This window comes from Muntiacus reevesi, chromosome 5 (assembly GCF_963930625.1).
Source record: "Muntiacus reevesi chromosome 5, mMunRee1.1, whole genome shotgun sequence".
Taxonomy (NCBI): domain Eukaryota; kingdom Metazoa; phylum Chordata; class Mammalia; order Artiodactyla; family Cervidae; genus Muntiacus; species Muntiacus reevesi.
Window position 1 is genome coordinate 59,891,967 of NC_089253.1, and position 144,179 is coordinate 60,036,145.

Consider the following 144,179-nt stretch of genomic DNA (forward strand, 5'->3'; position numbering starts at 1 on the left):
GAACCAAGTGAAGAGGAGGGATTCGAGGGCGGAGGAGGGGCCGATGGGCGGGGCGGGGCCGTGGGTGGGGCGGGGCCGGCGTGTGGAGGAGGGGCCGCAGGTGGAGGAAGGGCCAGCGGGCGGGGCGGGGTCGGCGGAGTAAAGCCAGCCCTGCGGGGCGGGGCCGCGGTTGGAGGAGGGGCATCCCGGCGGGGCGGGGCAACGGGCGGGGAGGGGCGCGGCGGGTTGGTGTGGGGGCGGGGCCCAGGAGGGCGGGGCCGCCGGCGGAGGCGTGGGCAGCCGGGTAGGGCGGAGCCGGCGGGCGGGGTCGGGATCTCCCGGGCCGCAGTTGCTGGCTGGTCAGCTCGCTGAGGCCCCGCGTAAGACCATGTACTGGCGCCGCGCAGCGCTGGTGGGGCCTCGGCTCGTCCGGGTCAGGAGCAGCTCAGCGGGCCGGCTTGAGGGGCCAGTGGGAATTTCGGGTTCCGGGTAAGCGGCTCTGCGAGCAGCACGGGCTGAGCGTGGCTGTGCGGCCTCGCCGGGGTCTGGACCTAGCGGTGGGCTGGGGCGGCTTCTTCCCGGGCGCCCGGTGCACCCCGAGTCGATCGAGCCGCTAAGGCGCCTCGGAGGGCGGGAGGCCGGGAAGGAACCAGGAGAGAAGGAGCCTTAAGCGCTCTTGGCGATTTCCGGACCACGTGATCTTCAGATTGCACAAGCCTAAGTCTTGCTGGCTTGACTAGTAACCTCCTCGGTTACTAGATAAAATACAAGATGCCCTAATAAATTGGTATTTCAGATAAACAGCGAATAATGGTTTGGTTTAAGTATATTCCAGATATTGCACGAAACATACGTAGGCTAAGCAGTTATTCGCTGTTTATCTGAAATTCTAATTTTACGGAGCGATCTGCATATCATTTGCTAAATCTGGCTCCTGCGGCAGGAAGTGGAAGTGGTGTCGCCTCTGGCTCCAGCGAGCTCAGTGAACACCCGCGGCCCGCAGGCCTGCGTTGCTAGACCGCCTCCTCTCTGCCGGCCTCATCCCGCGCGGCCGTTCGGGACTGTCCTACCAGCTCGCCTGTCTGTACACCCATCCCTCTGTCTGGGACGTTATTCCTAACTCCTCGATCTGTTAACTTCTGCCAGTTTTGCAAGACTCGAGGAGCCCCTGATTAACCTTCTCTGCTAAACTAGAAACCCCCTCCAGAAAGTGCCAATCACATAGTGTAACTATTTGACAAATCTTGGAGGTCCAGTGGTGTTTTTACAGTGATAATATCCCTGCGGTATTTCAGCCCTTTGCCTGCTTAGCACATAGTAGGTGTTCCATAAACGTGGCATGGCTAGTGGCTACTTCATTAATGGAAAAGAGAAACGTGTATTGAACAACTTACTTTCTTGCCTAGAATTGGAGAAAAGTGCCTTCCAGCAACTTTCTCTTTTCTTTGGCAGGGAAGGTGATGTTTCAGAATACACCTTCCACCTCCTCTTAGTACATAAGGAAATATGGTCTTAGGAAAGTTCCACTAGAATTCCTGCTTCCAGAGTAGATGCAAATAGTAGGTGGTTTGGGAATGCTAATTAAGTGTTGGAACTGATATGAAAAGGATGTATTCTCTTAGTTGATAAGACAGATGGATGTGTTGTTCCAGCACAACTTAGGTCCTACTTAGGCCCACGCCTTCATCCCTTAACCTCCATTTTCTTTCCTGAAAGCTAGATAGTAAAGGATGCAGGCCTTTGTTATATTAGTAAACAAATACTTTGACAATGCTATTTTGTACTGATAGCAAGTAAAACTTTTCTCTTTCATATGTTTGGATATATATTTGCATATTGGGTTTCTCTGAATGGATCTCATCTGATATATTGTCCTTAATGTTTAACTTCACTGCTCTTTAAAATTCATTTTAGGATGGGGAACAGCACATCGTCATCTTTGGGAAACGCAGCAGCTGCTCCTGTGAATCAGATCCAAGTGAGTGATGGGGGACATGTAGGAAAAAACTTTCCTTGGTGGAAATAGAATTGTCTTACATATTTAATATGCTTATCCAAACTTGACATAGTCTAATAACTTAATTACTAAGTTAATGTATTTTTAAATCTGCTGTCAAAATCATGCATGTTACAAAGAAATTCTGGATCATTTTCTTAGAATTTATGTGATTTATTCTTTTTCTGGCCGTGCCAAATTGCTTGTGGAATTTTAGTTCCCCAATCTGGAATTGAACGTGTGCCCTCTGCAGTGGAAGCACAGAATCCTAACCACTGAACTGCCAGGGAAGTCCCTATGAGGTTTATTCTTAACGGTGCCTTCGCTCCTCTAAGTTGGGTCTATGAGGTTGACTGCTCTTTCCGTCTTACCCACCTCAGGTTTCCTGTTGTTACTAGTCAGGGTGCCTTAGCCAGGCATAGTGTTCGTTTCTGCTCTGGGAAGCTGTTTTTCTAAAACACAGAATCTAGTTTGCAGTAGTTATTGTAGGACTGATCCTCTCAAGGATACTGTCCTGCTGTGTTCTCTTGTCTTTCTCTTGCTTGAACTGCAAAGCCCAGTTAAGTCTGCCTCAGAAAATTCCTCTTGTATGTGTTTTTCTACCCTTGTAGCCTACAGGACATATGTATTTCTCTGTTCCTCACCACCAGACACCACTACACACAAACATTTCTGCCTTTGGTTTACTTGACTACAAAAGTATTCACTCACAGCTGCTGAATATACCAGTAACATTGGAGACCTGTAGTGAGGGATTGCTTCTTTTAAAATAAGAATAGGAAACCATGAGGAACTTCCCTGGCAGTTTTGTGGTTAAGATTCCATGCTTCCACTGCAGGGAGCACAGGTTCAATATCTGGTCATGGAACTAACACCTCGCAATTTGGCCAAAACCAAACAAATGAAAAGAATATGAAACCATTTAGCAAGGACAGGGTTGAGAAAAGGTGAGAAGGAAGGTTGAAGACACTGTGACACTGTCATCCTGAGTTTCTGCTCAGTTTGGAACCTCTCAGTTCAGTTCAGTCGCTCAGTTGTGTCCGACTCTTTGCGACCCCATGGACTGCAGCACGCCAACCTCCCTGTCCATCACCAACTCCCAGAGTTTACTCAAACTCATGTCCATTGAGTCAGTGATGCCATCCAACCATCTCATTCTCTGTCATCCCCTTCTCCCTTTCCCAGCCTTCAATCTCTCCCAGAATCAGGGTCTTTTCAAATGAATCACTTCTTCGAATCAGCTGGCCAAAGGAGTGGAGTTTCAGCTTCAGCATCAGTCCTTCCAATGAGTATTCAGGACTGATTTCCTTTTAGGATGGACTGGTTGGATCTCCTTGCAGGCCAAGGGACTCTCAAGAGTCTTCTCTAACACCACAGTTCAAAGGCATCAGTTCTTCGGCACTCAGCTTTCCTTATAGTCCAACTCTCACATCCATACATGACTACTGGAAAAATCATAGCCTTGACTAGATGGACCTTTGTTGGCAAAATAATGTCTCTGCTTTTTAATATGCTACCTAGGTTGGTCATAACTTTTCTTTCAAGGAGTAAGCATCTTTTAATTTCATGACTGCAGTCACCATCTGCAGTGATTTTGGAGCCCCCCAAAATAAGGTCTCACACTATTTCCACTGTTTCCCTCTATTTGCCATGAAGTGATGAGACCAGATGCCATGATCTTAGTTTTCTGAATGTTGAGTTTTAAACCAGCTTTTTCACTCTCCTCTTTCACTTTCATCAAGAGGCTGTTTAGTTCTTCTTCACTTTCTGCTATAAGGGTGGTGTTATCTGCATATCTGAGTTTATTGATATTTCTCCTGGCAATCTTGATTCCAGCTTGTGCTTCATCCAGCCCAGCATTTCTCATGATGTACTCTGCATATAAGTTAGATAAGCAGGGTGACAATGTACAGCCTTGACGTGCTCCTCTCCCAATTTGGAACCAGTCTGTTGGTCCATGTCCAGTTCTAACTGTTCCTTCTTGACCTGCATACAGATTTCTCAAGAGGCAGGTCAGGTGGTCTGATATTCCTGTCTCTTTCAGAATTTTCCAGTTTGTTGTGACCCCCACAGTCAAAGGCTTTGGTGGAGTCAATAAAGCAGAAGTGGATGTTTTTCTGAAACTCTTTGCTTTTTCTACGATCCAACAGATGTTGGTAATTTGATCTCTGGTTCCTCTGCCTTTTCTAAATCCAGCTTGAACATCTGGAAGTTCACAGTTCACATACTGTTAAAGCCTGGCTTGGAGAATTTTGAGCATTACTTTGCTAGTGTGCGAGATGAGTGCAATTGTGTGGTAGTTTGAGCATTCTTTGGCATTGCCTTTCTTTGGGATTTGAATGACAAGTGACCTTTTCCAGTCCTGTGGCCACTGCTGAGTTTTCCAAATTTGCTGGCATATTGAGTGCAGCACTTTCACAGCATCATCGTATAGGATTTGAAATAGCTCAACTGGAATTCCATCACCTCCACTAGCTTTGTTCGTAGTGATGCTTCCTAAGGCCCACTTGACTTCGCATGCTTGGATATCTGGCTCTAGGTGGGTCATCACACCATCGTGGTAATCTGGGTCATGAAGATCTTTTTTGTATAGTTCTGTGTATTTTTGCCACCTCTTCTTAATATTTTCTGCTTCTGTTAGGTCCATACCATTTCTATTCTTTACTGTGCCCATCTTTGCATGAAATGTTCCCTTGGTATCTCTTAATTTTCTGGAAGAGATCTCTAGTCTTTCCCATTCTATTGTTTTCCGCTATTTCTTTGCATTGATCACCGAGGAATCTCTACGTCACTATCTGTCAGGACTTCCCTGGTGGCTCAGATGGTAAAGAATCTGCCTATGATGCAGGAGACCTAGGTTCAATTTCTGGGTCAGGAAGATCCTTTGGAGAAGGGAATGACCACCCACTCCAGTATTCTTGCCTGGAGAATCCCATGGACAGTGGAGCCTGGCGGGCTACAGTCCATGGGGTCTCAAAGAATCACATGTAACTGAACGACTTTCACTTTACTGTGTGTCAGCCACCAGGGTGCTCCTCTCTAATTTATGGTCTCGGTGTGTCTCTAAGCTGAGGCAGCACAGTGAGGAAGGAGCACTGACTTTGGTTTGGGGACAGGGTGGGTGGAATCCCACCCAGTGCTGTGAACTCCTCAACCTCAGTTTTCTCATCTGTAAAATGGATTCAGTAGTACATCTTTGGCCTGTCTAGCTCTCCCTGAGATAGACTTCTGTAGTAAATATTGAGAGTGAGCAGAAGAGAAAGCATGAAAATAGATTTGCAGACACTTAGACTCTTGAGAGTCCCTTGGACAGCTGGGAGATTGATCCATCCAGTCAGTCCTAAAGGAAATGAACCCTGAATATTCATTGGAAGGGCTAATGCTGAAACTGAAGCTCCAATACTTTGACCACCTGATGTCAAGAGCTGACTCATTAGAAAAGACCCTGATGCTGGGAAAGATTGAGGGCAGGAGAGAAGGGGATGACAGAGGATGAGATGGTTGGATGGCATCACCAACTCAATGGATATAAGAGTTTGAGCCAATTCCGGGAGATAGTGTGTCCATGGGGTCGAAAGAGTTGAACGTGACTTAGTGATTGAACAACTGAACAAAGACACTGACTTAGAATCCTGACCCCCGAGGGCGAATGTAACTTCTGAACCACTTTGTCCTACTCTCTGATTTTTGACCTTCATGTTGAAGGTGCTGCTTATGACTTGCACTAGGACAACCTAGCAGATACCTGGGTGCTAGGTCTGTCCGTTCAGAAATTCTGGAAGGACCTGGGCATTGATACACACAAAGCTCAACAAACTTCGCCCGTGAAGTTGTGACACAGATGCACAGCGAAGCCTCGGGGTCTTTGTGATAAAGGCAGGCAGGATAGCTTTCAAGGCTAATATAGCTTCCAGGCTGATGTTAGAATCGTCGGGAATGTTTTTCAGAAATAGTTTCTGACCTCTGCCTCAAACCCACTGAGTCAGCATCTCTGGAAGTAGCTTTTCTAGGAACAATGAATGCTGGGGAATATCTTATCAAAACAGTGATGACAGTTGTTTTTTACTATAAAGATACACAAGGAAGGAGTGGAAGTTGAAGGGAAAAACTATTGTTTATACCTGGATCCTTGAAAGCCTTACATTTTGAAGAGATAGCATACATCACTGGGGCTTCAGGTGTCACTAGTGGTAAAGAACCTGCTTGCCAATGCAGGAAATGTAAGAGACATGGGTTTGTTCCCTGGGTCAGGAAGATCTCCCGGAGAAGGGCATGGCAACCCACTCTAGTATCCCACGGACAGAGCAGCCTGGCAGGTTTGCAAAGAGTCAGACGCCACTGAAGCAACTCAGCATGCATGTGTACGTCATTTCTCACCATTGAACATTAAAGAAGTGGGTTGATCATTTTGAAAAATAAAAAAAAGACCAAATCACCATGCCATACACCTGAAACTAATATAATAGTGTAAGTCAGTTATATTTCAATGTTAAAAATAAAAAGCAAAGAAGGGGATTCCCTGGTGGTCCAGTGGTTAGGACTTCAGGCTTCCACTGCCAGGGACATGGGTTTGATCTTGGTTGGGAAGCTAAGACCCCATGAGCTGTGTGGTGCAGACAAAATAAAAACAGAAAGAATGGTTAAGATGGTTAAAAAAAAATTTTTTTAAGACAGTTAAGTAAGGAGTTAATTCCTCAACACCTTCTGAATATTTGAGAAGTATTCAAATACTTAAATACTTCAAATACTTAAGTACCTGGGCTGTGGACTCAGACTTGCACAGGTTCAAATCCCAGCTCACCCACTTATGAGCTGAAGACTGGGGGTAAGTTATTTACCCCCCTCTGTGCCGCAGTTTCCTCATGTATGAAGTGGAGGCAATGATAAAGACCCATCTCAGGATTGTAGTGAGGTTTAAGTGAACTAGTGAAGGTAAAGTGTTGAGGATTGTGTTGGCACACAGAAGTGTTTGCTATCTATGAATTGACTGCGATTATCCATGTTATTACTCTATACCAACACTTTGTACCCATAACATCCCTTTTCCCTAATAATGTTCCTTTGTCCTCAATCTACAGATGAGAATTAGATGATGTTGGCTGAGTCTGAGCCCTAAATAGTGAGGCTCCAAAATCCGTACCCTTCCTACTATATCATGTATCTCCTGTATCATGATTCCTTTCTGAGAAGTAATGTCTAGAATTAAAATGATTTTTTTTTTGCTTTGTTTTGGCTTTACTTCAGGAGACCATTTCTAATAATTGTGTGGTGATTTTCTCCAAAACATCCTGTTCTTATTGTACGATGGCAAAAAAACTTTTCCATGACATGAATGTTAACTATAAAGTGGTGGAATTGGACATGCTTGAATACGGAAGTCAGTTTCAAGACGCGCTTCACAAAATGACTGGTGAAAGAACTGTGAGTCCAGCCCCTGGGGTGCTTTGCCCCGAAGTGGGTGGTGAGCTGGGTCACCTCGGGCCTGTGTCCTTGTGTTGGGAAAAGTGAGCCAGACGTACTCTGAGACTCTGAATTGATAAAGAAATGGCAGATTTGGGAACAGACTCATAGACCAGGAAACAACGAGTTCTATTTTTTTTTTTAATGTTTACCCTGGTGTTTGTGAGTAAGTGTGTGAAATGGGTGGGGTAATGGTGTTGGCATGAGTAGTGGTCTATAAATGGTTGACAAACTCCTGGGACTTTTTCAAGATGAAAGTATTCTTCTTTCCTTACTTGAACAGTGCAGATCAAAGGGTCCTTCATTTTCTGTACTAATGAGTGCTTTTGGGCTCCATGTTTTTAGATTCTTGAAATCTGAGGATATTCCCATAATATGCATTATGGAAAAAAAAGAGGAAATTCCATGGTTGTCCAGTGGTCAGGACTCTGAGCTTCCACTGCAGGGGACTTGATCCCTGGCCAGGCAGAATTAAGATCCTGCATGCTGCATGGTGTGACAAAAAAGAAAAAAAAAAAAACCCCAAAGGAACAAAAAGGAAAAATAATGTTGCCATTTTCCTTCCTGTTTATATGTGCCTGTTAAGGAGTTGATAATGTACTCTTCCCCTTTAGTAAACAATGGTAAGAAAGAACCACTTAAATATTATTAATCATTAGAGATTGCTGATTGCTTTATTTTGCCTTTTATATGCCAAAGCAATGAGGAGAAAGGGGTTGAGAGTCAGTTTGTCCTGGGTTTAAATCCCAGTTCTCACTTACTTTGTGATCTTGGGCAAGTTCCTGTGCCTCCTTTGCCTCCAAAATAAGACTAAAAAATAGTACCTACCTGAAAGGTTGTTGTTTAGACGCTAAGTCTGACTTCTTTATGAGCCCATGGGCTGTAGCCCGCCAGGCTCCTCTGTCCACGGGATTTTCCAGGCAAGAATCCTGGAGTGGGTTGCCATTTCCTTCTCCAGGGGATTTTCCCAACCCAGGAATTCAACCTATCTGCTGCATTGGCAGATGAATTCTTTACCACTGAGCTAACCAGGGAAGCCCCATCTGAAGGGTTGGAAAGTTTAAATAGGTAATTATCAAAGAGCTTCATATGGTGCTTTGCCCATAAAAGCACCCACAGTGTAGCATGTATTAGGATCCTGTGAATGGCTTTATACTTCTGACACCCAGGGTGACATCTAAACTTTCGTTTACCCAACAGGTACCACGAATATTTGTCAATGGAACTTTTATTGGAGGTGCAACTGACACTTGTAGGCTTCACAAAGAAGGGAAATTGCTTCCACTAGTTCACCAGTGTCATTTAAAAAAAAGTAAGAGGGAAGAACTTTAGTGATGTAAGTGCATACAACTCTGCTAGTAATATGTCACTATATATTTAAAATGATGTTGCCTGATAATGCCTTTTAAATATTTGAAGGTGTTTTAAATACATGAATTATCTTCATGGAAAGGTTGTAAAAATAATGAACAATAAATCACTGTGGAAACATCTTATTTGCCAATTCTTCAGTAAAAAAGATATTTAAAACTGAAGGAGCAGATAACAGGTGACAACCTGGACAGACAGGCATCTGAAGTGAGTGCTGCAAGGGCCAGTCCTGTGGGACTTAGCAGCTGCCCAGGTGACATGCCAGTCCCAGATGACTGAGAACTGTAGTCTGACTGACTATGCAGGGACTTGTTACCAAGTGGAGGATTAACAGGAAGACGTTTGGGTGGGGGGACGTACGTTTTCAGTGGAAAAAAGCATAATTGTTACTGGGAATGAGGGTTTCAACATAAATTTTGGGGAGACACATTCAGTCCATAACACCATAAATTACAACTGGATAAAAGTCTTAATATAAATCTAATGCAAAACTAGGTTTTGGCAGTTGTACTTTCTTTCCAGAATCAGAGGTTAGGAAGAAAATGGTGACCTGTTTAAGAAAAAGTATGGTCTGTTTTTTTGGTCTTTGATTTTTAAAGTTAAGATCTGAAAGACAAACTTTAATATTTTAAAAAAACAGGCCATTTTTTCCCACTCACTTTTACCACTCATCAACTTAGACATGAATTGCCAAAATATTTAATTGGGGAGCTGAAAAGCTGCTGGGAAAAAAGGGATTTTTTAAATATATTTGAGTTTCATTATTTACTAATAGTAAAAAAAAATACTGTTTGAACAATATTTTTTTAAAGGCAAGTTTCCTAATTAAGGTTTAAAATAAAGTTTAGTTTTGCTCATCTGTGAGGAAATATTTACAGTTGACTCCTGAATAAGGCAGGAATTGGGGCTCCGAATACCACCTTGAAAATCCAAGTGTAATTTAGAATCAGTTCTCTGTACCCTCAGATTCATTCCACTAGACTGTCTAGTACTGCAGTATTTATTACTGAAAAAAATCCATGTCTGAGTGGACCCACACAGTTCAAACCCACATTCCAAGGGTAAAGTGTAGTTTGTGATCTTCCTTTCTCCATACAGCTGTTCACTGCCATCTTTAAATAAGAACTCTAATATCGAATGAATGTTTATAAAGTTTTGGTGGGTATATTCATATGTAGCTTGTTCCCTTCAATTCCTATGGCTCAGATCTTAGCACTTTTAATATGAAAGTTTGATGGGAATTTAGAGAAAAGAAATCTCTGTAACTTGGCACTTAAAATATTTTTATTTGCATAGTTGCGTTTTGGTGTTACCTTTTTCCAAAGGCAACTTTTATTTTCTATTTTTTAAAATTTTGTAATTGAAGTATTGTTGCTTCTCAGTGTTGTTAGTTTCAGGTGTAAAGCAACGTGATTCAGTTACAGATTATATACCTATTTTATATATGTGTGTGTATATATATATTCTTTTTCAGATTCTTTTCCCTTATAGGTTATTTCATAGTATTTACTAGTTCCCTTTGCTATACAGTAGGTCTTTGTTAGTCACCTATTATACATATAGTAGTGTGTATATGTTAATCCCAAATTCCCAAGTTATCCTTTCCTTCCTCCCAAAGGCAACTTTGAATAATTTTTTTCCCACAAAAGAATCCTTTTTAAACTCTTTAAAAATATGTATTTTTATTAAATCTAGTTTTGATTCTATAATTAATACCCATTGGAAAAGAATCCTCAAGCACATATTTTAAAAAAACATTGAGGCATTTCAAGACCAGCATTAATGATCAAACCTTAATTTCATTTTATTCAACTATTATAAGATTGAATATTCAAATACTGTAAGATTATAAAATATAAGGCCAAGAGCCTTACATCTTTTTAAGCCATGCATGCTAAGTCACTTCAGTCATGTCCCACTCTGTGGCCCTATGTATTGCAGCCCGCTAGGCTTCTCTGTCCATGGAATTCTCCAGGCAAGAATACTGGAGTGGGTTGCCGTGCCCTCCTCCAGGGGATCTTCCATTGAACCTGCGTCTCTAATGTCTAACCTGCATTGACAGGTGGGTTCTTTACCATTAGTGCCACCTGGAAGCTTCTTACGAGGCATATAATAACCTTAAAATTCTTCTTTCAAGAAACAAAAAGACAATACTTGATGTGCATAGAGTTTATTTGGTACCTCTATCAAATTCTACAATAATACAAGTGACCAGAAACAGTTCACATTGTGCCCACCTGTACTCGATGTCTAGAATGATTTATCCAGTATGGGTTTTGCAGGGCTAGACAGGAGAGTCCAGATTTCACAGTATTGGTGGAGACTATTTTGTCATGAAACAAATTTCATACATTAGTGTTTCATCCATTTTTCTATCAGAAAACAGCAGAATTACATTGTTAGATGTGTTATTTACAGTGATAACTTGGAAGACTCAACAGAGTATCAGTGAGTTTATCAACAGATCTAGGAAAACCCTGCCCCTCCTTTCAGGGTCCTTTTTCTTTGAAATGGAATGTGTTATAAATCAGACTTTATATACTTTAAAGCACCAGCTTGACAATTTAAAGTTTTCTCTCATTTTTATAAAATATTCCTGCTTTAAAAGGCAAAGTGAATGTAAAAATGTGAATGTAATTAAACATCACTGGCCTTGATACTTCTTATTGCAACTGTTTTACAACTGTATTCACTTTTGGAATGAATTGCTGGTAGGCTTGAAAGAAAATATTTGCCTTTTGTCTTGAAAAATTCCCTTAAAAATTAATCATTTTTGGAACTGTACAATTTTATTTTTCACTCAGTGTTTAAATATGCAACTTGGTCCTTGGAGATCATGTTACATAGAGTCCAGCTTCTTGGATAATTTGTTATATAAAACAATAAAAAACCTTAAACTATCACAAGGTATTACTGATGTTAACAGTCATGTCTGTATAACACATCAATGTCCTAGGTTATCCTGTTAATGGGTGCTTAAACAGCTAATGTACAATCAGATTTTAACACTTGTTAAATTTCCATTCTTTATGTAAAAAGAGAAAGCTGTAAAAGAACCTTCAAGTTCTATACTTCAGAAATACTGACACTATTAAGGCATTACTTAATGAACAGACCCTAAGCAAAGTATGTATGCCTGTGTTGGAGAGCTAATCATATTTTAAGGCAGTCAGAAGGTTCATTTTTTTCACTTTAAGGCTTTTATATACTTCAGTTTTATTCTATGTGGGCATTAGTCTGTATAATTTAAATACTGAGTGGTCAAATATGGAAATCAAAGACTTTATATAAAGAAAATGAGATTTTATAACTAGATCATAACAGTTCTTCCCCAACCAATTTTTTAAAAGTTGATTTCATATATCTCATCCCTTAGGAGAATTTCATTATCAGAAGCTGACAATAAAAGGAGGAAAATATAATTCAGATGCACTACAAGTTATGTCTACTCACACCATACCAAATTACATGCAGTCCATCTTTAGTAGTGCAACAAAAATATTTTTTCTTGGTTACTCTTCATTAATTATATAATATCTTTGATTTGGCCGTGTGTGGATTCTAAACAGTTTGCATTGCAAATAAAGCTTAAAAAGTAATTTAAACAGAGGTTTTGATACAATGATTGCATTGATATAATGTTCCATCAATTATGTGGTAATGATACATAAAATAGCAAGGCTTTAACCCCATTTACTACCCTTAACAATCCAAATGTTCATCAAGTGAAACGTATCTAACTTACTATTTCTTTTTTCATGTAGAGATTCTGATAGCTTCTAAAAGCAGAAAAATTTAAATATATTTGAAAATGAAATATTTTCACTTCTGTTCATAAAATTACTATAACATGGCGGTACTAATTTTAGTGTATGTGCTGCCGAAGCGAGCACAACGTGGCGGTACTAAATTAAATAGAGGCAAGTGGAAAAATTTTCTTAGGCTCAGAAATACCTTTTATATGTTTTCATTGTATTTACACAATTAATTCTCATTGAAAATAATCACATTAATTTCAGTCATAGAATTCTGCAACATATCTCCTAAATTTATGTTTCTTTTTACCAATTTCCTATATAATTTGGTATTTTCAGAGTTTAGGAAAATGTGTCATTTATTATAATTTCTATTCAAACAGTAAGTTTAACTATATTATTAGGTTTTTTTAAAATTATTAGTTTTCTACATGAAAAATACCATAGGATTAATTTTTAAATTAACATAATAATTTTTCAAAAGTAAATAAAATGCCAAGTAAAAAAATGTTCAATGTGGATACAAAACCTTTTATACTACAAGCCATGTATATACAAGCATCGTCAAGTACTTAGTAGACCAAAGATTTTGTGGGTAGTCTTTATAATTATGGAAATATGAGCACTGAGGTGTGCTACTTTCTGAGAGTATTCATTTATTTATTTTTCAAAGAGTGCTTTTTCTAAGAGCCAGGTATACCTGTAATTGCAAACAAAGGCTGAATAACTAACCCTACTCAAAAGGCCACAGAATTTCTGCATACAGCTTATATAAAAGGTATACAAGTTAACTTGATTGGGAAGAGAATTTATCAATTTGATTATTGTTCCAGGAGACCTGCCTGTTATTAATTTGAAAAAAAAATGTGACCTTAACTCTATGTGGAACAAAAAGCAATCTGCAAAAGATGGGTCCCAAACCTAAATACAGGTGACTTTCTTGTCATTCACTTTATTACTCAGGTAGAGCAGGAGTAGAAAAACAAAAGACCAAAATGTCAGAACAAAGAAAGGAATTTTAAAAGGAAAAAAAGGTATAGAAGTAATCTTTCAACAAATAAGGGACTAGGGGGCAGGTATATGGGATGTACTAGATTAAATGCATACAGTAAATTCACCTAATTAATTAGTCCAACTCACCTTTTTCCCTAATTCTCCCTTGTGCATGTGTCCATTGCAGCTATCTGACATTTCTCTAGAGGGGTTATCGCCTTAACAAATCTCCCATGTCTGTGGTAGACAAGACTAGAATTTTTCATTTTTGATTACTTACTGTAAGCGCCTTATTGAGAAATGTGTGGGTACCTTTAAGTCAAAATAAGTCCAGTAAGTGATCACAGTCATTTTCTTTTATAGTTTAGACGTAGCTTTACTGTGCTTCTAAAGACGTTTCTCACTTAACTATCAGATCCTCACATTTATTCAGAAATCCTGTCTTAAATTTCCCAAATAACTTTAAATTGTTTTGCAGAAAAAAAGCCTGATTAACTGATATTCTATCATTTATAGATTTACCTATTATTTAAAAGGTTAAGCAAATGTTTCTAAGACCATCTTCTTACTTAAGAGTATGAGTTTGTTTTTTAATGGGATCTTAGGGTTGGAATATATTACTTCTTTCTCTTATCAGAGAATGATGACATTTCCCATTCAGAACAGGAGTGTTTAAAAAAAATTACTCAGCTAATGAGCTGTTTTTCTAAAACATTTTATCTTTCAAAACATATACCCTATTAAAAGTTTTAATTTTAAAGAAGTTCTAATTTGTATTGCAAGCCCTCTTGCTAATTTTGACTTTCATACAGATATAAATTCATTGATTCTTCTATGACCCAAGGATCAGATATGTTGTTTTTTAAGGATAGCACAATTGAATCACACAGGTTAAACTGGTTGTCTCCAGTCACACCATAAGTTGGAGTGAAAGAGGCTCCAGGGAGATGATGGTACATCCCGTTCATTGAGCATTTTCCTCACGAATATTCCCATAAGATGATCACTAAACTAAACAATACAAGACAGTGTTCCTAAGTGGAATTTCCTAGAAATTTCAACTAACAAGGAAAGGGTAGGATTACAAGATTAGTTTTTGTTTTTACTAATTACAACTATATCCTGAAAATATTTATCTATTTTCTGGGACATAAAGTTTATTTTTCTTAGGGTTGTTTTTTAAAAAGCAACATTTTCCTAATCAGCGGTAATGCTAAAAGTAATTCAGAAAATAAAACTTCTTTATTACTTGAGAATATTTTATTCATAATGAGGTAAAAGTTTTTATTTTTTCTATATGACTATGTTATATAGCAACACAGGTTATTAAGATATTAATTGTGCTTGAGGGTCACTATGAACTACAAAAGTATACATGTTCACAATTTCTCTGTTTTTCTACTCCTAAAGCAATCATGTATATACATTAATTATTTCCTAATACCTAAAAAGATAAAAGTTTTGAATAATTCTATTTTATCCCTTACTCTTGTAAGTAAATGTCCTCCCATTTTGTGGGGAAATGAACACTAGGATGAGAGTGAGGAGGCCGTTTCTCGATCTAGGGCTCCAACGTCACACTCTCTTGGACCTCAGGTTCCTAGCCTAAGTCAAAGAATTACCTTTTACGTTTCTAAGGTTATTTCCAGCTCTAAAGCTCCATGATTTGAAAATAAAGCTACCTTGTGTGGTGGTCTTTAGTTTTCTTTCTCAAATCTTAACATTTAATAGACTTTTCTATGTGACTTCAAAAAGGTCACAGCTAATGTTACTTCTCTGATGGATTTATTAATATTAGTTCCTGAATATTCTGTCTAAAAACAATAAAGAAACAGTCTTTAACCAAAGGAAATAAGCGTTTATATTATATTCCACTTAATATTTCTATTAGGAATAAAAAGTTAGATCATGTTATAATTTTTAATTTAAGACGACCTTGGGTTTATGTAATGAATTCAAGTACGATTACATGATTCTATCAGGTTCTTTAAACTTAAAATTCAATCTGAGCATAATATTTTAATGTATTGAAAGTAGCTACCATTTCAAATCTAATGCCTGACAGAGGGTAAAAAAACCAAAGATACCAGAAGCGATGTATTTTTGGGGTGCTGGGTAGTGATGCCACTAGTTTTGTTGACCAGTATCTCAGGTAAATCACAATATTTACAAATTGCTAACAGTTGCCTTGAAGGAATGGCTACATATCAGATAAACCCAGTATAAATATGTCAAATAAGTTTGAAAGGGACATTTTCTTGTCACTCCCAGAGCCCAAATTTCTCATGAAACAGAAAACATACAGATTCTAACATTACTTAATCCTTCTGCCCCCAACATAAAATCTCTAACCCCCAAGCACACACAAGTGTGTGATTTACACTTATTGTTTGACTTTTCATAGTGAGAAGGCTTTACAATTCCCCAGTAAATCTTTAAATACATTTAAAGAACAATACATAAAAACTAGGTTTTATGTGCACATTATCTTAGATAACCATGATATAGTTATGAGCAAATATATTGGCATTTCAACAGCTTTAAAGCTCCCCACACAGAAGGGGTATTTGCTCAAGGAAATAATGCACTTTATAATGAAGGAAGTTTAATACACACAAATAAGAAAAATTTAATTTCCTATAGACTGGTTAGTGGTAATATGCCACTCAAAAATCGCCTTTCAAACCTGAAAGACCTAGCTTGCTTATTTTTTTACACTATCAAAAAAGAATATTTTGCCACAAATGAATAGTAGACAAAGAGAGGATGCCAACATGTTTACAATTAGAAATATCTAAAACCCATTTATACTTCGCTTAAAAAAGTAATTAAAATTAAAACAATATTTTAAAGTAAGGTAAAATATTTTAAATTAAGGTATAACCAGATTATGGTTATAGTTGAGATTTTATTTGTCATATTTTTCAGATTATGAGTAGGGGAAGTTAAATGCTTGAAACATCTTATGTTCTCATAAGATGAAACATATAAAAAAATGTGTCCCTACACATGGCTATGTTGGTATAAGCCACAGGAAACCATCAAATCATGCCCCTCACAGCAATAAACAAACAAAAACAAACCAAAACAGACTTCCTCAACTGACACAAACTTTAGTTTCTCTTCTCAAAGGTTTCCATTATGTTTCTGGTTAATGGTAAACAATCTTGTAAGTGTAAATTAACCTTCAGAAACAGAATATCTTTTTCAGTGACTGAGAATGCTGCTATCTATGTGATTGGAGAAAACTGTTAAAGCAATTTGTAAAACTCATTCATAAGCAAATGTCTTGGTTGTTGTTTTATCCCCTTGGTATAAAGATTTTCAAGGAGTTTCATAATTAATCACAGTACATGGTCCAGTGCATTTCAGATTATTTGGACATTATCAAAGCTGTCCTTTACCAATGAAAACATTTAAGAAAACTTAAAGGCATTTCTCAAACAAATGACATGATTTAGGACTACTTACACTTTTGGCTGTCACTTCTTTTAAGTACAAATGTGATCATTCACCAAAGCAGAACTGTTTGACTGACTATTTTACAGTGTCTCAACAAGAAGTTCTCTGTTAGGCAGAGGGGGCTACAGTGTATTCTGAAGCTATTTCCCAAAAGCTAGTTTAGTAGAAAGAACTTTGGGCTCATCTTATTGTTCCTTCCTTTTTTTTTGTTTTGGTAAGGTAACCTTTCCATTATGCACATACTGTACCATTGTCTGACTTCTTTCAGTGGATTAGCTGGGAAGTAGCTGTGTGTTTCTAGTGAGATCATTGATGGCAGTGGACCTCTTAGATTGCGCTGGTGCTTATATGGTTAAATCATATCTAATGTGAAACTTCGAATCACATCCAGAGCTCCAGTATCAAAGCCACACATGTCCAACATGCCTCTGTCATCTGGGTCTGCAATGGTAAAGCCACTTGATGTCATTCCACAAACAATCAATTTAGCTGGAATATCCATATTCTGTAGGAAAAGATCAAAGATATTTTAAAAATAGTATGTTAATAAGCAAAAGCAAATAACCTCCAAAATTAAAACATTTTAAATTCCATCATAGCTTTTCATTACAAAGCCAATTTGTTTTTCCTCCATAAAATCTGTCAGTCTTCTGGGGCCAGAAGACTTCAGAAGAATAGAATGTGATCTTTAGAAGTATAGACGATTAAACACGTGAACAACCTGCTTGAAATTCCTGCTTCTCTGCTGGATGTTACTACTCATTTTATGGACACAAAATACATTCCTGAGCAGCACAGGGACTCTGTACTCATGAAACCTGTCAGAATATTCAGAGACATCAGACATTTTTACCAGCACATCATACACTGGGGCAGTATGTATGGGTACACATAAGGAGACAGTTCCTGGGGTTATCAATTTTTGTTCTATGACTTTGCTATGTATGACATATATAAATGTAACTATAATGTCAATGTAATAACTTGTTTTCTGCAACTGTGATTTAAGGCTAAAACACTTGAGTTTTTGAGAAGGACTAACAATCACTGAGTGTGCACTATGTCAGATACCATGAGCTCTTTAGACAATTGATCTAATGTTAATTGTTATAGCGAGGCTTCCCTGGTGGCTCTGTAGTAAAGAATCCATCTGCCAATGCAGGCGACAAGGGTTCAATCCCTCGGTGGGGAAGATCATCTGGAGAAGGAAATGGCAACCCACTCCAGTATTCTTGCCTTGAAAATCCCAAGGACAGAGGAGTCTAGATGACTACAGTCCGAGGAATCACAGGAGTCGGACATGACTTAGCAACTAAACAATAACAATTGTTATAACAACCCTAGAAGGTAAGTAGTACTTTTAACCAACATGGTACATACCACAGCAGTGATATACTATTAAGACATATATCAGTTAAATAATTCACTTGGATCTACAGCTAGTAAAAAGAGAAAGATCCAGGACTCAGAACCCAGGCTTCTTGACTCTGAGTTCCATTCTCTCACTTGTTCTCTTAAGCACACACGAGAATCCCCAGAAAGGGTTATTAACACACAGTCCCATCCCCAGAGTTCCTGACTCAGCAGGTCTCCCAGGGTCTCCAGGAACATGCATTTCTAACAAGGTCCCAGGTGATGCTAAGAAAAGGTGCAGGCAGGAAACCACACTTTGAGAACCACTGCTTTTCATCAAGTTCTGGTTCTACTTCCAGTCACACCTGCCACAATTCAAGTGCTCCACATTCTCACCTGACTAGTAGATTCCATACCGGATAGTGCAGATACAGAACAATCCCCTCATTTCAGAAAGTTCAACTGCAGAGGACTGATTGGAACTCAGAAATACTCATAACACTTAAAACACACATTATATTATAGCTTTGATTTATGTTTATGCAGTTCTTAGCAAAACTCAGAAATGATGTTGAATCATTAAAAAATTTATGGTTAAATTTAAAAAAATTTTGATTGTTACTGAAAATACTGTTTGCAAAGGATATTAAAATGTGTACATCTGGAACTGGTTGAAATAAATTATTTATGTGTACTCAGTACTTGCTCATTTCAAGTACTGTTGAGTCCAGAACTGGTGTCGCATTCCTTTTACAAAGGTACACAGCTACCTTCAGTATCATTTAAAAAAATATATATTGACTGTTTTAGAACTGAATCTTGTTTGGGGTGAGAAAGAATATTAGAATTTGCTTTACCTTTCGATATTCCCTCAGAGCGATAGCAGGATGGACACTTCCAGCAAAGGTCTCGTTATCAGTGAATACGATGATGACATCGGCAGCTGTATTTGTCTTTTGAGCCCAGATCATCGGAAGAGAGCAATCAGTTTCACCTGCTGGGATCTAACTCAGAATAAAAACATGGTTAAGAATAAAAGAAAATGCTCATTTCCATACTGAGATGTCCGAAATAATTAAATACTTAAAAATACTATTTTACACGTTATCATCTTGTTTAGAACCAATGTTTATGCCTTCTGAAAGCTTGTAAATATATTTTTGATTTTGTGCTCGTAAAAAAAACTGAGATGTAACACAATGTATTCTCATATATTGACTAATATCAGGCATGACATCAATACAAAATTATTATAAAATACATGTTAAATAAACTACATGAAATAGAGTCTTACCTGACTCATAGCCAGTAAAACTTGTTGTAAGGTCATATCTGTAGTCACTGGACATGGTACCATTTCATCTGAAAAAGCAACTATAGAAGAATCTTTCTCTGTTCGTGTGACAACCTGAAAAAATCAATAGTAGGAATTTTCAGTACATTTAGGGGAAATAAATACAGTCTTTTGAAGTTCATCTTTAAAAGAAAATATGATGATTTATTTCTGAACTTACTGCATTTGAAAACTATACAGTAACAGTAGTATAGCTTTCAAAGCACTTTCACAAACTCTTACAAAGAAACTGGTTGTAACAACAATCCTTTGAAGCAAATAGACTATATATTATTATTCTTATTTTATTAAATAGGCAATAAAGCCACAGAAGAGAAGCTAAGAAACTCGCTGATGGTTACTCGCTACTAAGTCAGGCTAGAACCGAAGTCTCCTGTCTGTTATTAGTCCTTGATCTTTTAACATCTATATTCATTAATAATTTCTCTAAGCATTATTTATTTCTTTAAAAATACCAGTAACATTTAATCTGTTATTGTAAAATTATAAGTTCTACTCTGATTTTTCTTTAGACATGCTTTTTCAATATACCTTCAATATCGTATATACCTAAGTATTAAAGTATATGTTAGTTAGTATGTTTTTGTTGTTCAGGCGCTAAGTTGTTTTGACTCTTCGCAACCCCATGGACTGTAGCCCGCCAGGCTCCTCTGTCCATGGGATTTCCCAGACAAGAATACTGGAATATATAAGTATACTCAAGTACATATACAATACTTGAAGCTTTGCTTAAAACAAGTGAAAATATAATTTTTGATCATATCTAACTTTATAGTTTTGCGCCAGGTAAGTATTTTCAGTATGGCAAAATCCTAAATTGCCTTAGGAGTTCTCACCATGCACATTGCTGCAGCTACTGTGCTTGCACTGAGTACACTACCCAAAACTCTTTGGTCCATAGAAGCACTGACATCAACTGCCAGTAGGAAACGCTTTCCCGTTGGCTCGACTGTCTAAAGAGAAGACAAAACAATCATTAAAAGCAGTCACAGAAACTGTAAATAAATTAAATTTCTAACATATCATATTTCCTTACTTTTCACTTAAAAGACTAAGATAAAAGGCTTGATTTTTGATTTACCAATTGACAAATATTTAGGAATGCTTAGCTTTAACTAGAGGTAAAACAATGAAAATAAGATGGCCTATTTAGTAACTTAAAGAAGTTACAATCTTTCTTTTTTTTTTTTTTTTTAACTTTTTCTCATGAAATAAACTGGGAATTTATAGCACGGAATTTTTTTTGTAGTAAAATATAAACAACATAAAATTTACTTTCTAATCATTTTTAAGTGTATAATTCAGCAGCATTAAATACATTCACAATGTTATATATATATATGTATGTATATAACCACCATTACTATTTCCAGAACTTTTTCATCATCCCAACAGAAACTCTGTACCCACTGACAATAACTCCTCATTCTTATCCACCTCTAGCCCTAGGCAACTTCTGTTTTACTTTCTACATCTATGAATTTGTGTGTTCTGGAAACCTCATGAGTGGAACCATAGTATATTTATCCTTTCCTGTCTGGCTTTTTTTCACCTAGCATAATGTTTTCAAGGTTCATCGCTGCTGTAGCATCTTTCAAGTTCTACTACTTTGTAAGGCTGAGTACTCCATTATATGCATATATCATATTTCATTTGTCCATTCATCTCCTGATGAATACTCAAGGTTGTTCCCACCTTTTGGCTGCTGTGAATAATGCTTCTATCAACATCTGGGTATAAGTACCTGGGTATATGATTTCCGGTTTTCAATTCTTTTGGGTATATACATAGGTGGTATTTTTGGATGGCCAGAGTCATCCAACTAGGTGTGAAGTGGCATCTCACTGTGGTTTTGATTTGCATTTGCCTGATGACTAATGTTGAGCATCTTTGCATGTGCTTAACTGGCCATCTGTTTACTTTCCTTGGAGAAATGTCTGTTCAAGTACTCTGCCCATATCTTGAATTGGGTTGTTTGTATTTTTACTGCTGAGTTGTAGGAGTTTTATACACACACACACACACACATGTATATAAATATATATATATTCTGGATATATACACACACACACGTGTGTGTGTGTGTGTGTGTGTGTGTGTGTGTGTGTTTCTGGATGTTAAACCCCTGTAAAATAGATGATCTGCAAATATTTCCTCCTTCTCTGCAGGTATCTTTTCACTCTCTTGACAGTGTCCTTTGATGCACAGAAGATTTGAATTTTGATGAAGTCAAAATTTATCTACTTTTCCTTTTGTTGTCTGTGCTTTTGGTATCACATCTAAGAATCTACTACCAAACCCAGGGTCATGAGCTTTTTTTTTTTGTTAAATGAGCTTTTATAATATGTCTTATTCTAATAGCTGTGTAGCTTTAAGTCTTATCTACAGGTCACTTTGAGTTAATTTTTGTATGTGGTGTAAAGTAACAGTCCAGCTTCACTCTTTTGCATGTGGATATCCAGTCTCCCCAACACCATTTGTTAAAGACTACATCTTCTCTCCATTGAACTGTCTTGACACTCTATTAAAAAATCAATTGACCATCCATGTGTGAGTTTAATTCTAGGTTCCCTGCTCTATTCTGTTGGTGTACATGCCAGTAATACACTGTTTTGATTACTGTAGCTTTGTAGTAACTTTTGAAATCCTAAATTTGGAAGTGTGGGTCTTCCAACTTTGTTTTTTTTTTCAACTTAGGTTTCCCAATTTGGGGTCCTTTGAGAGTCCATATAAATTTTAGGGTGGGGATTTCTGTTTCGGCTAAACATGCCACAGGGATCGCACTGAATCTGTAGACTGCTTTGGGTACACCGGCATTTTAACGTCATGAAGTCTTCCAAACTAGGTACAAAGGATGTCTTCTCATTTATTTATTTTTTAATTTTTAAAAAAATTTTTTAAAAATTAAAAAAAATTTTTTTTAAAACAGTAGTGTTTTGCAGTTTTTAAGTCAGTCTTACACCCCATAGTTAAATTTACTCCAAAGTTTCTCATTATTTTTGATGCTGTTGTAAATGGAATGTTTTCTTAATTTTGTCTTTGAACTGTTCATTGCTAGTGTATAGAAATACTACTGATTTTTTTCCTGGTCAATTTATATCCTGCAACTCTGCTGAATCCATTTGCTAGATCTAATATTATTTTGTGGAATTTTAAAAAAAATTCTTTTTGGTCATGCCACGTGGCATGTGGGACCTTAGTTCTCCAACCAGGGATAGAATCTGTGCCCCCTGCAGTGGAAGGGTGGAGTCTTAACTACTAGACTCCAGGGAAATCCTATTTTGTGAATTCTTTATGGTTTTCTCCGTGTAACATCAAATCATCTGAGAACATGATAGTTTCTCTCCCTTTCCAACCTTGACTGAGATTTTCCTGGTGGTTCAGTGGTTAAGATTCTGCGCTTCTCCTGCAGGAGGCATGGGTTCAATCCCTGGTTGAGGAGCTAAGATCCTGCATGCTGTAAGAGTGGACAAAACAATTTTTTTTTAATAAAAAATTTTAAAATGAAAATGAACACAACCTGGAAAGATTTTAATATTTTTTTTCCTTTCATAACTGCTAGAACTTCTAGTAAATGTAAATCAAAGTGGGAAAAGTGGGCATCCTGGTCTTGTTTCTGATCTTGAGGGAAAAGATTTCAATCTTTTACTCCTGAGTATGATGATAGCTGTGGATTTTTTACGCAGGACCTTTATTACACTAAGGAAACTTACTTCTATTCCTGGTTTATTGAGAAGTGTTTTTTTTTTTTTTAAATCAGAAAGGGTATAGGATTTTGTCAAATGCTTTTTCTGTATCAATTGAGATATCATGTGTTATCTTTTAACATGATGTTATATTACACTGATTATTATTTATTTATTTTTCTTATATTGTATGATCCTTGTATGTTGAGGGTGACTCTCACTTGTATAATCTCTTTAGTCTGCTGCTGAATTTGGTTGCTAATACTTTGTTGAAGAGCAAGATTTTTTTAAAATCAAAAACTAACTTATGGCTCTGATATAGAATTTCCATTTGTAAAAAAGATTATTCCCTATCAAGACAGAGGAGATCTACTACTGATTAATGGGGAAAACAGGACAGAAGATCAAGTCCCAGGACTCCACAGGAATGCAAATTTTTTAATTTAGTAATTTAACACATCAAAATTTAATGGTTGATGTCTGGTTTGTTGCCCAAAGGTAGAGAGAAATACTTTATTCATAAGCTTATAAATATAATCATAATTATATATTCATTTTCACATGAACAAATGAATACCTAATCAAAAGTGGTTAAACTACTAATATCATCTTTAAAATGTGTTTCTAAATCTTAACTGGGTTTTTTGTTTTCAAACAAAAATCAAACCATTACCTTAAATGTTTTATAAAAAGCAGCATCCAAAGCTTGCAGAATTTCTTCATCGGGGCGCCACTTCAGTTTTCCTCTGAGCCCATGACCTGTCTTATAAGTTTCTAACGCAATTAAAACATGAAATGGATGTATACGAGCCTAGAACATGACAGAGACAGAAAGCAAATGTCAAATTCAAGTGAAAAACAGTAATCATGTCTCTTAGATTTTTGTTATTGTAGCTAATAGATCTATTTCATAAAGAGAAAAATGAGGACATATTAAACTTAAGATTTCAGAGTCAATGCAATATGGTATGGAGAAGGCAATGGCACCCCACTCCAGTACTCTCACCTGGAGAATCCCATGGATGGAGGAGCCTGGTAGGCTGCAGTCCATGGGGTTGCTAAGAGTAGGCCATGACTGAGCGACTTCACTTTCACTTTTCACTTTCATGCATTGGAGAAGGAAATGGCAACCCACTCCAGTGTTCTTGCCTGGAGAATCCCAGGGATGGGGGAGCCTGGTGGGCTGCCGTCTATGGGGTTGCACAGAGTCGGACACGACTGAAGCAACTTAGCAGCAGCAGCAATATAGTATGATAAAAGTCTCAAAACACCTAAAAAATTCGCTCACTCCATTCCAAAATTTAAGAGCCAATTTTTTCAATTAGTAGTAGTTAGCAAAGGTAACACCTACCTTTTTTAACAGTTTTTCATTACACAGCTTTTCACATACTAAAGACACTTCTGAGTTTCCTGGTTCAAGCACTGAGTTAGCTGTCATCTTTCCTAGATTCCTTAGTAATGCTGTGAGAGGCATTTCTTGTAACAAAGCCTTCCATACCTATTGCAGTAAAACAGGCAGAAATAAAAGGAATTAAGGGGAAATGAATACATGTAACATACACATATCAATTAATAACAGTCTTTAAGGCTTTCTTTTGGGGGTTCGGACCACTTTCTAAATAAAAATTTGTGTGGGTTGGTCAAAGACTCATGGAACAAAGTAACCTGCTCTTTATTAGAGTAATAAAGTTAAGTACATTATATTTTGTGAAGGAACTGTATATAAGAATTTTATTTATTTAATTAGCGAGGTAAACTAACCAATACATTTTCTGGAGTGGAGCTAATACTTAAAAATTGCCAACTACATCTGGGCATTGTGCCCAGGTGTTTTAAATAAATGTTAATTTTAAGATATATTTAAGATTTTTAGGGAATTCCCTGGTGGTCCAGGGGTTAGCACTTGGCACTTTCACTGCCAGGGGCCTGGGTTCAATTCCTAGTCCCCTGGTCAAGGAACTAAGATCCTACAAAGCATGCAGTATGGAAAAAAAAAAAAAAACTAAGTATTAATATATTTTAAAAGCATTAGCAAAATTTATCCTTTTACTACACAGCCTAAGTTCCTCATGTTTATTCATATGCTGGAACTTATTATAAACTTTCTTACCTCTTTCGACTTTAAGTGATTTGTTAGGAGATGTTCCCTAACCAGTCTGTGCTCTTCTATCAGATGAATGACTTCTAGTTCATCTTTTGTGTGCTTCACTTTCTCTACAGCCTCGAGATACTTTAATAATTTTTCAGCCTCCACAGAAAGCGCTTTTTCTTTATACAGTTCATGGACCTCTTTCCAGCCCTTTGTAATATATTTGGTGACAATAGCAAGTCCTTCAACAAAATAAAGAATTAAAAAGGCATGTAGGATTAGCAGGTAAAAAACTGGACGTGTTACTGAGAACACGTTCTGTGAATGGCACATCTAGATACACAGGAGTTTTAAGCCCGGATGCTACTTCCCATAATATGACAAACACACTTAAGCAAATGGAGTCAACTAATTTTTGCCTATCCCATGAGACTCTGGAGGTAAAACTCTAACCTAATGTGTTTTGAAGTCTAATGACTCCAAAGTCATTTTATTACAGAGCTTTTTTTTTTTTTTTGAAGCAGTAGCATTAGAACCTTTAGTACACGGTGGCTATCTCAGGTCCACAATCTCAATTCACAAAAGTATAAATCTTCCTCAGTTAATCTCATATTCACTTGCCCCTTTACCTGCTAAATAAACATGATTTGTAAATTACAGAGATAAGTGAAGTGGACAGGTAGGTAGGTAACTTGTAATTTTTAACAGCTGAGAAAGTATTACAGGCCTAAATAATGTGTCCATTTCTTCTATAATTCCTTTCAATAGTTGAAAAAGCTTTGGGTTGGGGGAGTGAGGAAATCTGGGTTCTAGCCTACATGCATGTGTGATCATCTGAAGCCTTAGTTTCCACTTCTGTAAAATAGTGGGAGGACATAATTATCAATTTCAAGATCTATAGGGGGAAGGTAGGTAAAATAAATAAAACAAAGAGGTCATTGATATAATAGTGGTCATGACTGTGGTGAATTAAACAGAATATGCCTGACAGATATTTTAGTGAAATATTTGGGGAAAAAAAATTGGCCTGGTGCTGCTAAAGGAATGTATTTTCAATATAAGGTACAATATGGATTTTTATGTAATACTGGCAAATCGTTTTTCCCCCTAAAATGTAGTTCAGGCTAACTAAAATACACCTCTAAGGCAGACTGAGCCTGTGTGCTATTTCTGAACTCTAAATAATTTGACTAAAAGTTAGTATTAACATGCAGGAACTTCTAAAATATTGTGACTCTGCTGTCTTACACATCTTAATGTGAAATCTGGAATTCCCTGACAGTCCAGTCGTTGGGACTATGTGCTTTCACTGCAGGGGGTGTGGATTCAATTCCTCGTGGGGGAACCAAGATCCCACAAGCTACACAGTACCAATAAATATATATAACAAGCATGTAATTTCTAATAAAAAAATCAAAATATACATATTTGTGTATACAAATATTTACAGTAATTTATTGCTTAAATTTCATTTGAAAAAGTTCATTTGTAGTTTTAGAAAAAAGTGGTAAAACAGGAACTACTGAAGAGCTTCCATGTATGACGACATCACCACACAAGATGTGTAGGAAGGAGAAGCAACCAGCACTGCTCTTTACTTGTGTCAGAAACTGTGTGTGTAAATATTCTGATACACACTATCACTGTTAGTCACAGTAATTTCAAGGGCTATTCCCTTTCTACCTTTTTTTAATAGATGAAGATACAGAAACTCAGACAGGTTCAGTTACTTGGTATACGGACACACAGTAATAAGTAGAACTGAAATCTGAACTCATCTGAGGGGTTGTCATTTCAAGTTTCACCTCTGCTGAAAGAAAAAATGTCAAATTTGGACATGTTCATTTTGTGAGTGTTCACATTTAAAATTAATCCTGTGCAAAAAGTCTTTCTTATTTCCCTTCTAAGAAGGACTAAAGAGTCATTGTAGAGCCAAATAATTTCTCAAAAGTCTCTTCTCATAGACACAGAAAAACTGCCCCGAGTTACCATGACCCCTGGATGACTGCTTGAAGACAGTTCATATCCCGATTTATTAACTTCAGCACTATTTCAGGTAGCCTTTAGGTTCCATGGAATGTATGTCCAAGGAAGTGCTTAGTTGTTCAGTTGTGTCCGACTCTGGACTGTAGCCCACCAGGCGCCTCTGTCCATGGGATTTTCCAGGCAAGAATACTGGAGTGGGTTGCCATTCCCTACTCCAGGGCATCTTCCTGACCCAGGGATCAAACCTGCATCTCCTGCACTGGTTGGTGGATTCTTTACCACTGAGTCACCTAGGAAGCCCCAAGATTTAAAGTATCAATCTGCAAATCTGTCATTTAATTCTTAATCATTAATGTGTAGGTGTTTAACTCCAAGTTGGCATTAAACATATGAATTGGCATTAAACATATGAATTAGTCAATCAATGTCTTATGACTGAAAGACTATTTCTAGAAAATGTTACACAGTTGTCTTATGGCAAATAAAAATTTGCCATTTACTGGATATCTGTACCTCACCTCTCGCCATGAAGATCTCACACTTACCTTCACTGGAAGGTTTAAGATGCGACAGTCTTAACAGATCTTTGTGAGACCAGCCATTTCTCTGTTTGTATTTTGTAACTGCCAGGGCGAGGGCCATGCCACCCTTTTCATTGTACCAGTCTGCTACAGCCTTCCGGAGGGCACGACCCCACATGCCACACTTCATGCTTTCCTTTAGATCTTTCTTAAACTGGATAAAAGTAAAGAGGTGTGTAGGGATGCGACAGACTTCAGGAACAGCTTTGAAGGCGGCTTGTTTGGTGCTTATGTCGGAACACTGGGAGCAAATGGCGAGGGCAAAGAGCGTGGGTTCCTGCTTTGCGGTTCTGCCTTCTTGACTAAAGGACTTTATTTCCTGTATCACTTCACATCCTCTGCCATCTTCAATCAATCTGATTAAAGCTTCAGCATTCTCAAGGCCCAGCTTCTGTTCTTTGATATAGTAAGTCCCACCTTCAGAACCAAAACATAAGAACCGGTGTAGCCGATTCATATCAGTGACTTGCCACACATATCCGCCTTCAGAATTAGCTATCTGCTTCTCATTCAGTGGCTGCATTTGGCTTACAGATTCTTCCATTTTTCTGTCTTTAGGAAGTCTATCAAAAAGCAAAATGTTATTACAAGAAAATAATAGAATTCTGTATCACTGAAAACTACCATTTAACAGAAAAACTTGTAATCACCTTTAAAAATCCAGATGCATTAACAGAATTATCTTGGAATTTTTGGAAAAATACAAATGCCCAAAGTGAAAGTGAAAGCTGCTCAGTTGTGTCTGACTCTTTGAGACCCCACGGGCTATACAGCCCATGGAATTCTCCAGGCCGGAATACTGGAGTGGGTAGCCTATCCCTTCTCCAGGGGATGTTCCAGGGGATATTCCCGACCCAGGAATCGAAGTGGGGTCTCCTGAATTGCACGCAGATTCTTTACCAACTGAGCTATGAGGGAAGCCCCAGTATCACTATTTTCCCCAGGAAAAAAAGACAAAAACAAAATATTACTAAAGCTAGATAGAAATGATAAAGACTATAAAAGGGAAAACCATTTATTACTCTAGGCTTATTGAAATCTGCTATGAAATATTTTAATTTAAAAGTATTGTTTAAGTAAGTTATGGTATGATGATCAGAAGTGACAGTCAGGAAGTTGCATTCTTGATGTAGTTTGCTGCTCCAGAGTCTGAGCAGGCAGCTTGGCGTGGAGTACAGAGGAGCAGGAAATGGGGTGGGGGCTGGGCAGTAATGGTCTCTGACACAGTGACTGCAGACAAGCTCTGCTTGTGTACCCAACATCTGTTCCTCCCTCCCCGTTTCTAACTATTATCCTCTTTCTGGTAGTAATATCCTTCAGGGGACAGTCAGTCCCCTGCCCCAAGGGATGAATCTTGATTGCTCTAAGTCAGTGGTTCTCACAGCCTATGGGCATCAGAATTACTTGAAGTGCTAGTTTAAACATAAAATGATGGGTCCCACTCACCCTGTTCCCCCCAAGTTTCTTTCACAATTCAGAATGCCTGGCTGAGGCCTGAGTTTTGGTACCAGTTACGAGTCCCCAGGTGATGCTCTCACTCCTCTTGCCATGTGACTGGTACAGGTATTGGGCAAGTATCACAGCTCCTGCCAGTGAGACATGATAAATCTGCTGGTAATACTTCGGAGGTCTCCTTCCCTCTTAAAAAGGGGCCTGGACTCTTAAAAAGGCATGTTCTCTAAAAGAAACAAAAGACCTATATATAGAAAACTATAAAACACTGATGAAAAAAAATCAAAGATGACACAAATAGATGGAGACATATACCATGTTCATGGATCAGAAGAATCAATATAGTGAAAATGAGTATACTACCAAAAGCCATCTATAGATTCAATGCAATCCTTATCAAGCTACCAATGGTATTTTTCAGAAAACTAGAACAAATAATTTCACTATTTGTATGGAAACACACACAAAAAAACCCTCAAATAGCCAAAGCAATCTTGAGAAAGAATGGAACTGGAGGAATCAACCCGCCTGGCTTCAGACTATACTACAAAGCTACAATCATCAAGACAATATGGTACTGGCACAAAGATAGAAATATAGATCAATGGAACAGAACAGAAAGCCCAGAGATGAACACCTTATCTTTGACAAAGGAGGCAAGAATATACAATGGAGAAAAGACAATTTCTTTAACAAGTGGTGCTGGGAAAACTGGTCAATCACTAGTGTAAAAGAATGAAACTAGAAATGATTCTAACACCAAACACAAAAATAAACTCAAAATGGATTAAAGATCTAAATGTAAGACCAGAAACTATAAAACTCCTAGAGGAAAACATAGACAAAACACTCTCTGACATAAATCACAGCAAGGTCCTCTATGACCTACCTCCCAGAGTAATGGAAATAAAAGCAAAATCAACACACAGGACCTAATTAAACTTAAAAGCTTTTGCACAACGAAGGAAACTATAAGACAGCCTTCAGAATGGGAGAAAATAATAGCAAATGAAGCAACTGAAAAAGAATTAATCTCTAAAATATACAAGCAGCTCATGCAGCTCAATACCAAGAAAATAAACAACCCAATCAAAAAATGGGCCAAAGAACTAAACAGACATTTCTTCAAAGAAGACATACAGATGGCTCACACACACATGAAAAGATGCTCAACATCACTCATTATCAGAGAAATGCAAATCAAAACCACAATGAGGTACCACCTCATGCCAGTCAGAATGGCTGCCATCAAAAAGTCTACAAACAACAAATGCTGGAGAGGGTGTGGAGAAAAGGAAACCTTCTTACACTGTTGGTGGGAATGCAAACTAGTACAGCCTCTATGGAGAACAATGTGGAGATTCCTTTAAAAACTGGAAATAGAACTGCCATACAACCCAGAAATCCCACTGCTGGGCATATACACCAAGGAAACCAGAATTGAAAGAGACACGTGTACCCCAATGTTCATCACAGCACTGTTTACAATAGCCAGGATATGGGAGCAATCTAGATGTCCATCTGCAGATGAATGGATAAGAAAATTGTGGTACACATACACAATGGAATATTACTCAGTTATTAAAAAGAACACATTTAAATCTGTTCTAATGAGGTGGATGAAACTGGAGCCTATTATACAGATTGAAGTAAGTCAGAAAGAAAAACACCAACACCATATATTAACACATATATATGGAATTTAGAAAGACGGCAATGATGAACCTATGTGCAAGACAGCAAAAGAGACACAGATATAAAGAACAGACTTTTGGATTCTGTGGGAGAAGCCAAGGGTGGGATGATTTGAGAGAATAGCATTGAAATATGCATATTACCATATGTGAAATAGATCACCAGTCCAAGCTTGATGCATGAAACAGGGCACTCAGAGCTGGTGCACTGGGATGACCCAGAGGGATGGGATGGGGAGGGAGGTGGGAGGGGGATTTGAGACAGGGGGACACATGTACTCCTGTGACTGATTCATGTCAATGTATGGCAAACCCCACAATATTATAAAGTAAATACAAGTAAATCCAATTAAAATAAATTAATAAAAAAAGGAAAATAAAAAAGGCATGTTCTTTCTGCCTTGAGATACTCATTTGCAGCACATGATGCCTGAGTGGTGTCAGCTATCTTGAGTCATGGGGGGAGCCAGTTTAAGATGACATACAAATAAGGATGGCAGAGCCAGAAAAGATAAAAAAAAAAAAAAAAAGAGTCTAGGCCATTGACACTATGAAGTTACCTGGAACTTAGAAATGTACTAATATCATATATTAATAAGTGTACTAATAAATGTAATTAATAAATGTACTAATATCATAGTGTGTTAGTGTTAGCTGCTCAGTTGTAGCTGACTCTTTGCAACCCCATGGATTGTAGCCTCCTCTATTCATGGGATTTTCCAGGCAAGAAGACTGGAGTGGGTTGCCATTTCCTTCTCCAGGGGATCGTCCCAACCCAGGAATCGAACTCAGGTCTCCTGCATTGCAGGCATATTCTTTACTCTCTGAGCCACCAGGGAAGCCTAATATATCATAAGTGTATCTTTATTGTTTAAGTCGTTTATAGGTTTTCTGTAACCTGTAGCTGAGAGCATTCTGATTAACATCCTGTATCAACAGTGCTCATTTATAGTTTGTATCATCTGTAACTACCCACATTTTCCTCCATTATCTCTAAAGCTACTAGAACTGACTGTCTGGCAGCAATATCACTTTCTCTCCACCCAACAGAGTAACCACAATCATCTGCTGCTTTCCACTGCTGTTCTCTCTACAAGTGTTTACTCTCAGGTCTCCTGCCTGCACCACTACAGATGCACTGGGCTTCTCCCCATGGCCAACACCATGATGACACAGCCAACAAAAATTCCCCAACCAGCATCTACTGCATACTGTGTGTAAGGCATGAAGGAGATCTCTCTTCCATTAAAAATAGGATTTTCAAAACTTTTCCTGCCTTCAGGGAAATCACAGTCTGTATGATGTGGTAGAAATTTATTTATTCCTCAATTTAAATTTATATATAATTATGCACAACTTTATATACAATTGATAAAGCACTTGTAATCAAGTGCTTTAATAGAAAAGTGAATAAGCAGAGGAGGATACACTAATGCTGTCTCAGGAACCCAGGAAGGCTGAAAAACTGGTATATAAAGTTTGGGGAATGCATTCCAGGAAGGGGTATCTGTAATCTTGCTCTGTGTCTTTAAAGTTTAGAAAAGGAAGTAAGAATACTGCAAAGAAATGTTGACAGGAAAGGGAGTAAAATAAAGAGGCAAAAGAAAATTTTTTTGAAGATGATAAAACTTTGAGCATGTTTATATACTGTAGGGAAGGCTAAAGATAGAATCCTGGTGAATATCAACAATTAAAAGCTAAGGAGAAAAGGGTCCTTTAAAGGAGAAATAGGAGAGGCCCACAGACTTTAAATCAAGAGAAGGTCACGGAGTGAATGGCTGGTAACGTCAAACACTTGGTAATCAAGTAAATAAGGCTGAAACTGGCAACAGGAATGCTGAAGAGAGGCAATCGCAATCAGGGGCTGTGAGAAACAGCTTGATTCCAGTGTGGTGAAGAGGGCACACAGCAAGGAAGAGCCTTCATGGGTAAATGCTCTTTTATAGAAGGAAAGTTATAAAGGCAAGGGAAAAGCAAAGGTGGCAGATACAGAAAAATCTTTTTACTTTTTCAGATGAGAGGACAGGAGACTGAGGTTGGAAGTTTAATTTGGAGAGTTGAAGGCAGTGGAGGAAAGGCGTTTAGTGAGGCAATGGGATCCCTGAAAGTTGCTCAGAGCATCCACATGGAGACTGGCCTTGACAGCAAAAGAGCTATCCCCTTCCCTAAGGGTGAAGGTGATGGGTAAGGGCCCCTCTGAGGGAGAAAGAGAAACAAGGAAATGACGGAGTTCCCAGTGGGGAAGTAAGTCTGGTGAGTAAGACTGGGTCTCAGAGCGGGGGACACACAGTGCTTGGGAGAAGGTAAGTAAGGAGTTAAGTGTTTGGGAGAAAGCCTCACGTTCTGAATGTGACTGAGGGGGACAGAGATTTGGATTGTGTGGAAATAGCAGTGTCAGTATTTCAGTAAGGCTCTGATACAAAGTAGTGAATGTCAGGGCAAGCCTCCCTCAGGTGGTATGGGAGAGGCGGTGGCCACACTGTATCAGTCACTGGGAGTCCAGAGCAGCACAGGCTGAAATTCCTGGTGTGGTGGATGGTGCTTTTTCTATGTATTCTTAACCTCGAAGTTCAACATGGCATTTACCTCTTCTTTTCAATCCAAAAAGACTAACTGCCTTCTCAAAGGCTGACAACATTAATAGCTAATTCCAATAGAAATTATTATTTTGATTTTTATACTGCATTTGACATTAGTGGCCTCTCCTTTAGATTTTACAGAAACATACTCTCTCTGGTGTTACTTCAACCTGGCTATTGCTTACTAGCTATGTTTGTTGGATGAGTGTGAAATGACATTCAATTATTAGATTATACTACTACCCCAGCTTTCCTGCACCAAGGCCCTGGTGGTGAGAGTTCAAGGTCCCAATAAAAACCTCAAAACCCCCTCCTCTCCAAATTTTCCCTTGTATTATATTCTTTGTGACACATCCAGCTAACATAATGGTTCCCGTGAGAATGGGGACCAGGTCTTACTTGTGTATCACTCCTCTAGAATATCATTTTTAAATAATTACTAATATATATTTAAGAATAACTAAGCAGGGCTTCCCTGGTAGTTCAGCTGGTAAAGAATCTGCCTGCAATGCAGGAGAACCCAGTTCGATTCCTGGGTTGGGAATATCCCCTAGTGGAGGGCATGGCAAACCACTCCAGTATTCTTGCCTGGAGAATCCCTATGGACAGAAGAGCCTGGGGGCTACAGTCCATGGGGTCACAAAGACGTGGACATTACTGAGCAACTACACACAGGACAACACCAGTAACATTAAAGTTGATTTTTCTGAACTATTTATGTAAGTATTATGCATGACTTGTTTTTCTTTCCCGTAACATTTACTTTAAAAATAAGTCTCAATGCATGCAATTAAAAACATAATTCTCTAACATAAATTCTGTAATCAGAATAAAATAATAAATGTACTATATGCAGGTAACAGAAATACAGTTAAGAAAAATACAACATGAAAAAGTTACAAAGTAATGAGTTCTGAGTAAAAAAGTCATCTGAGGATAGTGTTTCTCTGTAAATTCTTCTAATTCTAGGGAAGATGCCTGAAAAAGAAATGTAATTCTTATAATTCCTATGATAAGAAATGAAATTACTTATTCATAGCTGTACCAATGGAATCTCCCCTTGCGTCTTAAATTAATGACAACTCTGACCATGTGTCTTTTCAATATTTCTGCAAGAGAAACTGTTCACCTTTTTCATATGCTTCTGTGAAAGTACTTTCCAGGATGCAAGTGGACACATAACATCATTAACAGCTATGGCACCTGTCTACTTGTTTATGTAGATACACCAGTCAGAATTTTTAGTTTAATATAAAAAACAGAATGGCAGCATATTCCAAGCTACGCTGAGCCTGCAATAGAAATTAACTTCAAAATTGGTTAGGTGAAAAAAATAAATAAATAAAATAGGCTAGGTGATAAAACATAGTGGTATAATAGAGAATATTTGGCTTTTGTGGGAGGTACAAACTACTGGGGGGAAGGGCTTCCCAGGTGGCGTTAGTGATAAAGATCCAGCCTACCACCAATGCAGAAGATATGAGATGGGTTCAATCACTGGAGAATCCCATGGATAGAGGAGCCTGGAGGGCTACAGTCCACAGAGTCGCAAAGAGTCAGACAAGACTGAAGCAACTCAGCACACACACAGACTTCTGGGTATAAGACAGGCTACAATGATGTACTGTACAACACAGGGAATATAGCCAATGTTTTGTAACAACTACAAATGGACTGTAACCTTTAAAAGTATTAGACTATCTGGTTTTTGTCCATGATTCTCAAAAGGTTTCAAAAACCACTTGGGGTTTATATTTAAAAAAAAAAAAAAAAACCTTAAAAATATACATGCATCCAATGTTCACAGCAGTGTTATTTACAATTGCCAAGGTATGGAAGCAACCTAAGTGTCCATCAACAGATGAATGAATAAATAACATGTGGTATATGTATATACAATGGAATACAACTCAGTCATAAACCATAAAAAGGAATGAAATTTTGTCATTTTCAGCAACATGGGTGGACCTGGAGGGCATTATGCTACGTGAAGTAAGACAAAGACAAATATTGTGTGGTATCACTTATGTGGACTCTAAAAAATACAACAAACTAGTGAATGAAGAAACAAGAAACAGGTTCACAGATATGGAGAATAAACTAGTGGTTACCTGTGGGGAGAAAGGGGAGAGGCACAATACAGGTGTAGAGGATTTATAAGGAGAGTTATTATGAGATTATATAAAATCATGTGTGTTGAAACTTAAAAAATTGTAAAGCAGAATAGAATTTAAAGAATCTTTTATTCAAAACAATGTTAACCAAAAAAAACCAAAAAACAAAAAACCTAGCAATATCCTGATTGATGGGTGTCTTTCTTATGCTAATGAGAGGGCTCATTCTGGGCCTTTGGATTGCTTCCAGATGGGATCACCATAAAGACCAATCCTCTGATTAGAAGGCTGGAACTCTGGACTAGATCATCCTCCCAGGAGGGGAGGAGAGCAGCACACTGGGCTCAACCATGTGGTCAATGAATTCATCAATCCTGCTTAATCATAAGGCCCCCACACACAAACTCCGGACCTCCAAGCCAGTACTGGTACACCAAGTCAGTACTGGTGGGGTGACGTGCCAGGATTGCACAAACAGAAGGGATCCTGCTGCTGCCTCCAGACTGGCCTGGGCATGTCCTCCATTTGGCTGTTCCTGAACTGCATCCTTTTAAATAAAACTGTAACCATGAGGCTGGTGCTTTTAGGGAGCTGTGCCATCCAGGTGAACTACTGGCCCTGAGAGGGTTGCGGGACGCCCACCTGGGCAGGCAGTAGTATGGGGAGACTGGGGCCCTCCCAGAAGCTGCTGTCTGAAGGAAGGGCAATCTGTTGGGGTTCCTGCCCTTTAACTTGGGAGATCTGATGGAACTGCACTCTGGAATGGAACTGAGGTGAAATAAACTGTAAGATACTGAGGTGACATCAGAGAATTGATCTCAAAACACAGACACCAAAGGCGTAAATGAAAACAGGAAAAAAAACAGACAAGCCTTCATCAAAATTTAAAACTGTGTTTCAAAGGATACCACTGTGTTTCAAAAGAAAGCAAACAGACATCCCAGAGAAAGGGAGAAAACATTTGCAAATCATACATATGACAAAGAATTTGTGTCTATAATATATAGAACACTCATAACTACATAATAAAATGATAAATACCCCAATTAAAAAATAGGCTAAGAGTCTATATAGGCGTTTCTTCAAAGAAGATATACAAATGGCCAACACACACACAAAATGCTGAATATCACTGGTCATCAGCAAATAAAAACTGCAATGAGATACCATTTCACATGTACTAGAATGGCTATACTCAAAATGACAATAATAAGCAGCAATGGTGAGGATCTGGAGAAATTAGAACCTTCATACCCCGCTGGTGGAATGTATGATGGTGGATCATATGGTCTCTCTATATTTAACCTTTTGTGGAATTGCTAGATTCTTCTCTGAAGTGTAAGGAGTTTCTTTTGGGGGATGATGAAAATGTTCTGAAATTAGACAGTGGTAACGATTACACAACTCTGTAGGTGTGTGCGACAACTCTATGAATATACTAAAACTCCTTGAATGGGATGTGTGAAGTCTACCTCAAAAATGTTATTTTAAAAAGAATTTTAAATTGACTAGGCAAAAGATATTTGGGAAGTTATTTAAAAAAATAAGCATTTAAATGATATTTAACCCTACTTTTTATATTTGTCTTTAGAAAGTAATTTGAGATACACATAGACATATATATATATATATATATATCCGTGTGCCTTGTTGTTGAATTGCTAAGTCATGACCGACTCTTTTGTGATTCCATGGACTATAGCATGCTAGGCTCCTCTGTCCATAGGGTTTCCCAGGCAAGAATACTGGAACAGGTTGCCATTTCCTTTGCCAGGGGATCTTACTCACCCAGGGATTGAGTCCATGTCTCCTGCACTGGCAGGAGACACTTAACCACTTAACCACCTGGGAAGCCCATATGTGTACATATATATACATGTAAAAATGTGTGTGTGTGTGTGTATGATGAGATGGTTGGATGGCATCACTGACTGTATGGACATGAGTTTGAGCAAGCTCTGGGAGTTGGTGATGGACAGGGAAGCCTGGAGTGCTGCAGTCCATGGGGCTGCAAAAGAGTTGGACACGACTAAGCGACTGAACTGATACATATAAACACATATGTGTATGTTATACACACACACATACATATATAGGACCTTAATTTCTTCCTTCCCCAACTGCTCTCATCCCTCTTCTCAAAGCTTAGGCTCCAATGTCAGTGGTTTAGAAGGCAGTTGGGCAGGGAGTTAGGTCAGAGCCTGGTCATCAGTTAATCCACTCCTGAACATACAAGTGTTGTAAATCCAGATTAACAAAGATAGTTAATTCTTCTTTCAGCTGGACTGGCACACCCAGTATTCTTAAAGCAAACCCCTCCAAAGAAATTTAATACAGCTAAAGTTTTATTAAACTTCTATAAATTAAAATTTGGGGAAGCAATCAAACAAATCACAATATTACTACAAGCACAGCCACACTTTGAAATTGGTTGTGCTTCTCTTTTTCCTCATTTTGAATGCAAAATCAGTGAATGCTAGTAACTCACAGTATGTAATAGCATTTATTTCTGCTTCTTATTCACTGGAACTAGAACAACTATTGAAGCTGAAGTTCCAACACTTTGGCCACCTGATGCAAAGAGCTGACTCACTGGAAAAGACCCTGATGCTGGGAAAGACTGAAAGCAGGAGAAAGGGACAATAGAGGATGAGATGGTTGACATCACTGACTCAATGGACATGAGTTTTGAGCAAACTCCAAGAGATGGTGAAGGACGGGAAGCCTGGTGTGCTGCAGTCCATGGGGTTGCAAAGAGTCAGACAAGAACAACTATAGTACTTTTTAATAATGCTAGTAATACATGTTTTCTAAGGATTCCTACGTTTTTCTTGAAAGTACACATCTAAGTATCTTTCCAAAGTCTCTTGATCATTTGTTACTTGAAAAGGCTCCCTTTTAACCCAAGAGGTCAAATAAGTTTGCAGCTTACTCCTTTTTAAATGAAGTCAAAACTGACTTAACACCCATGAGAGCAAGATCGTTTCAAAAAAGAGGGAATACTGCAAAACCAGGGGCCACACGTTCAGATAACTGTATCACTCAGACTGGTAATGGACATGAGTGGATTAAGTCAAGTGTGATGCAATAAAAATCGGTGAGGAACAGTAGGAAACATAACAGCCTGAGATCCTGAAGGCATGCACTTTCAGCCAACTGGTCAACATGTAGTAAGGGCCTTGTAATTCCAGATCCTCTCATTTTGCCCAAAGACCCAGAAATCTGGATTTTATGTGAACTCTTAGGATTAAATGTTAACAATATAACTAAGGAAATTTGACCCCCATCCCTTTTCTGATTACTTACAGGTTCTGTCAAGGGCTAATTTTCAGTTTGGTCTCTCTGCAACAGGCACCATGTTGAGTGGAGTATCAAATGTTAGTTCTGTTGTATTTACTTATCACTGAAGTTCTAGGCTCTATTTCAAGTTCACAGCAATACTGCAGATTAAAAAGTACCACAAATTACTGCAAACAGCTCTGGGGTCTGATGACACTCATTCTAGGTGCGGTTCATAAGGAAATAAGCCTAGACTCCTCGCCTCACAAACTTTCCCATTTAAGTATACTTAGCAGAACTCCCCAGAGAAGGCAATGGCAACCCACTCCAGTACTTTTGCCTGGAAAATCCCATGGACTGAAGAGCCTGGTAGGCTGCAGTCCATGGGGTCGCAAAGAGTCGGACCGACTGGGCGACTTCACTTTCACTTTTCACTTTCATGCATTGGAGAAGGAAATGGCAACTCACTCCAGTGTTCTTGCCTGGAGAACCCCAGGGACGGGGGAGCCTGGTGGGCTGCCGTCTATGGGGTCGCACAGAGTCGGACACGACTGAAGCGACTTAGCAGCAGCAGCAGCAGAACTCCGCCCTCCTCCCCCCACCAGCTCGAGGGCAGCGTCTCTCAGGTATAAACTTCCAAGAAAGTTTCCAAAAATTTTTTTAAATCCAACACCTGACACAAACTCGGGCTTCTACTCCATAATACAACCATGTCTGTCTTAATATTAAAGCTGTCCCGTTGTTTCTCGATAAAATTTATCACGTTTATTTTGTGGCTTCACACAGCCCTGTAGGACAAGGTTCCCTTCCAGGTCCACCAAGTTGAGAAGCAAAGAATCAAGAGTTCTACCAAGTAAAGATTTTTTTTCCCCCCATGAAAGTCAAGGGCCCCTCCTGGAACTCAGATTTATTGAGTGATGCAAAAGTACTACCACTCTTAAAGACTTTATCTTAACATCAGTATTCTGCAAGGTCTTGGTGAAGGGGGGCTGTTCGTGATTTAGTGAAGACAGCCATTTTTGGTCCAACGCATCCTTTAGTCTTAGGGCCATTATACGTGTTTTCAGATTTAACACACTACATTTTTCAACCTCCTGTGCCTTGGAGGCATCGCACAGCACTTGTCTATCACCCCCGATGGACTACAGGACAAATTCTTCTCCTCTCCCTCGTCATTCCCCCAGCACAAACTAGTCCTGGGTCTTCTCACAAAGATCCTTGTCCTCAAAGCCTGCAGGCCGGGCAACGCCTCTCGGCGCAGCAGCGGCGGGAGGAGGGAGGAGGAGGAAAGCGGGTCCTTAGGACGTCGGCCGGCGGGAAGCTCCGCAAGCAGCACCGGGACGGGTCCGGTCGTCCGGAAGGGTCCGGTCCAGCGAGGAGGCTCACGGAGCGGCCGGTTCCGCTCCCCCCACCCCCGAGACGGGCAGAGCCCCGAGGCGGGGTGGGAGGCGGTCTGCTCCGGCCGCGGAGATGCGGGGCGCGGGCCACGGAGGACCGGCCGGACCCTGCGCGTCCCCCACCCCCGCCCCGCGCCGCTCAGACCGCACAAAGGGCCGCGGTCAGCTGGCCGCCCGCGGTTCCCTCACCTTTGCCAGGCGGCCGACCCTCCGAAGCCGCCGCGCTACCGGGAGAAGCGCTGCGCGGTACCGCGCCGCCGCCGTAAGACGACAACGCACCGCGGCCTGACTGGCGACGACTGCTCCGGGGCCGCCGCCGGGGCCTCGGGGTTCGGCTCCCGGGCGCGAGCCCCGCCCCCCGGCCGCGCCCCGCCCCTGCCCCAGACTGGCGAGGGGCCCGGATGTTCCCTCCTCAGGGGCCCCCAGGCCCCGCCCTTTCTCGGCTTTTGCCCAGTTCTCCCGCCCCCAACCCCTTCCGAATCGGCTCCTGGTCCTGAGCGGCCCCGGGAGAGTCTCGCCGGCTCCCGGGTGGCTAGAGAGTCAGCCCGCGCTCTGTCGCGCTTCAGGTGACGGCGCCGCGGAGGCTGTCGGGAAGTAGGCGGGGTGACGTGAGGTGGACGAGCCAGCGGCGGGTTTGCCGAGCTCAGTGGCCGGCGGTGGCAGGAGCGAGGGCCGGGGGCTCCCGGAGCCGGCGGTGGAGCGGGGCGGCGCGCGGCCGGGGCCATGACGGGCAATGCCGGGGAGTGGTGCCTCATGGAGAGCGACCCCGGGGTCTTCACCGAGCTCATTAAAGGATTTGGTGAGAGCCAAGGGGGCCGTCCTGGGCCGGTGGGGGGTTACGGGAGGAGGCCGAAGCTGGGCACCAGCGCTTGTCTGCGGCTCCGGCCGCCCGGCGTCTGAAGGGAGGCGACTTCCGAACCCTGGAGTCGGGGAAAGGTAGGGCTTCAGCCCCGGCAAGTCGCGTTTCCGTGGCGATCTGAGAGCCACACCTCAGGGACACGTTCCTGTCCCCGGCATTCGACGCACCAGGACTAGGTTCGCTGGCCCGAGCCCTGCGCCCCGGCCGCCACTTTACGCCTTGGAAGCCTCTTCTTTCCACCACGGGGCGCCCCCATCCCGGGCAGGTGTGTCCAGGTGCGCGTCTCAGGGCATCGGTCCTGCAGAAAAAGTCAGGTGTGCCTTGTCGAGGGTGGGGTGTTCAGGGCCCCAAGCTGCCCGGGAACCTGACATCCGAGTCATTCGAAGCAGAACCTGTCGAGTGTGTGTGATCGGCCCTGCAGCCGTCCGCGCGGGCTGGCTACACGGGACGCGCGGGCCACCTCGCTCCTTCTGCTAGCTTGTGGCTTCCGGGAAAGTGTGCTTTCTCCAGCGAGTGTTCTAGAGGCCACATGCTTGCCTCTTAATTGCTCTCTGACTCTATTCCTTGTCTCTGGTCCCAAGTAACCATCGTATTCGACTTGGTGGCCTTCTCTGCCCTTCTTGTTCCCTGTTCTCTACTTTGGCAGTAAGTTTATTTTTATCTGTTACATTTTTTCAAGTATTATTCATTTTAGCTACCATGTTATTAAAACTTGTACTGAGGGTAGAAATTCAACATTGTATACTGTATGTCGTCCATCCGTGCCCAGCCGATTCAGTTATGTCTGACTCTCTGGGACCACATGGACTGTAGCCTGCCAGGCTCCTGTCCATGCGATTCTCCAGGCTGGGATACTGGAGTGGGTTGCCATGCCCTCCTCCAGGGGATCTTCCCGACCCAGGAGTTGAACCCGTATCTCCTGCGTCTCCTTCGTTGCAGGCAGGTTCTTTTCCCACTGAACCACCTGGGAAGCCCACTGTTTGTTGTACATAGCTATTTGAAATGTCATTTATCACGCATATATTGTTTACCTACTGTATATCTCGGACACATTGGTAGGGTTTCGGCATTTTTAGTGTGAATAAAGCAGGGCTGCTGAAGAACTGACAAGCAATATATAATGGCGTATTAACTGCTGCCTTAGAGTATTTACACACAAGTCCTGGAAGAACATAGGCAGAAGGAAAGGCATAAACAGTAGTTTATTATATATTAAAGTATATGGCTTAGGGAACAGCCGCTCAGTCCTGTCCATTAGCTCAGTTCCACTAGCGCCACCTGGGAAGCCCAGGGAAATGGCTGGGGAAGTGACTAAAACAGTGTAACAGATTAGAGGAATATTTGAATCCCAAACTGAAAAGATAAACTGAGGCCCAATTGTGTGCCATGCTGTGTTGTGTGGATTGACCTGTAATCCCCGGGGACTTAACTGTCAGATATTTCAATGCTGAAATGACATTTTTATAATTGAAAAGCATTTACTACATGTAGTGTGCAGTACACTGGAATGGAATGAAGTGAGAGACTAGAAAACTCTTAAGATGGTCAGAATCTGAGAAGGTTAGCTCAATATGAAGTAGTGATTTGGAGAGGAGGTAGTCAATAATTTTGGCTTTATTTAAGTGCACAGGACAGTTAACTGGTGGGATAAAGGGGGAAAGGTGATGATGACTTTAGTCTGTAGCATAGGATACTGGTGAAGTAAAAGAGAAGAGTAGGCTTGATGGACAAGGAAATAGGTTCAACTTTGGAAATACACTGAATTTGAAATGTGCACAGGTTTAACCATGAACTTTTACCTTCAAAACCTTAATTGTTATGACATGTTAAAGTTAACCTTAAAAAATGTTGTACCAGGCAAATTTGCTTATTTTAAAGTTAGTCCATTCTATTAACAGCTGTTGCTTCGCTTTCATATGTGCAGAAAACTTGGAATTGAAAGTGGTTTAAGTAAAGTCATGTGTAAGAGACTGATATGGAACCATACCTCCTGTACCTGCACTTGTGAAGAGTGAAGTGATAGTTATTAATAGATTGGCTCAATTAGCAGGAGACCTTTGCCAAAAGTTAAATGATGGAAGTTGTACATCATTATCAGCTGCTTCAAAGAGACAAAAGTTTATTTCTGTCTTTTTTTCTTCCCCTCATTCACGTCATGGATTTAAAAAAGCTTTTGGAAGTTTATTCTTTCAAAAGTGAAACATCTTATTATTTTATAGGTAGCACTGTAGTTTTAAGTTTCTTCACTGAAGGGGAAATTATTTGTGAGTTCAATGATTATATAATTAAAAATTCTGGTGGAATATAACATCAGGGTAAAACAAAGTTCTTGTATTAAGGAACTGATGGAACAGAACTATATTTTTAATTGATATGGTGCATACATGATTAATAAATTGAGTAAAACAAACTATGATAGTCTACCAATTAAAAATAGAAGCTGTGAATTTCTGCTTCTAGCCAGGATAGAGTATCAGGGACTGGATTTAGTACAGTAAATCAATGACCCCAGCTTTCCGTTCAATAAACTAGAAAAAGAAGAGCAGATTAAACCTATAGTAAGCAGGTAAAAGGAAATAATAGAGATCAGAGTTGAAGTTAGTATAACAGAAAAGAGAAGAATAGTGGAGAAAGTCAATGACACCAAAAGCCATTGTCTCAAAGATCAGTAAAATGGATAAACCTCTAGTCAGACTGATTGGAAGAAATGAGAGGAGAAAAATGATGAATATCCAGGAATAAGAGAGATGACACCATTACAGATTCTACAGATATTAAAAGGATAAGGGAATAGTCTAATAAATATTTATGCAAGTAAATTTGACAACTTAGCTGATGTGTACAAATTTCTTTAGCACAAATTACCAAAGCTCACTCAAAAAGTAATTGATAAACAGTATAGCCTTATGTGTTTAAAAAAAATTGAAATTGTAATTTAAAATTTTCTTACAAGGAAAACTAGCCAAAATGGAATCACTAGTAAATTCTTGCAAATATTTAAGGAATAAGTAATACCATTTTTACACAGACTTCTCCAAAGACATTGGAGAATAAGTACTCCTCATCTCATTTTATGAGGGTGAGTATTAATTTTAACACCCAAACCAGACAAAGACATTGTAAGAAAAGGAAACCGCAGGCCCATATCTATTGTCAACATAGACACAAACATTCTAACCAAAATATTAGCAAATCAAATCCAATATTAAATAGACAGTATGTCATGAGTGAGAGGGGTTTATCCCAGGAATTCAGGGTTGGTTTAACATTTGAGATTCAATGTAATTTACCATATTAAATACGAAAAACCACATGATTCGATTATCTCAATAATTGCAAAAGACATTGGGCAAAAATCCAGCATCTGTTAAGAATTACAAAGTGTTAGGTTTTAGCCTACTTGCCAGCCAACAAATGAGCCTGCCATATATTATAGATGCTGGTAGACAAGTTCAACTTTAGAGGTAAATAATAGTATTACTCATGGCACGGTAGTCAGCAGGACATTCGTGTTTGCATTGGTGTCCTTATCCTTCGAGTCCATAAGAGTGGAGGTGGACGCCACAGACATGAGTTTCTATTAGAGCTGAGGAACCCCTGACCTTTGGGAGCCTTAGCTTTAGAGTCTGCTTGCACACTTGCTCAACCTTTGACTCTAGGAAGATGATACAATGGACAGCAGATCAGTCTTCTCTCTGCCCCACAGGGAGATACTATCCCTGACTTTCAAGTCTGTTTTACTGTTTTGACATTCTTGAAAAGACAGTTCTGAACACATCTCGTAATTTGTCTCAGAAGTCAAGCAATAACAGTAGAAACTGATTGAGGATTGTCTCCTCATACAATCGATCCTTTCTTATTATACCAAACATGCCATTCCATCAGCTACTCTGATTACTCTGACTGGACCTGCAGGACTGGTATCAAACCTGTTTATCCCTTGGGGTGTTTATGTTAGGAAGCCAGGTGACTTTCTCAAGTTTTTGTATTGGCCTTTCCTCTTGGCTTAAGGCATTAAATCAGGCATAACAGTATGTGTTAGTGATCTCACAGACCCTACCTGGGTCTGCAGGGAAGAAGTCTAAAACAATTCCGTCATCTACAACTCTGGCCCTAGAGTTGAGGCGTGTCTGAGGGATTCAGGGCCAGTGTGATGTTTCCTTTACATGGAGGTCTATTTCAAACACTCATAAGGTGTATGTCCATTATTGTGGGGAAAGAGGTGAGTTAATGCATGTCATTTACACAAGAAATAAAAGAACAGTTAAGTGTGCATGTGGTACCCTTGGAAGTGAGCGTTGATTCTAATCTTTGGGACCTCCAAAAAGGCACCTTCTTATGAGTGAAAGTTGCTCAGTTGTGTCCAACTCTTTGCGACCCCATGGACTGTACAGTCAGTGGAATTCTCTAGGCCAGAATACTGGAGTGGGTAACCTTCCCTTCTCCAGGGGATCTTCCCAACCCAGGGATAGAACCCAGATCTCCTGAATTGCAGGCGGATTCTTTACCAGCTGAGCCACAAGGGAAACCCAAGAATACTGGAGTGAGTAGCCTATCCCTTCTCCAGGGGATCTTCCTGACCCAGGAATTGAACCAGGGTCTCCTGTATTACAGGTGGATTCTTTACCAACTGAACTACCAGAGGGGTATATGTTAATAATGCCTCCAACTTGGGGCTCCTTGTTCATTTTCAATAACTGAGTTTAGTCCTTTTTGGAGAGATTGCCTAAGAGTTGACCATATAGTTTTTCCTATTTCGTTACATCACCAGTTGAATGGCATTTGTCTGTGCCATGTAATGACTGAAAATGGGGTTGGGAAAGATATCTGGGGCTGTTTTTTTGTGGGAGGTGCAGAAGCTGGCACCATGCCTGCTGATTCTGGTGGAGCTGTTTATACAGTCATGAGTTTGGCAATCAATGTGTCCAAGCTCTTTGTTGAAAGATACCATCCCTAGCAGTCAATTAAATTTAAGTCATTGATAGTGGCTTAGTGTTAAAGAATCCACCTGTCAATTCAGGCGACACAAGAGATTCTGGTTCAATCCCTGGATTGGGAAGATGCCTCAAAGTAGGAAATGACAACCCACTCCAGTATTCTTGCCTGAGAAATCCCACGGACAGAGCAGCCTGGCAGGCTACAGTCCATGGGGTCGCAAAGAGACACAACTGAGCACGCACAACAGTTAGGAAGCGCTTACCCAGAGTATTTTTTTTGGGGAGAAAGACTTCAGGTATATTGTTAAGAATATTATTTTTAGAATTAGTTTCTCAATAGAGCTATTTTATGGAGCCACCAGCACTGTAGTACAAATGTGTTTGTCAATATATAAATATTTTTAAACAGTTTAATGAATTAATTAAAATTTTATTTAATGTTTTATTAAGTAAAACCAATTAGATAAAAGCAGTGTTCTGGTTTGAATGGCGGATTATTTGGCTATCCTATTTAAGGCCCAGGTTAGCTGTTCTTCAGAGTTTTTTTTTCTGACTTGCAGTGCTACCTCTTAACTTGCAGAATGCAGCCCATGTACTTTTCATATGCAAAGTATGCAGACTGCATAGTCTTTGAGTCATATATATTTGTTTCCTACTAGGTTGAAGTTCTTGTATGTATTTGTGTGTGCTCATTTGTGTCCCACTCTTTGCCACCCCATGGACTGTAGCCCACCAGGCTTCTCTGTCCATGGGATGGTTCAGACAAGAATACTGGAGTGGTTTGCCATTTCCTTCTCCAGGGGATCTTCCCAACCCAGGGATCAAACCCCTGTCACTTGCATCTCTTGCACTTGCAGGTGAATTCTTTACTGCTGAGCCATTGGGAAAGCCCCAAGTTGAAGTTTTTAAATATTGTTAAAGTAGTTTATTATTTTTTGTCCTTGTTAGGGCCTAATGCCATGCTTGGCATGTATTTTCAACCTGTGTTTTGGTTGACTCATGCATACAGAACCTATGGATACTGAGTGCTGAATGTATTTGCTAAATACCAGCAATTCGTTAACGTTTTAAAGCTCAACTCCCACTCAACATTTTACTTAATAAATATTAGAGAAGTCAGCATGGTGATTCTTTGTGCTTGGTATTTGAGGATGTATACCTCACTAGAGAATTTTGAGGATTGGATGAAGCAGGTAGTATTCTCGTTTTAAACTTGAGGAAAGTGAGGCTCAACGACATTTTCATGCTAAAGGCAAAGAACTTAAAGGCATTGCTAGGATTACAACCCAGGCCTCTAGAATCATTGCTTATTTTTATTTCCATTATAACCTGCATTATTTGAAATTGAATGTACATAAAGGGAATATTGGGCTTCCCTGGTGGCTCAGATGGTAAAGAATCTACCTGCAATGCAGGAGACCCAGGTTCAATCTCTGACTTGGGAAGATCCCCTGGAGAAGGGAATGGAAACCCGTTGCACTATTCTTGCCAGGAGAATTCAATGGACAGAGGAGCCTTTGGGCCACAGTCTTTGGGGATGCAAAGAGCTGGACACGACTGAGCGACTAACACTTTTACTCTTTTTTTTTTTTTCAGTGGATTTTGTCATACATTGATATGAATCAGCCATAGAGTTACACGTATTCCCCATCCCGGTCCCCCATCCCACCTCCCTCTCCACCCGATTCCTCTGGGTCTTCCCAGCCCACCAGGCCCGAGCACTTGACTCATGCATCCCACCTGGGCTGGTGGTCTGTTTCACCACAGATAATATACATGCTGTTCTTTCGAAACATCCCACCCTCACCTTCTCCCACAGAGTTCAAAAGTCTGTTCTGTACTTCTGCGTCTCTTCTTCTGCCCTGCATATAGGGCCATCGTTACCCTCTTTCTAAATTCCATATATATGTGTTAGTATGCTGTATTGGTCTTTATCTTTCTGGCTTACTTCACTCTGTATAATGGACTCCAGTTTCATCCATCTCATTAGAACTGATTCAAATGAATTCTTTTTAATGGCTGAGTAATATTCCATGGTGTATATGTACCACAGCTTCCTTATCCATTCATCTGCTGCTGGACATCTAGGTTGCTTCCATGTCCTGGCTATTATAAACAGTGCTGCGATGAACATTGGGGTGCACGTGTCTCTTTCAGATCTGGATTCCTCAGTGTGTATGCCCAGAAGTGGTATTGCTGGGTCATATGGTAGTTCTATTTCCAGTTTTTTAAGAAATCTCCACACTGTTTTCCATAGTAGCTGTACTAGTTTGCATTCCCACCAACAGTGTAAGAGGGTTCCCTTTTCTCCACACCCTCTCCAGCATTTATTGCTTGTAGACTTTTGGATAGCAGCCATCCTGACTGGCGTGTAATGGTACCTCATTGTGGTTTTGATTTGCATTTCTCTGATAATCACTGATGTTGAGCATCTTTTCATGTGTTTGTTAGCCATCTGTATGTCTTCTTTGGAGAAATGTCTGTTTAGTTCTTTGGCCCATTTTTTGATTGGGTCATTTATTTTTCTGGAATTGAGCTTCAGGAGTTGCTTGTATATTTTTGAGATTAATCCTTTGTCTGTTTCCTCATTTGCTATTATTTTCTCCCAATCTGAGGGCTGTCTTTTGACCTTGCTTATAGTTTCCTTTGTTGTGCAAAAGCTTTTAATTTTCATTAGGTCCCATTTGTTTATTTTTGCTTTTATTTCCAATATTCTGGGAGGTGGGTCATAGAAGATCTTGCTGTGATTTATGTCGGAGAGTAACACTTTTACTTTTTCACGAGGAGATTATTAGATATTATTAGATAGATTAGAAACATCTATCTCCTTATACATCAAATTGGGTACTGTGTTTTCCTTTTACAGAGATGTGCTTGTGTCTAACGTAAGGTTATTTAAACATTGCCACCACTTGAAATTATACCTTTGCAAAAGATTTTGGGACTCTTAATTCAGTGACTTTTGTCGTCTTGTTTTTGTGTGATATGAGCAATGTTTTTTTTTTTGTTTTGTTTTGTTTTTTAAATATTATTTTATTAGTTGGAGGCCAATCACTTTACAACATTTCAGTGGGTTTTGTCATACATTGGCAATGAGCAATGTTTTAATGTTTGGCCTTTTTATGGTAGATTTCCAGTAGCATAACCAGTGGTAGCAGTTGCATCACTGCCCTTTTGTGCCCTTTTCTGACACTGGTATAATTATAGGTTCAGTTTTGTAAGGTTTTTTTCCCCAGCTTAATTATGTGGACATCTAGCAACTTGTACACGTCTGGATTGTTTGTAGTTCTTCTCTACTACAAATAACAGAGGGCTTCCCTTGTAGTTCAGCTGGTAAAGAATCCACCTGCAATGCAGGAGACCCCGGTTTGATTCTGGGGTCAGGAAGGTCCCCTGGAGAATGGATAGGCTACCCACTCCAATAATCTTGCCTGGAGAATCCCTGTGGACAGCGGAGCCTAGTGGGCTACAGTCCATGGGGTCACAAAGAGTCGGACACAATAGAGTGACTAAGCACACACACAAATAACATGGTAACTCTCCTCGTACCTGTAACTTTAATGTCTGAGTGGGTGCTAATAGATATTCACTGAACAGAGCAAATTGTGGTAGTAAATGGTATAAATGCCCAAAGTCACAGAGTTGCTTGGTCCAATTTTTTTTTTTAAACCACTCATTTTTGCAGTTGGTCTAAAAGCTTCTCCAGCTCTGACTGGAAAATAATCTGGAGTATTAGAAAAACGCTCAGACTTTGGAACCAGACATGTTTTAATTAATTTTTTGGCATATGTTAGTGTAGTAAATTTAGGCAAGACACCTACTATCCCTAAGCCTCTTTCACATAATACTTGCTTTGTAGGAGTTAGAGAAAATCCGTTTAAAGCACTTTACCCATTGAAGTTACTGGTAAATATGACTGTTTTTTTTTGTTTGTTTTTTGTTTTTTTCTCTTGTGATAATACTACTACCTGACATTTAGTGAACCCTCAAAGTGTGTGAAAGTGTTAGTCACTCAGTCATGTCTGGCTATGACCGCATGGACTGTAAGCCCACCATGCTCCTCTGTCTGTGGAATTCTCCAGGCAAGAATACTGGAGTGGGTTGCCATGCCCTTCTCCATAAAGTGTGTGGAGGCACTGTATTGAATGTATGTCATGCATAATAAATTATCTTATGAGATAATAAGTAGTCTTTATTCCTAACAACAGCTCTATGAGTTTGGGGGCAAGAAGTTCAATGGTAATGGAGGCAGGGTTCAGACCCTGGCAATTTGGAGGCCACGTTTTAACCAGAATACAGTTACCACCATATGAACTACTAGAGCTGGATTCTTCACCTTGGTCCTCTTGCCTTTTTGGGATTAGACACTTTCGGTTTGATAATTCATTTTGTTTTGACACTTTGGGCCAAGTAATTATTTGTTTTTGGGTACTGTCCTGTGCAGATAGGATATTCAGTATCTTTGGCTTCTACGTACTAGATGCTACCTGCCCCCCCAAGTGACAATAGTGGCAGTAAAAATGTCTTCAGACATTTTGAAATGTTCCACAAGGGAGAGGGGGATTATCATGGTTGAGAACCATTGGGGGACTCTGATGTAGTTGACATTAAATTAAAATTTTAATTTGTATAGTATAGAATTTTAATTTGTATAGTATTGGAATGTATAGTATTGAAATTTTGGAAAGGGATCAGAACTGAATATGTGATCTGAAAGTCACTGTTAAGTGGTAGTTACGTATTCCCACCTTATGGATCAAGTGGACGGTAAGGAAGAAAGAGGGCCACAGGCAGAACTGTGGGAACTTAGCAGCTGAGTGAAGAGGGTGAATGAAGAAGAGCCAGAGATAGAGAGAGCCTGAGAAGGGACAGTCATGGGGGGTGCTTCAGTGAAAATAAATGGGGGAGGTTTTTAAAGTTGTCAAAGTAATATGCTCCCTTTATAAATAATTAGAAAATAGTAAACAAAGGGCTAGGATTTGACTGTGAACTTGATCACTTTTACCATTTTAATTTGTCATGTTGTATTGCCCTAAACGTGCATTTCTTTCCATTGGTATTTTATTTACTGGTGAAGGGGAAAATGCGTAGTTTTGTCTCCTGAAGAAATAACTCCTCATTTCAGGTTGCCGAGGTGCCCAAGTAGAAGAAATATGGAGTTTAGAACCTGAGAATTTTGAAAAATTAAAGTAAGTATATTTTAAATTACGTTAAAAATATGTCTATACTTAAGCAAACTTAAGCACATTATCTCCTTTATTTTTTCAACTGTGTAAGGGGCTTCCCTCATAGCTCAGTTGGTAAAGAATCCGCCTGCAATACAGGAGACCCCGGTTCAATTCCTGGGTCAGGAAGATCCCCTGGAGAAGGGATAGGCTACTCACTCCAGTATTCTTGGGCTTCCCCTGTGACTCAGCTGGTAAAGAATCCTTCTGCAATGCGGGAGACCTGGGTTCTATCCCTGGGTTGGGAAGACCCCTTGGAGAAGGGAAAGGCTACCCACTCCGGTATTCTGGCCTAGAGAATTCCACTGACTGTATAGTCCATGGGGTCGCAAAGAGTCAGACATGGTTGGGCGACTTTCAAAAACAGAAAAAGGTCGATATTATTCCTATTTTATAACCAAGAACCCGATGATCATAGATAAGTATTTCACAAGGGATTCAAAACTAGGTCTGTATAATTTCATATCAACAAAGTACTGATTGGTCAACTTATTTTTTTTTAACAACATTCACTTTATAGATCAATAGTGTTAGAATGTGGAACACATTTTAACACAAACACAAAACACATGAATAATAGGTCAGTCTACAAAACTCTATTTAATAGATAATGTATTTGGCTAACGCAATATATTGATAATAATTCAGAACTTTTTTCCCCTACATTATTACATTGCCTCTTGGGGAGGTGTCAGTTCAGATTCCAAATGTTGATGCCCGAAAGTACCTTCCTCTTACCCCGTCCTTCTGACTGGAGTCACTTGTCTGAGTCTCTCCCTAGCCCTGAAACCTCTGTGTCCACAGGCACCAACCCTGTATTACAGATGGAAGGCTAGAAGAGTTTTCAATGTGGGAAGCATTCTTAGAATCCTGGAATGGGGACTCTAGGGATATGCTTTTAATATCTTTAGTAAGGAAATAGTTTAAACCCCGGCCCCCCCCCCCCCCATTTTCTCCTTCCTCACAAAAGGAACAATCATTTTAGATGGAGTAAGAGGATGATCAGGGAAGGTTAATTAAAAGCGTATCACTTAACCTGTCTTTGCAGAATAGGAAAGAATTTGTTGTGTGGAAGGAAGGTAGTGGTGAAAAACTGGAGAGACTCCTCACGTGGTGATTTAATTGTTCAGTGGTAACAACCATTGTAGGGAAGTGGGTAACTTTATTATGTGTGAGATGCAGCATCCATCCAATAATTACATAGTTTGCAGTATATATGCCATCAGCTGATTTATCTGTAAGCATCCTACTTGAATTTTGTTCCTGTATATTGGAATTCACTCTAGGGCTAACAACTTCTAGTTTTGCAATGTTCATTCTGTTTGTAAGTGAGGGTGATGAAAGGTAGAACTGAATAATCCATAGATTTAAGAATATACCTTTCATTATAATTCCATTTTAATTGATGTAATTTTAAGTTTTGTTAGCCTTATCTTGGGCAGCATTCTAGTAACTATGAGTAGCAATAGAAATCGTAAAAAATTTTCCCACATTTACTTCATTTGCACTGTATTTCTTAAGTAAATGACAAATAACTTAATATATTGACAATGTTTTACAGGAAGTAAAGAATCTTCCCACAATGCGGGAGACCTGGGTTTGATCCCTGGGTTGGGAAGATCCCCTGGAGAAGGGCATGGCAACCCACTCCAGTATTCTTGCCTGGAGAATCCCATGGACAGAGGAGCCTGGCAAGCTACAGTCCATGGGGTCACAAAGAGTTGGACATGACTGAGTGACTAAGCATAGCACATATAGGAAGCAGGGTTTGGTGTCACTAATTTGTATTTTATTTTGTAGGCCAGTTCATGGGTTGATTTTTCTTTTCAAGTGGCAGCCAGGAGAAGAACCAGCAGGCTCTGTGGTTCAGGACTCCAGACTGGACACAATCTTTTTTGCCAAGCAGGTATGGTCCTTGGACACTTTGAAGTCTCAAGAGCAACGCTTTTTATAAACAGGATTCTTTTCCACCTGTGTGTCTTTAGTGTAGCAGTTCTCAAGTTTCTTGGTTTTAGGATTCCTTTACATTCTTAAAATTATTGAGATCCCAAAAGCTCTTCTTTATTTGAATTTTATTTATTAATATTTATCATTTAGGTATTAAACTGAGACATTTAAAATATTAATTGATTTAAAAGAGTAAATTCTGTAAATGATAACATTTTTTAAATAAACATATGTATATTTACCAAAGCAAAAGAGGAGTGAAAAGACTGCATTGCTTTACATTTCTGTAAACCTCTTTAATGTCTGGGTTAATAGCACACAGCTGGCTTCTCCTATCAGCTTTATTCAGTCTGTTGCAATATTTTTGTTTTGTCTTGTTTTCAGTTGAAATATATGAAGAAAATTTAGTCTCACACATGTACATAGTTGGTGGGAGGAGTATGTTCATTTTTTTCCAGGAAATTATGGATATTCTTTGGTATCATATCAAAACTCCAAAAATGTCCCTCTTCTAAAGATTGGTTGCAATGCGAAATCTGAACTCATATTAGTAAACTTTGTACTTCGTTTTATTAAAATCCTTACTCCTTGTAGCATCTGATAACATTGTGCATTGGTCATTTTGAAAATTTACCGACTGATTTTGATTTTGTAAATGTTAGTATATATGAGTATACACCTTATAACAAGTCACATTTGTTAATATCATCATCTGTATCATCAGAAAAATTGTTAAGTATCATGAAACTTTTAAACTCACAGTGGTGGATCTAAGTCTTAGAAAATTCTAGTTTTCACTTGAAAGTTCAAATTTTATCAAGGATACCAAATATTATCAGGTGTTTTCCTTAAAGTGACAGACTCAATTCACACATTTCAAGAGAATATCTGCCAGATATAGCTTGAACAACTATTTATCTGCCATATGTCCTTTCGAGTAAAAATGATGTCCCTGGAGAAAACTTAGCTGACAGTTCAAACAGTAACAAGAGTGCCTTTCCTGGAATTGGCTGGCATATTTTGGTTTACAGTAGAAGTGCTTTATTTGTACTTCCTGTTTCACTCAGCAAATATTAAAGAATTGTACTCTGAGGTCAAAATGCAATAAAAATAATTTTTACTTCTTTATCAAAGACGTTCTTCAGTAAAAACTGGTTTTTGTTTTGTTAGTTTTTAGAATTATGCCTATGTGTCAATGAAAGAATTCAGTGCCACTGCCTAGGTATCTTAATAAAATACCAGTGGTGTTACCCACGATTGTGATTATGCTGCAGTGGCAATATGAGAGCAGGGGAAAACCAGGGATCCATGTATCCCATTTTGAGAACTGCTGTTGTAATGTATACAATAAGCATTTAAGCAACATTATTAGATGCCTACATATTTTAGAGTCCATTGTTTGGAACAGCTGGAAAAGAGAATGCTGAAAAAAAAGAGAAAGAGACTTGATTAATATATAAAATCTGAGCTAAAGATGATTGCATTTGTTTGAAAATAGCATTTCTTTCTAAGACTCAGAAGATTAAACTGTTAAACCTTTAGAAAGGTGGAAACAATAAAACTGCTAATTCTCATTACTGCCCTTTTAATCAAACGTTTCCTATTCCAGTTAGTAGCTTGTTTTTCTTTTTGCTCTTCTTTTATTACTTCTTTGTTTTCCTCCCAGCTTTTAAGAACTGAGTGTTTTTAGAGAAATTAGAATTTTCTTGCTGTACTTCAAGGATTAGAAAAACATTATTTTATCATTGTGTAGTTAAAGTACTTAAGTTACAGAAATGTCATGATGAATGAATATACACCTGTGTCTACTAACCCCTCCCAACAGTTTGACTCATTCATTTAATCATCAAATAGCTGTTGAGCACTTCCTTTGTGCCGGACTTTACTTTAGATACTAGGGGTATAATGGTGGGTAAGACGGGCGTGTCTCTTTGATTTGTTATCACTGTCATGGTAATGGTACCAATGGAAGCCAATATTTACCATTCCTGTTGTGTGCCAGATATTGTGCTTTAGACTATATTATTTATTTAATCCTTGCAGCAGCCCTGTGAGGTTGTTATCCTCATTTCACAGATGAAGAAATTGAGGCCTAGAAAAACTTACTTGGCTGAGGTCCCACAGCTAGTACATGGTGGATCCAGAATTTAAACCCAGGTCTAAAGCCCAGGTTTGTGGTTTCACATTCTGTACTACCTCCCACATTCTCTATGCGTCTGTTGACACATTCTTATTATCAGTTTTTTAACTGAAGTTGGAATGTTGTGGGGAATATTTTGCTTCTTTTTTCACTTAAAATTTGATTTTGTTCCATTTCAGTGCATATAACAATATTAGATAACATTTTGAAGGTTTATTAGGTACTTATATATATCTTATTTTTTATTAATTTACTTGTAGTAATTGATCCTCACAACCCTATGTGGTTTTACAACTTCCTCGTTATTTCACAGATGTGGAAACTGAGTCCCAGAGAGATTAAGGAACTTGCCCAAGTCAGTGGCAGAGCTGGCTGCAAACCCAGGCACTGCTACCTTGAAGTCCATCCCATGTCACACCACCACTTCTTTTAAAGGCATTCTTAGTATAGTCAGTTCAGTCAGTTCATTCGCTCAGTGGTGTCTGACTCTATGATCCCATGAACCGCAGCACGCTAGGCCTCCCTGTCCATCACCAACTCCCGGAGTTTACCCAAACTCATGTCCGTCGAGTCGATGATGCCATCCAACCATCTCATCATCTGTCGTCCTTCTTAATATAAGTGTCCTGTAATTTTTTATCTCACTTGTTAAGGATAAACATTTTGAGATTCTTCTAATGTGATGCAGATAGTCCATTTATGAGTTGTAATATTTTGTGTTTGTGTAAGTACCATTGTACTACAGTAATTATAATAATATAATCAGAGTGTGTGATATTCTAGATAGTACAGAAGACATAGGGGACAGATAATTTCATCCTTCAAGTGATTTTTCTAATTTTTAGGAACGTTTTTGTTATTTTTTAAAGGTATATAAGACTGTTTACCCATTATACAAAAATGTAAGCATAATGATTGTATGATGTAGAAAATAAAGACCCTTATAATCCCTACTGCAGTGATAACCACTTAAAACAATTTATATTTTTCAAGATGTTTTTCTTTGTGTATGTCTATTATTCAATTATATTTCTTCCATACTAAATTGTAAACCCAGGAGTCAGGTGTTTTGTTTTCATCTATAGTTCCTGGCACATGGTCAGTATCCAATAAATGTAGAAAGAATATTGTAATTAAAGAGCACTGGAATTCACTAACACTAAAACACTAATGATGTCTGACTTATAGAGGCCTGGGTGTTTTTTTTTAAGGTATAAGAAAACCCTCTATAAAGAAAAATAATGTTACTAAAGTATGAATTTATACTTTCTGGAGTCCTGTGATATTTTTCTAGTTCTGTATTGCATTTCTACCTTCCTATAATTTAATGTTTTATTTGTATTACACTGTTACTGCCATGTTTACTAATATTCCAGATTAGTGATTTCCTAGTTATGTCATATTTTTTATTCTGTACTGTGCCAGCAGTTCCTGGTCAGTAATTCAACATTAATATCAGTTCCTTTGATATATGTATCCTATGAGCCTGTGTGGGAACTTTAATAGTATATATTACCTAACATATAATCCTTGGTTCTAGGCTTCATGAGCTTATAGTAATGATTTCTAATCTGGACTCTGAGGAATATTTTCAAACATTAAAAAAATTAAAATTGTATCTATTTGTAATAAGGTCACATAGATTAACTAAATATATAGTTTTGTTATTCCTGTATCAATTTAGAGAATGTTACTGCCTGTCTTAGGCTAATCATATGCTGTAATTGAAAGTATGCAAGTGTGTGGGTCATTGATTAACAAAATATTGAGAAAAGAAATTGTCTTCTGGTAATTATAATTTGTGTTTAAGGATCCAGGAATTACCTTTTTGATAATGCTTCTCTGCAAAACATTGTTGTCTTGTTACTGTTTCACCAATGAGAGGCTGAGTTCTGTCTGATGTATTGTTAAGGTCATGCTGTGGTGGTATTGGGTGTGTGACTCTGCCTATTCAGTCTTTCAGGGAAGATCGGTTGCGTGTCTGCAATGTGCCAGACACTGTGACAGGTGCTTGGAGACAAGCTACAGTCAGCATCCCTGCCCTCGAAGGTGTTCAGAGTTTAGTGGAGGAGATTGGTTAAGCAGTGAAATGAAAAGCTATAGTGGAAATAAATGCTACATGGAGTAAACCATCTTGTGAAGTTTGAAAATAATCTATTAAGACTATGCTCACTTTGGACAGACTGCAGAGTTTTGGGTCTTCAGTCCACCTTCCCTTCTGACGCTTGCCAGTTTGGGGAGTCTCCAAGACCATCCTCAGGTTCTGTAATTTGTTAGAAAGAGACACAGACTTCACCATAAGCTATGTAATAAACTGTTATAGTCACACGATGGCTTTATTACAGTGAAAGGACACATTAAACTCGGCCATGTGAAGAGACACATGGGTCAGAGTCCAGGAGCGTTCTCTGTGCACTGCTTCCGGCTGTCTTCTCCCAGGGGAGTCACAGACAGCGCCAACTTCACCGGCAGTGATTGTGACAAAGTGCGCAGTGTTCAGGCCGTCTCAGCTGATGCCTGGCATCCAGTCTTTATTGGTCCTCGGTCTCCAGCCCCACGAAGCCTGAGCGGTGGGTCCAGAACCCACCCCAGTCACGTTGTGAGGCTGTCTGCGTGCTGCCCAACCCCCAGGTGAACACGGACACTTTACCAGGCATGCTCTTCAGGAGCTCAGAGGTCACCCCCCGGGGGCCCACGGCCAGGGCCAGGCCTCTCTTAGGCGAGTCTAAATTCTTCACTACACACGTGAAAATGGGGCTGACCTTTCAGGGAGATCTGAGGAAGCTTCTCTGGGTAAGTGACAATTCAGCTGAAATCTAAAGGTTAAGTAGGTATTAAGTGGGGGAAGGAAACTGAGGATCATCCCCGGTTACTACAGCCGGGTGGTAGAAGGGAGTAGGGCTGGTAGCGTGCACTGGAAGAAGGCCAGCGCAGCTGGCCTGGCGAGAACGCGGCAGGGTGGCGAGAGAGACACGCAGCGCGTGAGTCAGGGTTTAGTGTGATCAACTGTAGAGAAACAGTGGTTTATGAGAAAGACAGGTTTTCCCATAAACTGTCAAAGCCAGCAGGGTGGCGGGCTTTTTTGCTTTGTTTCTGTGCTTTCTATTCCAGAGTTACTTCTTGGTCTGAGATGATAGTTGGAGTCTCAGGTGTTTCGTCTCAACTCCACATTCTCGACAGTAGGAGAGGACAGCACACTCCTTTTTGACAGACGTTTTCTAGAATTTTCCTGTGTCGCCTGCTTTCTTCTCTTTGGCTAGAACTAAGTCATAGGACTGTACTTAGTGGCAGAGGAGAGTGGGGAGCTGTCTTCATTCCAGGTGAATGTGGACCCAGATATATGTGAGTCCTTGGTTCTGGAAGAGGGAGAAGGTGGATATTAGAGACTGACTGTCCAATTCCTGCCAAGGTGCCGACAGAGGCAGATCATGCTTGAGCCCTTTGTCTGTATCCTAAGAGCAGTAGAAGGTTACTGAGGTGTTTTAAGAAGAGTGATGTGATTAGATTTTCATTTAGAAGAGATCACTTTGGCTCCAGTGTGGGGAATGTGTTTGAGGAAGAAGGAGTGGTATAGGATATGAGATGACATAGCAGTTAATAGACTTCTGTAGAAGTTCATGCCAGAGTGGGTAACACTCCTAGTAGGGATAGATGTGAACAGATTTGAATAACACTCGAGATAAAGCAACTAGCACCTTTAATGTGTAACGATTGGGAATGACTAAGGAAGAGAGCTTATCAGTCAATGATGATGCTTGTGCTTTTCTTTTTTCCTTTTTAAAAAATTGACCTTCCAGTACACAAAATGAAAGTATTGATTATCCCTGATTGATGACATACATTCCTGCCCTCCTTTACTTTAGTTATTCATTTGATTGGCTTTCCTGGTGGCTCCGAGGTTAAAGCATCTGCCTGCAATGCGGGATACCCGGGTTCGATCCCTGGGTTGGGAAGATCCCTGGAGAAGAAAATGACAACCCACTCCAGTATTCTTGCCTGGAGAATCCCATGGATGGCAGAGCCTGGTGGGCTACAGTCCACGGGGTCGCAAAGAGTCGGACACGACTGAGCGACTTCACTTACTCACTCAGTAAGCACCTTAGATAACTCACCCTAGTAAACCTACCCAAGTAAACCTGTCATCTGTCATTCCCTGTATCCCCCCACATAGCTTTCATCCTCCCTCCCTCATATGAGTAACCTGCATGTTGAATTCTGTATCTCATTTCCTTGCTTTCTACTTTCTGTATTTTTTCTAATCCTGAAACGGCTATGTGTGTATAAAATTTTAACTTTATAAAAAGTATCATGTTCTGTGTATTTATTAATAGTTATGGGGGACTTACTTTTTTGGATTAATATTATATATTATTAAGATTTATCCAGCTTATTTTGCATGGTGTACAGTAGTGATTGCATGAACATGCATGCAGAGTAAGCAATTGTTTGCTGTTGTTTAGTCACTGAGTGCTGTCCGACTCTTGTGACCCCGTGGACTGTAGCCCACCAGGCTCCTCTGTCCATGGGATTTCCCAGGGAAGAATACTGGAGTGGGTTTCCATTTCCTCCTCCAGGGGATCTTCCTGATCCAGGGATGGAACCCATGGCTCCTGCATTGGCAGGGAGACTTTACCAATGAGCCACCTGGGGAGCTTAAATAATTGTTTCCTCTTCATAAGTTAGTGTTTTAGTTTTCATTTGCATCACTCTGAACTGTGCAGCTCTACTTATTTTTGTACATCTATTGTATATGTGTGAATTTCTCCTGGTGTGTAACCAGAAGTACCATACTACATCTGATAGGTAAATGTAAAATTTTAGGAGGACATATCAAAGTGCTTTCTGAAGTAGAGGCTCGAGTTTATACCTGTACTAGCAATATCTAGGTTACTGTGTAGCCATGTACTCCAATATGTGGTATTGTTAGGCCTCTTTGATTTTTGCCAGCCAGCTCATTCTAAAATAGTACTTCTTCGTGGTCTGGGTTTACATCCCTGGTCACTAATCGTGTTGAAAGGGTCTTGATGCCTAGTGGCATATGTGTTTTTTCTGTGAAAGTCTTAAGTTAACTTTTCTGTAGGGTTAATGTACTTTTCTTTTTGATTTATAGGCATTGTTTATATATTCATGATATTGCTTCTCCAAGTTGGTACTTTATTGTTTTACTTTTTATGGGTGTTTTTTGATGATGGAAATTTGTATTTTAGAGCCAGTGCTTTTTGTATCTTGTTTAATAAATTGCTATCTATCTGAAGTTATGAAAGATATTTACCTATACATTTTTTTAAGTTTTAATTTTTGATATCTATGTCCATGATTCATCAGTATTGGATTTTGGTATATCATGTGAGGTAGGGTTTCAATTTTACCTTTTTCCCACATGGATCCACCTTTTTTGAACATCTATATTTCCTTATTTATCTGACATGCCACCCCTGTTGTATATGTGTTCCATATGTGTGTATGTGTTTCCTGAATTGTACTGATCACTTTGTCTGTCTCTGTGCCAATAGCACCCTGACTTAATTCTTTTCACTTCTTTATAAGTTCTTATATCTAATAGGTCATGTCTCCCCTACCTGCTCTTTTTTAGAAATATCCTTCCTATTCTTGACCCTGTGTTTTTCATATAAATTTTAGTCATCTTATCAAACTGTATGAAAACTTCTGTTGGAATTTTGACTCGAATAACATTGAATATATATATGTGAAGTTAGGGAGAATTTATATCTTCATGATATTAAGTCTCAAACATATGTTTCTCTATTTAGACCTGCTTTTATTTATTTACTTTTAGATTTGCTTTTATTATCTTTAATATGTTCATAATTTTCTTGATAAAGGTCTTTTACATTTTTTGTTAGAGTTATTTTAAGTCCTTGATATCTCTGTTATAAATCATCTTTTCTTCAATTGCATTTTCTAGATGTTTGCTGCTAGTATAAAAGATAATTTTTATGTCTTAATATTATATTTAGCCATCTTCCTAAACTCTGTTATCTCTGTTATTTGTTGGTTTGAGAGAAGTGTTTCTATCTAAATTACTATATCAAATAATACCGGTTTTATTTCCTTATTTTGAATCCCTGTGTCTCTAATTTATTTTTCCTATCTTATTGGTTTAAACCTCCAATAAAATCATTGTGATTTTAGAGGGAATGCTTTTACCGTTTCCCATTTCAGATTTTTTTTTCTTAATAGTCTTTTTCAGGTAAGGACATTCTTTTAATAATTCAGTAAATGTCCTTATTATGGAAAGACTAAGTTTTTTCAAATCCTTTTCTGCATCTATTAAGATGATCATTTTTATTTTCCTTCTTAATATGTTAATATGATTAGTTACATTTATGAATTTTTCTAATATTAAATCATTCTTTCATATCTAAGATAAGCCCAGTTGGTCATGATATATTCTTTTTTTTTTTTTGATATATTCTTTTTTTATGCACTGTTGACTTTAATTCAATATTTGTTTAGATTTTTTTTTAACATGTATATTTTTGAATGAAATGGGCCTTAATTTTCCTTTCTTGTAATGACTTTGGCTAGTTTTAGTATTAGGGCTATGCTTGTTTCATGAATTGGGTTGAAATTTCTTCTTTTTTATAGTTGTCCTGAAGAATTTGTATAAAATTTAAATGGTCTGTTTCTTCAGATTTTGGTAGAATTGGCCTATGAAACCATCTGTGCCTGGTATTTTCTTTGTGAATGTATTTTTAACTACTGTATCCATATGCTACTTAAAAGACTTATTTGGGCTACTTATTTTTTCTTGACTTAGTTCTGGTAAGAGTTTTTTTTTTTTAATTTCTCCATTTTAGTTTAAGTTTACAAAATTGTTTTGTATGGTTGTTATTGCTATCCCCTTATTTTGTTTTAATCTTGTTCTTAGTTATAGTTCTGGTAAGATTTTTTTTTTTTAATTTCTCCATTTTAGTTTAAGTTTACAAAATTGTTTTGTATGGTTGTCATTGGTATCCCCTTATTTTGTTTTAATCTTGTTCTTAGTTGTATACCTGTCACATTGAGTTCTGACTTGCACATTTGGGTGATCCTGGTTTTGTTTGCTCCCTTAACCTATCACCCTTTATTATTTCATATTAGCATTAAGGTGGGGCTTTCTTGGTGTCTCAGTGGTATAAAATCTGCCTGCCAACGCTGGAGACGTGGGTTTGATCTCTGGGTCAGGAAGATTGCCTGGAGAAGAAAATGGCAACCCACTCCAGTATTTTTGTCTGGGAAATCCCATGAACAGAGGAGGTTGGCAGGCTACAGTCCATGGGGTCACAAAAGAGTCAGATATGGCTTAGTGACTAAACAACCACGAGCATTAGGGTTGGAGAGGTAATGGCAGCCCACTCCAGTGTTCTTGCCTGGAGAATCCTGTGGACAGAGGAGCCTGCTGGGCTGCTGTCCGTAGGGTCTCACAGAGTCAGACACAACTGAAGCGACTTAGCATGAGTGCATGCATTGGAGAAGGAAATGGCAACCCGCTCCAGTATTCTTGCCTGGAGAATCCCAGGGACAGAGGAGCCTGGTGGGCTACAGTCCATGGGGTCACACAGAGTCGGACATGACTGAAGCGACTTAGCAGCAGCAGCATTAGGGTAGCAACCCAGTGGATCTTATTTGTTTTAGCCATTTTCAATCCTTTCTGTAAATTGTATTAAACCAAACCTTTCTGAATCACTATTTTTACTGCTATTTCCTATTTAAAGTATCTTTCTCCTAGGGTAAGCTCCTAATTGCTTATCAGTACTGATTTAGTAGATGACTAATGACCCCATACTCTGACTAAAAGCATAGTAATACAGGCAGACCAATATACTTATTGTATCAAACATCTCATCTTAATTTGTTTCTTTTTGTACCCTTTTCTCTTCCTAGAATGAATTCCCTTCTCTGTTCTCTATGTTCTACTATGTTTTCTGTACTCTCTTAAAATTTCACATTCATAGAGAAATCTTAGATACTCCAGTCCAAGATGATTTCATCATTTATTATTTTGGTTTTCTATTCATCTTTTTTTCATGTTTTATATTTCTAAATTCTGAATAAGCAGGACATTTATCTTATATAATTGCCTCCCCTTTAGGAACCTAGTTTCATCCTCAGTCTTTTTTTCTCTTGGCTACTTTTTTGTTCAGCCACTAAGTCATATCAAACTCTTTGCAACCCCATGGACTGCAGCCAGGCCTACCTGTCCTTCACTGTCTCCTGGAGTTTGCTGAAACTCATGTCCATTGAGTTGGTGATGCCATCCAACCATCTCATCTGTCATCCCCTTCTCCTACCCTCAACCTTTCCCAGCATCAGGGTCTTTTCCAGTGAGTCAGCTCTTCACATCAGGTGGCCAAAGTATCGGAGCTTCAGCCTCAGCGTCAGTCCTTCAATGAATATTCAGGGTTGATTTCCTCTACGATGGATTGGTTTGATCTGCTTGGTGTCCAGGGGACTCTCAAGAGTCTTCTCCAACACCACAGTTTGAAAGCATCAGTTCTTCTGTGCTCAGTCTTCGTTATGATCCAGTTCTCACACCTGTACATGACTAATGGAAAAACCATAGCTTTGACTGTATAGACCTTTGTTGGCAAAGTGATGTCTCTGCTTTTAAAAAATTTTTTTATTTATTTTTAAATGAAACAAAGATGAATATTTTTAATGCTAAAAGTACAGTTTACAAAGAAGATAGAAATCATGAACCATTAGACAGTTGACAACAAAGAAAAAAGATACATAGAGCAAAAATCAGAAAAAATATAAGGGAAGAGAAAAATGTATATAATCATAGTGAGACATGTTAACATTTCTCTGAGAATATTTTATCCAGTGCAGAAAAAATAAGAATAGGAGCATCTTGAATGATGACATTAATAATTTAAATATAATAGTTTTTTTGCTTAATTTATATTAATCTTATACCCTACGCAAATATATTTAAAATTTTGTATCTCATATATCTCATACATTGTTATTAAATTTCCATAGGACATTTAGAAAAATTGGCATAAAGATAAACGTTACTAAATTTCAAAGAGTAGACTCCTTTTTTGTGTGTGATTCAGTTATACATATACATGTATATTATTTTTGAAAGTATTTTCCATTATAGGTTATTACAAAATATTGGCAATAGTTCCCTATGCTATATAGTAAACCTTTGTTGCTTGCTGCATATCTACTTATTTAAAATTAGAAATCTAGCATTCTATTCATACTGTCAATTAAGTGGAATCAAAATGTCATAAATATTTTAGTTAGGCAAAAATTTGTAAGTTTTCTAAAATATATGTATTATACTTATTACCTATGTATATATATACAAAAACTTTTCCACTGTGCTTTAAAGTCTTGAGAAAGAACACAAAAAGAAAAAAGATCGAGAAATTGGAAAACATAAACTAAATGAATGGAAACACTGAATTTGAAATAGAAAAAGTGAAACAAACTAGATAAAAGTGAAAGATCCTTATGTAGTTCAGTAGTTTTGAAACATGACTGCTCATTAGAAACATCTGGGGCTCTGGTGAAAAAAAGTAATACCTAGGCAGCTGTATTTTTCAAAAAATTCCAAGATAACTCTGACATGCATCTGGATTTTAAAAAGTGTGATTACAGGTTTTTCTATTAAATGGTAGCTTTGGTGATATAGAGTTCTATTATTTTTCTGTTGACAAATCATGATACAATGGTTTTAAGTAATAGTTGCATAATCACAGTAGTAAAAGATGTTTATCAGTTTTCATGATCAATAGCTAGATAAAAAATAAAAGATAATTGCAATTGCAAGCCATAATGGGAACATGATTAACCTAACAATATAAAATAGTTACATACAATTTGGGGGATCAAGCAGAGTGATGTGGTAAGTGGAAGTACATACATGCACATGTTTTCATCTCCTCAGCCAGTCTGTGTCTTTTGATTGGTGCATTTAATCCATTTACGTTTAAGATAATCATCAATATGTATGATCCTGTTGCTGTTTTCTTAATTGTTTGGGGCTTATTTTCTATAGGTAGGTCTTTTCCTTCTCTTGTTTTCCTATCTAGAGAAGTTCCTTTAGCATTTGTTGTAATGTTGTGATGCTGGTTTGGTGTTGCTGAATTCTCTTAACTTTTGCTTGTCTGGAAAGCTTTTGATTTCTCCATCAAATCTGAAGAAGAGTCTTGCTGGGTAGAGTATTCTTGGTTGTAGGTTCTTCCTTTTCATTACTTTAAATATATCATGCCATTCCCTTCTGGCTTGTAGAGTTTCTACTGAGAAATCAGCTGATGGCCTGATGGGAGTTCCCCTTGTAGATTATTTGTCATTTTTCCCTTGTTGCTTTTAATATTTTGTCTCTGTCTTTAATTTTTATCATTTTCATTACTGTATGTCTCCGTGTATTCCTTCTTGAGCTTACCCTGCCTGAGATTCTCTGTGCTTCCTGGACTTGGTTGACTATTTTCTTTTCCATGTTAGGGAAGTAAGTTTTCAACTATCATCTCTTCACATATTTTCTCATGTCCTTTCTCTCTCTCTTCTCCTTCTCGGACCCCTATAATGCAAACATTAGTGCGTCTAGTGTTGTCCCAGAGGTCTCTTAGTCTGTCTTCATTTATTTTCATTCTTTGTTTCTGTATTCTGTTTTGCGGCAGTGATTTCCACCATTCTGTCCTTCCGGTCATTTATCTGTTCTTCTGCCTCAGTTATTCTGCTTTTGATTCCTTCCAGTGTATTATTCATCTCTTTTGGTTTGTTCTTTAGTTCTTCTAGGTCTTTGGTAAACATTTCTTGAATCTTCTCAATCTTTGCCTCCATTATTTTTCCGAGATCCTGTATCATCTTCACTATAATTATTCTGAATTCTTTTTCTGGAATGTTGCCTGTCTCCTCTTAGTTGTTTTTCTGGAGTTTTATCTTGTCCCTTCAACTAGGACATAACTTTCTGCTTTTTCATGCAGATTAACTTTCTGTAATGTGGCTTTTGTTTTAGTTACTGTGGGATTGTGGTTCTTCTCTCTTCTGTCTGCCCTCTGATGGAGGAGGCTAAGAGGATTGTGTAAGCTTCTTTATGGGAGGGACTGGTGGTGGGAAAAACTGGCTCTTGCTCTGGTGGGCAGGGCCTTGCTCAGTAAGCTTTAATCCAAGTGCATTCCCTCCCTGGTAGTTTTTTTGGCCTGAGGCGACCCAGCCCTCTGGTCTTCGGGCTCTGTGGTCTGGTTAATGGCGACCTCCAAGAGGGTTTATGCCAAAGGGGACCTAGGAAGCAGTCTAGGAAGACTGCTGCTGCCAGTACCCCCATCCCTGTGGTGAGCCCCAGCCAACCCACACCTCCACAGGAGACCCTTCAACACTAGCAGGTAGTTTTGGTTCAGTATCCCATGGAGTCACTGCTCCTTTCTTCTGAGTCTTGGTGCACACAGGGTTTTGTTTGTACCCTCCAAGACTGGAGTCTCTGTTTCCCCTGGCCTGTGAAAATCTTGTAATCGAATCCTGCTGGCCTTCAAGGTCAGATTCTCTGGGGATTCCCAGTCCCTTTGTCGGATTCTTAGGCTGGGAAGCCTGACATGGGGTTCAGAACCTTCACAACAGTGGGAGGACTTCTTTGATATTATTTTGTGGGTCACCCACTTTTCTGGAATGGGATTTGATTTTATCATGATTGTGCCCGTCTACTGTCTTTCTGCCACTTCTTCTTTGTCTTTGGATGTGGGGTGTCTTTTTGGTAGATCCCAGTGTCATCCTGTCGATGGCTGCTCAGCAGCTAGTTGTGATTTTGGTGCTCTCGCAGGAAATGAGTGCACGTTCTTCTATACCATCTTGAACTGGAAGTCCTATCTCTGCTTTTTAATTCACTGTCTAGGTTCGTCATAGCTTTTCTTCCAAGGAACAAAGCGTCATTTAATTTCATGGCTGCAGTTACCATCAGTAATTTTGGAGCCCAAGAAAATAAAGTCTATTAATAAATATTAAAAAATTATTAATTTATCCTGTAGCTATGACTCAGTGAAGATTGACTATAATTTATAATGCAGTACTTCAAGCAGTTTTAGATGTATTTCTCTAGGCATCTGCCATGTTCATTTCTGTACACCAGGATAAGAAGTTGTTCTTTAGCCTGTGTGTTCTGAAGTCAGGTAGCTGCAGGATCAGATTGGCGGCATGAATGTGTGAATTGGATTTTGTGTAAGAGGTAAAGAGTGAAAGAGCTCAGATGAACTAGAGAATATATGGCCTCTTCAAGGTATTCAGACCAAATTCCTCAGGTTCTGGGGCAACCATTCTTAGTGACCTCCTGGTCTAGCCTTCCTTCTGTTGTTAAACTCTACTGCTTTGTTTAAGTGTGTTATAAGTCAGAATGCTTTTAGTAGAACACTAAGGACTATGTAAAGATTTAAGCAGTTGGGGACTGTATACATAATTTATACTGCAGAAATTATTTTGTGAAATAAGTTAAAGTTCTTCCAAAAGGATGTATATAAGGTGATTTTTACATGTTTCATGAGGACAAGGACCACATCTCTTATGTTCACTGTGTGTTCAGTGTTTATCACAGTGTCTGGCCTGCAGTGGGTGTTTCAGTAAATATTTGAACAACTGAATGGCTGTGCACTTTTTAGTGTCTGAAAAAGAATTTTTTGCTATCTCTGTGCAGTATTCCCCCCATATCTGCTGTTTTACTTTCCGTGGTTTCGGTCGGCTCTAGCTGGCAATAGTAAATGGAAAATTTCAGAAGTAAACTATAAGTTTTAAACTGTGTGCTGTTCTGGACAGTGTGACGGTCTCATGCTGTCCTCCACCCCACATGGGGGGTGGCGCATCCCTCTGCCCACCGTGGGAGCTACCAGCCCATTAGCATAGGAAAGAACGTTTTATTTTTCGGGGTTGGCACTGTGCATGTTTGAGGCATCCCCTGGGAGTCTTGGAAGAGCTCCCCCAAGAGTGAGACTAATGTGCTGTTTAGAGCCTTACCACTTGGTGGCACTATACTCATTTAAAAACCTGAGGAGGTGTACTCACACCCGTGCACACACAATGACTGTTCCTCACACAAACACAGAACAGACTGTAGTAAGTCATGGGCACTTTAAGTCCTTATTAACTCCAGAAGAGGAGTATCAGTAACCACATGATTTTCTCTTTTTTTTTAAACCCAACTTTATTGAAATATAACTGATATACAGAAAACCTGCATATTTAATGTATACAGTTTGATGATTTTGCATAGAGTTCTTTACTAATCCTTTAAAAAAAATTTCTGAAGTGGTAGATTACAGATTTGAAGTTCTTAGATCATAGGAGTGTTTGTTAGCATTTTCTGCTGTAGCCTCAGTATCTAGCATAACATTGGGTGTAGAGTATATCTTTAATGTGTCATCATTTTGAAAGAATGTGTGAATGGGTATAAATGTTAGCTTCTGTTGATTTCACTCCTACCAACCCATCCCCAGATAATTTTGGCCCAAGATAAGAGAGCCCAAAGTCTTGATTTAGTTAATGACCTTTATGATGTCTCCTTTAATCATTACAAATTTTCATCCAAATTTACTAAAGAACTGTGATTCAGATCAGATACATATTAAAAGAAGTCAGCGGCGATGTTAATTGGATTCTAGATCTACTGTTACTTTTCTCTATTGTCAACCATAAGATAGATTTGAGGACAAAATACTGTAATAAGGGGAATTTCAAGAGTGTGGTAGTATTACTGTTTGAGAGTTGGGAGTAAGAGAGTGTTCTCTAATGGAAAAAGCAGGCTCGTCAAGGAATTTCTTGAACATATTGCAGTCAAAAGTGTAAGAACTCATGGATATTTATAAGATTTCAAAAGTCTCTGACCACAAAAAAGTGTAGGAGTGTAAGAGTTAATGAAGGAAGATGATTGAAGGATTTTATTTTGAAATCAGGCAGGATAGAAATAATTTACCAAATTTTAAGATCATAAATGAATTAACGTTTTTAGAAAATGGGTTTTAATTACAGTGTAGTAATGAAATATAGCAGTAGGAATAAATTATGTTTTTAAAAATAATTTATCAAATTTAACTTTACAGTGAATCTAGCTGATGTTTGCAATGATGGTCTGAGGTGCTTCCCAGCTCTGTAATCTCAACCCTGAGTAGGTGCTGTAGGGAGTGTGGCAGAAGCCCTTGTCCTAAGTAGGTTATAATCTTGTTGGAGAGACCACAAGTGTGTATGGAGCCAGCCTCTATTGTTGGCCAAGTACAGCCAATTTCTCACATCAGATCACTTGCCTCTTAGCTCTGTGCCCTCTGGGCAAGTTACTTAACCTCTTTGTTCCTCAGCTTCCACAAATGTGTAAAATGAGGATATTAATATTACTCCTCCTCCTTGAGCTTTTGACTGATAGGATTAAAAGAAGCCTAGAAAAGGACTTGGCACATAAGTGCTATCTAAATGTTTTCTTCTTTCACTAGAATGTAAGGTCCTCACAATTGGTTAAATCAACAGTTAATAGCTAGAGGTCACAGCTGTAACGATTATATTGAAAAATATGTGGACAGTATACTGTCATATATGCTGTCGATTTTAGGAATTCAAATGAGGGAAGAAACTAATATAGATTGTAGCATAATTTTTCTAACAATTACACAGGTAAGTTAGAGTTTGCATTGGATTCTGAAATTTGGATTGAATGTTTGTAGGTAGAAACAGGCTTATTAGGAGGAAGTGAATAGGAGGGAAGGAGAGGCTCTTTTGGTCTTATCAGGTATATTTTAGACCAGGAAAGATTGGTTTTGTTATTCTAACTAGATTAGTCTTCACTGATATTATGAGTTCATTTAATTTATTTGATTCAGCTCCAGAATTGCAGAAAATTCCTGAAAATAGATTAAAAGTGGAAATTAATCATGTTTGTTATGTTTATGCTAATACTATATTAAATAAAATTTGGAAGCTGTTATTTTTTTCATATTTTAGAGGTCAGTGTCACCAGTTGAAAGCTGGGTTTTTTTTAAACACATTGATAATATATTTCCTTTTATATTTTATAGGTAATTAATAATGCTTGTGCTACTCAAGCCATAGTAAGTGTGTTATTGAACTGTACCCATCAAGATGTCCATTTAGGAGAGACATTATCAGAGTTTAAAGAATTTTCACAAAGTTTTGATGCAGCTGTGAGTACAACCTTATTATTCCTAAAATACCCTGTTTGTGGTGGTTCTTATTTTAATAGGCTACTTTTAAAACTTATTTCAGATGAAAGGTTTGGCGCTGAGTAATTCAGATGTGATCCGACAAGTGCACAACAGTTTCGCCAGGTAAAGATACTTTATATTAAATAAATATAATATTTGCAGGTTTATCTTTGCTGGTTTGTTTTTCACCGTTTTTCTCTTCCCTGTAGACAGCAGATGTTTGAATTTGATGCTAAGACAGCAGCAAAAGAAGAAGATGCTTTTCACTTTGTCAGTTACGTTCCTGTTAATGGAAGGCTGTATGAATTAGATGGATTAAGAGAAGGACCGATTGACTTAGGTAACGTGGTTCCTATTCCTGGCATTTCAATTTTGACGAAGAAAAAAAGATTGGATGTTCACCTTTGTTTCAGTCCCAGTGCTGCATAGGTTTTGAAAGGGGAGGTGACCAAGGTGTGAAGTCCTTAAGCTCTTCAGTCCTTTATGAAACCAAGTAACAGGCAGGGAGGACATGTTAACTACTGTGGTTTCATTGGGGCCTTTAATCTTTTCCTATGAGAAAAGTGTTTTTAGTCCCTAGATTACATAATTTATTTTTTATTTTTCAGTTAACTTTTAAAAACTACTTCTTTTAGTGAACCTAAGTTGTCATTGATAAGAAATACTGTCCCATCCCTGTCATCTGTGTTAAAATATTTTCCCTTGGATTTAGATCTTTCAGAATCTCTGTAATTCAGTGTTCAATAGTCTATAGAAATGTTTTTCTTCAAAGCTTCTGTTTAAATGGTGTAGTAATGTGCTGTCCTTTGTGCCAAAGGGTGAATTTGTCCTGATCCCACCCCAGCTCCAGCCTTGAGCTCATGATAAATGGTTATTGAGTGAGGCTGAGGTGGTTCTGATTTAGTAATGAACTAACAGGCCCACCAAAGAAGTTTAACTCCATATTTCACCTCATTAAGTTTTTTTTTCTTTTTTTAAAGTTAGGTTTAAGTCCAGTGAAACCTGTTTTTATGGAATCTAATGTTATTTGCTGTTCACAAAACTTTATACTTTCAAATTAAAAAAAAATTTGCAGTTTTATTTTGCTTATTCTTATTGCCCACACCCATGTCTGGAACCAATAGTTCATCTAATGCAGATTTACACGTTTAAAAATATTTATTTTTCTATGTTTCCTAAAGAAAATTAATAGAATGTTCTTTTAATTATGTAGAAGTTGATTTTCTCTGGTTTGGGAGTTGATCTGATCTCTGCAGTTTTTCTCTTGGCATCTGTCTGGTCAGCCATTCTCTATTCATTGGATCCATCAGCTATGAAGGACGTAAACTATAAAACAGAATGGCCAGTTTTACTACACAGCTGGTGGCTATGCTAAAATATAGGTTAAAAGGGAGGATTAAAACAACTGGGTAAAATCAGTTTTGCATTGTGTGTGGATTTCAGGATTTTTTTTTCTATAGTTGTGATGGTGGGGAGTCAGATAAGGATTCAGTCCTTACTTTGTCACTAACATGTGAGCAGGCTTTTCTTAGCCCTGAGTTTCATCATCTGTAAAATGAAAGGCAGTCATCCTTATCTCACAGAGACAAGAGTTTTAATGAAATAATTCCCTAATTCATTGCTTTCTCAAACATTTGTCTAGCACCGCAAGTGACACAATAATGTGACAGTGCAGATTATGATAACTTATCATTTCCTCCTAATCATTACTGAGAAAGTAAGAGTTGAAGCTTAACATAGTTATGCTAAAAAGTTTTTTCACTATACTGAATTTGCCAAAATATTAATAAAAAGATGCTTTGAATAAACTTTTGAAATAATACTGATGTCGAATCTGATATAAATGCTTCATTTCTTCCTAGGTGCATGCAATCAAGATGACTGGATCAGCGCAGTGAGGCCAGTCATAGAAAAAAGGATACAGAAGTAAATGCTCAGCTTATCTTTTTTGGCCTAACGAATGTTCTCATTTTAAATATTTCTTTACGCCTTTTTTAAAAATTGTTTTAGCAGTACTTACTGAACTTTTTCTTTGGATTGGATTAATATGTTCAGGAAATCATACAGAAAAATCTCTAAATTCTACATAATAATAAGTTATCTTGTCTTTGTAGGAGCTAAACGTGCACATCTCTGTTTAGGTAGATACTTTTTACAGTTATTTTGTGAAGTTTATTGTTTTAGGACAATAAACTTTTTTATTAAATTAATTTTTATGTTGAGATAATTATAGATTCACGTTATAAAAATAATTCAGAGAGATCCTGTGTACCCTATACCCTTTGGGAGGAACATCTTGTAAAACTGTGGTACAGTGTTGCAGCCAGATACTGATGCTGATATAGTCAAGATGCAGGATAATTCCATCACCGCAGCGGTTCTTCATGATGCCCTTTTGTAGCTGCAACCACTAAACCCCCCCTTCCACTCCACATCCTTAATCTGTAGTTCTATAATTGTTGTCATTTTAAGAGTGTTACATAAATGGGATCATAAAATATGTGACCTTTTTGGATTGACTTTTCACCCAGTGTAATTCTTTGGAGATTCATCCAGGATGTTTAGTATTATCAATAGTACCTTCTTTTCTATAGATGAGTAGTAGTCCATGGTATGGGTAGTCTATTATTGTTTTTTTTTTTATGTCCATTCACCTATTGAAGGACATCTGGTTTATCCTCTGGTTTTTGCTATTATGAGTAAAGCTGCAGTAAACATTTGTGTACATATTTTTATGTGAACATAAATTTTTGTTTCTCTGAGATAATACCTAGCTGTATGGTAAATGCATGTTTAATTTTTTAAAAGAAATTGACAAACTCTTCCAGAGTGGCTGTACTATTTTATTTTACATTTCCACCTGCAGTATAGTATCAGTGATCCAGTTTCTCCACATGCTAGCTAGGATTTGGTTTTGTCAAAATTTTTTATCTTAGCCATTTTAATAGGTGGATAGTGATATTTCATTGTGGTTTTAATCTGAGTTTCCCTAATGACTAATGTTGCAAATCATGCCTTTTGTTTATTTTGTAATTGAATTGTTTTCTGATTGTTGAGCCTTGAGATTCTTTATATACTCTTGATATCACCAGTCCTTCCTCAGACACTTGACTGAAAACAGTCTCTCCCAGTCCCATCCACTCATCCTGCCACTGTGGTTTTTCACAGAGCAAAAGCGCTCCATTCCAGTCAAGTCCAGTTTGTCAATTTTTCCCACTATGAATTTGTATTTTTGTTGTCCAATCTAAGAAATCTTTGCCTAGACCTAGGTCCCAAAAATTTTCCCCTTTTTCTCCTGAAGGGTTTATAGGATATCATTTTATGTACAAGTCTGTGATGTATTTTGAGTTAATTTTTGTGTGATGTGAAGTTAGGTCAAGGTTCATTTTTTTGCTTTGTATTTTCAATTGGTTTAACACTATTTGTTAAAAAAGTCTATACTGAACTGCTCCTGCACCCCTTGTAAAAAAAAATCCAGTTGGGCACATTTGTGTGGGTCTGTTTCTTGGTTCACTCTTCTGTTCCATTGATCTGTTTTTCTCTTCTCTGCAAGTACCTCACAGTCTTGATTGCTGTAGCTTTATTATAAGTCTTGAAATGCAATAGGCTGATGCCTCCAACTTTATTCTTTTTCTTTAAAGTTGTTTTAGCTGTTATAGTTATTCTGCCCTCCATGTAAATTATAGTGTAATTTTATATCTACAAAAGTTCTTGTTGGGATATTGACAGGAATTGTGTCAAACATCAGTTTTAGGAGAATTGGTATTTTTTTTAACTCAGCTGATTCTTCCAATCCATGAGCCTGGTATGACCTTCCATTTACTTGAATTTTGTTTAATTTCTTTCATCAGCATTTTGTGGTTTTTAGCATACTAATTCCATACATATTTTTTCAGATTTATACCCCAAGTAGATCATGTTCTTTTGACTGATAATGAATGATACTGTATTTTAATTGATTTCCATGTGATCATTGTTAGTGTATAGAAATAAAGTTTAATTTTTTTCTTTCTTTGTCTCATATCCTTCAACCTTGCTGAACTCACCCACCAGCTTTAGAAGTTTTTTGTGAATTCCTTGGCATTTCCTACATAGATAATCAGGTCATTTGCAAATAGAGACAGTTTTGAATTTGCCTGTTCCTAATTTTAGTTTTATCAGTTTTTAAAGCTTTATATATTTTTGCAGGTCTGTTGTTTAGTGCATAAACACTTATGATCACTATTTCATTTTGGTGGATTGGCATTTTTACCATTACACAATGCTGTCCCTCTCTAGTAATTTTCTTTGAAGTTTACTTTATCTCCAGTTCATAGTCTTTTCTTCCAGCACTTGAGAAATGTTATGCCTCTCCCTTCTGGTCTCCATGGTTTCTGCTGATAAATTCAGTTATTTAGTGTGTTTTCACCCTGTAGATGTGGTTAACTATATTTGTTAACTTTATTCCTAGATATTTTATTCTTTTTGAAGTAATTGTACATGGAATTGTTTTCTTGGTTTGTCTTTCTGATAGTTCATTATTAGTGTATAGAAATGCAGTAGCTTTTATTAGCTATTAATAGCTCTAATAGTTTTCTGATAGAGTTTTTAGGGTATTTTGTATTTAATTTCATGTCATCTGCAAATAGTGAGTTTTGCTTCTTCCTTTCCTATTTGGATGCCTTTTATTTCTTTTTATTGTGTGATTGCTGTGGCTAGGACTTCTAATACTGTGTTGAATAAAAGTGGTGAAAGTAGGCATCCTTATCTTATTCCTGATCTTAGAGGAAAAGCTTTTTAGCTTTTCACCATTGAGTATGATGTTAGCAGTAGGCTTGGCCCTTACTGTGTTGAGATATGTTCCGTCTATATAAAGTTTGTTAAAGAGTTTTTAATCATGAGTGGATATTGAATTTTGTCAAATAGTTTTTCTGCCTCTATTGAGATGATCATGTGATTTCCCTTCTTTGTTTTGTTGATGCAGTTATCACACTGATTGATTTGTGTATATTGAACCATCTTTATATCCCTAGAATAAATCCCACTTGATCATGATGTATGATCCTTTTAATGTATTGTTGAATTCAGTTTGCTAATATTTTATTGAGAGTTTCTGCATGTGTGTTCACCAGGGATATTGGCCTATAATTTTCTTTATCTGAAGTGTCTCTGATTTTTGTATCAGGGTAATGCCATACTCAGAATGAGTTTGGAAGTGTTCCCTCCTCTTAATTTTTTTTAGAATAGTTTGAGAAATATAAGTATTAATATTAGCTGTTCTTTAAATGTTTGGTAAAATTCCCCTGTGAAGTAATCTGGTATTGGATTTTGTTTGTTGGGATTTTTTTTTTTTAGATTACTGATTCAACTGTTGTTACTGTTTGTTGTTTAGTCTTTAAGTCATGTCTGACTGTTGCAACCCCATGTAGCCTGCCAGGATCTTCTGTCCATGGGATTTTTCAGGCAAGAAAATTAGAATGGGTTGCCAGTTCCTTCTCTAGGGGATTTCCCAACCCAGGTATCAAACCCACGTCTCCTGAGTTGGCAGTATATTCTTTACCACTGAGCCACCAGGGAAACCCTACTCATTCAATTATATAACTAGTAATCAGTCTATTCAGCTTTTCTGTTTCTTCCTGATTCAGTCTTAGAAGGTTATTTCTAGGAATTTATCCATTTGTTGGCATATCATTTTTCATAGTATTCTCTTATGATTGTTTGTTTTTTTGTGATATTGGTTGTAATGTCTCCTCTTTACGAAAGCTTTCTTAAAATGTCAATTTTTATGGTTAGCCGATTGGTAGATTTGTGTTTACCCCAGAGAATAAGGGAGTAATCAAAATAGATTATCTTAATTATAACAGTGTTAGATTTCTTTATTACAGTATAAACTGTAATTTTTTCTTAGGTACAGTGAAGGTGAAATTCGATTTAACTTAATGGCCATTGTGTCTGACAGAAAAATGATCTATGAACAGAAGATAGCAGAGTTACAAAGACAACTTGCTGAGGTTTGTGGCCATGTGTTTTATGTACAAAGTTCTAGTTGTTCTCTCAGGGGAACTATTTTCTTTTCTTCTTTCCTTCCTTTCTTTTTCTAAACTATAGATTTAATCAAGTGTCCTGAGTGGTGGTTAAGATAATGCACCCTGGAGTCAGGCTTCCTAGATTCAGCTCCTGCCTTTGCCACTTAGTGAAAGTATGATTTTGAGTGTATTTGTGCCTCAGTTTCTTCATGTAAAGTGAAAATAATAGTCTTTACCTTAAATGCTGTTGTGAAGAATAACTGAACTTATATATATATACATACTTATATATATATATACATACATATATATATATATACTTATATATATATATACACACACAAACCACTTCAAAAAATGACGGACAAAAGTATGTACTAAATGAGTGTTCACAATTAACTATTTACTGTAATTTTATTATATAATTAAGCAAGTTAGAATATATTTGTTACAGAATTAATTGGGTACATTAGAGTCACATGTAATCTTTGTTATTCCTTATGATGATTATCTTTCTAGCAAATATGATTGGCAAAGAGAATTAGTAATAGACAAAGACTTTTGTTTACATTTCTTTGATCGCATTTTCCTGAGTGTGTTTAAGCACATTTATTTTATAGCTAACAGAAGATTGTAACAGTTCATTACATTATACAATGGATGGTTTTTAGGTAAAAATTCTTATATATTGTAGGACACAGAAATTTGGGAGAAATACTACTTTTTCCTTATACTTACTTATAAGCCCTGAATAAGTATTTCTTTCATCCTTTAGTATTACAGTTATTAAGCTGATATTCCATCACCAATATTAAGATCAAAATTGGGAAATGACTGTACTGTGTTTATCATCTAAAAATGTTTTAGATTTAAACCTCAGTTATTAGGGTGTGCTGTTTCTTTTTCTTTTCCCCAAGGAGGAACCCATGGATACAGATCAGGGCAGTAATATGTTAAGTGCTATTCAGTCAGAGGTTGCCAAAAATCAAATGCTTATTGAAGAGGAAGTACAGAAATTAAAAAGATATAAGGTAGGTATTTTTCTTTTGTTCCTTAACGTTTTAACATAGAGTAGTGTATTTTGACGTGAAGATGTATTGACTGCTTGAACTCTTCTCCCCATCACTTACATGTTTTCAGAATGTGTTATCTGCCTGGCATCCTACAGAGGTAACTAGTAAGGTTTCTTTCCTTTTTATTTTTTTTCAAGTATGACTGTGAACAGATATTTAACACATCTGTTGCTAATGTTCACTGCAGTTATTTTTAATGCTCAAATTACGCCATCTTTGGCCATTAGGAGCCACATCAGGCTGTCTCCCAAGTTCTTTGGATTTGACTGTCTTCATGTCTGATAGCTTCCTTGCTTCCTAGCATGACAAGATATTTCAGACTCTATCTTGTACATTTCCTGCTTCAGACTTGAAACTGGCCATTTTTTCAAGAAGTCCTAAGTGCTTTAAGTGAGAAATGGTGTTTAGAAACCCTTATCTGGTTGCTCAGGGTTCTTTAGCAATATTGATTCTTCATTATTTCCAGGACTTTTCAGAGTCAAGAAATACGTTTTTACTTGTTTCTTGTTTTATCTTTGAAGAGAAAATACGATTTGAACTCATGTTAATACTCGAACTGAGGATTAAACGGCTTTATATTTAAAGTTAAGCATTTGTGTCTTTTCACTTGAAAATCTTGGTTCCTGTCAGCATTAACATAATTACTTACTTGCTTTCTGCTATCTGTGTTTATATATATGTATGAAAAGGTTCAGAATAGCAATGCCAATAGTGTTAACAACTGAGAAGTGTTCTCTTAATTTTTTTCCTTAGGATATATTTCATTTTGAATGTGCAATCAAACTAGCATATTTTAAAATTCACTTGAGAAAATTTTCTCTTGGTGTCATTCTGTCAGCAATTTAATACATAGCTGGGTTCATTTTTTAAAATTTTCTTTCTAATTTTTTTAGGGTTTTAAAAATTTTAAATTATGTCAACCATTATATAACTCATAGTGAAATACTAAGCAAGCCTATCTTCAATTATGTCATTTTTCTTCATTTGCAGCCTGTCTGATAAACTTTTTTCAGAGATGGAGAAGAGTGAAGGAAACTTAGTTTTGTAGGATGTTGGAAACAGTACTTAGGTGATCTATCATGTTTGTCACAGTAGAAAAAGCAGTTTTTCACCTGAAGCTCAGTTTAGGGCAGGGATTGTTCTTCTTTCTGTTGTTTACCATAGTGTGAGAATGCTGCTTTGTAACATAGTTAATAGCCAACAATGTGATTGTTAAAGTACATGGACCCTGGGCAAGTAGGATTTCTTTAGGTGGAGGTGGTAGGGGCTAGCTCCAGAGTGTTCCAGACTGGAAAAAGAAGGGCCAAATTCATGGAGACAGGAAAGTAAGGGGTGAAAGCTTGAATGTTATTTTCTCTTTTATGTGGTATTAAAAAACTTCCTACTATTTATGTATTCTGGTGCAGTGTTGTTACATAATTAATTAATTTTTCATATTTGCCTTAAATATAACACTGAGTTTAGAATGTTTGCTTTGAGAATGCTTTGTTCAAAAATTGGGCTAAAGAATTTAGCCAAAAAGAATTCTCAGACCAAATATAAAATAAACATGCTAAAATTTTGTTTACTTCATTAATTGAGCAAACCTGTAAGATGTAACAACTAGTTCAAAGGATAAGTCAAAGAAGCTCAAATTTATATGAACTGTAGGAATGCCGAAATGAATTTGCAAAAGGTGGAAACTTTTTTTTTCCTGTGGAAAGGAAAGTAAATTGATCCTCTACCAGAAGGACAGATTTTTGCCTACAGCTATTTCCTTTTGGTCAAAAATAATCAAAGAAAGATGGTTCTTAATCACACAATAAAACTGGCCTTATTGTTTGCATAGGTGTAGTAGCAGGAGTGTTAATTTATCTTGTGGGCCTTCTTAGTTTGCTTTCATGAGTTACGTTTTAATAGATTATCTCCGATTAGACTTTTAAAAGCCTCTGTTGTTTGCTAAGCCAAGAGTAGGATGCTATACCCCAGAGAACTCTCTCCACATATTTAATTGTAATTAATCTTTATTCTCAGTGACAGTGAAAATCTCATTATTTCTAATGCTTTTCTTAATGATAATGTAAGATTTTCTTTCATTTCTATTTTGAGCTGGATCCAAAAATTAAAATATCAGAAACTTAGTGAAAATAGTGTGGTTTGATATGTGTTTTATTTTCAGATTGAAAATATCAGAAGGAAGCACAATTACCTGCCATTCATTATGGAATTGTTAAAGACTTTAGCAGAACACCAGCAGTTAATACCACTAGTAGAAAAGGTAAGTCTTTTACTGGTGAGTACTTAAATTAGATTTAGTCTCCAAAAAATGTTACTTGACTTGAGTACAGATAAAATTTGTTGAAGCTTTGCTTTTACCTGCTTGTTTTTCAGCTTGAGAAATGCTGGGTACCAGTGTCATATTGCAAAATAAAAATAAGGAATTGCTTTGTTGCTTTAGCTTTCTGGAATCCTTAATGTTAGAAATTCAGATTGTGCTATATTAGAATGAAATTTAAAACATCTTTCTTTAGCTGAAAACAAATTTATTTAATTATTGAAGTGATGTTTCTCATTTAATTTAGCAAAAATTTGAATTATCATAGAATTTAGAACTAGGATGAGCATTGAAAGGGGGAAAACAGCATAACCTAGCCTGAGTAATAGATTTCCTTATTCCCAAGCTATTATCCTTTGCACTAAGGGAAAACTACTACAGGTTAGTGAAATTTCTGATTACTAGGATTTTTTTCTTCCATATAAGGCACTTTAACAAAATTTTTAATAAATGAAGTGTAGTAGTTTTTTAAGTTTATACAATAAATCAGTGTTTCTGAAAGTGACCACTGGATACTCTTTTATTTATTTTATTTTTAATTGGAGGATGTTTGCTTTACAATGTTGTATTGGTTTCTGCAACACAGCATAGATCTCTTTACAACACATGTTACCTGGCCCCTCCCCAGATAGTCTGGTATAGGGAGGGAATCTGTAATAAGTTCTCTCAGGAGATTCTAATGAAGCTGGTCTGTTTACCACATTTTGAGAAGACATTACTAGGCAAGTACAATTTTGGACCCTTAACTTAAAGACCAGAATACATTGTAGATGTTTTTTCTTATTAACTTTAAAGTTCATGAAGCACAGATATATTTCAACCCAGCTCTTTGATACCATCATGCTGCTGCTGCTGCTGCTAAGTCACTTCAGTCGTGTCCCACTCTGTGCGACTCCATAGACGGCAGCCCACTAGGCTCCCCTGTCCCTGGGATTCTCCAGGCAAGAACACTGGAGTGGGTTGCCATTTCCTTCTCCAATGCATGAAAGTGAAACGTGAAAGTGAAGTCACTCAGTCGTGTCCGACTCTTCGGGACCTCATGGACTGCAGCCTACCAGGCTCCTCTGTCCATGGGATTTTCCAGGCAAGAGTACTGGAGTGGGGTGCCATTGCCCTCCCGACTACCATCATGAAATCTGAGTAATTCAAGATGTGTGTTCAGCTTTTTGTTTATACTTTATTATCTAGATCCTGAACATGCTATTTATTGTACTTCGTCGCTCAGTTGTGTCCAATTCTTTGCGACCCCATGGGTCATTGCCCTCTCCACTACCATCATGAAATCTGAATAATTCAAGATGTGTGTTCAGCTTTTTGTTTATACTTTATTATCTAGATCCTGAACATGCTATTTATTGTACTTGGTCGCTCAGTTGTGTCCAATTCTTTGCGACCCCATGGACTGCAGTCCGCCAGACTCCTCTGTCCATGGGCATTCTCCAGGCAAGAATATTGGAGTGGGTTGCCATACCCTCCTCCAGGGTATCTTCCCAACCCAGAGGTCAAACCCAGGTCTCCCACATTGCAGGCAGATTCTTTACTGTATGAGCCCCCAGAGAAGCCCAAGGATACTGGAGTGGGTAGTCGATCCCTTTTCCAGGGAAACTTCCTGACCCAGGAATTGAACCATGGTCTCCTGCATTGCAGGTGGATTCTTTACCAGCTGAGCTACCAGGGAAGCCTGAATTACCAAGGAAGTCTGAAGCATATGAACATGTGCTTCAGCTTTTAGCATTAAAAGTAAAATTGTTGCAGGAACACTGCTAAATCTTCTCTGTATGCATATAGATTTTTTTCTGTTTATGTATCTCAAGGTAGTAAAAATCATAAAAGTCCAAGACGTGAAACTAATTTTTAAAGGTTTAGATTAACAGTTAAGGTCCTGTAATCCTCAAGATTGCCTGGTTAACCAAATATCTAAATATTAATATTATTTGTATGAAACACTGTGAAATATTTCTCTGTTGAAAATACTAGAATATAGACTGCTGTGGCAAATTGTATGATATATCTGTTATTAAATGTAGATAAATATTATCAGGGAACAGACAAATACTTTCGAGAAATTTAAAATGTATGTATTTTGCTTTAAAATTGGTCCGTGAGTAAACTTTTTTGTGCAACTTAAGAATAGGACCATTTTTATGTAACTTTAATGACAGTATATTTCCATAATTTTTTAAAAGCATAGTTAAAACACCTTTCAGCTTTTTGCATTAGAACCATAATTCCTTAATTCCTTAGTTCACATTATTTTGAACACAGGGTGGCAGTATATGAATGCCTAGTGTTGGTGGAATACCAACCCAGTCTGTTCATCTGTATTTGTTTTACTGAAAGAGTAGTTACTGACTTTCTTGGTCTTTGATTAATAATACTGCACAGGCAATATTGAGATACATGTATATCTTGTATATACATGCACCATCTGTTATGTGCATAGATTCTGAAGGGAATTCAGATTCATTATTTGATTAGAGTTTTTGAGATGTTTTGATTATCCAACATTTATCTAACTGAAACTGTATTTGAAGCAGTCTGTTTAAAGTCAACAGATGTACACATAATTAAGACACATCTCCTGTCTTAAGCAACCTAGTTGGGGAGAGGATAGGAATACATAATTATAGTACTGTGCTGTATAGTAGCATTCTGATAAGTGCCAGAATAAAGTCATGCTAGAGATTCTGGGGGAAGCACAGGGTAGCTCCTAAATATTAACTTTATGCCATTTAAAATTTCATATCCTCAAATTTTTAAATCTGTGGTTAGAATTAGATGCTTAATTTTGACCAGTGAATCAGCTTCTTTAGTACAAATATATTTTTGTTCATCTTATTTTGAAAAATCATATCATACTGAAATATCAGTTTCTGTTGATAACTCCAAATATTAAAAATTAAAAACAACAGATCAAGATTAAATTTTATAGTTATATCCAATATAAAGATTTCAGTAGTGAAAGTTGCTTAATAAATAAGTAACACTTCTAAGAAAAAATTACATGTAGAGTTCAGAAATAGATTATTACATTGAAACCCACCCCTCTTCCCCGCAATGCCAAGTGAGAGAAAAATTAGGGACAAAGTGTGGAAGGGTGGAAGGAACCGAACAGGAAGGTGTGGCTACTCTTGGCAGAGTTGCTGAGAGCTAAAGCTGTCCAGGATCAGATTTCTGAGAACAGTGGCATCTACTTACTGCCTGTGATGGCTTGGAAATATTTGAGCTGTGAAAATCTTTTCATTTTACAAAATAATAAAGAGTGCAGACTTTGATTCTCTCAAGGGCCTGTGCATTTAATGAATTAGGTTAAGATCTTGCCTTATAAGTGTTCTTGTTTTATGAAGCTTCTATTCTTATCTGATGAGTTCCTTGAGTGTATGTTACATAAAAACTGCTCAGGAGGTAATATAAAAATGTATAGTTATAAAACTTCTTGTGCCATACATCAGATCTGTTCCTTAAAGTATGAAATAAAATCAGCAGATGAACGTTTCACTTGTGAAACTTTTACTTATTCAGATATACTTATGATTCTTTAAAAATTTTATCCCAACTTTTATATGTGTTTCTGAATCATTATTTGTCTCAGGTTTTTAGCAACCAACAGTACCTACCATAATTTAAAATCATAGATTTTGTTACTGTGGGGGATTCAGAGGCAACCTCACAGTATTGAATTTGTCCAAATTTTACGAAGACATTATAATTCAACTTGTAATAAATAACTGATGTATAGAATTTACTTTTTCTGTCCCTTAATAGAAACAAGGTAGAACATAGTTAAGTTGTTCACAATAATATCTATATTAATACCTATGATTACAGAATTATCTGACTTGAGTCAACAATTTTTAATATCTCAATAGCACACTAAATAGAAGGAACATGTTTCTGAACAGTGAGCATTTTTTTTTCTGTGCTATTTTGAAATAGAGTATTTTTTATGCTTCAGTAAAGGCCAGAATACAAACTTTTGGTTTAAATCTCAGAAATGTTATTTATTGTTAGCTGTTGCTTTTAGGCAAGTTATTTATTTTACTATAGAATCTATTTCCTCATGTTTAATTTGGGAATCATACTTAGTTCACATTCTTGGGGATTAAAGGAGATCTTATTGGTCAAGGTATATAATTATTTTTAACTTATTTAACTTACCTTTAGTTTTATCTTAATTATATATTTTAATACATGAATGGATACTCTACATGTCTTTGGTTATTTAATTATGTTGTAAAATTTGTTATTAACCATTTTATTCATTCTTATTAATCCTAGTAAGGTACCTGTGTATTCAGACATCATTAAGAAGTACGCAGTTTTATTTCCCAGTGACATCAAAAATGGAATTGTGTTTTTATTATTTGGAAATGGAAAACTTCTTTGAGAAATCATATGCATCAAATTACAAATTATTCTTGTTAACTGAAAATGTTTACATATACAGTTTAAAAAACTGTATGGTACATACAACATATTTACTTTAATATATTGTAAGGCATACCACTCAGTTTTATCATACAGTTGTATAATAATTTTATTACCTAATGCAATATAAAAAAAGATTATAGTTCTAATCAAGGAAGGTTTTTTCCTTAATTGTATAGAGTTTAATTTATTTGTTCCTTTCTGATTCAAGTGCCATAGTGAAAAGAACATTATATTCTAGTCTTGTAAAATGTTGCTTCTTAAAGTGTCACCTGAAGGCCAGCAGAATTGGAGTCACCTGAGAGTTAGAAATTTAGATCCTCAGGCATTTTACTGAGTTAGTCTGCGTTTTGACATGGTTTCCAGGTTATTAGTTTGATAACACTTGTTAGCTCTGGCCTCCTCATCTGCTAAAAAGTAAAATAGAATTACTGTGTTCAAGCTCTATACTTGTTATGAGCTTCAAGTGAACAACTCTTGAAAATATTTTTTGAGTCATTTTAGTGAGGTTTATCAACATTAAGGGTATGTGATCCTTTTAGTTAAGTTAAACTCATTTAAACTATTATATTAAACTCATTTATTCAAATATGCAGAAATCAGTGTAAGATTTTTCTTATACTTGGTTTGTATGAGTAATGGACACATACGTAAATATATTGTTGTGAAATAGTTATGAATGAATATGACTTTATGGAATGAGTAATTTTTTAGTTTAAAATTATTATCATTATAATAATATGTTTTCAACTTCAGGTAAGAAATAACTGCAAACCAAATATGATCCTTTTTTACTGAGGACAAAGAGTCACTATATAATTGTCCAGGAGGAGTTTGTTGTGAGTCTCAAGTTATAAAAGATAATACTTTAAGCATCTTATAAACAATGTATCTCAAGCATTTTAGCTTAAGAGTGTCCTCTTAGACACATTTTAATATGAACTGAAACATACTTTTAAGATGTTATTGTGTGCTATCTTTAATTTCTAGGCAAAAGAAAAGCAGAATGCAAAGAAAGCACAGGAAACCAAATGAAGAGGACGCTTTGGGATGTGCATACATTTCTGCTTCTGCACTTATCTTCATGGAAACCATTAAGTATAAAGAACCTTGAGCAACTTTCTCACTGACTCAGTGCACGTTTGGCAATAGTACCAGTCTGTCTTGTCTTTAATGCATGGATTCATAAACTCTCCCTACCTGCATCATGTGCATGTGATGCGTACTAAATAAAAGCGGTGTTCAGAGCACTTGCCCAAATTCCATTATTTGACATTGGATCTGAGAACTCCTGTTGGTTCTCTGGATAGATAGCCGTCATAATGAACTGAGAAAATGGACAAATGCTATTCTCTACCTGTAATTGTTATAATTAATCTTTCATTCAATCTTCCAGCTCGGTTAAATGCTTAATATTTATAAATGTCAGATCTTGATTAAACTGAATCTCTTTTCTTCTCATCATTAATGGAAAAAAATCAATATTTCTATCTTATAGTATCTTAAGTATTTTGAAGATTTAAAAATGATTTTATCTTCTATACCAATTATTTAAAAAAGCTTGATTTTTAAGCAGATCATTTGAAAAGAACAAAAGTATAATTTCTAGTGATTTTCATTGCTACCAGTAGAAAAAGTAATAAACATCCCAATTTTATTTTAGCAAACTTTTTTCAGTGTTTGGAATTATTTATGTATTGTAGAATTGTTTCAGGAAGGTGTATTATGCGTCAAAGCAAAATTTTAGGTAAAGAGCAAATTGTGAAATCTTCAAGATTTTGGGTGTTACTGTTTGGCAACATTTTTTCAAGCTGGTAAGCTCTATTTTTATAAAAAATCAAAGGTTGATCAATTTTGGCTATTACCTGCTTTTTTATAAAAAAGGTGATGGTGGTGATGGAAGATCCTTGTTTGCCAATTTGAACAAAATTAGTACAGCCCAGTAGTTAAGAGCCATCTATTGTTTGCCCACAATGGAATTTGCTATTGCTTTGGAGAATTGCTTTGTTCTTTATTTTATAAAATGATACTGTATTCTTGCTCTTAATCTTCTTTTTCGAGTTAAACTTTAAAGGAAATTTTATAAAACTTCTTTTTATAAAGGAAATAATGTACTTTTTTTCTTTACTAGGTACTTTTATAAAATTGATTCTTGACTCTTTAGTATTTTATTATGGAAAATTTTAAATATATGTAGAGAGACTGTATGCATCCTCTAATTTGAGACATATGAATTTTTTAAGATTTTTTTTTGTTGCTGCAAAAAGCTTTATTGTTTCCATTTGGTCCAAGGCTTGGAAGAGGGCCCCAGGGTGGTTAATAAACTGCCTAGTGGCTGCAGAGAGGGGCTTTAGGCAGAAGTCCTGACACCAGTGGAGCTCCTCAAAGGCCACTGGGCTCCAGGGTCTCCTAACTGTGCTCGAGGGTGGGCCTCTCAAAGAGATACTCATCCGGGCCAGCCTGGGGACCTCCAGTCTGGGGAGGTTAGCCAGACGGTGGCTATCTTCTGGATGTTTCACCCGCTCGTCTAGGAAGTGGCTCTCCAGAAAGTCCCAGAGGTGGGAGTCCACCCGGGCAGAACCCAGGGCACGCAGACCCAAAAGGGCCTGGTTCATAGCGTCCTGGGTTTTGCCCCACTCATCTTGAGATGGCTTCTGCATCTCATGGAAGAGGGTGTGGTCGCCCTGATGGTTTTGCACCCTTCAAGAGTCGCTGGGGGCCCTGATGCTTCATCTTTGCCAATTCACAGAAAAGTGGCCCACACTCTCCAGAACCACATTGTCGCGGTGGGAGCAGAAGCCCAGAGAGGTAAGTGTGGGAGACCTGCAGGTGCATGTTGACAGGTGGTGAACCATGGTCTCTCCGTTGATGGAATCGGATGAATCTCGGATCTCATGACTATTCCGGTAATGAGCAGTTCAGTTCAAAAAATAGAGTTGGGTGGTTCTGGACACCGAGTGACTGATTCTGAGGGTTGAAACTGAATTAAAGCTTGGAGGGTGGTCGAAAGCTGGAGTACGGGGGCATCCCTAGGTCTGTTCTGTCCAAACACTGTTGAAATAAGAGACACATCCACAAGTAGCCAAGCGCACTGCTTAAGGATTGTTTTTATGCTTACTATATTGTGGTATTTTTAAAATAATGTGAGAAAACCTGGTGGGAAATTGAGTAGTAAAATTAATGAAATATTTTTCATACATAATTTCAATTAAAGGTCATAAAGAAAATTTATAGTTTTTCATTTGTTCATGAGTAAATAGATTTTGCTTTGGATACAATAGTGATTATGGAGTGTTTTCAAAACCATGATAGAGTTTAAAAACGAGTTCATAAGGATTACTTTAGGTCCGTCTTGATCTATACATTTATTTCAACTTTATATATTTTGAAAAGCAATGCTAAGAGTATTGTAGTAAGTAGTATCCAGTGATCAAAGACAGTATGATACCGGCATTGTTGTCTTTTAGTTGCTAAGTTGTCCCTGACTCTCTGCGACATCATGGACTGTGGCCTGCCCTGCTCCTCTGTCCAGGGAATTCTCCAGGCAAGAATGCTGGAGTGGGTTGCCATTTCCTTCTCCAGGGGATCTTCCCGACCCAGTTGAACCCACAGTCTCTTGCATTGGCAGGCAGATTCTATAGCACTTAGTCACCAAATCTGTATTTATAAGGTTACTTGAGTTTTGACAGAGATAGCAAAGTAATCCAAAAGAGAAGGAAACTCTTTTCAACAAACGGAGCCAGAAGAGCTGAATATTCCCATGGAAAAGATGAACTGTGATCTCCTACTCACAAAAGTGATTTTGAGGTAAATCCCAGACCTACATGGAATAGCTATAATACAAAGCTTTTTATAAGAAAACAACAGGTGAATCTTAGGTGACAGAAAGCAGTGACCATAAAAGATCTAAAATTAGTGTTCATGATAATTAAAAACTTGTCATTGAAAGATTCTTTTAACAAAAGTAGTATCAATTGACATTTAAAAAGTGTGTCATAGAGAGTGAATTAAGTCAGAAAAATATATTAATTCATTTATGTGGAATCTAGAAAAATGGTACGTTTCTGTGTCTCAGTCATGTCCAACTCTTTGCGGCCCCATGGACTACACCATGCCAGGCTTTGCTGTCCATCACCAACTACCAGAGCTTGCCCAAACTCATGTCCGTAGAGTCGGTGATGCCATCCAACCATCTCATCCTCTGTTACCCCCTTCTCTTCCTGCCTTCAGTCTTTCCCAGTATCAGGGTCTTTTCCAATGAATCAGCTCTTTGCATCAGGTGGCCAAAGTATTGGAGTTTCAGTGTCAGTCCTTCCAAAGAATATTCAGGACTGATTTCCTTTAGGATGGACTGGTTGGATCTCCTTGCAGTCCAAGGGACTCTCGAGAGTCTTCTCCAACACCACAGTTCAAAAGCATCGATTCAGCGCTCAGCCTTCTTTATGGTCCAACTCTCATATCCATACATGACTACGGGAAAAACCATAGCTTTGGGTCGATGGACCTTTGTTGGCAAAGTAATGTCTCTGCTTTTTAATATGCTTTCTAGGTTTGTCATAGCTTTTCTTCCAAGGAGCAGGCGTCTTTTAATTTCATGGTTACAGTCACCATGTACAGTGATTTTAGATCCCCCCAAAATGAAGTCTGTCACTGTTTTTTTGCTTCCCCATCTATTTGCCATGAAGTGATGGGACCAGATGCCATGATCTTTGTTTTCTGAATGTTGAGTTTTAAGCCAGCTTTCTCACTCTTCTCTTTCACTTTCATCAAGAGGCTCTTTAGTTCTTCACTTTCTGCCGTTAAGGGTGGTGTCATCTGCATATCTGAGGTTATTTTATTTCTCCCGGCATCTTGATTCCAGCTTGTGCTTCATTCAGCTCAACATTTCGCATGATGTACTCTTCATAGAAGTTAAATAAGCAGGGTGACAATATACTGCCTTGACATACTCCTTTCCCAATTTGGAACTAGTCTGTTGTTCCATCTCCAGTTCTAACTGTTCCTTCTTGACCTGCATACAGATTTCTCAGGAGGCAGATAGGGTAGACTGATACTTCCATCTCTTTAAGAATTTCCCACAATTTGTTGTGATCACACAGTCAAAGGCTTTGGCATAGTCAATAAAGCAGAAGTTGATGTTTTTCTGGAACTCTCTTGCTCTTTCAATGATCTAGTGGATGTTGGCAATTTGATCTCTGGTTCTTCTGCCTTTTCTAAATCTAGCTTGAACATCTGGAAGTTCTCGGTTCACGTATTGCTGAAGCCTGGCTTGGAGAATTTTGAGCATTACTTTGCTAGCATGTGAGATGAGTGCAATTGTGCCGTGGTTCAAACATTCTTCAGCGTTGCCTTTCCTTGGGATTGGAATGAAAACCAACATTTTTCCAGTCCTGTGGCCACTGCTGAATTTCCCAAATTTTCTTGCATATTGAGTGCAGCACTTTCACAGCATCATCTTTTAGGATTTGAAATAGCTCAAGTGGAATTCCATCACCTAGCTTTGTTCGTAGTGATGCTTCCTAAGGCCCACTTGACTTTGCATTCCAGGATATCTGAGTGATCACACCATCATGGTTATCTGGATCATGAAGATCTTTTTTGTATAGTTCTTCTGTTGTATTCTTAATATCTTAAGAATTATTAAGATATTCTTAATATCTTAATACCTCTTCTTAACATCTTCTGCTTCTGTTAGATCCATGCTATTTCTGTCCTTTATTGTGCCGTCTTTGCATGGTATAGATGAACCTATCTGTAGAGCAGAAATAGAGGCCCAGATGTAGAGAACAGATGTGTGGCCACAGACTGGGGGAGAATGGGGCGTGGGGTGAATTGGGAGGTTGTGAGTGCCGTGTGTAACGTGGACAGCTGGTGGGAAGCCGTGTATGGCACAGGGCACTCAGCTCAGTGCTCTGTGATGACCCAGAGGAGTGCGGTGAAAATCCAAGCGGGAAGGGATGTGTGTATACTTACAGCTGATTCATGCTGTTATACAGCAGAAACTGACTTTGTAAAGCAACTATATCCCAGTTTTTTTTTTTAATTAGCTGTATAAAGCCACTGAATTAATAGCTATAAGGGTATTTTCTTATTAACCTAATTCTAATAAAATTCCTTGATAGGCATGCACATACCTTAAGAATTGTTTATTTTATCAGCTCCTTCTTTGATGGAATGCAAATGCATTGTGACCCTGCATGATAATTTCTGGCTTTGAATAAAGAAGTATGTTATCCTTTTCTGTGTCCTAAATCATGAAGCTAGTGGAGAAAATTGAGGAATAGGAGCAATTCAACTATATATAAACATTGGTTATGTGGAAATTTTTTTTTTTTTAGGTTTTTAAAGAGAAAGTCTTATTTGCTCATTTCACTTCTGCCCTTTCTTTTCTAAAATCTGGTTTAGTGATTGGGTAGATAAAGGCACTTCCATTCTGTTTTATTCCTTTTAATATAGCCAGTCGTAAGGGATATACTTCTACTGTTTTAAACAAAGAAAGCTTGCCAACAGCTGCGGTACTGGTTAGTCTCACTTCATATGTTTAGTTCCCAAGATAGCTGCCCTTTTTCTAGCAGAGAGCAGTCAGCTTGACTGTGTCACTGGAATAGACAAATATTTGTTCTGAGATCGTATGCTATGGGGACTTGCTCCCCTATTTAGATCATGATGAATACTCCTGTGTGTCTTGTGGTATTACATGTAGATTAATACCATTTAGTTACTAATCCTAGTTGCCTCAAACATTTCAAGATACATTAAGAAATTGCTCTTTTCCTGTAAGATGATAACTGTTGCTCATGTTTAAGGGGGAAAAATGGCTTTTAAAAGTTTTCCCCTTAAAAGAAAACTTAAAGATAGATAAGCAAAATAAAATTTAAATTATTCTTGATTCTACCACCAGAGATGACTACATTAACATTTTAGAACCTTGCATATTGATTGGAAGGACTGATGGTGAAGCTGAAGCTTCAATAATTTGGCCACCTGATGAGAAGAGCTGACTCATTAGAAAGGATTTTGCTGTTGGGAAAGATTGAAGGCAAACAAGAAGGGGGCAGCAGAGGGTGAGAGGGTTGGGTAGCAGCATCGATTCAATGGATAGGAGTTGGAGCAAACTCATGGAGATAGTGGAGAACAGGGAAGTCAGGCATGCTGTAGCCCCGGGGGTCGCAGAGAGTTGGACACAACTTGGCGCCTGAACAACGAAAGTGATCCTTTTCCCTACTACATGTTTTTATGTGTTGGTCTTACATGCCCTTTCCACATCTGAAATAGATTTAGGTAGTATACACTATTTTTAAAGTTAATGATACATTTTTTTTTTTGTATCATTGATGACTTCCTTGCAGGAAATAAACCACTCTAGCTAGTTTAAGAGAAATGGGAATTAATATTGGGAATTTTGAAACTTGGTCCCTTACAAAGTCATCAGAAGGTATGGAGGATTGAGCTCAAGTTTGGGTCCCCAGAAAAGACATGTAGGAAAATTGCTGGCCAACCAGGGCAACTGCCACTGCTGCAGTGTCAGGGCGTTCTCCACTGGGTTCCTGACATCAGAACAGGTTACAGTGGCTGTGTTCTGGGAGTGGGAACCTGCTGCACCGTCTACAGGCAACGAGTGACCATACATGGGAAAGCAGAAAACCGCCACCTCTCCATGGCTGCACATGCCACGGAGATGGCTTCCACCTTACCTGTCTCTTCCAAGTCTTAGATTTTCTGCAAAGGGAGTCTGGGAAATTAAGTATTTAGCACTCTAGTCTGCAGAGTAGGAAGGTTTCCCAGAGATGGATGAAGAGATCGATGTGTGTGCTGGGTGCAAATCCATTTCATCACACACTGCTGTGTTCTCCACCAAAATAAACAAGTCCTTTTTACATGAGTGGAACATGTTTATTTTAGAGAAATGAGAAAATACAGAGAAGGAAAGATGTATAAAAATAAAATTTAATCCCATTAACCAGAGATTAATAGTGTGATACAGATTTCTCCAGAGACTGTGTGTTTACACTCACACATGTAATAGATTTTTTCTTTTTCTGAAAACGGGACTTTGTTGCATGTGTTTTCACCCCAAACGTCTTTTCATATTGGTAATTATACTTATGTCACACCTTTTTTCAATGGTTGCTTTGAATTCCACTATCTAAATATGCTTTAACGTATTTAACAAGCCCTCATGGGGGCTTATAAGGAATAAAACTTAAAAATAAAATGAGCAAATGGGATACCTCAGTTTTTAGGGAGAAATTTCATTTTTAATTTTTATTTTTTAAACAATGCATTTTTTTTTTTTTTTTTTGCCAAAAACCACTAGAATATTGTAAAGTAATTAGCCTCCAACTAATAAAAATAAATGAAAAAAAAAAGAACCAACACAGTGGTCAAAAGGAAAAAAAATGCATTTTTTTTAAGTCTGTTTAGAATTTGTTACAGTGTTACTTCTGTTTATTTTCTGTTTTGTTTTTTTTTTTTTTTTCCTGCAAGGCATGTTGGGATCTTAGTTCCCCCACCCGGGATCAAGGGCCTCCTTGGTGGCTCAGTGATAAAGAATCCACCTGCAGTGCAGGAGATGCAAGAAACTGGTTCAATCCCTGGGTCGGGAAGATCCCCGGGAGAAGGAAATGGCAACCTGTTCCAGTACTCTTGCCTGGGAAATCCCATGGACAGAGAAGCCTGGTGGGCTGCAGTCCATGGGATCACCAGAGTCAGACATGACTTAGTGACTAAACCACCACTACCACCAGAAATCGAACCAGCACCACCAGCATTGGAAGGCAAAGTCTTAACTATTGAACCACCAGGGAAGTTCCTTATTTTTTAAAGTAGCTTCAGTTACTAGATCAGTCAATGATACATGTCTTTAATTTGTTGTTTTCCTTATCACATGGTTACTGGCATTAAATCCAGTGACCAACTAAAGATTGATTACTCTTAGTGTACCTAGGACTTTTGATTTTGACTTGATATGTTAATATCTTGACATGTCTTTCTAGATACATTAATATCTTTGGTAATTTATTCTTATGGTCATTTATTCAGCATACCTGAGTTGTTCTAGATGCTGGAGATATAGTGGTGAAAGAGATAAGGCCCACTATCATGGTAAGACAAGTAATAGACAAGCCTGTATAATACCGTTTTTCAAGTAGTGAGAACTATAAAAAGAAACCAGGACAAAAGGATGGAGGGAATTGAGGCTTAATAGGATGGCCCTTTAAAGAGATGATATTTAAGCAGAGACCTGAATGAAGAGAATTTTCATTCTGAAGTACTGACTCAGCAATATGAAAGTGAATTGCATATAAACACAACTAATGTAATAATTCAGAATATTAATTTGCAGTAATGTTTGATGCTATGGTTTTTCCAGTGGTCATGCATGGATGTGAGAGTTGGACTGTGAGGAAAGCTGAGCGCCAAAAAATAGATGCTTTTGAACTATGGTGTTGGAGAAGACTCTTGAGAGTCCCTTGGACTGCAAGGAGATCCAACCAGTCCATCCTAAAGGAGATCAGTCCTGGGTGTTCATTGGAAGGACTGATGTTGAAGCTGAAACTTCAGTACTTTGGCCACCTCATGCGAAGAGTTGACTCATTGGAAAAGACCCTGTTGCTGGGAGGGATTGGGGGCAGGAGGAGAAGGGGACAACAGAGAATGAGATGGCTGGATGGCATCACCAACTCAATGGGCATGAGTTTTGAATAAACTCCGGGAGCTGGTGATGGACAGGGAGGCCTGGCGTTCTGCAGTTCATGGGGTCGCAAAGAGTCAGACACGACTGAGCGTCTGAACTGAACTGAACTGAATGTTTGATGACAGTTGATTTGGGGTGTCAAGGTGAAAATAATGGGTTGAATAAAATTTACATTGAGAAAAGGCTAGGACCGCTGGCCTGTGTGTTTTAGGCTATCCAGATATTTACATAATAAACTTCTTTAACGCTTTCATGTAACAGTAATGTAGTACTGACTAAATTGTAAATCTAGTGATAAAAGCCTCATGCAAATGTATTTTTAAAAATAATTTGAAATATGACTAATGATTTAGATGATACAACTAAAATTAAATTACTAGAAAAATGTGAGAGAATATTTTATTATTTGGGAGTCAGGAAAAGCTTCTAAGCAAGAAATAAAACATCAAAAGACATTAAAAAAGAATCCAGAAATGAAATGCTTGATTCTATGAAAACGTCTGTACAATAACATACACCATAAAACTTTAAAAAGACAGCAAGCCAACAAAATCTTACCATAAAAATGCAATATGTATATTAGAAGTATAATATCTAATATACAGAGAGCTCTTACAAAAAAAAGAAAAAGATAACCTAGGAGAAAAATTGGCAAGTGATATGAACAAATAATTCACAGAAGAAATTAAAATGGCTAGTGATATTTTCTTTTTTTTTTAATTTTTAAATTTTTTCTCCTTTTTTTTCCATTTATTTTTATTAGTTGGAGGCGAATTACTTTACAATATTGTAGTGGTTTATGTCATACATTGACAGGAAGCAGCCATGAATTTACATGTATTCCCTATCCCGATCCCCCCTCCCCCCTCCCTCTCTACCCAATCCCTCTGGGTCTTCCCAGTGCACCAGGCCCGAGCACTTGTCTCATGCATCCAACCTGGGCTGGTGATCTGTTTCACCATAGATAATATACATGTTTCAATGCTGTTCCCTCGAAACACCCCACCCTCGCCTTCTCCCACAGAGTCCAAAAGTCTGTTCTGTACATCTGTGCCTCTCTTTTTGTTTTGCATATAGGGTTATCATTACCATCTTTCTAAATTCCATATATATGTGTTAGTATACTGTAATGGTCTTTATCTTTCTGGCTTACTTCACTCTCCAGTTTCATCCATCTCATTAGAACTGATTCAAATGAATTCTTTTTAACGGCTGAGTAATATTCCATGGTGTATATGTACCACAGCTTCCTTATCCATTTGTCTGCTGACGGGCATCTAGGTTGCTTCCATGTCCTGGCTATTATAAACAGTGCTGCGATGAACATTGGGGTGCACGTGTCTCTTTCAGATCTGGTTTCCTCGGTGTGTATGCCCAGAAGTGGGATTGCTGGGTCATATGGCAGTTCCATTTCCAGTTTTTTAAGAAATCTCCACACTGTTTTCCATAGTGGCTGTACTAGTTTGCATTCCCACCAACAGTGTAAGAGGGTTCCCTTTTCTCCACACCCTCTCCAGCATTTATTGCTTGTAGACTTTTGGATAGCAGCCATCCTGACTGGCGTGTGTACCTCATTGTGGTTTTGATTTGCATTTCTCTGATAATCACTGATGTTGAGCATCTTTTCATGTGTTTGTTAGCCATCTGTATGTCTTCTTTGGAGAAATGTCTGTTTAGTTCTTTGGCCCATTTTTTGATTGGGTCATTTATTTTTCTGAAATTGAGCTGCTGGAGTTGCTTGTATATTTTTGAGATTAATCCTTTGTCTGTTTCTTCATTTGCTATTATTTTCTCCCAATCTGAGGGCTGTCTTTTCACCTTACTTATAGTTTCCTTTGTAGTGCAAAAGCTTTTAAGTTTCATTAGGTCCCATTTGTTTAGTTTTGCTTTTATTTCCAATATTCTGGGAGGTGGGTCATAGAGGATCTTGCTGTGATTTATGTCAGAGAGTGTTTTGCCTATGTTCTCCTCTAGGAGTTTTATAGTTTCTGGTCTTACATTTAGATCTTTAATCCATTTTGAGTTTATTTTTGTGTATAGTGTTAGAAAGTGTTCTAGTTTCATTCTTTTACAAGTGGTTGACCAGTTTTCCCAGCACCACTTGTTAAAGAGGTTATCTTTTTTCCATTGTATATCCTTGCCTCCTTTGTCGAAGATAAGGTGTCCATAGGTTCGTGGATTTATCTCTGGGCTTTCTATTCTGTTCCATTGATCTATATTTCTGTCTTTGTGCCAGTACCATACTGGCTAGTGATATTTTAAAAGATAGTAAATCCCACTAGTGATTAAGAAAATGAAAGTTAAAATAATAAAGGGATGCCTTTTTCCTGATTATGAAGGCAGTTAAAGTGATTGCCAATGTCTTTTACACAGTGTGGACATAAGACAGGCTCCTGAAACAGTGGTAGAAGCTGTTTTGAAAAGCAGTTTGGCAATTCTCATGTTTAAGAAAATTCATCATTGTATTATTTTTGAGTGTGTGTGTGTGTGTGTGTGTGTGTGTGTGCACGCGCGCGCTTAGTCATGTCTGACCCTTGTGGCCCCATGGATATAGTCCACCAGGCTCCTCTGTTCATGGGATTTCTCAGGCAAGAATACCAGAGTGGGTTGCCATTTCCTACTCCAGGGGGTCGTGCCAACCCATAAATTGAACCTGAGTCTCTTGTGTTTTCTGTATTGGCAGATGGATTCTTTATCATTGAGCCACCTGTAATTGCAAGTAATTGGAGATATCCTAAACACACAGCAATAGGGAAGGATAAATGAGTTATAGTATTTTGGAATACTGTGCAGTCACTGAAAAGAAGGAGGTGAATTTTTATGTATTAAGATGGAAGGATGTTTGTGATATATTTTTGAAGACAGAACAAGTTGCATTATAGTAATGTAGCAAGAATCCATTTTCGGAAGAAAAATCTTATATGGATTTATAAGAAAAAATACTTTAAAGTATCATACCAAACTCTTTGAAGTTTTCAGTCTAGGAGCTTAGAACTTTAAGGGTGAAGTGGGGGGATTTTTCCTTCTTAAATTTATAGGTTTCTGAGATAATTGAGTTTTTCCTACCAGAATATATTACTTTTGTATTCTAAACAGTAAGTAAATTATCAGTAAATTATCTAATTATTGTCATATCAAGAGTATTGGTAGAATTTTTTTCAATAAGATGCTCCCTAAGTACAGTTAAATATGAACAAAACAAACAAATGTAGGTATATGCATATATATAGAGAGACATATATAAATAAGACATATATTTGAAATAGGTATATTTATTGTGCAATCTAAGGTATACCTAGAATGCCTTCTGAGCAATAATAATACAGCGGACTATGGAGTTCTCCCCTCTAGTGACCATTCCCCTCGAATTTTAAAGATATTCTTTGGTTTTACTTTCTTCCTCCTAGTCATTTTTTTCCTTCGAAGCAAACCATCTATATATAGCTGAGCTACTCACAGACCAGCAGCATCAGCATCACCTGGGAGCTTGTAAGAAATGCAGAATCTCCTTGCCTTAGAGCAAGGGAATCAGAACCTGCATTTTAACAAGATGCCCAGCTGTTCCTTATGCGCATGAAAATTTACTAAGCACAGCCTCACTTGTTATGTTTATGGAAATGTTGTTTTTATAATCAGTGGGCATTGGGCTTTATTTGTTGCACTTAAGAAATTGGTTTTAGGATTTTTACAGTTTCTGTGGCAAAATACAAAAGTGCAGTTGATTAGAAGATTTATTAGAAATCAAATGCAAAAGCATCCATGAGTGCCAGGCACTGTCCTGTGTATTTTTACATAGTAGCTCTAACCCCCTACAAGATTCAAAGTAAATCTTGTTATACCCATTTTTCAGAAGAGGACACTAAAGCACTAAGATAGTTCCTTGCTCAAGTTCACACAGCTAGTAAGGAGTGGTCCTAGGAGTCAAACTCAAGCTAAGGCTGCTCAGTTCATACTTCTTTCCTTCTTTCCCTCCCTCCTCCTTCCGTCTCTTCTTTTTTTCCTCCCTTTCTCTCTTTCCTTCTCTATCTCCCTCTTTCTTCCTTTTTTTCCCTATCCCACTCTTCCTCCCAGCCACCTTTTCCTTCTCTTCGCCCTTCTACTCTCTTTCTTCCTCCCCACCTCCCATTCTTAGAGGTGACGTTGCTGTTGTTCAGTCACTGAATTATGTCTGACTCTTTGCAACCCCATGGACTTCAGCACACCCGGCTTCCCTGTCCTTCAGCATCTCCAGGAGTTTACTCAAACACATGTCCATTGAGTCAGTGGTGCCATCCAACCATCTCATCTTCTGTCACCCCCTCCTCCTGCCTTCAGTCTTTCCCAGCATCAGGGTCTTTTCCAGTGAGTCAGCTGTTTGCATCAGGTGGCCAAAATATTGGAGCTTCAGCATCAGTCCTTCCAATGAATATTGAGGGTTGATTTCCTTTAGGATTGACTGGTTTGATTTCCTTACTGTCCAAGGGACTCTCAAGAGTCTTCTACAGCACCACAGTTCAAGAGGTGAAGTTGCATTATCACAGTCTCAGAGTGGAAGCACTCCCATGAGAAAATTATCTCTGGATTTATTAGAAGCTTTGCAGGGGATGCTGATGACCTTTGCTGGGTTATTAAGGAATGCACATATGTGGTAACCATGAGCTCTGGGGCCTGCTTATTATAATGATTCTGATTAGAGACTAACAAACTCTCCAGCTGGGGCTGTGTCTCCTAGTGAGATTACCAAAGTCCAAGATCTGCCCTTTAGGCTTATGATTTGAGGCTTTGAGAGTATACACACTGGAGGTGATAAGGATGTTGGATAGTTGAGACAACTTAATAAAACTTGCAGGAGGCTAATGTACACCTGGAAGACAATTTATTAATTTACTTTACAATTAAAACTGCCAAGAGAGCCAAATATTCCTGATTGCCTATCAGTGCATTCTCTCTCGGGTTACCAAGAAAACAGAATTAAGACCAGGAGGTTGGTTGACTGTGGCGGTGTGGTTTAGTTGCTGAGTTGTACCCAACTATTGTGACGACTGTCCCCCCTGCCCTATGGACTGTAGCCCACCAGGCTCCTCTGTCCCTGGGATTTCCCAGGCAAGAATGCTGGAGTGGGTTGCCATTTTCTTATGCTGGGAATCTTCCTGACCCATTAGAAGTGACCCCAAAGGAAAGTACTTGTCTTTTAGAGGTACTGGCTGTTGTAGCCTGTGACATGTTTTGCCATACTTAATGTATGTCAACCAAATCTGCCTGGTTCACTACACACCTCCTTGGTCAGAATTGCTATATCCTTTTCCTACACGTTGCTAGGACTCAATGACAAAGTTTTAAACTCCACAATTATCACTGGTTGATATTTTCCTACTGCTCATATCACACGTTTTCAAATATGTTGTAATTTAGGTTTGTTTATTTCATGTTATCCTAATCTCGTTTCTAATGACATGTGGAGGGAGCACTTATATTTTTTAAAGTTTAATATTTTCAACTGTCTCCACATAAGGGGACTGTTTCCTATAACCTGTGTAACATCTAGGTTCAGGCTTTGGGTTAGGAAGCTCCTCTGGAGAAGAAAATGGCAACGCACTCCAGTAATTCTCTGGGAAATCCCGTGGACAGAGGAGCCTGTCCGTGGGGTTGCAAAGAGTCGAACACAACTGAGCACACACATGTTTAACACCTATGGGCAAGGAATCAGTGCTTCTGTCCTAAAGTGGCCGGCAGGATCTTTCTTAATATCACCTTCCTGAGACAATTTATGTCTAATTTATGTATTTGGAATGCCATGCACACTTCTGTGGAAAGTTTTTCTCTTACAGCACACAAGTTTGTTAATTGGGATAGTTGTTAATACTGTAAACGTTTGGCGACACAGTTACTTTTTCAGATTTTCTGGCAAACTTCATTTGGATGAACATTTGCAATCACAAACATTGATGTGTCCACGTAAGTCTCCTCTTTGTATCTTCTGTGAATCACTTGATCACTGTAGCCTCGACTGTCATCCTAAGAACTGAGCGTAGTTGCTAACTTGCTTAAAGCTGGTAAACACAGCTTCACAGTTAAAACACTGACCTTTCTGCATAAAATTTTCTTCCTAGATTGTAACTTCCTGGTGCAAAATATTACCAGCTACTGTACTTGGACTTGAGAGGCCTAGGATTCTAGTCTTCCCACACTACTAACTATCGTGTGACTGTGACCTATATTTTGTTTTGTGCTTTTGAAACGTACTTACTTTGTCCTTTGTTATACATTTCAAGTAGCCCTTATGGGGCAAACAGATGGCTTTCACATCCGTTTATACAACTAACCCTTAAAACAAATACTGCTTTATTAAAGCTTCATTGTTTTAGACACACACTTCTGGCCCTCTCTTGCTCTCATGGTTGAGTCTAAACATAAGAAATCAAGGCTGTGAGTATAAGCTGTATAAACTATGTATTCTGACACAGCTTCTCCAATCTGACCCTTAGTTGTTTGTATATACCATCTTTATAGCTTCTTTCCAAATGTATTCACCAAAATGAAAATCAGCTGCTTTCTGGATGTGTCTTTAAATAAATGCAAACAGTTCGGGGGCCTTGGGATAGAACTACCATTTTAAAAAATTTGAGGGACTTGGCTGGTGGCTAATAGTCTGCATCCCAACATAGGGGGCCAGGTTCAGTGCCTGGTCAGGGAACTAGATCCCACATGCCACAGCTAGGAGTTTGCTTTCCACAACTGAAAAGATCCCACTTGCTGCAACTCAGACCTGGTGTAGCCAAACAAATAAATTCTTAAAAAATTGAATTCTATATATTAGCATCAGTAAATGTCAGAACAGAAGCCCTGATTTTATAAATGCCACATGATAGTATTCTAATAGAAGGAAGATTGAGAATAGGCTTTACCCTCTGCTTGCCCATTCACTGGCTCATTCAATCTGAGGTTCACTGCTTTGTTGGGAAAACATGGATGAAGAGACATGGTCTTGCTCTGTAGTCTTGGGCTGGGTTTTATCTTGAGAGATTATAATAGTCACTGGTGATAACTTCCCCAGAGAGCAGGGACAACATGATGATAAGTAACTATTATCCATCCATTAGACAAAACAGTCTAAAAGAAGTCTAGTTACTGCCGCACATGCAGTAATAATATTTATGTAGTTCAAACAAATGTTTATGAGAATCAACTTCCACTTCAGATACCGACTTACTATTATATGTTGTGGTCATGGTGTAAATGCTGCTGTCAACATTTTTCTTTTTTCAGATTCAGTAACAGCTTCTTGTGGGGGGCAAGAAATAGGAGAGAAGAGAATAGAGGTGTTAGCTGGTTTTCAGCTTAGGTTCTAGATAAATAATATGTAACAATGGTGACTTTTAAGTTCTATCAGCATTTGGGGGCTAGAGAAGTACTCCCCAGGAACTGGGGAATTAAGGAAATAAGATTGCATTCTGCAAGTTAAATTGTAAGGTCAACACCTTAACAGAGTATTGAAGTAGACAGTCCCCAGAATGAGGCAGACTGTTTCTAGGCCATTTGGATATGACATATACCAGAGGTCACAAACTTGGGCCTGCAGACCCAGGCAGGTCATATAAAAGAGTGAAGCTATTCAGGTTTAACATACTGAACACAAGGTGATAGTCTTCACTTTTCACAAAAATACATGCTTTCTTCTATTCTTTGACATATACGTCCCTCTTTGTTCAATTTCCTTTTCTCTCTCATCTGTGAGATACAACAGCACATATTTTATTTTTCTCTCAAGTTTGAGGGGGAGAAAGAAGAACACAAACAGATTAATGGCAGGTGACCCGTGGCCAGAGTGGCAGAAGTCTAGTGAGCAGGAGAACTCCCACCTGACCTGAAGGGCACAGCCATTCCTCAGACATAGCTGATTATTTCAGGTGAAAACCAGGGCTGTTAATTGCAGATCTGTTTTTGAAAGGAACCCCCAAACCAGGATTTACTAGAATTTCTCAATTTGGCAGTGTTGGTTTCAGTTTCCTTTGAAACACCATGCACCAAACAAAAACCATCTGTGGCCTGAGTTTGACCCGGTCTCCACTTTAAAACCTCAGCTATAATGTAACTGAATGTAGTAATATTTTATGAACATAGCTCACCCAAAAGGAGTTAGTCAAAAAACAATGGCCAACTGTAGACATGCAGTTATAATACAGTCTTATATATATTATAATATATATATTATATATATAATATTTATAATATATAATAATAGTATGTATTGAAGTACGTCTGGAGGAAGAGTCTTTCCCACTAAATGCCTGGGTGTCTCTGATCTCAACACTTAGGTATCTCTAATGTTAAACCCATCTTCCATTTCTTGGTTAAAACCTAATTTGTTCCTGCTATAGTAGGTGTTTTTATATATTACTGAATTCTGTTTGCTAATATTTTGCTTGGGATTTTTGTCTCTATATCTGTGGGTAATATTGGTCTTATTTTATCTTTCTCTTACTACTTTGCTTTGATTTTGATAATAAGGTTTTGCTGCCACAAAATCAGTCTGATCATTCCAAAATCTGGAGTCTTAGTGGATCTTTTTTTAGGTTTCTGTTAGTTCTTGCTTGAGTTGCCGTGTGTGTTACTTATCTAATTGTTCTTGAAAAGTTATTTGTAGGAATATTTTGAGGCCTGGGCTGCAGGTTTCCTCCAGAAAAGGTTTACATTGCTTATACCAGGAACCCAGGGCTTCCGTGGTGGCTCAGGGGGTAAAGACACTGCCTTCAATGTGGATTCAGTCCCTGGATCGGGAAGATCCCCTGGAGAACGGAATGTCAACCCACTGCAATATTCTTGCCTGGAGAACTCCATGGACAGAGGAGCCTGGTGGGCTACAGATGGGGTTGCAAAGACTTGAACATGACTAACACACACACATATACCAGGTACCCAAGGCTCAACAAGTTTGGAATAACCTTAATCTGTGTTGAAGACCAGAGGTTTCTTGAGCTTCCTGAATGGTGCAGACCTGGGCTATTGGACTGCACAAAAGTTGATTTAAGTACGTATCATACTTTGGAGTCAAATTTTTTTTTTTTGTGGAGAGAATTTACAATTGAATCCTTATTGTACAGAAGACAGGGCTTTGATTTCTCTTCCTGTTGACCTGGGTGACCATAACAATTAGTTTAAATTTTCAGAGCTTGACATATGTGTAAAGAGAAAAGGCATCTTTCATGGGTTCTTGTCTCTCTTTTCTTTGACTTGGTAATTTCTTATTACCTTGTTGGTTCTTTGATAATTTCATCCATTGTTTTTTGTTTAAAGTTGTTCTAAGCAGGAGATTTAGTCCACTACCAGAATAGCATTAGTAGACAATTAAGTTCCTGCTCTGTTCATTTCTACATGTAAAGACTGTCAAGGTTTACAAGTAGAGTTCTTTTTGTTTAAATTTAAATGTAATTGACACACAACATTATATTAGTTTCAACTACCCAATATAGTGATTAGACATATACTTTATGAGGTGATTGCCATGATAAGACTAGTTATCCTCTGTCACCATATAAAGTTACTTTGATATTATTGACTATATTACCTATATTACATCCCTGTGACTTAATTATTTTAGAGCTGGACATTTGTGACTCTTAATCCCCTTTACCTGTTTCATTCACCCTCAGGCCCCTACCCTATGGTGACCACCAGTTTGTTCACTGTCTCTATGAATCTGTTTCTGCTTTTTCTTGCTTTTTAGATTCCAACTAGTAGTTCTTACGTATTTTTAAAACTTGAGAATAATTTCAATGAAAATATATGTAGTTCTTATCTCTGTAGTAGTGGCACACTTTGTATTTGCATTTTCTTTGATTACTAGTGGAGTTCATCTTTTGTGTATTTGATGACCATTTGTATTTCTTAGCTAGTGAAGTACCTTTTTTTTCTATTGATGTGCTAATGTTTTTATTTATTTTTTTTTTCATTTATTTTTATTAGTTGAAGGCTAATTACTTTACAATATTGTAGTGGTTTTTGCCATACATTGACATGAATCAGCCATGGATTTACATGTGTTCCCCATCCCGATCCCTCCTCCCGCCTCCCTCCCCATCCCATCCCTCTGGGTCTTCCTAGTGCACCAGCCCTGAGCACTTGTCTCATGTATCCAACCTGGGCTGGTGGTCTTTTTCACCCTTGATAGTATACTTGTTTGAATGCTATTCTCTCAGAACATCCCACCCTCGCCTTCTCCCACAGAGTCCCAAAGTCTGTTTCTTATCCATTCGTCTGTGGATGGGCATCTAGGTTGCTTCCATGTCCTGGCTATTATAAACAGTGCTGCGATGAACATTGGGGTGCACGTGTCTCTTTCAGGTCTGGTTTCCTCGGTGTGTATGCCCAGAAGTGGGATTGCTGGGTCATATGGCAGTTCTATTTCCTGTTTTTTAAGGAATCTCCACACTGTTCTCCATAGTGGCTGTACTAGTTTGAGTTCCCACCAACAGTGTAAGAGGGTTCCTTTTTCTCCACACCCTCTCCAGCATTTATTGCTTGTAGACTTTTGGATAGCAGCCATTCTGACTGGCATGTAATGGTACCTCATTGTGGTTTTGATTTGCATTTCTCTGATAATGAGTGATGTTGAGCATCTTTTCATGTGTTTGTTAGCCAAATTGATGTGCTAATGTTTTTAAAGTTAATGTTAGAAATTTTAATAGCTTTTTAGATATTAAGAAATGTTCATTTTATAAGGAATGCTGAAATATTATTTCTGGAGCTTCTCCACCATCAGGTTACTCCATCAATAAGTGAAAGTCACTCAGTCGTGTCTGACTCTTTGCAACCCCGTGGACTATACAGTCCACGGAATTCTCCATGTGAGAGTACTGGAGTGGGTAGCCTTTCCCTTCTTCAGAGGATCTTCCCAACCCAGGGATCAAACTCAGGTCTCCTGCATTGCAGGCAGATTCTTTACCAACTGAGCCACAAGGGAAGCCCAAGAATACTGGAGTGGGTAGCCTATACCTTCTCCAGCTGATCTTCCCAACCTAGGAATCAAACCAGGGTCTCCTGCATTGCAGGCAGATTCTTTACCAACTGAGCTATCAGGGAAGCAATAAAGAGGAGGAATATTGGTATGGGTGGCTTAAGGCTAATGATATTTGTCTCATTATAGTGCTGGAGACAGTGTCCTCTAAATATTTACTCACCATACTAAGCATCAGGTACTTAATGAGGTTCTGGGCATATAATAGTAAAAACAAGTTATGACCTTCGTCTTCATTAAGTTTGCTTTTTAGTGAGGTTGACAAACCTGAAAAAGTCATATATGTATAGATACACACACACACACACACATAGATACACACACACATTTGTTATTGTTCAGTCGCTCAGTCATGTCCGACTCCTCTCGACCCCATGGGCTGCAGCACATTAGGCCTCCCTTTCCTTCACCATCTCCCAGAGCTTGCTCAAAGTCATGTCTACTTACTCAGTGATGCCATCCAACCATCTCATCCTCTGCTACCCCCTTCTCCTCCTGCCCTCAATCTTTCTCTGTATCAGGGTCTTTTCTAATGAGTCAGCTCTTCCATTAGGTGGCCAAAGTATTGGAGCTTCAGTTTCACCATCAGTCCTTCCACTGAACATTCAGGACTGATTTCCTTTAGGATGGACTGGTTGGATCTCCTTGCAGTCCAAGGGACTCTCAAGAGTTTTTTCCAACACCACAGTTCAAAAGCATCAGTTCGTGCTCAGCCTTCTTTATGGTCCAACTCTCACATCCATACATCACTACTGGAACAACCATAGCTTTGACTAGATGGAGCTTTGTTGGCAAAGTAATGTCTCTGCTTTTTAATATGCTGTCTAGGTTCATCATAGCTTTCCTTCTAAGGAGCAAGGTTCTTTTACTTTCATGGTTGCAGTCATCATCTGTAGTCATTTTGGAGCCCAAGAAAATAAAGTCTGTCACTGTTTCCATTGTTTCTGTATCTATGTGCCTTGAAGTGATGGGACCAGATGCCATGATCTTCGTTTTTTGAATATTGAATTTTAACCTGGCCTTTTCACTCTTCTCTTTCACTTTCATCAAGAGGCTCTTTAGTTCCTCTTTACTTTCTGCCACAAGGGTGGTGTCACCTGCATATTTGAGGTTATTGATATTTCTGCCAGCAATCATATGTATATATAAAATCAATATATTTCTCCTGGCAATTATATATATATAATTATGAACCAATGTAAATGCTATGTGAGTAAAGATCTCTGTGAGATTATAATAGATCATAGGAGACCTGACCTGGAGGCTTTCCTGATGGCTCATTGGGTAAAGAATACACCTGCAATGCAGGAGACACAGGAGATGAGGGTTCGATCCCTGGGCTGGGAAGATCCCCTGAAGGAGGAAATGGCAACACATTCCAGTATTCTTTCCTGGATAATCCCATGGACAGAGGAGCCTGGTAGGCCACAGTCCATGGGATCATGAAGAATCAGACATGACTGAGTGATAGCACATACCCATGAGTTGACCTCTCTGGGGGAACTTTGAGCTGAAATCTGAAGGAGAAGAGGGAGTTTAGTAGACAAACCTGGGGGTTGTGTGTAGAGGGCAGTGTCCCAGACAGAAGGAAGGATGAAGGCTGTAGATAGAATAGAGCTAAGGAGGTTTAGCAATGCTATGGTATGCCTGGGTGTACAGAGTGAACGAATGTGTTGAGTCTGGAGAACTAGCTACAGTGATTGTGCATATTTTTGTGATTTACTCCAAGGAGTCTGGCCTCAAACTAACATGAATAGAAACCATTCAAGGGCCTGAAGCAGGAGAATGATGTGGTTGTCATGTTGGGTTCTTCTTCAACCAGAGGTGACTCTGGCCTACTTAAGTCTCCATCTGTGTCTTTTTGGTGATACCTCCCTGCCATGGTTGAGTTATGACTTAAGTGTCTTCTGACTCATGGCTTTTAGCTTCCCTGTTCTTCCTACGCTTATCACATTCTGCCCCCACACAAGGGTGGGCCCTCCTCAGAAACAGGTTACTCTATTTCTTGTGAAGTCTGGGAGCATACTTCCTTTCAGCCACAGGAGCCTGTGATGACATCCAGGGAGAATTCAGGTTCCTGCATGAGCCATTGGGTAAATGATGGATGCAGTTGTCTGCTACCCTCGAACTCTGCCACTGCCCAGTTCCCACTCACACATGCTCACTTCATCAGCATCTACATCCACTTCCCTTCTCCACCGTAATAAGCGGGGAGCAATGCTTTTCATTTTGTTAGGATGAGATTAGAAAAAAGATTCTATGACTTTTAAGAAAAATAACATTGCTTCTCCTCTCAGTTCAGTCGCTCAGTTGGGTCTGACTCTCTGCAACCCCATGGACTGCAGCACATCAGACCTCCCTGTCCATCACCAACTCCTGGGGCTTACTCAAACTCCTGTCCATTGAGTCAGTGATGCCATCCCACCATCTCATCCTCTTCGTCCCCTTTTCCTCCCACCTTCAATCTTTCCCAGCATCAGGGTCTTTTCTAGTGAGTCAGTTCTTCACATCAGGTGGCCAAATTATTGGAGTTTCAGCTTCAGCATCAGTTCTTCCAATGAATATTCAGGACTAATTTCCTTTAGGATAGACTGGTTAGATCTCCTTGCAGTCCAAAAGACTCTCAAGAGTCTTCTCCAACACCATAGTTCAAAAGCATCCATTCTTCGGCACTCAGCTTTCTTTATAGTCCAACTCTCACATTTATACGTGACTACTGGAAAAACCATAGCTTTGACTAGACAGACCTTTATTGGCAAAGTAATGTCTCTGCTTTTTAGTATGCTGTCTAGATTGGTCATAGCTTTCCTTCCAAGGTGCAAGTGTCTTTTACTTTCATGGCTTCAGTCACCATCTGGAGTGATTATGGAGCCCCCAAAAATAAAGTCTGTCACTGTTTCCATTGCTTCCCCAGCTTTTTGCCATGAAGTGATGAAACCAGATGCCATGATCTTACTTTTCTGAATATTGAGTTTTAAGCCAACTTTTTCACTCATCTCTTTCACTTTCATCAAGAGGCTCTTTAGTTCTACTTCAAAGACTTTCTGCCATAAGGGTGGTGTCAATATCTGAGGTTATTGATATTTCTCCCAGCAATTTTGATTACAGCTTGTGCTTCCTCCAGCCCAGTGTTTCTCATGATGTACTCTGCATATAAGTTAAATAAGCAGGGTGACAATATACAACCTTGACATACTCCTTTTCCTATTTGGAACCTGTCTGTTGTTCCATGTCTGGTTCTAACGGTTGCTTCTTGACCTGGATACAGATTTCTCAGGAGGTAGGTCAAGTGGTCTAGTGTTCCCATCTCTTTAAGAATTTTCCAGTTTGTTGTGATCCACACAAAGGCTTTGGCATACTCAATGAAGCAGAAATAGATGTTTTTCTGGAACTCTCTTGCTTTTTCAATGATCCAGCAGATGTTGGCAACTTGGGCTCTGGTTCCTCTGCCTTTTCTAAAACCAGCTTGAACATCTGGAAGTTCACAGTTCATGTATTGCTGAAGCCTGACTTGGAGAATTTTGAGCATTACTTTACTAGCCTGTGAGATGAATGCAATTGTGCGGTAGTTTGAGCTTTCTTTGGGATTGCCTTTCTTTGGGATTGGAATGAAAACTGACCTTTTCCAGTCCTGTGGCCACTGCTGAGTTTTCCAAATTTTCTGGCATATTGAGTACAGCACTTTCACAGCATCATCTTTCAGGATTTGAAATAGCTCAACTGGAATTCCATTACCTCCACTAGCTTTGTTCGTAGTGATGCTTCCTAAGGCCCACTTGACTTCACATTCCAGGATTTTAGGCTCTAGGTGAGTGATCATACCATTGTGGTTATCTGGGTGATGAAGATCTTTTTTGTACAGTTCTTCTATGTATTCTTGCCACCTCTTCTTAATATTTTCTGCTTCTGTTGGGTCCATACCATTTCTGTTCTTTATTGTGCCCATCTTTGCATGAAACATTCCCTTGGTATCTCTAATTTTCTTGAAGAGATCTCTAGTCTTTCTCATTCTATTGTATTCCTCTATTTCTTTGCACTGATCACAGAGGAAGGCTTTCTTATCCCTCCTCGCTATTCTCTTCTCACAGTGCTCTATTTTCTTTGCTAGGCTCCTCCATTCTTACAGGTTCAACACAGAGATCTAGATGACTTCCAAGGTATGGTTCCTCTCCCAAGTGCTGTCCAACCACTGCTGAACTTCTCTTTCTAGATAGTCTTCTGTAATCTCAAAACCATTGTGGCTAAAAATACTCTCATATATTCCTTCCTGACTTATCTGTTCCCTTACTGGTAACTAGACACCCAAAATGAAAAGTGATAGTCATGTTTGAGTTCCTTTTGCCTTCTTCTTCTACTCATTGTGGAGGTCTTGAGGAGATATTTCACCTCTGTTATGGCTCATCATCACTAGCTTGCATTTCCTATGCCACCACCCTGACACTGGCAGGACTATCTTTAAAGCTTTAAGAACCATACTCAAGTTTAAAGCTATGCCAAGGACTTCTCTGGCAGTCCAGTGGTTAAGACTTTGCCTTCCAGTGCAGGGAGTGTGGGTTCAATCCCTAGTGGGAGGCTAAGATCCCACATGTCTCATGGTCAAAGAGTGAAAACATAAAACAGAAGCAATATTATGACAAATTCAATATAATACTTTTTAAATGGCCCACATAAAAAAAAAAAAAGCCTTTAAAAAATAAAATAAAGCTATGTTCAACCCTAACATAGGAAGCTTAACTTGCACATTAAAATTTTAGAAATAATTTTAGAATTTATTAAAGCAAAAGCAAGTGTCGGACACGACTGATGAAAGCAAAATTCTGTATATATTCACTGACAGTGAACTTTTTGTTTTCTTGCTATCTCAGCTTTATTGTTGTCTTAAGTTAGTGGATAGAGTTCAGGCTTACCCAGACTAATACAGATATTTTGCTTTTTAATTCTATAACTGCATATATTTCCCTTTGATTTATTCTCTTCTTTAAATTAATCTTCCCCAATCAGAACTCTTTTCTTCTCAGGAAAATTGAAATGCTCTCTCTTTCACTTACCAAATAAATAAACTAACCAGATGGCTAAGACTTGGTGCTTCCACGGCTGGGCTCGCGGGTTTGATGCCTGGTTGTGAAACTAAGATCCTGTATGCCACAGTGGGGCCAAAAAGAAAAAAAAAAGCGAGTGGTTTATAGGCTGCTCATGTTGAATTTCTGGGCTGCTCTCCAGAAGTTCACTAAGAACCAAAGGTGTCCCAGATAATTGTTGGAATGCAAATGAAGCTGAGTGCCAACTTTTTCTAAACTTGAACTTGGACTTTCAGTTTCTTCCCACCTGTTTTAAGTAAGTTCTGCTTACCAGATTCTTCTCTTCCCACATGCTGTTGAATTTCAGACTAAGTGTCCACTGCTTCCACATTTATAAAAATATTGAATTGCTCCCTCAGGAGAGTGTTGCTTGGACCTAGCAGATTTAGGGCAAGTGAGTGAGATTAATTTCCATTTTACTAAGCAGCCCAGAGCCCATCATTGGGTGCTCCTTTTCACTTTCCTTTTATTGTTATTTATCTTTTAAATCAAAAGTAAGTGGAGAGTATTTTTTCATCTGTCCTATAACACATTTTTCTATTCTTTTCTCTCTGTGTCTTTTTAACACTGAAAACTCTTTGCCAACAGCTACAGAGATGCCTGACTCTCAAACCAAAAACCCACCCCAGGACTGGGTGAGAATCTGTGAGACTGGAACAAGTTTGGGGTAGAAACACTTCCAGAACCCATCTGTTTTAGGGAGAATGAGAGTTACTTCCTTGCTGGAGAGAAGAAAGTGGATTTGAGGGAGAGTGGGGAGTATTTCTGTCACAAACCAGCTGCTAAGTGTTGACTAAAGTCTTCCATTAATTAGCCACATTGTTTATAGCATATACATTGTATAGATGTATTCTGCCCATTTCTGAGGAATTCAGTAGGTTTTCAAAAATCATCTCTTCTTAATTTTTAAAATAGTTTTTAAGTCTTTGTTTGCCTTTTGAGATGGGAGAATAATCATTTTTTCAACACGCTTTACCACTGAAGAAAACAGAGAAAGGCATATTCACATCAGTTTCTCAAGGTTATGCAGAGACATGTAGAGCAGAGTCCTTTCTATATATTTCTTAAGTATTTTTGGATTTTAGGCTATTTCAGTGGACTCAATACTTCCACTTGCTTTGTTGTTCAGTTGCTAAGTCATTCTCAACTCTTTGCAACACCATGCATTGCAACACGCCAGGCTTCTCTGTCTTTCACCATCTCCCAGAGTTTGCTCAAACTCATTTCCATCGAGTTGGTGATGCCATCCAACCATCTTGTCCTCTGTTGTCCCCTTTTTTCTTGCCCTCAATCTTTCTCAGTGTCAGGGTCTTTTCTAATGAGTCAGCTCTTTGCATCAGGTGGCCAAAGTATTGGAGCTTCAGCTTCAGCATCAGGCCTTCCAGTGAATATTCAGGTTTGATTTCCTTTAGGACTGACTCGTTTGCTAGCATTTATACTTGCTACTGCAGAAAATAAAACAGTTAACACTTCCCCTCTCAACTCATCAGAATTAAAGGAAACTTTAATACTTTTTGTGTAACACCATTGTGGTCATTTTAAAAAATTAAATTGCAGGAGTTAATTGTAATATCATAGCAAAAAGTAAAGTGTAGCTTCTCCCATATTACAAATGTTAATAATGCAGTTGTCTGGTCCTGAGAAGAACTAAGGAACATAGAAGCAGTCCTTTTTTCAGTCAGTAAACCAGTGTTTATTGAACACAAACTACATTACTGGGCCAAGGCAGGGACCCAGCCTGACAAGCCTGTGGCATGCAGCATGCACGCCTGCTAGTGCACACAGTCCAGGAAGGTGGGGCGTTCTTGGCTGTAACTTCCTTGTTGAACTTCACCATCCTTTCTGACAGTGTTCCAGCAGCCCCTGCTGGAGAAGTGGCTAGGGAGGTAACTGACTTTCCTTCTCTATCTGAAGTAATCACTATTAATCACTGAATTAATCACTTTGTAAAAATAAAACTGAGTGGTGTAGTACTGCGATCATAGACTTTGAAGAGAGATAAAGCTGGGTTTGGAGATTATAGACTTTGAAGAGAGAGACAGCTGGGTTCGAGTCATGACTTTTTGATGGTTGTGTATCCGCAAGCAAGTCAGTTAATCTCCCTGAGCCTCAGTTTCCCCATCTGTAAAACAGATAAAAATAACCTCCCAGGACAGGCAGTGTGAACACTATGGTAATGGCATGTAGAAAGTGCTCAGTGAATGTATGAAATGGAAACTTACTCTTCATAAACATTTGAATGATAAAATGGGTTGATTAGTTTTCATCTGTGTTTGGCATCATATAGGTATCATTACTTTGCCAACGAAAGTCTGTCTAGTCAAAGCTATGATTTTTCCAGTAGTCATGTATGGGTGTGAGAGTTGGACTACAAAGAAAGCTGAGTGCCAAACAATTGATGCTTTTGAACTGTGGTGTTGGAGAAGACTCTTAGAGTCCCTTGGACTGCAAGGAGATCCAACCAGCTAATCCTAAAGGAAGTCGATCCTGAATATTCATTCATTGGAAGGACTGATGTTGTAAATGAAACTCCAATCCTTTGCCCACCTGATATGAAGAACTGACTCATTTGAAAAGACCCTGATGCTGGGAAAGATTGAAGGTGGGAGGAGAAGGGGATGACAGAGGATGAGATGGTTGGATGGCATCACCGACTCAATGGACATGAGTTTGAGTAGGCTCTGGGAGTTGGTGACAGAGAGGGAAGCCTGGCATGCTGCAGTCCATGGGTTTGCAAAGAGTTGGACACGACAGAGTGACTGAACTGACTGAAGTATAGCCCTTGTGGCTCAGCTGGTAAAGAATCCACCTGCAATGTGGGAAACCTGGGTTTGATCCTTGGGTGGGAAAATCCCCTGGAGAAGGGAATGGCTGCCCACTCCAGTATTCTTGCCTGGGAAATCCCATGGACAGAGGAGCCAGGTAGGCTACAGTCCATGGGTTTGCAAAGAGTCAGACACGACTGAGTGACTTCACTTTCACTTTTCATTCCTTCCAACAGTGTATGAGGTTGCTGTTATAATTTTCATTTTACATGTGAGGACATGAAGCTAAATTTGGTTAAGGGAGTTATCCTAAATCATATGGCTAAAAAGTGGTAAAATCTAGCTCCAAAACTTCTATCATTTTAAGTACTCATGTAAGATCAATGAATTGTTTATATCTAAGACATGAGTTTCTGAAACTCCACACTCATATGCCTGAGTATTCAGGCAGTGAGGTATTAACTGCCCATGTCCACTGAAAGCTTCTGTCCCAACAAAGAGGCTTTCAAATTGGACAAAGGATCCTAATGGTCAAGTAAACCTTGATGATATAAACTGAAAAATAAAATATCCAGGCCAGCACCAACTATTTTAGTTTTCTTACAGTTTTTCAAAAAGTGTAAGTAAATTTGGAATCTTTGATACTTTGGGAAAATAATCAATGATGTTAAGGTGCATCCTTGGAATGGGGAAAATTTTCTAACTATAGAGTCACTACTACAGGTATAAATAAAGACAGATTTCTCCTGATTATAAAAGTAATATTTGCCTATTAGAAAACGTTTAGAAGTAAGGAAAATATAAAAAGTGCTTTTCCACTGCCCCAGCACCTAAAGACTACTGTTATTATTTTGGTTATTCTGTATATTTAAAAATTAAAGAGTTTTTGAAAGAGTTAACTGGATAATTTTTAAGATTAGAAAACTAAAGGTTGAGAAAGCTTACATGCCTTACCTAAGGATTTGTTGTTGTTGCTTAGTTGCTAAGTCGTGTCCTGCTCTTTGCGACCCCGTGGACTGTAGCCCACCAGGCTCCTCTGCCCATCAGATTCTCCAGGCAAGAACACTGGAGTGGGTTGCCATTTCCTTCTCCAGGGGATCTTCCCGACCCAAGGATTGAACCTGCATCTCCTGCATTGGCAGGTGGTTCTTTACCACTGAGCCACCAGGGAAGCCCTACCTACAGATACTAAAAAAACAAGTATTCATTTTGATCAAAAGTAAATAATCATGTGCTAATTTACATGACTTCATTGCAAAGACTGGAATGCATTGAATTATCATTAATAAATGTATTGCCCTGTTTTCATACTCAGATGAGGTATGGAACTTTTATAGCAATCACTCCCAAGTCTTTCCTTTTTTCAGTTAATGAAAGCAGATAACATTTAGGGCCTTCCAAGAACACTCACCAGTGAGAAATTCCAAGTGAAATATGAAGTAACAGAAACAATGACCTTAGGGACTATTTTAATGGCCCATGTGGTTGTTCCCTACTCCTACCTTCAATGTTCAAAAAGGCACTTTTTTTCTAGAATGAAAATAAGAAGCAACGTGCTAGATGAAATAGGATCTTTTTGCACCTTGACTCAGAGAAACAAACTGCTCTAAGAAACTCTTCTGGGAACTACACAATTCTGTTCTCATAATTTTGCAAAATAATATATTTCTTTTTTTTTTTTTATTAGTTGGAGGCTAATTACTTCACAACATTTCAGTGGGTTTTGTCATACATTGATATGAATCAGCCATAGAGTTACACGTATTCCCCATCCCGATCCCCCTTCCCACCTCCCTCTCCACCCGATTCCTCTGGGTCTTCTCAGTGCATCAGGCCCCAGCACTTATCTCATGCATCCCACCTGGGCTGGTGATCTGTTTCACCATAGATAATATGTATGCTGTTCTTTCGAAACATCCCACCCTCACCTTCTCCCAGAGTTCAAAAGTCTGGTCTGTACTTAAAAGTTTGGTAACCTGAGGTTTAAAAAAAGGCCTTATTGAATCTAGGGTGAGTCAGAACACTTTTTATTTTGATGGAACCAGTTATTTTTATTTGTTCAAAAGCCATCTTTGTTCTAATTAATTTGTCTTCTGTCTCTTTTCTATTTTTATTTTGTTTTGTGGAAATGAAACATGGTAAAGAGATGCGGGTTTGGTTCCTGAGTCAGGAAGATCTCCTGAGTAGGAAACAGCAACCCATTCCAGTATTCTTGCCTGGAAAATTACATGGACAGAGGAGCCTGGTGAGCTCCAGTCCATGGGTCACAAAGTGCTGGACATGACTGGGCAACTGAGCGCGTACACATGCACACAATTATAGGGTGGAGTAGGACTTTTTTCATGAAAACGAATTCAAACCCTATTTTATTACACATTGGGTGATGCCAAGTCACTCACTTTCTCTCTAGGTCTCAATTTCTTTAATTTTAAAAAATTTTATTATTTTTATTATTGGTATATACTTACTTGCTTTACAATGTTGTGTTGGTTTCTGCTGCACAACCAAGTGAATCAACTATATGTAAACATATACCCCCTCCCTCTTGGACCTCCCTCCCACCCACCCCCTGTTCAACTTCTTTCAACTAGCGGCGATGTTGTCTACCTTGTAGAGTTATGGTGAAGATTTTAGTCTCTGTTTAAATGATAAATGTAAGCTCTTAACAAGTGTTTTGTCACGTTTCCCTTCTGAATGAATATAATAGCATCACTTTTGTTGTGTTGTATGTCTTGGTCATGGGAAGCAAGGCCAAGTTAACATTTTACCTTTGTTTCCATTCATTTTCATACAGAGGACTATCCTATCACTATATATACGCAATAATGATTACTTGAAACTGAAAGTAGCCACACATGAAGAGTAATGACTTAAAAAGGACAACTGCAGAGGAAGGTAGGCCTGAGCAGTAGGGTGTTCACATGGAATCAGAAACAGAGGTTCTTTCTAGTTTGTTTTTCTGTCAAACATGGCTCCACCTCCCAAGGTCACCTTTTTGGGAGCTCTACAACAGGAAGGGGGACCCCTTTCAGGGTCCAAGATTGGGGTCTTGTCTAACACTCGGAAATGAATTGTCTGAGGAAATACACGTGCTGAAGAAGCAAGAGGCTTTATTGGGCAGGGACTCTTGGGCAGAGAGCAGAAGCATAAGGGAGCCCAGGAGAACTGCTTTGCTCCATGGCTCACAGTCTCAGGTTTTATAGTAATTGGGTTAGTTTCCGAGTTGTCTCTGGCCACCTAGGGTCCTTCCTGGTGACACATACATCACTCAGCCTAGAGGGATTCCAGTGAAGATTCTGGAAGATTGGTAGGACATATGGACTGGAGTCTCCTTTCTCCATTTGACCTTTCTGGAATTCTGGATGGTGGTAGCTTGTTAGTTTCACACTTCTTACCCGGGCCTCCTGTTTAAGATAACTCATGCCAGCAGTTACTACTGGGCCTGGCCAGCATGGGTGGTATCATCAGTGGTTCCCCTAACAGTTCCACCTGGATGTTGGAGCCCAACTCATAACAACCATGGTCCCAGAAGGAGGAAAGGGAGTGTTAGGAGATAGTTCTCCCTCTCTTTTAAGTAAGGTCCTTCCTGGGAAATACTGTACAGTGTTTATTTTGATTGTTCCAATTAATCTAGTTAATAAAAAGAGGTCAACATATAGTGGCAGGTAGGTAGGACTCTGCTCCATGAAGTAATCCAAGGGACCCAGGCTAGTGAGGTGGCCCTGCCACCATCAACACAAGGGTTAAAAAGCTGCCGCAGATGTTGCCTGTGGCTATTTCTTAGCCAACAAGGAGAAAGGTAGTTGTAGTGAGACCAGGGCAATCATCCTGGGAGGCTGACACATTGCTCCCGTCTTACTGTGATGGTCAAACAGTGTAATGTCTGAGGCTGGCTATCTGTGACTACAATTTAACTTGATGAGAAGTTTGTATTACCCACAGGAAAAAGAGAATGGTTACTGGGGTATGGTCAGCGGTCTTCATTCCACATGTCAGTGACCAGAACTTAGACATCAGTCCCTCTCACCTGCAGTGGAGGCTGGGGAGTGTAGTCTTTGGGTTGGGTGGCAAAATATATCTGAAGAACAGAGGTACTTTTATTATAAAAGGAAGGCAGAATGAATAGGGAGAGGAAACTGACAATCTCCATCACAGTATGTGATTAAACTGCTGGATTACTAACACTTGCATTACTAGAATCTCAAAAAGTTAAGGGCTGGGTTTTTCAAACAGTGAATCAGTATTCTCAGGTATTTAGATTGAAGGCAAAATGACTCATGATACAGTAAAACCTGTGAGTCTTTAAGATACACACAGTTTATCTATGATCACTGAAAATAAGTTGATTTCCATGTTGATTTTGATACAACGTAAAACTATTCTTACTAAGTTCATTGACTTTTAAATTGCCATGTCCGTAATTACCTGTCATTTCTTGTGTGACTTTACCTTGCTAGTGAACTTGGTGTTGATTATTTCCTCCTCAGGAAACATCCTACCCCTTGTGTTTCTGAATCATTGACTTTCTCTTTGCTCTTCTGAAACTTCTGAGATCGCTCCTTTTAAAGGCCACCTATTTTTTAAATGTTTGTGCTCCCTAAACCTCTGTCTGGGGAGCTCACGTTTTCCCATGTGTTCTCTGTACAGTCTCATGCTCATGGCTCTGCTGCCGCCTTCAGAGCATAGCTCCAGTGCTGACTTCTTCAGCCCAGGCTTCTCCTCTGAAAATCTCACCTGGATGTTAAACACCTAAGTTACAATTGCTGGTCTTTTAAAATGTTTTTTAAAATTAAAGAATGCAAAATATAATATGCCAGGAAAGTGCACAAATCATAAATGTGTAGTGTGCCACATCTTTATCCATTCATCTGTTGATGGACCTTTAGGTTGCTTCCATGTCCTGGCTTTTGTAAATAGCGCTGCAAGAAGATATGGTACATATACACAATGGAATGCTACTCAGCCATCAAAAGGAACGAAACTGGGTCATTTGTAGAACTGTGGATGAACCTAGAGTCTGTTGTACAGAGTGAAGTAAGTCAGACAGAAAAATATCATATATTAACGCAGATGTGTGAAATCTATAAAAATGGTACTGGTGAACCTATTTGTAGGGCAGGAATAGAGATGCAGACATAGAAAATGGATGTGTGGACCCAGTGAAGGGAGGGATGAATTGGGAGATTAGGACTGACATATACACTATCATGTGTAAAACAGATAGCTAGTGGGAACCTGCAGTATAGCACAGGGACCTCAGCTTGATGTTCGGTGATGATGACCTAGATGGGTGGAATGGGAGGAGTGGGTCCAAGAGGGAGGGAATATATGTATATACATATAGCTGATTCAGTTCATTGTTCAGCTTAAACTACACAATGTTGTAAAGCAATTATGAAAAGTGAATTTGTTAGTTGCTCAGTTGTGTCCAACTCTTTGTGACCCCATGGACTGTAGCCCACCAGGCTCCTCTGTCCATGGGATTTCCCAGGCAAGAACACTGGAGTGGGTAGCCATTCCCTTCTCCAGGGGATGTTCCCGTCCCAGGGATTGAACCTAGGTATTCTGCATTGCAGGCAGATCTTTACTGACTGAGCCACAAGGTCTAAAACAATTATACTCCAATAAAAAAGAAAACAGCGATAGAAGAAAAATAAACGTGCAGGTTAGTGAACAGTTAAAACACAAACACCTCTGGAAACATACCCTTCAAAAGATAGAACTTTTTCAGCCCTGCTAACTATATGACCCTTCCTCTCTCCTGGAAGTATTATTGTGGTGTTTGTGATAAAGTCTTTCTTGCTTGTTCAATATAGTCTTAGAAACTATGTATGCACCTCTAAAGAATAAAATGCAATGTTGTCCATTTTAACTCTTGTAAATACAATAATACTGTATTTATTCTTATGAAGCATGTTATTAAGCACATATAAATTTAAAATTATTAATCCTCAGAGTACTAAATCTTTTATCTTAATGAAGAAAAACTCTTTATTGTCAGTAATATATTTATCTTGCTTTTCATATAATTACTACAACATTATTGTAGTTAGTATTTGAATTTTTCCCACTTTAAAATTTTCAATACTCTGTACAATTATGTTTTGGAAGTCACACATAGCAAAAGTTAAATCTAGGGTCTTAATATTTGTCTTCTACTTGGAGCATTTAGTACATTTAATGTAATTGCTGATATGAGGAATTTTTAATCTGCCACTTTAGTTTCATTTTCTACTTGTCTCATCCAATTGATGTTTCTTTAATGTCTTTTTTCTTGCCTTCTTTTGAATTTAAGTTGGATTTTTTATTTGTTATATCATTCTATTTTTTTCTCCCCCTGTTGGTTTTTGAAGTTATAAATTCCCTCCTTTATTTGCTTGGTAAACACCTTCTGATCGTTCAAAATATAGCTTAAGTCTATCTCTGGAGAACATCTCTCTTGAATCCTGGCCCTTCCCCACCATGAACTAAACAGAGATGATTGTAGTTCCATTGTTCCACACTATACATAAGTCATGTGTATAGTACTTATCAGCCTTCCCTGGTGGCTCAAATGGTAAAGAATCTGCCTGCAAAGCAGGAGGCCCAGGTTTGATCCCTGTGTCAGGAAGATCCCCTGGAGAAGGAAATGGCAACCCACTCTAGTATTCTTGCCTGGAAAATCCCATGGACAGAGGAGGCTGGCTGGACAGCCATGGACAAATCCCATGAAAATCCCATGGACAAAGAGCTGAACATGACTGAGTGACTAACATAGCATAGCACTTATCACCCTGCAAGTCAACCGTCACTTATATGTCTTTCTCTCCTAACAGACAGTGATATATTTAATGACAGAGAAAACACCTAATGTATCCTTGTCAGTCTTTTAACATAGTCATTTTGGGACCAGATATTATATAAATGGAAATCATGCCTCTATCCAAGTAGCTCAGTGGTAAAGAATCCGCCTGCCAATACAGGAGACACAGGTTCCTGACCCGGGGGTCAGGAAGATCCCCTGGAGGAAGAAACGGCATCCACTCCAGTGTTCTTGCCTGGGAAATCCCATGTACAGAGGAGCCTGGAGGGCTACAGTCCATGGAGTCGCAAAAAGTCTGACATGACTGAACCACTGAACACACAGACACACACACACACATTCTATAAATAAATTTCAGTTGAGACCAGCAACTCAACTTATATCAAAATACTTATATCAAAAGTACTTATATTAAAACTTTGAAGTACTTAAAACTTTAGTCCTAAGTAAAATGTACTTTTTTATGTGTGGGTTCGATCCCTGGGATGGGAAGATCCCTTGGAGAAGGGAAAATCTACCCGCTCCAGTATTCTGGCCTAGAGAATTCCATGGACTGTCTGAGTCCATGGGGTCGAGTTGGACACGACTGAGCAACTTTCACTTTCATATATATATATATATAGCAAATCTCTGAAATTTTAAATATTTGGCCATAGGGTAAAAATGAGCTCTTTCCTTTTAATGATCTTTTCCCATCAATTTAGATGTCATAATTTATTATAGTGCTATATTTGCCAAATATCTAAATGAGTGGTTCTCAGATTTTAGTTTGCACAAGAATTACTGGGGAGAGTTTGTTTAAAAGGGTATGCTCCTGGGATCATCTCCAATCTCCTTTCTTCTCTTCTTTACTTACCCAAATTATGCTAATCCTCAAGGTCTGTTCACAGGCAGCTTCTCTGCAAATCCCATTTCTCATGGAATCCTTTCTTCCTACCCACCCCTTCCCTCAACTCTTCAAGTCCCTTTCCCACCTGGATTCCTAGCCTGAGCTGACAAGTGCTGCTGCTTCTTCTTGTTCCCAGAGGAGTGTGCCAGGTGAGATTCCAGTTCACATTTTATCCTCAGGGCCTAATCTATATTCTTCCTGTTCTCAGGTCTCCAGAGCTGACTGTCTCTCTCTTTTTCTCTTACCCTTCCTTGAAGGTAAATGTAGTGTTGTCAAGAGTAACTGAACCTGGAAAAAGAAAAATGGGTTTCAGATCTCAGCCCTCCTGCTGCTACTACCTCTGTGTCTCTGTCTAGCCACATTCATCTCGGTGTGTTTCATTTTCCTTCTTTCATCATATGTTGGAGGAATATTATGAAATTATTAAATATATGGTAGCACATTAAAGGTACACAAAAGGTTCTAAGTAAATGTTACTTCAGTTTAAATATTATTTGACTTTCTGATTAAAGCATGAGGGTGGAGCCTACGTCTTACTTACATTTGTGACCCCTCAGGTTTTGCAGTGTTGGTAAAAATGAACTAAATGTAATGAATCCAACTGACTATAAATAGAAAGCATTTGGAACCCTGTGTACAAATCTGAGAGGCTGTTAAGCCACAAACTTAGTGTACTGCTGCTGCTCCAGAAACACAAGATAACATGAAACATTTTGAAATGGAGGTTTAATTATGGCACTTGCATTAGAGAAGTCTTGAAAATAATGTTTTATCTCAAGTTGACATTTTCTTCATAATTTTTAGAAAAAAGAACTTCATTTTTCTTTTAACTTGATATCCTCCCCCCCCCCCACTAATACCAAATAATCTACCTTGATTTTTTTTACCCCTATTTATTATTTGCTTAATGTAATATGAACAAGTCTTAAGATATTTAAGTCCCTGGGATTTAGCGAAACACATATAACATCACAGGCCTTGTTTAGATTTCTGCTGACTTAAGAACATGTCTTCAACATTTGGCTTAACTTTGCTACCCGTAGGGAGATGCAATTTCAAGATAACAAACAAATTGAGGATAATCTGTTGTATAATCTGTGACAATAAGACTCACCATTATTTTAATCAATTATTCATTTAGATTCAGAAGAGTAAGAAACTGCTATCATCAGAATTGAATTATTCAACCACTCAAGTACCAATTAACTAGTCTGAGGGTGATCCATGTCTTTGACTGAATTATATATGTCCTTAGAATTGTTCTCTAATTATTTAAGGACTGTGAATTTATCTGTTCTTGGCCAACCAGACATGCTCCTTCAGAATAGGGATTGTATTTTCCAATGCAGTTTCATGGAAAAGAGCCATAAAGTGAAACTTACATGCTTGAGCGTCTGTTCTTGACTCTGCCACTGACCAGCAGTGTGGAATCAGACAACTGCCTTGGAACTTGGATCCCCTACCTGTACAATAAATGTGTTAAAGAATGATCTCTAAATTCATTTATTTTTACTTTTTTCCTACTTTTAAAATAACATTATACTCTATATAACTGTGTGGATCACAACAAACTGTGAAAAATTCTTAAAGAGATAAGAATACTAGACCACCTTACCTGTCTCCTGAGAAACCTGTACATGGGTCAAGAAGCAACAGTTAGAACTGGACATGGAACAATGGACTGGTTCATCCTGGGAAAGGAGTATGACAAGGTTTATATTGTCACCCTGCTTGTTGAATTTCTATGCTGAGTACATCATGTGAAATGCTTGGCTGGATGAATCACAAACTGGAATCAAGACTTCTGGGAGAAATAGCAACAAACTCAGATTTGCAGATACCACTCTAGTGGCAGAAAGTGAAAAACTAAAGAGCCTCTTGATGAGGGTGAAAGAGGAGAGTGAAAATTCAAGCTAGCTTAAAACTCAACATTCAAAAAATTTAAGATCATGGCGTCTGGTCTCATTGCTTCTTGACAAATAGAAGGGGGAAATGTGGAAACAGTCACAAATTTTATTTTCTTGGGCTCCAAAATCACTGCGGATGGTGACTACAACCATGAAATTAAAAGACGATCCTTCTAGTAGTCTTGTACAGATGTGACAGTTGGACCATAAAAAAGGCTGAGTGCTGAAGAATTGATGCTTTTGAACTGTGGTGTTGGAGAAGACTCTTGAGAGTCCCTTGGACTGCAAGGCGATCAAACCAGTCAGTCCTAGAGGAAATCAGTTCTGAATATTCTTTGGAAGGACTGATGCTGAAACTGAATCTCCAATACTTTGGCTAACTGATGTGAAGAGCCATCTCATTGGAAAAGACCCTGATGCTGGGAAAGATTGAAGGCATGAGGAGAAGGGGCAACAGAAAATAAGATGGTTGGATGGCATCACTGACTCAATGGACGTGAATTTGAGCAAGCTCTGGGAGAAAGTGATGGACAGGGAAACCCTGGCATGCTGTAGTCCATGGGGTCACAAAGAGTTGGTCATGACTGAGTGGCTTTCACTTGGTGTCAAATCAAAAAAATCATTGCCAAGACTATTGTCAGAGAGCTTACTGCTTATATTTTCTTCTAGGGGTTTTATAGTTTCAGATCTTACATTCAAGTCTTTACCATTTTGGGTTCGAACCCAAGGGTATGAACCCAAAGGTAGTGTTCTAGTTTCCTCTTTTGCATGTAGGTGTCCAGTTTTTCCCAACATTTTTTATAGATACTGCCCTTTCACCATTGTATATTCTTGATTCTGTAGTCATAAATTAATTGACTATAAATATGTGGATGCATTTCTGGGCTCTCTAATCTGTTCCACTAATCTGTTTGCCTATTTTATGCTAATGACATACTATTTTGATTACAGTAGCTTTGTAAACATAGTTTGAAATCAGAGAGTTTGATGCCTCCAGCTTTGTTCTTTCTCAAAATTGTTTGGCTATATGGGATCTTTTGTGTTTTCATACAAATTTTAATATTGTTTGTTCTATATCTGTGAAAATGCCATTACAATTTTGATAGGGATTTTATTGAATCTATTGATTGCTTTGGGTAGTATGGACATTTTATTTTGAACTTTTTATTTTGTATTGGAGTTTAGCTGATTAACAATGTTGTGTCAACATTTTATTTTGAACTTTTTTACTTTGTATTGAGGCTTTCTTTTATTTTTTAAAACTATTTGTTTTATATTGGAATATAGCTGATTAACAATGTTGTGATAGTTTCAGGTGAACAGTGATGGGACTCAGCCATACATATATATGTATCCATTCTCCCCCAACATTGAAAAAGCATTTCCACACATAACATTGTGTGTTATGTGTACACATAACATTTCTACATGTAACTTTCTACACATAACATTGAGTAGAGTTCCATGTAGGACCTTGTCAGTTATCCATTTTAAATACAGGAGTGTGTATATGACCACCCCAAACTCCTTTCACTATCCCTTCCCCCCATCAACCATAAGTTCATTTTCTAAGTCTGTGAGTCACTTTCTGTTTTATAAGTAAGTTCATTTGTATCATTTCCTTTTAGATAGTATGGACATTTTAACAATATTAATTCTGATCCATGAGCATGGAATAACTTTCCATTTATTTGTGTGTTCTTAGAGTTTCTTTCATGAATGTCTCATGGGATTCAGTGTACCGGTCTCTCATCTCTTTGGTTAACTTTATTCCTAGGTATTTTATTATTTTAGATGAAATTATAAATGGGATTATTAATTTCTCTCTATGATAGTTCATTATTAGTGTATAGAAATACAAGAGATTTGTGTGCATTTATTCTGTATCCAGCAACTTTACTAAATTCTTTCATTAGTTCTAACGGTTGTTTTGGTGGCATGATTAGGGTTTTATACATTTGATATGTCACTTGCAAATAATGACAGTTTTACTTCTTCCTTTCCAATTTGGATGCCTTTTGTTTCTTGTTCTTTATTTCTTTAATGCTCTTGCTAGGAATCCCAATACCATGTTGAATAAAATGATGTGAGTGGGCATCTTTGTCTTGTCCCTCTTCTTAGAGGAAAAGCTTTTAGTCCTTCATCATTAAATATGATGTTAGTTCTGGTTTGTCATATATGGTCTGTTATATTGAGGTACATTCCCTCTGTACCCACTTTGTTGAGTTTTTTTAAAAAAGATCATAAATGAATGTTGATTTTATAAAATGCTTTTTCTTCATCTATTGAGATGATCATATGATTTTTGTTCCTCAATTTGTTTAGTAGTGTATCACATTGATTGATTTGTGGATACTGAACCACCCTTGCATTGCTGGAATAAATCCCAGAGATGATACACTTGATCATAGTGTATAATCCTTTTCATGTACAGTTTGCTAATATTTGGTTGAGGATTTTTGCATCTATGTTCATGAGAAATATTGGCTGTACTTTTCTTGTAGTGTCCTTGTTTTGGTAATATTTGGCTCATAAAATGAGTTCAGAAGTGTCCCCTCCTATTTTATTTCTTGAAAAAGTTTGACGAGGGTTGCTATTAACTCTTCTTTGCAGGAATTAACCAGTGAAGCCATCTGATTCTGGACTTTTGTTCATTGGGAGATTTTTGATTACTGATTCAGTCTCCTTACTAATAATTGGCCTATTCAAATTTTTTATTTCTTCATGAAACTTTCTAGAAATTTATCCATTTCTTCCAGTTGTCCAATTTGTTGTCATTTAATTGTCCATAGTGTTCTATTATGATCCTTTGTGTTTCTGTGGTTGCAGATACTATGAGACTTTTAAGGATCTGCCCTGTCACCTTTGACAGCACTGTAGTCCCATCAGACCCTCTGTTGTTTACATTCCAGCAATCCTGAATCACTTATATTTCCTCAGAGAATGCCATACCTACTTATTTTCCTTGGCATCGACTTTGCTGTTTTTGCTTAGCTTTATTTCTTCTTTGTTTCTTTCATAGTGTCTTCTTTTCCTTGTGTGTGCATATGTTCCTCTCTCCACACTTCTGTCCTGGGCTTCACTGTAACCACTTTTCTTGAGTGATCTGTCTCATTCACTCCTGAGGATTTGATTGCCATCTATATATTCCTCCCTTCATACTCTTAATTTCCAAATGGATGTTGCACAGACATTCTAATCTTAATGTGTCAAATACTGCTGTTTGTTTATTTAAAACTCATTCCTGTTTTTTCCACATTGACTGTAAGAGGTTTAAAACTCAGTTTTCGAGCCTCCTTTATAGTTAAATGTGGCCATGTTAAAAGTTCTACAAATGTCACACATTTGGGAATGTCGTGGTGCCACTTCTCCTTGCTTCTTTCCCTAGAACTCTGGAGGCACAGGAGTCACTTGGGATCACAGGAAATGAAAACTATGCAGTAAGGGTGGAGAAGAGAAAGACTAAAGGAAATGAGTCCCTGATGGCATTGTTTAAACACAGAATCCAGCCTGTGCTGTCTGCTCCCAGGTGTTTTGTGTGAGTAAACAAGAATTAGCCACTACTGTAGTTTCTTGTATCTGGTTGAATGCAGTCTTAATGCGACACTCAACATATCTCATCCTTCTCCTTAATTCTCACCTTTTCTCATATCAGTGAGTGACACTGCAGTTAACTCAGGATCCCAAATCAGAATTAGGGAGTGAAACTCAATTCTTTCCTTTTCTGATGATGATCCTGTCCTTCTGAATATTACATCTTTAATATTATTAATATTAAATATAATAATCAGTCCATCTGCCTCTCTTTATCTCCACTGCCATAGGTCCTGTGGGGACATGAATTTTGTGAAGACATTATTCAACCCATCACATAAAGTTGAGAGTCTCATAAGGACTTTTTAGTCAAGGCCTTTTAAAATATAGTGTATATTTTTGCAGTGTATCCATCCTGCTAATCTGTTTTACAAATTTACTGTCAGGAAGTAGCAGGATAGGACTCAGATATCCTTTTTTACTTGCCGCCCTATGGTAATAAGTATATCTAACTTTGTCATTCCTTAAATTTCTTAGGTCTGGCCTAATTTATTTATATCTAATGTGCAATTTGGTACTTCCCTAGTGACTCAGTGGTAAAGAACCTGCCTGCCAGTGCAGGAGATGCAGGTTCAATCCCTGGGTCAGGATAATCTCCTGGAGAAGGGAATGGCAACCCACTCCAGTATTCTTGCCTGGGAAGTCCCGTGGACAGAGGAGCCTGGCAGGCTCCATGGGGTCACCAAAGAGACACGACTGAGTGACTAAATAACAAATGTGTCATTTAAATATTTTCTACTGACCAAACTCAATGATTACCTAGCAAAATACCACCTAAACAAAAGATTGGTGTAGGCTTATTGAGGGCTCATTAAATACGGATGATGATAAATATTAAGTCAAGAGAATCAGCCAGATAATAAAAGAGGGGGCCTAGTGCTTTATTCTCAAAACTCAAACCCACATTTCTCCTATTTGGGCATAAATACTTCATCACCCCAACCTAAACTTGTTTTAGACCATTATCAAATAAATCTCAAATACTTAGAGGGGTTTTCTTTTTAAAGTAGTGATTAAAAAACTCAGGAATTCAGAATTACTGGTTTTGTTAGTATTTCTTGAAGGTAGCTAGATAAAGAGGGTTTTGGAACCAGGCTTCTAGTGGGAGGCATTACTGTAAGCTGTACTTCGGGTGTCATCTGGAGTGATTTGAAACCATAGAAACAAATCAAAGCTAATGCTGGTGTTTGCCTTGAGCTGAGATTGCATGCATGTGACTGTTCACACTGCCAAAAATGGTGAGAGTGTTCACCAGCCAAAAATAGATTCAGGTACGTTTGCCCTGTCTCTATGCATTTATAGTTGCTAAATTACTTTAGCATTTATGCAGTCATCTCTCTGGTCTCCTGACATGGTTGAGAAAGTGACTATTTGTCTTTTACGGTAATTTGAGTCGAGGTAAGAAGAAGCAAGACTGTAAAGCCAAGCTGCAGGATGGCCATTAGTACTGTGTCTCTTAAGCAAAACACCCCTTAAAGTGGCATAGGAAACCACTCACACCTCTTTGCTTGAATATGGTTGGCACACGGAGTACAGAGTGCTTAAAGAAGAGGTGGAAAGCAGTCATCGTTGATAAACTGAGTAGAAAAAATAAACCATATTAAATTTCTGCTAGATCCAATACCACTCAAGTAGAAATAAACAATATGATTGAATTTCCTAGGCATGAAAAAATCTTACTGTTGAGGAATGTGAACTGCTTTTTTTTATGTTGAGAATCAGTCTTGAAAACAAAACTTTGGGAGATAATAGTTTAGGGAATCTTTTTATATTTTACATTATATGTGAAATGATCCATACAAATGAAATAGAACCTAACAGAACTCATTTTTAATATATGGAAGTTGCTATTTTCTTTTTTCACAATAGTTTTTTTTCTTTTTTTTAAAGATTAAACTTTAGACTTTTGCAAATGACTCTACTTGACTAGAAATTATTCTCCAGTGACTCTCTTCAACTTCTCTGTTAATAGTAACAGAGTGACAGGCCAAGGCCAAATCTGGCTCTCAAGTGTGTTTCTTTAAACCTGTTTTGAATGTGAATGTACTTCATTTCAACTTTGTTCTTTGGTTGCCCATATTTTGCCCAACTTTCCTCATGTGTTCATTCCCATTTCCTATGGTATTTGAAGTCTATCTGATGCCACTTTCTCTATCTCAGTCTTCCTCAGTCTTCCAAAGTGATGCTCCTCTTCTTACTAAATTCTTGAAATCTGTTTTCTCCATTCAACTTTGTATGTCATAACTCTGTATGTCTTGCTCTTCTGTTTCCCAGCTTGGCTTCTCCCTGGAGCAGCATGATAGCAAAGGAACAAAAAACCCAGGATGCTGACAAAACTCAAAATACCTTTCTAGGACTGACAAGCTGGACCCTGAACTGGCATCCATACATAGTTTGCCCTCTGCTTCCATCAGGACTACCACCTTTGTTGATCATTGCTCCTGAGAGGTGAGACTGCTGACAGCGACACAACAGTGAGAAAGCTTATGGCAGCAGAATCCTGAGTCCATCCTTCCTAATTTCGCTCAAGCATCCACCCCTCCACTATACACTTAAGCATGAGGAAAGTCTGGCTCCATCTGCAACTCAGGTTAATGTGTCCTGATTCTTTTTTTATAGCCAGCATTAAAAAAAATGTTTATTTGTCTTTTCTAGGTCTTAGTTGTGGCACTCCAGATCTTACGTTGCAGCATGTAGGATCTAGGGTTCAATCCCTAACCAGGGGTTGAACTCAGGCCCCTGGCATTGGGAGTGCAGAGTCTTACTGCTGGACCACCTGGGAAGCTGCTATCCTGATTATTTTATTTTACTTATTTATGTATTTATTTTGGAATTTAGATTTCAACATTTTTGTATTGGAGTATAGTTGCTTTACAATGTTGTGTTGATTTCTACTGTACAGCAAAGTGAGTCAGCTGTATGTTTACATATATCCCCCCTTTTTTGGATTTCTTTTAGGTCACCACAGAGAATTGGGTGAGTTCCTTGTGCTAGACAGTGTGTTCTCATTTGTTATCTATTTTATACATAGTATCAATAGTGCATATATGTCAACCCCAGTATCCCAATTCATCCCATCCCACCCTTCCCCATTGGTACCTGTGTGTTTGTTCACTACGTCTGTGTCTCTATTTCTGCTTTATAAATAAGATCATCTATACCAATTTTTCAGGTACCTTTGTCCTGATTTATTTTAAGCCATTTGTAGTACTTCCATGGTATCCATTTCAGGCCACAGAAGTACAAGGGGCGTTCTGCTGGGGGCTTCTGGTATGATTTCTTCAGTTTTAAGTAGGTGACGCTGAAGAAGCAGGGCTTTTCAACCTCTGAACTTTACCCCGTCAGGATGTGGTGGCTGGAAAGGTTGCCACCATCCAAGAATAAGCCAATATATGGAGGGTGGAACCAAGAGAATCGCAGAGATGCTGAACTGAGACCCTGACAAACCCCAGCTGGAGTTGCCCGACCCCCTTCGCTTCAGACCCTGTGAGTCAGGTCTTCTTGGTCCCCTCAGTTCAAGGCACCCTCAATAGTAAATCTTCCAAATTCACCACCTCTTTGTTTAATGGGCAAAATACTCTTGACTTATGACACAACCTCCAGAAATCTATTTATTCATTTGTTGTCCTTTGAAATGTCAAACTCTTCTAGATATATGTTCTCTCTCTAGGAAGAAAGCCTGCGGACAAACAGCTCAGTGTTCTGCTGAGACCAGTTAACTGCAGCTTGCTGTTACCTGTTTTTTCCTTTTATACCACTATTACGATGTGGTTAGAATTATTTCACTTTGCATCTGCAAACTGATTTATAGTTTGCAAAGTGCTTTGTGTCACTTATTTAGTTCCAATGACAGCCCTGTGAGATAGAAGAAAAGTTGAAGAGACAAAGAATGGAGCCCAGAAAGGTCATGCGACTTGACCAGGGTCACACATCTACAAATTGTCAAGGCTCGGGCTTAAATCTGGGTTCTATAACCCAAGACCTAGTGCTTTTGCCACAAAACCACAGCTAGAGTTTGGAGCTAACCTATGGGTTATGGGGAAGGAACAGTTTACGGAAGGGAAGGAGTCAAGTGGCTCCAGACATACTGCACAGAAATTGTATTCTGCTCCTGGCTGTGTCAACCACTAGCTGTGAAATATCAGGTGAATCATTTTTATCTCCAAGAGCCTCAATTTCAAGGAATTACACTAGGTAATCTATTATGTGCTTCCTGATTCTAACATCCTGTGATTCTGTAACCGAGAGCTACTTATGCAAATAGAGTACAAATTGTGCTTTATATGAGCTGTAAAGCTTCCCCAGTGACCAAAGAGGAACCGACTTTGTGTGTTTGGCTTGGGGTTCTATTTTCGCCTTCACGTTCATGCCTCTTGAGCACCCGTGAAAATGTCAGCAGTTAACAGATGGGTTGAACATCAACATAAACTCATAACCCAAGTCACAGGCTTTTTGTTTGCAGAACAGTTTTAATCTAGAGCTGCAAAAATCATCTGTTGATGAGCTAATCTTGTCACCATGATTCTTGGGGCGTATTTAAGATGGTATATAAGTCATCCCTGTCATGTTTTGGGGATGCTTCTTTATTAGGCACTTGAACAGCAGTTTTCCACAATTAATTGTCCCGTGACTGGCTTCACTATTTTAATGAAGCATGTGATATTTGCTGCCTCAACAGATTTAGGTTTGCAAATTTAGCACTACGGGGGCTATTTTCTCCTAAGCAGTATGTCAGCAATTTGAGAAAACTGCCATTGGGAAACTGTGTTGCTTTGGTTGCAGTTTCATGATCCTAAAACTCACCTTGCCACAGACAAATTATTATTAAAAAAAAGAAAAAAAATGTGCACACCAGGAGTTAGGTCTCTTAAATAGAAACTGGTCTATATCAGAAACCGGGAACTATTTGCTGCAAGGTTATAAAGTAGTGCTTTATGAAGACATATAAGCACTGGCTGAGTAAAAATGTCACGTGCTATGACCACATAAGGAAAACAGCTAAAGGAGCCTGGGAGTGATCACAATGAGTCTAATTGTGTGTGGAATACAGTGGACGTTGAAAAACGATGCTGGAAATAGAGTCCTCAGAGGGATGTTTTAGTTTTTAATGAGAAAAATTTTTTTCTTCCAGCTTTATTGAGGTATAATTGACAAATAGCCCTGGATAAATTTAGGGTGAGCAGCACAATGATTTGATTTACATACATCATGAAGTGGTTATCACAAGTTAGTGGACATCCATTGTCTTGTATACATGAAAAAGAAATAGAAAAAAAATTTCCTGGTAATGAGAACTCAGAATTTACTCTCAGCAACTCTAATATACAACCTAAATTGTCTAGGTTGTCTAATATACAACCTAAAGCAATGTTAATTATATTTATGATGTTGAATGTTACATCCCTCATTGTTGTTCAGTCCTTCAGTTGTGTCCAGTGCTTTGCGACCCCATGGACTGTAGCATGCCAGGCTTCCCTGTCCTTCACTATCTCCTGGAACTTGCTCAAACTCATGTCCATTGAGTTGGTGATGCCATCCAACTATCTCGTCCTCTGTTGTCCCCTTCTCCTCCTGCCTTCAATCTTTGCCAGCATCAGGGTCTTTTCTGATGAATTGGCTCCTCACATCAGGTGGCCAAAGTATTGAAGATTCAGCTTCAGCATCAGTCGTTCCAATGAATATTCAGGGTTCATTTCCTTTAGGACTGACTGGTTGGATCTCCTTGCAGTCCAAGGGACTCTCAAGAGTATTTTCCAACACCACAGTTCAAAAGCATCAATTCTTTGGCACTCAGCCTTCTTTATGGTCCAACTCTCACATCCATACATGACTACTGGAAACACTATAGCTTTGACATAGCTAGACAGACCTTTGTTGGCAAAGTAATGCCTCTGCTTTTTAATATGTTGTCTAGGTTTGTCCTAGCTTTTCTTCCAAGAAGCAAACATCTTTTAATTTCATGGCTGCAGTCACCATCTGCAGTGATTTTGGAGCCCAAGAAAATAAAGTCTGTCACTGTTTCCATTGTTTCCCCATCTATTTGCCATGAAGTGATGAGACTGGATGCCATGATCTTAGTTTTTTGAATGCTTAGTTTTATGCTAGCTTTTTCACTCTCCTCTTTCACCTTCATCAAGAGGCTCTTTATTTCCTCTTCACTTTCTATTAGGGTAGTATCATCTGTGTATCTGAGGTTATTGATATTTCTCTTGGCAATTGTGATTCCAGCTTGTGCTTCATCCATCCCAGCATATTACATGATGTACTCTGCATATAAATTAAATAAGCAGAGTGACAATATACAGCCTTGACATCCCTCATGCCTGTGTGCTAAGTTGCTCAAGTTGTGTCCAACTCATTATGAGGAATCTGCCCGGTCTCTCTCTCCAAGGGATTCTCCAGGCAAGAGTACTGGAGTGGGTTGTCATGCCCTCCTCCAGGGCATCAACCTGACCCAAGGATCAAATCCACGTCTCATGTCTCCTGCATCGGCAGGCAGGTTCTTTACCACTAGTGCCACCTGGGAAGCCTGACATCCCTTACTTATAACTGGAAATGTACCTTTGACCACCTTCATCTTATTCCCTCCCCTTATCTCCCACCTCTCTTGACCACAAATCTGATCACTTTTTCTATGAGTTTGTTTTGTTTCTTTCTGAAGTAAAATTGACCTTTAACTATGTTAGTTCCTGATACACAACATAGTGATTTTATATTTCTACTCATTTCAACTGATCACCACAATAAGCCTAGTTACCATCTGTCACAAAGATATTACATAATTATTGACTATATTCCCCACATTTATATTTCATACCAGTGACTCATTCATTTTGGAGCTGAAACTTTAATCTCCTTAGAGGGATGATTCTGAGTGTAAGGATGGTGACTGATGCAAAGAATTGTAAATCTTTGCATTAGGTGTCTTTTTAAGTGACAAAACCCCAACTTGCACTAGTCAAGTAGATTAGAATTTATTGGTCTATGTAAGTGGGGAGTCCAAAATGCAGGCTGGAGCCCTCTGACTGCAACCAGGGACTCAACTTATATCACTTTTTGACTTTGTTTTTCTCAATGTTGGCTTCATTCTGTTCATAAGACCTTGGTACACAAACTAAAGCTGCCTATAGGAAACTCAGAGATGTTCCAAGGCAATGTCCTTTTTCTCCCTCAGGATGTGTATATGAATTCCAAGGAAGAATCTTGCTAGCCTTATCTGGGCCATAAATTCTCTCTGGCCCAAGGAGATAGAATACTCTATTTATTTATTCAAGTATAATTGATTAACAATGCTGTATTAGTTTCTGGTGTAGGGCAACATGATTAAGTTATAAATACATATACATATATTCTTTGTCATAATCTTTTCCATTATGGTTTGTCATAGGATATTGAGTACTGTTCCCTGTGCTACACAGTAGGACCTTGTTGTTTATCCATCCTATATATAATAGTTTACATCTGCTAATTCCAAACTCCCAACCCATCCCTCTTCCACCCACCCTCCCACTTGGCAACCACAAGTCTGTTCTCTATGTCTGTGAGTCTGTTTCATAGATAAATTCATTTGTGTCATATTTTAGATTTCACACATGATATCATATGGTATCTATCTTTCCCTGACTTACTTCACTTAGTATGACAATCTCTAGTTCCATCTGTGTTCCTGCAAGTGGAATTATTTTGTTCTTTTTTTTTTTTTTTTTTTTTTTTTTTTTTAATATTATTTTATTAGTTGGAGGCCAATCACTTTACAACATTTCAGTGGGTTTTGTCATACATTGACATGAATCAGCCATATAGTTACATGTATTCCCCATCCCGATCCCCCCTCCCACCTCCCTCCCCACCCGACTCCTCAGGGTCCTCCCAGTGCACCAGGCCCGAGCACCTGACTCATGTATCCCACCTGGGCTGGTGGTCCGTTTCACCATAGATAATATACATGCTGTTCTTTCAAAACATCCCACCCTCACGTTCTCCCCCAGAGTTCAAAAGTCTGTTCTGTATTTCTGTGTCTCTTTTTCTGTTTTGCATATAGGGTTATCGCCACCATCTATCTAAATTCCGTATATATGTGTTAGTATACTGTAATGTTCTTTATCTTTCTGACTTACTTCACTCTGTATAATGGGCTCCAGTTTGTTCTTTTTGAATGGCTGAGTACTGTTCCATAGTAACATATATGTACCACATCTTCTTTATCCATTCATCTGTTGATGGACATTTGGTGGTTTCCATGTCTTGACTATCTTGAGCAGTGCTAACATAGGGGTGCATTATCTTTTTGAATTATAGTTTTGTCTGGGGAGATAGAGTACTCTTATTACCCAGTCTAGGTCACTGCTCAGGTCTTGGGACAAGGCAGCATCATACTGACAGCCCATTGGCATGGGACCACAAGCTATAGGAATGGGAAGAAAGGAAGGATTGCTGGACAGACAATAGGTGTACTTGAAGCTATTCTTGAGATTTGAGATTAAAAAAAAAAAAAGTCTTCACATTTAACACTGCACCTAAAGTTTTGAAACTGAAATTAAACATGAAGTATGGACAGAGTTTTTCAAATTATCTAGAAATGCTATGTCCTAAAATTAGAACAGATGAAATCAGAACTGAATAAAAGTTGAGTCAGGTAGGGTGCTTTTTTCCATCTAACTCATGTTTTTCCTATAAACTCCTTACTCAAAGATCTATGCATTAGTATACATAAATTATGAAACGGAAGATGGCCAATACTTTGGAGGAAGATTTAAATAATTGTGAATTAGTTCTGTCTAATGGCAGAATCAATGATTCATTTCTCTTTCCACACTTGTCTACATGTAATGTAACCTGTTAGATATTGGACATGAAGAGATTATTAAACCTTACTGACGTTAGTCATTAGATTGGGTTCCCCGTAACAGACTCGGATGGCTGATTACATGCAAAAGGTTTGTAAGAGGGAGGCAGGAAGGCAGGACTAGGCAGACCCACCGCGTGACTGCCACTGAACTCTCAGCCTATTCTACCGGAATTCTGAGGGGCCTTCAAATGTCTCCCAGATGGAGACGAGGGGGCCACGCCTTTGCCACCTATGATGGCCAATGGTCGGATGGGGGCTGATGGGGTGGAGAGGCTGGACAGAAACTTGGTCGCTCCACTGTGGCCGATTCCCGGAATGGCCGCTGTGAAGCATGCGCAGACCACAGTGCCCGGAGGAGTGGTTCAGTCTCGCAGGACCCGGCAGCAGGTGACGCTGCACAGCCTCCGTGACTGAATGACATTTAATAGCTCCACACAAGGGTCAGATATATTTTCCTTTTGGACTCCAGGCAGAAAGAGTCTCTTTGGCCAGAGACCCTTTGAAACGTTCCTCATAGTCGACAACAAACGAGAACAGAGCAGTCAGGCGGAATAATGCTAATTGTGCCTGGAGAAGGCAGTTACTCAAAAGAAGTAACAAGATCTGAAACAGCGGGCGTTACACGGTCACTCTCAGGGTTAGGAAGCAAAGACCCACCTGTGTAGGACCTGGAAGAAAGATTAAAATATGGTAGACAAAATCTTGACAGAACAGCTGGACGCAAACAAGAGGTCTCGGAGACCAGAAAGGGTTCCCGCATCCAGACTGCTTCATGGCGTTCGCTTGTATCTTGGTGAGTGACAGCCGGGACAATGTTACGGTGTAATCTTTTCAGTACAACTGCATCTCCTTAAGTCTTCCTAAGCTCCTGTTGGTCTGGCCCCAAAATTGTTTGGGGTTTATCTTGACATCTTATGGGAAAAACCCGAACTTTTCGCCAACCCAGTATAATAGGGTCAGGAAGCAGGGTGTTTTATGTCTGGTCTCAAGTTTCTATCTAGCAACCGTTCCTCAAACCCTGTTCCCTTTCCATCTTCAGCTCCACTTACATTCAAATATGAACAAAGAATATGGGATCACCGCACATCCAAGGTAACGCTCCAACACCAGTGGAAAATAAATGGATGTAGTGAAAGGAACAAATGAGAAACACAGACACGTTCTAGTCTCCTTGTATGGAGTGCAGGCCCAGTGCAGTCCTCGGGAGGCCGCAGTGCAGCACTCTGTTAGCCTCCCACCCTCCTAGTAGGCAGCTGGTTACCAGCAGACCGCTAATGCAGCTCAACTATTGGGAAGCACTGCAGTGGGCCCTCCCCCAAGGGAGCAACTCTCAGTGAGTGACCATTAGTGGCCCTGCTTGGCCATTGGTTGATGCTGCCATGGACCCATCCCCCAAGCAAGCAACCGTCAGTAAGTGACCGTTAGAGGTCCCATTAAGCAAAGTCGCTCCAGTCAGTGGGGCGATGGTTCAGGCAGGGAGTGAGGTAAGAGGTGAGTCCCAGCCCTCTCCCCAGGGCCCTCCAACCCATCCAACCTCCGTCCAGCGGGTGATCTGGGGGCCCAGCGGACAGGTGGGGGGCTGTGTCGTGCAGGGACAGAGCCCTCAGTGGCCACCCACTGGCCTGGCCCAGGCCTTGAGGTGGTGGTGACCCTTGCTCCCATCCCCACCTCTGCAACCTAAGGGCAGCGGCCGTCTGCCCGGGCCACTATCTGCAGGACCTGCCCCTGCCGTAGGGGTGACCTGAGGAGCCTGAGAGAGCTGGGTCCTGGGCGCCCGGCTCCCTCAGTGATGACGGCTGGACAGGGTCTGTGGACCTGGCCCTGAGAGAGCCACTAGCTGAGCTCTGCCTCCTCTCAGCCAGGACCACAACCTCAGAGGGGAGAGTTGTGCCTCCTCACCTGGGCCTGTTTTGTCAGAACAGAGAGTAACGCTTGTTAGATAGAGATTTACAGGAACATGTTCCCCAACCAGCCCTGACCTCCAGAACAAAGACTGCCACCAAGATGTTTACATTCCCCTTGCGCCTTCCTACCCTTTCTTAGCAAAGGGCTTAGTTGAGATCTTTCCAGGAGTTTGGGGGTTTTAAGGTCTGTGCCGTTCCTCTCCTTGCAGGAGACCTTTCTCTGCTCCAAACTCCAACATGTTGGTATTGTTTGGCCTCATCGTGGGTCGGGCATACATACTTGCCTTTCAGTAAGACAAGGAACAAGGGAGAAACACAAATACGTTCTAATAAGTATCCTTACAGGAGGAATTAATGATGTCATGGTTGAGGAAATTCATAGAACAAAAGAGTGCTTTTGGAAGTTAAAAGTGTTCATTAAATTTTAGAAAGTGTTATAAAAGAAATGGAAAATAAAGTTGAGGAATCTCCCAGAGAGTAGAACAAAATGGCTAAGTCTAGGGTAGAGATTTTATACAGAGTAACAAGGATTTAAAATCACTGATGTACACAGGGGCAGAAAGAGCTGCCTAGAGAGACCCAAGATTGATGGGCAGTTTGGAGGTTCTGGAAAAGGTAGAGAAACTGGAAATACTAGAGAAAGCTTGTGGTTACACAGCTGTGTGAATTTGCACAAATAATCTAAGCTGTAATTTCTCATCAGCAAAATGAAGACAATAGATCATTAAAAAGGCTAAATTATGTCAAACAAGAAGCAGTGGCACCTGCCTTCCAGTAAATGTTCTCCAAATATTAACAATTAATATGACCTGAGTCCATTTCTCTTTGGAAAACCAAGCTCTTGGAATGAAAAATCCTAAAAATCATAGAATTCTTTGTCAAAAACCCCGCATTTTATGATAAGCCTGCACTTAGCCTTCATGCTGCTGCTTATGCTATGAGTTAAAAAAAATCTATTTAGAAGCTCATTTAACTTTGTACTGTTTCTCCCTCTTCTTCTAAGGCACTGAGGAACTCTGTGGATAAAATGAAATGAATACCTCAGTTTCTAACACTCAAGCTAATTCTATCCTACAAATATGTGAAATTCCAATGGTTACAAGATGATTTTAGGATTTCTTGTTCTCGAAGTTTAAAATAGTGATAACCCAGACTCAGGTTCAAACCAACAGCAGCCTCTGTAGTCACACTTCTTGCAAGGAAGCCAGGCCTGATGGGGTGAAATTCTCTTCACTCAGGTGATGTTTCCCCAGGAGCCTCACCTGGTAATGCCGGTGACAGGGGTACAGAAGCTGCTCCAGATGGGGTAAGTTTCTTCCTTTTTGCTTCCTTCCTCAGGGATACTCATTTTCCCTGCCTCTGGTTGGCCTGGTATGATTTTATGATTAGGACATAAAATTTTGTTGTTATGCACTGTGGGTAAGCTCACCATAAGCCTGAGTCAAACCAACAACCTTATGTTCTCTGTAGATCTTGAAATGGGTCTCTGTGAGACCTTGTGGTTTCAAGTACTAGAAGTGTTAGCTGGTTGGGAAGATGGATGAATTGGGGGATATGGCTGTTATTAACAGCTCTTCTCAAGTCAACTTTATCAAAAATAAATACTTGCTCATATACCTGGGAAATCTGGGAGACAGCTTACTTTGGGTACAGTTGAATACCAGGGCTTACATGACTAGAGGTTTCTCTTGGTTTCTTATCTCTGTTTCTGTTCTTGCTAGTATTTTGGCCTCTTTCTGTTGTAGTGTAGAGAGATTTTCTCCACGTGGTTTTGAAAGATGGCTAGTAATCAGCCTTAAATTTAAAATCTCCCATGATTGTGACTCCAAAGATGAAGAAGAAATTCACCTTATTTGAAATGGCACAGCCGTCACGTGGAGAACTGACCAAAATAGGGTCTTGGACTTGTTTCTGAATGAATCATGGGTGCTAGAGGTGTTGAGGCCCCTACTGGCCTGACATGGTCCTTTGCTCACACTCTGACAGAGCCCTGTGATGGTGGTGGTGGGGAGATATTTCTCAAAGAAGATGGGGTGTGCTGTTGTCACAAGCTTAGCCTCATTTTTCCCATGGTGAGGAAGAAAAGAGGAGGTAGATCTGCCTTGGTTTTGGTTGCATCCTTGACTTGATAACCATATTTGTTAGAGTCCAAGCTCGTACTGCTCACCCCACGACAGGTCAGTCAATTGAAAAAATAAGTTGTTGAGGCAAGGAATAATGACTTTATTCAGAAAACCAGCAGACCAAGAAGATGGTGGACTAGTGTCCCAGTGAACCATCTTGCCTGGGTTTGATGCTGGTTTCTTTTATAGAGTAGAAGGGGGTGAGGAGGTAAAATAAAAAAAAGATGTTAAGTTACTGCAAATAGTTACTGGTTCCAGCCAGACTCTGGAGTGGATATGTTTATTTCTTCTTTCCTGCAGCCATTCACAGGTAGGCCTGGTCAGGATGTTTCCTGTGAACTAAACAAAGGTATTTCAGCTTAACTCAGGCAGGCCTGGGAGGCAGGATCTCAGGAAATGGACCACTATGTATACTCTAAACTATAGGAAACATTCCTTTCATGATTAATTTGTAGCAAAAACAATAGAATACAAAGGTTAAGGAAAAACAGAGCCAGTATGAAGTCAGTTTTCTTCTTTTCTGTTATATATTCAATGTTATATATTCAATCTTAGCGCCTCTGAACTGTGATGAATATTCTTTCAACATGTATTGGTTTTTAAGTTTAGTTCAGTTCAGTTCAGTTCAGTTCAGTCGCTCAGTAATGTCCGACTGTTTGCAACCCCATGAATCGCAGCACGCCAAGCATCCCTGTCCATCACCAACTCCCGGAGTTTAGTTTACTCAAACTCATGTCCATCGAGTCGGTGATGCCATCCAGCCATCTCATCTTGTGTTGTCTCCTTCTCCTCCTGCCCCCAATCCCTCCCAGCATCAGGGTCTTTTCCAATGAGTCAACTCTTTGCATGAGATGGCCAAAGTTTTGGAGTTTCAGCTTCAGCATCAGTCCTTCCAGTGAATACCCAGAACTGATGCTTTTGAACTGTGGTATTGGAGAAGACTCTTGAGTCCCTTGGACTGCAAGGAGATCCAACTAGTCCATCCTAAGGGAGATCAGTCCTGGGTGTTCATTGTTTTTAAGTTAGCACTTGGTAAATATATTTGATAATTTTCAATCATTCATATACACATACAATATTAAGAGAGTTTATTATGAATAGTGCTTTTGACTGAGTTCCTTTCTCTCTTTCAGCAACCTTTATCTAGTACCCATTACAGGCTATGTATAGAAAAAAAGAGGAAAAGCCTTTACTCTCCTCAAGTTTATAAGGTAATGAAAGAAAGACAATTAGATCTACACACACTGGCAAGCATAATTTGAAATTGTTTTATATGTTATTGGATTTTATAACAAAAGTGAACATCTGGGTTATATTGGCGTATTAGAGAAACTTTTTCACAAGAAGCTGTATTTAGGTGGAGTCTTAAATGATGAATAGGAATTAACCAGTTAAGAATATAGGGATGACTTTCCTGAGAGAAGAAACAGCATGTGTGTAGGGTTCAAAATGGGAAAAAAAAACCACTGAAGCAAATTTGTTGAATCAGAATGGAGTGAGAGGCGATGTGAGACAAAAGATGAAGTTGGAGATCCTACCTGACCTTGAGACGTTAAAATGTTTACTTTGCATGCAGTAAACAAAGCAGTGATACATTTTTATTTATGTCGACAAAAATCATTGTGATTCATTCATTCATCTGTTTATTTAGACTATAGGTTATGGAGCCACAACTGCTTGGGCTTGAAGTCTAATTGTGTCACTTACTACTTGTGTGACCCAGGACAGGTTTCCTCAACTCTTTGTACCTCAGTTTCCTCATCTGTAATATGGGCATAGCAATAGTAACTACCTCATAGATGTGTTGTGTGAGTTAAATGAGTTAGATATATATAAAGGTAAGGAAAGTACTTGGAGCATGTTGTTGTCTTAAGTGCTTGCTATTATAATTACTATTGTTATTAAATATATATATATATTAAATAAATATGTATAAGTGGCTCCTAGGGTGCCAAATGACAACCCACTTCAGTATTCCTGCCTGGTAAATCCCATAAACAGAGGAGCCTCGTGGGTTATAGTCCACGGGGCGCAGAGTCAGACACGACTAAGCATGCAATGCCTAGGTGCCAGGCATTGAGGAGGTGTGAAATGGACTTTGTAAAGAATGAAAGTGTTTTCTCACTAGAGCATTTATAGTAAGGTTGTCAGTGTTAGCTGTCATTTTGAACTGAATGATCATGATTTATAGGGCTACTGGTCTGCTTACCTATTTTACAATTACCTAGGCTATTCTGAGCGACTGAACTGAACTGAACTGAGGCTTTTGTCAATGGATTTCAGAATTAGACAGACTTAGATTTTGTCTCTGACTTTGCCTCTTACTAACCAAGTGCCTCCATTTAATAAATCTCAGTTTCCTTATCTGTAAAATGAGACATCAAAAGCACCCACCTCATAGTGTCATTATAAAGAATAAACAAAATTGTATATGTCTGTATTTATATATGCATGTGTCTGTATACACGTGTGAAGTTTTTAGCTACCTATTACATACTTTCTAAATGATACTTATTATTAATCCTCAATTAAGAAATGGTCATAGTAGTATATTTTTTTCAATGCAAGCCTCTGTACTTAATTTATATATCTTTCTGATACATACTCTAAATTATTGAGAAATTAGATTCATTATTAGCTGCTTAAAATGTACCCCAAAGAGGAAGAATGCAAACAACTCTCATTGTAGATGTTTTTAGGTAGGAGAGTAGAAAAAGCTGAATAGAATTAAAGATAGATTTATATATTTTACTAAAAATGCTTATAAAAATTTAAACCATTGATGGTAAAATGTGTTTATAAATTATTTGTATGTTAGAAATAATTATGATGATGAAGAAAATAAAACAGTGACATAGGGAATTCCCTAGCAGTCCAGTGGTTAGGACTCTAGCTGTCACTGCCAAGGGCCTGGATTAAATCCCTGGTTGGGGAACCTAAGATCTCAAAGCCTTGAGGCCAAAGTAATAAATAAATAAAATAGTGACACACACTCAAAATTATTTTCTTACCTGGCAAAAATGTAACATTTTTTAAAATTTGTATGAGTGGCTTTGAATTTTATCCTCCTCTTTTGTTATTTATGAGGAAACACACATTGATGGATTTTACAAAACCCGAATGTTTGTTCTTTAAAAGGGAAAGTCTGATTTAAATTTCTATATCTGTCATTTTCAAACCTGTCTTTCAATCTGCCCTTCTAATTTCTATTCTTCTTGTCTCTTAACTAAACATACTACACATTTGCTAGAGACAGATGGATTTAATTTTTATTATGATCTAACACAAATGGAAAGTGAAATATGAAAAGGATATTTCCATTTATACAGCAATAAGTTGACATTAAACCTAGCTTTATGATGTTTAACTTTGAGATATCCTGCCAAAACACAATTGATTGTTAGGATTGAAATTAAAACCACTAATGGGATGCCTCAGTCTATAAATCAGGGTTGAGGATTATGGAGCTAAGGTCATTTTCTTTATTGCTCTTTGTTGGAAGGGAAAGTAGGTAAACAAACTTAAATGAGTCTGTGGGCCTGGGTGCCCTGCAGGGATACAAGCAAAAGACAGGGTAAGGACTCTGGGGTTTGCAAGCCTTAAAGTGGGTAGCTAGAATACAACCACTCAAGAGACAGACTAGGAACAAGTGCCTGCAAGTGAACTAACTATAGGACAGAGACAAGAACAACCCTGGAGAAAAAGATTTTACGAAGGATAAGTGAATTATAAGGTGAAACTCCCAGCAAATACATGCACTTTATCTGCATTCCATAAGCCGGAACATAATCTTAATTCCTTCCTTGTCAACATATTCTACTGAGGGTTTTTTCCCCAGTATTAAAAACTGGAAGAATGAAGTTTCACTTGGTAAAAAATTTCCTTGTAGCCAGTTCTACTAACACACATACCTCTCTTGCATTTCAGGCTCCCATGATTCTCCTAAAAATAGAAACACATAAACTAGATATTTGGTGTGAAACATTTAAAAGAAGGATATACTGTGTCTCTCTTAAATAAAAGATTGATTCCAGTCTTGCAGAGAACAAATGCTTTGTTATTAAATTTAGTTCCTTTTTCACCTCCACACTTTCTTCTAGACCATTGGAATTTCCTTTCTCTGATTTCTCTCTTGTTTTTCCTGTGCTTTTGCTCACTTATTCCACCCCCTCCCTCTGCCCTGCCTTTTTTGGTCTATTTTCACTGTCTAGTGAAACTAGACTAGAGTCTAGTGGTTCCCTGAACTTAAGCTTTCTTTCATAATCAAGAAACTAAAGAAAACTTAGGGGCTGCCAACAGAAGATTATTTTTTGTTTTGCTAATGATAGACATCAGAAACAAGTTTAAAAAATTGAATAGATTTGTTGTTTAGTCACTAAGTCGTGTCTGACTCTTTGTGACCCCTATAGACTGCAGCATGCCATGTTTCCCTGTCCTTCACTATCTCTAGGAGTTTGCTTTGAATAGATTTAGATTTACACAAAATTTATTATGTTATACTTATTTCTCTTATTGCTTCTTAGACCAGTGAAAAATTTATTACCTACTGACCCCAATCAGGAGACTTGCTTTGCAGATAGGGCATCCCAGGTAGCTCAGATGGTAAAGAATCTGCCTGCAATGCAGGAGACCCAGGGTTAATCATACGGATCCAATCTGAAAGAGTTAGTCTAAAGGACCTACAGCTTCAGGTTATGAACAGAGATGGCGCTCTGTGTCCTTTGTCCTATGATTGCAGAAAAAATTAACATGAAAAAATTCTTAATATTGTGTTTACTTTTTTGTTAAAGGCAAGAGTAGTCTTCAGTGACTCTTCATCATGTTTTGGATGAAGGCTCCACTTTTAAGATAACTTGTGTTTTTGTCATCTGGTTCCCATCTACTACTACAGCCTCTTCTTCCAACCACTTAATACCCCTTCC

At 38.6% G+C, this 144,179-nt stretch overlaps 3 protein-coding genes across 8 annotated transcripts; 2 read left to right on the forward strand and 1 right to left on the reverse strand.

The window, feature by feature from the left end:
- The first annotated feature begins 290 nt into the window (after positions 1-290).
- Positions 291-20,301, forward strand: GLRX2 (glutaredoxin 2). Of its 3 annotated transcripts, none has more exons than XM_065938323.1 (5): positions 291-468; positions 1,894-1,957; positions 7,220-7,396; positions 8,636-8,771; positions 19,245-20,301. In XM_065938323.1, the coding sequence occupies exons 1-4, from the start codon at positions 368-370 to the stop codon at positions 8,765-8,767; spliced, it is 474 nt and encodes a 157-aa protein (XP_065794395.1). In that variant the 5' UTR covers positions 291-367; the 3' UTR covers positions 8,768-8,771; positions 19,245-20,301. The 3 variants fall into 3 exon arrangements, with proteins under 3 accessions (XP_065794395.1, XP_065794396.1, XP_065794394.1); XM_065938324.1 differs by lacking the exon at positions 19,245-20,301 and adding an exon at positions 12,183-12,316; XM_065938322.1 differs by lacking the exon at positions 19,245-20,301 and having other exon boundaries at positions 8,636-8,931.
- Positions 10,961-40,903, reverse strand: RO60 (Ro60, Y RNA binding protein). Of its 3 annotated transcripts, XM_065938319.1 has the most exons (11): positions 40,770-40,898; positions 39,211-39,344; positions 29,512-29,743; positions 28,030-28,628; positions 25,520-25,740; positions 24,761-24,907; positions 24,083-24,220; positions 20,560-20,676; positions 19,664-19,777; positions 19,227-19,373; positions 10,961-17,521 (listed from the first exon to the last, which is right to left on the reverse strand). In XM_065938319.1, the coding sequence occupies exons 4-11, from the start codon at positions 28,607-28,609 to the stop codon at positions 17,369-17,371; spliced, it is 1,617 nt and encodes a 538-aa protein (XP_065794391.1). In that variant the 5' UTR covers positions 28,610-28,628; positions 29,512-29,743; positions 39,211-39,344; positions 40,770-40,898; the 3' UTR covers positions 10,961-17,368. The 3 variants fall into 3 exon arrangements, with proteins under 3 accessions (XP_065794391.1, XP_065794390.1, XP_065794389.1); XM_065938318.1 differs by lacking the exon at positions 29,512-29,743; XM_065938317.1 differs by lacking the exons at positions 29,512-29,743; positions 39,211-39,344 and having other exon boundaries at positions 40,770-40,903.
- Positions 40,904-41,166: 263 nt separating this feature from the next.
- UCHL5 (ubiquitin C-terminal hydrolase L5) lies at positions 41,167-86,324 on the forward strand. Of its 2 annotated transcripts, none has more exons than XM_065938320.1 (11): positions 41,167-41,379; positions 51,502-51,565; positions 53,402-53,507; positions 70,691-70,816; positions 70,899-70,960; positions 71,047-71,177; positions 72,700-72,763; positions 76,725-76,827; positions 77,760-77,873; positions 80,074-80,172; positions 85,648-86,324. In XM_065938320.1, the coding sequence occupies exons 1-11, from the start codon at positions 41,304-41,306 to the stop codon at positions 85,690-85,692; spliced, it is 990 nt and encodes a 329-aa protein (XP_065794392.1). In that variant the 5' UTR covers positions 41,167-41,303; the 3' UTR covers positions 85,693-86,324. The 2 variants fall into 2 exon arrangements, with proteins under 2 accessions (XP_065794392.1, XP_065794393.1); XM_065938321.1 differs by having other exon boundaries at positions 41,168-41,379; positions 77,763-77,873.
- Positions 86,325-144,179: the final 57,855 nt, after the last annotated feature.

Bases quoted from the DNA above. Each gene is read 5' to 3' on its own strand.
- GLRX2 (XM_065938323.1), top strand. From the start codon at position 368: ATGTACTGGCGCCGCGCAGCGCTGGTGGGGCCTCGGCTCGTCCGGGTC. The intron at 469-1,893 runs GTAAGCGGCTCT...AATTCATTTTAG, and splicing joins GTGGGAATTTCGGGTTCCGG to GATGGGGAACAGCACATCGT. The intron at 7,397-8,635 runs GTGAGTCCAGCC...TTTACCCAACAG, and splicing joins AAATGACTGGTGAAAGAACT to GTACCACGAATATTTGTCAA.
- UCHL5 (XM_065938320.1), top strand. From the start codon at position 41,304: ATGACGGGCAATGCCGGGGAGTGGTGCCTCATGGAGAGCGACCCCGGG. The intron at 51,566-53,401 runs GTAAGTATATTT...TTTATTTTGTAG, and splicing joins GAGAATTTTGAAAAATTAAA to GCCAGTTCATGGGTTGATTT. The intron at 71,178-72,699 runs GTAACGTGGTTC...ATTTCTTCCTAG, and splicing joins AGAAGGACCGATTGACTTAG to GTGCATGCAATCAAGATGAC.
- RO60 (XM_065938317.1), bottom strand. From the start codon at position 28,609: ATGGAAGAATCTGTAAGCCAAATGCAGCCACTGAATGAGAAGCAGATA. The intron at 24,221-24,760 runs GTAGGTGTTACC...GTCATGTTCTAG, and splicing joins ATGAAAAACTGTTAAAAAAG to GCTCGTATACATCCATTTCA. The intron at 19,778-20,559 runs GTGAGAACTCCT...TGATTTTTTCAG, and splicing joins TAGCTGCAGCAATGTGCATG to GTTGTCACACGAACAGAGAA.